A 144,179-nucleotide genomic window follows, 5' to 3' on the forward strand; every position below is an offset into this window, starting at 1 on the left:
AGGAATGGATAAACAGAGCTGCTGATTAGAGTGTGGTGGTGGCAGGTAAGGTACAGTCTGCATGCATCATATTATTCAGGATTAATTCATATTTCTCACACTTCAGCAATGGCCACACTTAAGGTGATGGACACAGACTAAAGTCTAACAGACTCCTGGCACACAATATATTTGTAACAGAATGCATTCAGCTGTGAACCAGAGGGGAGTGGTCTGTGCTCATCTTGATCAGCTGATTAAGGCTGAATCAGATGCTGGATATTCAAAGGCTAAGTAAACAAGGTCATAAATGAAAGTGGGGGGTAGCTGGTGTAACTTGAAGAACATACCATTAGTAAATAGGAGCAGAGAGGTATAGAGAAGTCTGCATGGAAGTCAGGATGGGAAAGCTGAGTCACGTACCATTAGTAAATAGGAGCAGAGAGGTATAGAGAAGTCTGCATGGAAGTCAGGATGGGAAAACTGAGTCACGTACTATTAGTAAATAGGAGCAGAGAGGTATAGAGAAGTCTGCATGGAAGTCAGGATGGGAAAGCTGAGTCACGTACCTGTAAGTGGAATGGATAAACAGAGATGCTGATTAGAGTGTGGTGGTGGCAGGTAAGGTACAGTCTGCATGCATCATATTATTCAGGATTAATTCATATTTCTCACACTTCAGCAATGGCCACACTTAAGGTGATGGACACAGACTAAAGTCTAACAGACTCCTGGCACACAATATATTTGTAACAGAATGCATTCAGCTGTGAACCAGAGGGGAGTGGTCTGTTGTCATCTTGATCAGCTGATTAAGGCTGAATCAGATGCTGGATAGTCAAAAGCTAAGTAAACAAGGTCATAAATGAAAGTGGGGGGTAGCTGGTGTAACTTGAAGAACATACCATTAGTAAATATGAGCAGAGAGGTATAGAGAAGTCTGCATAGAAGTCAGGATGGGAAAGCTGAGTCACGTACCATTAGTAAATAGGAGCAGAGAGGTATAGGGAAGTCTGCATGGAAGTCAGGATGGGAAAGCTGAGTCACGTACCATTAGTAAATAGGAGCAGAGGGGTATAGAGAAGTCTGCATGGAAGTCAGGATGGGAAAGCTGAGTCACGTACCATTAGTAAATAGGAGCAGAGAGGTATAGAGAAGTCTGCATGGAAGTCCGGATGGGAAAGCTGAGTCACGTACCTGTAAGGGAAATGGATAAACAGAGATGCTGATTAGAGTGTGGTGGTGGCAGGTAAGGTAAATTCTGCATGCGTCATATTATTCAGGATTAATTCATATTTCTCACACTTCAGCAATGGCCACACTTAAGGTGATGGACACAGACTAAAGTCTAACAGACTCCTGGCACACAATATATTTGTAACAGAATGCATTCAGCTGTGAACCAGAGGGGAGTGGTCTGTGCTCATCTTGATCAGCTGAATAAGGCTGAATCAGATGCTGGATAGTCAAAGGCTAAGTAAACAAGGTCATAAATGAAAGTGGGGGGTAGCTGGTGTAACTTGAAGAACATACCATTAGTAAATAGGAGCAGAGATGTATAGAGAAGTCTGCATGTAAGTCAGGATGGGAAAGCTGAGTCACATACCATTAGTAAATAGGAGCAGAGAGGTATAGAGAAGTCTGCATGGAAGTCAGGATGGGAAAGCTGAGTCACGTACCTGTAAGAGGAATGGATAAACAGAGATGCTGATTAGAGTACGGTGGTGGCAGGTAAAGTACAGTCTGTATGCATCATATTATTCAGGATTAATTCATATTTCTCACACTTCAGCAATGGCCACACTTAAGGTGATGGACACAGACTAAAGTCTAACAGACTCCTGGCACACAATATATTTGTAACAGAATGCATTCAGCTGTGAACCAGAGGGGAGTGGTCTGTGCTCATTTTGATCAGCTGATTAAGGCTGAATCAGATGCTGGATAGTCAAAAGCTAAGTAAACAAGGTCATAAATGAAAGTGGGGGGTAGCTGGTGTAACTTGAAGAACATACCATTAGTAAATAGGAGCAGAGAGGTATAGAGAAGTCTGCATGGAAGTCAGGATGGGAAAGCTGAGTCACGTACCATTAGTAAATAGGAGCAGAGAGGTATAGAGAAGTCTGCATGGAATTCAAGATGGGAAAGCTGAGTCACATACAATTAGTAAATAGGAGCAGAGAGGTATAGAGAAGTCTGCATGGAAGTCAGAATGGGAAAGCTGAGTCACGTACCTGTAAGAGGAATGGATAAACAGAGATGCTGATTAGAGTGCGGTGGTGGCAAGTAAAGTACAGTCTGTATGCATTATATTATTCAGGATTAATTTATATTTCTCACACTTCAGCAATGGTCACACTTAAGGTGATGGACACAGACTAAAGTCTAACAGACTCCTGGCACACAATATATTTGTAACAGAATGCATTCAGCTGTGAACCAGAGGGGAGTGGTCTGTGCTCATCTTGATCAGCTGATTAAGGCTGAATCAGATGCTGGATAGTCAAAAGCTAAGTAAACAAGGTCATAAATGAAAGTGGGGGGTAGCTGGTGTAACTTGAAGAACATACCATTAGTAAATAGGAGCAGAGAGGTATAGAGAAGTCTGCATAGAAGTCAGGATGGGAAAGCTGAGTCATGTACCATTAGTAAATAGGAGCAGAGAGGTATAGAGAAGTCTGCATGGAAGTCAGGATGGGAAAGCTGAGTCACGTACCATTAGTAAATAGGAGCAGAGAGGTATAGAGAAGTCTGCATGGAAGTCAGGATGGGAAAGCTGAGTCACGTACCTGTAAGAGGAATGGATAAACAGAGCTGCTGATTAGAGTGTGGTGGTGGCAGGTAAGGTACAGTCTGCATGCATCATATTATTCAGGATTAATTCATATTTCTCACACTTCAGCAATGGCCACACTTAAGGTGATGGACACAGACTAAAGTCTAACAGACTCCTGGCACACAATATATTTGTAACAGAATGCATTCAGCTGTGAACCAGAGGGGAGTGGTCTGTGCTCATCTTGGTCAGCTGATTAAGGCTGAATCAGATGCTGGATAGTCAAAGGCTAAGTAAACAAGGTCATAAATGAAAGTGGGGGGTAGCTGGTGTAACTTGAAGAACATACCATTAGTAAATAGGAGCAGAGAGGTATAGAGAAGTCTGCATGGAAGTCAGGATGGGAAAGCTGAGTCACGTACCATTAGTAAATAGGAGCAGAGAGGTATAGAGAAGTCTGCATGGAAGTCAGGATGGGAAAACTGAGTCACGTACCATTAGTAAATAGGAGCAGAGAGGTATAGAGAAGTCTGCATGGAAGTCAGGATGGGAAAGCTGAGTCACGTACCTGTAAGTGGAATGGATAAACAGAGATGCTGATTAGAGTGTGGTGGTGGCAGGTAAGGTACAGTCTGCATGCATCATATTATTCAGGATTAATTCATATTTCTCACACTTCAGCAATGGCCACACTTAAGGTGATGGACACAGACTAAAGTCTAACAGACTCCTGGCACACAATATATTTGTAACAGAATGCATTCAGCTGTGAACCAGAGGGGAGTGGTCTGTTGTCATCTTGATCAGCTGATTAAGGCTGAATCAGATGCTGGATAGTCAAAAGCTAAGTAAACAAGGTCATAAATGAAAGTGGGGGGTAGCTGGTGTAACTTGAAGAACATACCATTAGTAAATATGAGCAGAGAGGTATAGAGAAGTCTGCATAGAAGTCAGGATGGGAAAGCTGAGTCACGTACCATTAGTAAATAGGAGCAGAGAGGTATAGAGAAGTCTGCATGGAAGTCAGGATGGGAAAGCTGAGTCACGTACCATTAGTAAATAGGAGCAGAGGGGTATAGAGAAGTCTGCATGGAAGTCAGGATGGGAAAGCTGAGTCACGTACCATTAGTAAATAGGAGCAGAGAGGTATAGAGAAGTCTGCATGGAAGTCCGGATGGGAAAGCTGAGTCACGTACCTGTAAGGGAAATGGATAAACAGAGATGCTGATTAGAGTGTGGTGGTGGCAGGTAAGGTAAATTCTGCATGCGTCATATTATTCAGGATTAATTCATATTTCTCACACTTCAGCAATGGCCACACTTAAGGTGATGGACACAGACTAAAGTCTAACAGACTCCTGGCACACAATATATTTGTAACAGAATGCATTCAGCTGTGAACCAGAGGGGAGTGGTCTGTGCTCATCTTGATCAGCTGAATAAGGCTGAATCAGATGCTGGATAGTCAAAGGCTAAGTAAACAAGGTCATAAATGAAAGTGGGGGGTAGCTGGTGTAACTTGAAGAACATACCATTAGTAAATAGGAGCAGAGATGTATAGAGAAGTCTGCATGTAAGTCAGGATGGGAAAGCTGAGTCACATACCATTAGTAAATAGGAGCAGAGAGGTATAGAGAAGTCTGCATGGAAGTCAGGATGGGAAAGCTGAGTCACGTACCTGTAAGAGGAATGGATAAACAGAGATGCTGATTAGAGTGCGTTGGTGGCAGGTAAGGTACAGTCTGCATGCATCATATTATTCAGGATTAATTCATATTTCTCACACTTCAGCAATGGCCACATTTAAGGTGATGGACACAGACTAAAGTCTAACAGACTCCTGGCACACAATATATTTGTAACAGAATGCAGTCACCTGTGAACCAGAGGGGAGTGGTCTGTGCTCATCTTGATCAGCTGATTAAGGCTGAATCAGATGCTGGATAGTCAAAAGCTAAGTAAACAAGGTCATAAATGAAAGTGGGGGGTAGCTGGTGTAACTTGAAGAACATACCATTAGTAAATAGGAGCAGAGAGGTATAGAGAAGTCTGCATGGAAGTCAGGATGGGAAAGCTGAGTCACGTACCATTAGTAAATAGGAGCAGAGAGGTATAGAGAAGTATGCATGGAAGTCAGAATGGCAAAGCTGAGTCACGTACCTGTAAGAGGAATGGATAAACAGAGATGCTGATTAGAGTACGGTGGTGGCAGGTAAAGTACAGTCTGTAAGCATCATATTATTCAGGATTAATTCATATTTCTCACACTTCAGCAATGGCCACACTTAAGGTGATGGACACAGACTAAAGTCTAACAGACTCCTGGCACACAATATATTTGTAACAGAATGCATTCAGCTGTGAACCAGAGGGGAGTGGTCTGTGCTCATTTTGATCAGCTGATTAAGGCTGAATCAGATGCTGGATAGTCAAAAGCTAAGTAAACAAGGTCATAAATGAAAGTGGGGGGTAGCTGGTGTAACTTGAAGAACATACCATTAGTAAATAGGAGCAGAGAGGTATAGAGAAGTCTGCATGGAAGTCAGGATGGGAAAGCTGAGTCACGTACCATTAGTAAATAGGAGCAGAGAGGTATAGAGAAGTCTGTATGGAATTCAAGATGGGAAAGCTGAGTCACATACCATTAGTAAATAGGAGCAGAGAGGTATAGAGAAGTCTGCATGGAAGTCAGAATGGGAAAGCTGAGTCACGTACCTGTAAGAGGAATGGATAAACAGAGATGCTGATTAGAGTGCGGTGGTGGCAAGTAAAGTACAGTCTGTATGCATCATATTATTCAGGATTAATTTATATTTCTCACACTTCAGCAATGGTCACACTTAAGGTGATGGACACAGACTAAAGTCTAACAGACTCGTGGCACACAATATATTTGTAACAGAATGCATTCTGCTGTGAACCAGAGGGGAGTGGTCTGTGCTCATCTTGATCAGCTGATTAAGGCTGAATCAGATGCTGGATAGTCAAAAGCTAAGTAAACAAGGTCATAAATGAAAGTGGGGGGTAGCTGGTGTAACTTGAAGAACATACCATTAGTAAATAGGAGCAGAGAGGTATAGAGAAGTCTGCATAGAAGTCAGGATGGGAAAGCTGAGTCACGTACCATTAGTAAATAGGAGCAGAGAGGTATAGAGAAGTCTGCATGGAAGTCAGGATGGGAAAGCTGAGTCACGTACCATTAGTAAATAGGAGCAGAGAGGTATAGAGAAGTCTGCATGGAAGTCAGGATGGGAAAGCTGAGTCACGTACCTGTAAGAGGAATGGATAAACAGAGCTGCTGATTAGAGTGTGGTGGTGGCAGGTAAGGTACAGTCTGCATGCATCATATTATTCAGGATTAATTCATATTTCTCACACTTCAGCAATGGCCACACTTAAGGTGATGGACACAGACTAAAGTCTAACAGACTCCTGGCACACAATATATTTGTAACAGAATGCATTCAGCTGTGAACCAGAGGGGAGTGGTCTGTTGTCTTCTTGATCAGCTGATTAAGGCTGAATCAGATGCTGGATAGTCAAAAGCTAAGTAAACAAGGTCATAAATGAAAGTGGGGGGTAGCTGGTGTAACTTCAAGAACATACCATTAGTAAATATGAGCAGAGAGGTATAGAGAAGTCTACATAGAAGTCAGGATGGGAAAGCTGAGTCATGTACCATTAGTAAATAGGAGCAGAGAGGTATAGAGAAGTCTGCATGGAAGTCAGGATGGGAAAGCTGAGTCACGTACCATTAGTAAATAGGAGCAGAGAGGTATAGAGAAGTCTGCATGGAAGTCAGGATGGGAAAGCTGAGTCACGTACCATTAGTAAATAGGAGCAGAGAGGTATAGAGAAGTCTGCATGGAAGTCCGGATGGGAAAGCTGAGTCACGTACCTGTAAGGGAAATGGATAAACAGAGATGCTGATTAGAGTGTGGTGGTGGCAGGTAAGGTAAATTCTGCATGCGTCATATTATTCAGGATTAATTCATATTTCTCACACTTCAGCAATGGCCACACTTAAGGTGATGGACACAGACTAAAGTCTAACAGACTCCTGGCACACAATATATTTGTAACAGAATGCATTCAGCTGTGAACCAGAGGGGAGTGGTCTGTGCTCATCTTGATCAGCTGAATAAGGCTGAATCAGATGCTGGATAGTCAAAGGCTAAGTAAACAAGGTCATAAATGAAAGTGGGGGGTAGCTGGTGTAACTTGAAGAACATACCATTAGTAAATAGGAGCAGAGATGTATAGAGAAGTCTGCATGGAAGTCAGGATGGGAAAGCTGAGTCACATACCATTAGTAAATAGGAGCAGAGAGGTATAGAGAAGTCTGCATGGAAGTCAGGATGGGAAAGCTGAGTCACGTACCTGTAAGATGAATGGATAAACAGAGATGCTGATTAGAGTGCGTTGGTGGCAGGTAAGGTACAGTCTGCATGCATCATATTATTCAGGATTAATTCATATTTCTCACACTTCAGCAATGGCCACATTTAAGGTTATGGACACAGACTAAAGTCTAACAGACTCCTGGCACACAATATATTTGTAACAGAATGCAGTCACCTGTGAACCAGAGGGGAGTGGTCTGTGCTCATCTTGATCAGCTGATTAAGGCTGAATCAGATGCTGGATAGTCAAAAGCTAAGTAAACAAGGTCATAAATGAAAGTGGGGGGTAGCTGGAGTAACTTCAAGAACATACCATTAGTAAATAGGAGCAGAGAGGTATAGAGAAGTCTGCGTGGAAGTCAGGATGGGATAACTGAGTCACGTACCATTAGTAAATAGGAGCAGAGAGGTATAGAGAAGTCTGCATGGAAGTCAGGATGGGAAAGCTGAGTCACGTACCTGTAAGAGGAATGGATAAACAGAGATGCTGATTAGAGTGCGGTGGTGGCAGGTAAGGTACAGTCTGCATGCATCATATTATTCAGGGTTAATTTATATTTCTCACACTTCAGCAATGGCCACACTTAAGGTGATGGACACAGACTAAAGTCTAACAGACTCCTGGCACACAATATATTTGTAACAGAATGCATTCAGCTGTGAACCAGAGGGGAGTGGTATGTTGTCATCTTGATCAGCTGATTAAGGCTGAATCAGATGCTGGATAGTCAAAGGCTAAGTAAACAAGGTCATAAATGAAAGTGGGGGTAGCTGGTGTAACTTGAAGAACATACCATTACTAAATAGGAGCAGAGAGTTATAGAGAAGTCTGCATGGAAGTCAGGATGGGAAAGCTGAGTCACGTACCATTAGTAAATAGGAGCAGAGAGGTATAGAGAAGTCTGCATGGAAGTCAGGATGGGAAAGCTGAGTCACGTACCATTAGTAAATAGGAGCAGAGAGGTATAGAGAAGTATGCATGGAAGTCAGGATGGGAAAGCTGAGTCACGTACCTGTAAGAGGAATGGATAAACAGAGATGCTGATTAGAGTGCGGTGGTGGCAGGTAAGGTACAGTCTGCATGCATCATATTATTCAGGGTTAATTCATATTTCTCACACTTCAGCAATGGCCACACTTAAGGTGATGGACACAGACTAAAGTCTAACAGATTCCTGGCACACAATATATTTGTAACAGAATGCATTCAGCTGTGAACCAGAGGGGAGTGGTCTGATTTCATCTTGATCAGCTGATTAAGGCTGAATCAGATGCTGGATAGTCAAAAGCTAAGTAAACAAGGTCATAAATGAAAGTGGGGGGTAGCTGGTGTAACTTGAAGAACATACCATCAGTAAATATGAGCAGAGAGGTATAGAGAAGTCTGCATAGAAGTCAGGATGGGAAAGCTGAGTCACGTACCATAAGTAAATAGGAGCAGAGAGGTATAGAGAAGTCTGCATGGAAGTCAGGATGGGAAAGCTGAGTCACGTACCATTAGTAAATAGGAGCAGAGAGGTATAGAGAAGTCTGCATGGAAGTAAGGATGGGAAAGCTGAGTTACGTACCATTAGTAAACAGGAGCAGAGAGGTATAGAGAAGTCTGCATAGAAGTCAGGATGGGAAAGCTGAGTAACGTACCTGTAAGAGGAATGGATAAACAGAGATGCTGATTAGAGTGCGGTGGTGGCAGGTAAGGTACAGTCTGAATGCATCATATTATTCAGGATTAATTCATATTTCTCACACTTCAGCAATGGCCACACTTTAGGTGATGGACACAGACTAAAGTCTAACAGACTCCTGGCACACAATATATTTGTAACAGAATGCATTCAGCTGTGAACCAGAGGGGAGTGGTCTGTGCTCATCTTGATCAGTTGATTAAGGCTGAATCAGATGCTGGATAGTCAAAGGCTAAGTAAACAAGGTCATAAATGAAAGTGGGGGTAGCTGGTCTAACTTGAAGAACATACCATTAGTAAATAGGAGCAGAGAGTTATAGAGAAGTCTGCATGGAAGTCAGGATGGGAAAGCTGAGTCACGTACCATTAGTAAATAGGAGCAGAGAGGTATAGAGAAGTCTGCCTGGAAGTCAGGATGGGAAAGCTGAGTCACGTACCTGTAAGAGGAATGGATAAACAGAGATGCTGATTAGAGTGCGGTGGTGGCAGGTAAGGTACAGTCTGCATGCATCATATTATTCAGGATTAATTTATACTTCTCACACTTCAGCAATGTCCACACTTAAGGTGATGGACACAGACTAAAGTCTAACAGACTCCTGGCACACAATATATTTGTAACAGAATGCATTCAGTTGTGAACCAGAGGGGAGTGGTCTGTTGTCATCTTGATCAGCTGATTAAGGCTGAATCAGATGCTGGATAGTCAAAGGCTAAGTAAACAAGGTCATAAATGAAAGTGGGGGGTAGCTGGTGTAACTTGAAGAACATACCATTAGTAAATAGGAGCAGAGATGTATAGAGAAGTCTGCATGGAAGTCAGGATGGGAAAGCTGAGTCACATACCATTAGTAAATAGGAGCAGAGAGGTATAGAGAAGTCTGCATGGAAGTCAGGATGGGAAAGCTGAGTCACGTACCTGTAAGAGGAATGGATAAACAGAGATGGTGATTAGAGTGCGTTGGTGGCAGGTAAGGTACAGTCTGCATGCATCATATTATTCAGGATTAATTCATATTTCTCACACTTCAGCAATGGCCACATTTAAGGTGATGGACACAGACTAAAGTCTAACAGACTCCTGGCACACAATATATTTGTAACAGAATGCAGTCACCTGTGAACCAGAGGGGAGTGGTCTGTGCTCATCTTGATCAGCTGATTAAGGCTGAATCAGATGCTGGATAGTCAAAAGCTAAGTAAACAAGGTCATAAATGAAAGTGGGGGGTAGCTGGAGTAACTTCAAGAACATACCATTAGTAAATAGGAGCAGAGAGGTATAGAGAAGTCTGCATGGAAGTCAGGATGGGATAACTGAGTCACGTACCATTAGTAAATAGGAGCAGAGAGGTATAGAGAAGTCTGCATGGAAGTCAGGATGGGAAAGCTGAGTCACGTACCTGTAAGAGGAATGGATAAACAGAGATGCTGATTAGAGTGCGGTGGTGGCAGGTAACGTACAGTCTGCATGCATCATATTATTCAGGGTTAATTTATATTTCTCACACTTCAGCAATGGCCACACTTAAGGTGATGGACACAGACTAAAGTCTAACAGACTCCAGGCACACAATATATTTGTAACAGAATGCATTCAGCTGTGAACCAGAGGGGAGTGGTATGTTGTCATCTTGATCAGCTGATTAAGGCTGAATCAGATGCTGGATAGTCAAAGGCTAAGTAAACAAGGTCATAAATGAAAGTGGGGGTAGCTGGTGTAACTTGAAGAACATACCATTACTAAATAGGAGCAGAGAGTTATAGAGAAGTCTGCATGGAAGTCAGGATGGGAAAGCTGAGTCACGTACCATTAGTAAATAGGAGCAGAGAGGTATAGAGAAGTATGCATGGAAGTCAGGATGGGAAAGCTGAGTCACGTACCATTAGTAAATAGGAGCAGAGAGGTATAGAGAAGTATGCATGGAAGTCAGGATGGGAAAGCTGAGTCACGTACCTGTAAGAGGAATGGATAAACAGAGATGCTGATTAGAGTGCGGTGGTGGCAGGTAAGGTACAGTCTGCATGCATCATATTATTCAGGGTTAATTCATATTTCTCACACTTCAGCAATGGCCACACTTAAGGTGATGGACACAGACTAAAGTCTAACAGATTCCTGGCACACAATATATTTGTAACAGAATGCATTCAGCTGTGAACCAGAGGGGAGTGGTCTGATTTCATCTTGATCAGCTGATTAAGGCTGAATCAGATGCTGGATAGTCAAAAGCTAAGTAAACAAGGTCATAAATGAAAGTGGGGGGTAGCTGGTGTAACTTGAAGAACATACCATTAGTAAATAGGAGCAGAGAGGTATAGAGAAGTCTGCATAGAAGTCAGGATGGGAAAGCTGAGTCACGTACCATTAGTAAATAGGAGCAGAGAGGTATAGAGAAGTCTGCATGGAAGTCAGGATGGGAAAGCTGAGTCACGTACCATTAGTAAATAGGAGCAGAGAGGTATAGAGAAGTCTGCATGGAAGTAAGGATGGGAAAGCTGAGTTACGTACCATTAGTAAACAGGAGCAGAGAGGTATAGAGAAGTCTGCATAGAAGTCAGGATGGGAAAGCTGAGTAACGTACCTGTAAGAGGAATGGATAAACAGAGATGCTGATTAGAGTGCGGTGGTGGCAGGTAAGGTACAGTCTGAATGCATCATATTATTCAGGATTAATTCATATTTCTCACACTTCAGCAATGGCCACACTTTAGGTGATGGACACAGACTAAAGTCTAACAGACTCCTGGCACACAATATATTTGTAACAGAATGCATTCAGCTGTGAACCAGAGGAGAGTGGTCTGTGCTCATCTTGATCAGTTGATTAAGGCTGAATCAGATGCTGGATAGTCAAAGGCTAAGTAAACAAGGTCATAAATGAAACTGGGGGTAGCTGGTCTAACTTGAAGAACATACCATTAGTAAATAGGAGCAGAGAGTTATAGAGAAGTCTGCATGGAAGTCAGGATGGGAAAGCTGAGTCACGTACCATTAGTAAATAGGAGCAGAGCGGTATAGAGAAGTCTGCCTGGAAGTCAGGATGGGAAAGCTGAGTCACGTACCTGTAAGAGGAATGGATAAACAGAGATGCTGATTAGAGTGCGGTGGTGGCAGGTAAGGTACAGTCTGCATGCATCATATTATTCAGGATTAATTTATACTTCTCACACTTCAGCAATGTCCACACTTAAGGTGATGGACACAGACTAAAGTCTAACAGACTCCTGGCACACAATATATTTGTAACAGAATGCATTCAGTTGTGAACCAGAGGGGAGTGGTCTGTTGTCATCTTGATCAGCTGATTAAGGCTGAATCAGATGCTGGATAGTCAAAGGCTAAGTAAACAAGGTCATAAATGAAAGTGGGGGGTAGCTGGTGTAACTTGAAGAACATACCATTAGTAAATAGGAGCAGAGATGTATAGAGAAGTCTGCATGGAAGTCAGGATGGGAAAGCTGAGTCACATACCATTAGTAAATAGGAGCAGAGAGGTATAGAGAAGTCTGCATGGAAGTCAGGATGGGAAAGCTGAGTCACGTACCTGTAAGAGGAATGGATAAACAGAGATGCTGATTAGAGTGCGTTGGTGGCAGGTAAGGTACAGTCTGCATGCATCATATTATTCAGGATTAATTCATATTTCTCACACTTCAGCAATGGCCACATTTAAGGTGATGGACACAGACTAAAGTCTAACAGACTCCTGGCACACAATATATTTGTAACAGAATGCAGTCACCTGTGAACCAGAGGGGAGTGGTCTGTGCTCATCTTGATCAGCTGATTAAGGCTGAATCAGATGCTGGATAGTCAAAAGCTAAGTAAACAAGGTCATAAATGAAAGTGGGGGGTAGCTGGAGTAACTTCAAGAACATACCATTAGTAAATAGGAGCAGAGAGGTATAGAGAAGTCTGCATGGAAGTCAGGATGGGAAAACTGAGTCACGTACCATTAGTAAATAGGAGCAGAGAGGTATAGAGAAGTCTGCATGGAAGTCAGGATGGGAAAGCTGAGTCACGTACCTGTAAGAGGAATGGATAAACAGAGATGCTGATTAGAGTGCGGTGGTGGCAGGTAAGGTACAGTCTGCATGCATCATATTATTCAGGGTTAATTTATATTTCTCACACTTCAGCAATGGCCACACTTAAGGTGATGGACACAGACTAAAGTCTAACAGACTCCTGGCACACAATATATTTGTAACAGAATGCATTCAGCTGTGAACCAGAGGGGAGTGGTCTGTTGTCATCTTGATCAGCTGATTAAGGCTGAATCAGATGCTGGATAGTCAAAGGCTAAGTAAACAAGGTCATAAATGAAAGTGGGGGTAGCTGGTGTAACTTGAAGAACATACCATTACTAAATAGGAGCAGAGAGTTATAGAGAAGTCTGCATGGAAGTCAGGATGGGAAAGCTGAGTCACGTACCATTAGTAAATAGGAGCAGAGAGGTATAGAGAAGTCTGCATGGAAGTCAGGATGGGAAAGCTGAGTCACGTACCATTAGTAAATAGGAGCAGAGAGGTATAGAGAAGTATGCATGGAAGTCAGGATGGGAAAGCTGAGTCACGTACCTGTAAGAGGAATGGATAAACAGAGATGCTGATTAGAGTGCGGTGGTGGCAGGTAAGGTACAGTCTGCATGCATCATATTATTCAGGGTTAATTCATATTTCTCACACTTCAGCAATGGCCACACTTAAGGTGATGGACACAGACTAAAGTCTAACAGACTCCTGGCACACAATATATTTGTAACAGAATGCATTCAGCTGTGAACCAGAGGGGAGTGGTCTGATTTCATCTTGATCAGCTGATTAAGGCTGAATCAGATGCTGGATAGTCAAAAGCTAAGTAAACAAGGTCATAAATGAAAGTGGGGGGTAGCTGGTGTAACTTGAAGAACATACCATTAGTAAATATGAGCAGAGAGGTATAGAGAAGTCTGCATAGAAGTCAGGATGGGAAAGCTGAGTCACGTACCATTAGTAAATAGGAGCAGAGAGGTATAGAGAAGTCTGCATGGAAGTCAGGATGGGAAAGCTGAGTCACGTACCATTAGTAAATAGGAGCAGAGAGGTATAGAGAAGTCTGCATGGAAGTCAGGATGGGAAAGCTGAGTTACGTACCATTAGTAAACAGGAGCAGAGAGGTATAGAGAAGTCTGCATAGAAGTCAGGATGGGAAAGCTGAGTAACGTACCTGTAAGAGGAATGGATAAACAGAGATGCTGATTAGAGTGCGGTGGTGGCAGGTAAGGTACAGTCTGAATGCATCATATTATTCAGGATTAATTCATATTTCTCACACTTCAGCAATGGCCACACTTAAGGTGATGGACACAGACTAAAGTCTAACAGACTCCTGGCACACAATATATTTGTAACAGAATGCATTCAGCTGTGAACCAGAGGGGAGTGGTCTGTGCTCATCTTGATCAGTTGATTAAGGCTGAATCAGATGCTGGATAGTCAAAGGCTAAGTAAACAAGGTCATAAATGAAAGTGGGGGTAGCTGGTCTAACTTGAAGAACATACCATTAGTAAATAGGAGCAGAGAGTTATAGAGAAGTCTGCATGGAAGTCAGGATGGGAAAGCTGAGTCACGTACCATTAGTAAATAGGAGCAGAGAGGTATAGAGAAGTCTGCCTGGAAGTCAGGATGGGAAAGCTGAGTCACGTACCTGTAAGAGGAATGGATAAACAGAGATGCTGATTAGAGTGCGGTGGTGGCAGGTAAAGTACAGTCTGCATGCATCATATTATTCAGGATTAATTTATACTTCTCACACTTCAGCAATGTCCACACTTAAGGTGATGGACACAGACTAAAGTCTAACAGACTCCTGGCACACAATATATTTGTAACAGAATGCATTCAGTTGTGAACCAGAGGGGAGTGGTCTGTTGTCATCTTGATCAGCTGATTAAGGCTGAATCAGATGCTGGATAGTCAAAGGCTAAGTAAACAAGGTCATAAATGAAAGTGGGGGTAGCTGGTGTAACTTGAAGAACATACCATTACTAAATAGGAACAGAGAGTTATAGAGAAGTCTGCATGGAAGTCAGGATGGGAAAGCTGAGTCACGTACCATTAGTAAATAGGAGCAGAGAGGTATAGAGAAGTCTGCATGGAAGTCAGGATGGGAAAGCTGAGTCACGTACCATTAGTAAATAGGAGCAGAGAGGTATAGAGAAGTCTGCATGGAAGTCCGGATGGGAAAGCTGAGTCACGTACCTGTAAGAGGAATGGATAAACAGAGATGCTGATTAGAGTGTGGTGGTGGCAGGTAAGGTACATTCTGCATGCGTCATCTTATTCAGGATTAATTCATATTTCTCACACTTCAGCAATGGCCACACTTAAGGTGATGGACACAGACTAAAGTCTAACAGACTCCTGGCACACAATATATTTGTAACAGAATGCATTCAGCTGTGAACCAGAGGGGAGTGGTCTGTGCTCATCTTGATCAGCTGAATAAGGCTGAATCAGATGCTGGATAGTCAAAGGCTAAGTAAACATGGTCATAAATGAAAGTGGGTGGTAGCTGGTGTAACTTGAAGAACATACCATTAGTGAATAGGAGCAGAGAGGTATAGAGAAGTCTGCATGTAAGTCAGGATGGGAAAACTGAGTCACGTACCATTAGTAAATAGGAGCAGAGAGGTATAGAGAAGTCTGCATGGAAGTCAGGATGGGAAAGCTGAGTCACGTACCATTAGTAAATAGGAGCAGAGAGGTATAGAGAAGTCTGCATGGAAGTCAGGATGGGAAAGCTGAGTCACGTACCTGTAAGAGGAATGGATAAACAGAGATCCTGATTAGAGTGCGGTGGTGGCAGGTAAGGTACAGTCTGCATGCATCATATTATTCAGGGTTAATTCATATTTCTCACACTTTAGCAATGGCCACACTTAAGGTGATGGGCACAGACTAAAGTCTAACAGACTCCTGGCACACAATATATTTGTAACAGAATGCATTCAGCTGTGAACCAAGGGAGTGGTCTGTGCTCATCTTGATCAGCTGATTAAGGCTGAATCAGATGCTGGATAGTCAAAGGCTAAGTAAACAAGGTCATAAATGAAAGTGGGGGGTAGCTGGTTTAACTTGAAGAACATACCATTAGTAAATAGGAGCAGAGAGGTATAGAGAAGTCTGCATGGATGTCAGGATGGGAAAACTGAGTCACGTACCATTAGTAAATAGGAGCAGAGAGGTATAGAGAAGTCTGCATGGAAGTCAGGATGGGAAAGCTGAGTCACGTACCATTAGTAAATAGGGGCAGAGAGGTATAGAGAAGTCTGCATGGAAGTCAGGATGGGAAAGCTGAGTCATGTACCATTAGTAAATAGGAGCATAGAGGTATAGAGAAGTTTGCATGGAAGTCAGGATGGGAAAGCTGAGTCACGTACCATTAGTAAATAGGAGCAGAGAGGTATAGAGAAGTCTGCATGGAAGTCAGGATGGGAAAGCTGAGTCATGTACCGGTATGAGGAATGGATAAACAGAGATGCTGATTAGAGTGCGGTGGTGGCAGGTAAGGTACAGTCTGCATGCATCATATTATTCAGGATTAATTCATATTTCTCACAATTCAGCAATGGCCACACTTAAGGTGATGGACACTGACTAAAGTCTAACAGACTCCTGGCACACAATATATTTGTAACAGAATGCATTCAGCTGTGAACCAGAGGGGAGTGGTCTGTGCTCATCTTGATGAACTGATTAAGGCTGAATCAGATGCTGGATAGTCAAAGACTAAGTAAACATGGTCATAAATGAAAGTGGGGGGTAGCTGGTGTAACTTGAAGAACATACCATTAGTGAATAGGAGCAGAGAGGTATAGAGAAGTCTGCATGGAAGTCAGGATGGGAAAACTGAGTCACGTACCATTAGTAAATAGGAGCAGAGAGGTATAGAGAAGTCTGCATGGAAGTCAGGATGGGAAAGCTGAGTCACGTACCATTAGTAAATAGGAGCAGAGAGATATAGAGAAGTCTGCATGGAAGTCAGGATGGGAAAGCTGAGTCATGTACCTGCAACAGGAATGGATAAACAGAGATGCTGATTAGAGTGCGGTGGTGGCAGTTAAGGTACAGTCTGCATGCATCATATTATTCAGGATTAATTCATATTTCTCACACTTCAGCAATGGCCACACTTACGGTGATGGACACAGACTAAAGTCTAACATACTCCTGGCACACAATATATATGTAACAGAATGCATTCAGCTGTGAACCAGGGGGGAGTGGTCTGTGCTCATCTTGATCAGCTGATTAAGGCTGAATCAGATCCTGGATAGTCAAAGGCTAAGTAAACAAGGTCATAAAGGAAAGTGGGGGGTAGCTGGTGTAACTTGAAGAACATACCATTAGTAAATAGGAGCAGAGAGGTATAGAGAAGTCTGCATGGATGTCAGGACGGGAAAACTGAGACACGTACCTTTAGTAGATAGGAGCAGAGAGGTATAGAGAAGTCTGCATGGAAGTCAGGATGGGAAAGCTGAGTCACGTACCATTAGTAAATAGGAGCAGAGAGGTATAGAGAAGTCTGCATGGAAGTCAGGATGGGAAAGCTGAGTTACGTACCATTAGTAAACAGGAGCAGAGAGGTATAGAGAAGTCTGCATAGAAGTCAGGATGGGAAAGCTGAGTCACGTACCTGTAAGAGGAATGGATAAACAGAGATGCTGATTAGAGTGCGGTGGTGGCAGGTAAGGTACAGTCTGCATGCATCATATTATTCAGGATTAATTCATATTTCTCACACTTCAGCAATGGCCACAGTTAAGGTGATGGACACAGACTAAAGTCTAACAGACTCCCGGCACACAATATATTTGTAACAGAATGCATTCAGCTGTGAACCAGAGGGGAGTGGTGTGTTCTCATCTTGATCAGTTGATTAAGGCTGAATCAGATGCTAGATAGTCAAAATCTAAGTAAATAAGGTCATAAATGAAAGTGGGTGGTAGCTGGTGTAACTTGAAGAACATACCATTAGTAAATAGGAGCAGAGAGGTATAGAGAAGTCTGCATGGAAGTCAGGATAGTAAAGCTGAGTCACTTACCATTAGTAAATAGGAGCAGAGAGGTATAGAGAAGTCTGCATGGAAGTCAGGATGGGAAAGCTGAGTCACGTACCATTAGTAAATAGGAGCAGAGAGGTATAGAGAAGTCTGCATGGAAGTCAGGATGGGAAAGCTGAGTCACGTACCTGTAAGAGGAATGGATAAACAGAGATCCTGATTAGAGTGCGGTGGTGGCAGGTAAGGTACAGTCTGCATGCATCATATTATTCAGGGTTAATTCATATTTCTCACACTTCAGCAATGGCCACACTTAAGGTGATAGAGACAGACTAAAGTCTAACAGACTACTGGCGCACAATATATTTGTAACAGAATGCATTCAGCTGTGAACCAGAGGGGAGTGGTCTCTTGTCATCTTGATCAGCTGATTCAGGCTGAATCAGATGCTGGATAGTCAAAAGCTAAGTAAACAAAGTCATAAATGAAAGTGGGGGGTAGCTGGTGTAACTTGAAGAACATACCATTAGTAAATAGGAGCAGAGAGGTATAGAGAAGTCTGCATAGAAGTCAGGATGGGAAAGCTGAGTCACGTACCATTAGTAAATAGGAGTAGAGAGGTATAGAGAAGTCTGCATGGAAGTCAGGATGGGAAAGCTGAGTCACGTACCTTTAGTAAATAGGAGCAGAGAGGCATAGAGAAGTCTGCATGGAAGTCAGGATGGGAAAGCTGAGTCACGTACCATTAGTAAATAGGAGCAGAGAGGTATAGAGAAGTCTGCCTGGAAGTCAGGATGGGAAAGCTGAGTCACGTACCTGTAAGAGGAATGGATAAACAGAGATGCTGATTAGAGTGCGATGGTGGCAGGTAAGGTACAGTCTGCATGCATCATATTATTCAGGATTAATTAATATTTCTCACACTTCAGCAATGGCCACACTTAAGGTGATGGACACAGACTAAAGTCTAACAGACTCCTGGCACACAATATATTTGTAACACAATGCATTCAGCTGTGAACCAGAGGGGAGTGGTCTGTGCTCATCTTGATCAGCTGATTAAGGCTGAATCAGATGCTGGATAGTCAAAGGCTAAGTAAACATGGTCATAAATGAAAGTGGGGGGTAGCTGGTGTAACTTGAAGAACATACCATTAGTGAATAGGAGCAGAGAGGTATAGAGAAGTCTGCATGGAAGTCAGGATGGGAAAACTGAGTCAAGTACCATTAGTAAATAGGAGCAGAGAGGTATAGAGAAGTCTGCATGGAAGTCAGGATGGGAAAGCTGAGTCACGTACCATTAGTAAATAGGAGCAGAGAGGTATAGAGAAGTCTGCATGGAAGTCAGAATGGGAAAGCTGAGTCACGTACCTGTAAGAGGAATGGATAAACAGAGATGCTGATTAGAGTGCGGTGGTGGAAGGTAAGGTACAGTCTGCATGCATCATATTATTCAGGATTAATTGATATTTCTCACACTTTAGCAATGGCCACACTTAAGGTGATGGACACAGACTAAAGTCTAACAGACTCCTGGCACACAATATATTTGTAACAGAATGCATTCAGCTGTGAACCAGAGGGGAATGATCTGTGCTCATCTTGATCAGCTGATTAATGCTGAATCAGATGCTGGATAGTCAAAAGCTAAGTAAACAAGGTCATAAATGAAAGGAAGGGTAGCTGGTGTAAGTTGAAGAACACACCATTAGTAAATAGGAGCAGAGAGGTATAGAGAAGTCTGCATGGAAGTCAGGATGGGAAAGCTGAGTCACGTACCATTAGTAAATAGGAGCAGAGAGGTATAGAGAAGTCTGCATGGAAGTCAGGATGGGAAAGCTGAGTCACGTACCTGTAAGAGGAATGGATAAACAGAGATGCTGATTAGAGTGCGGTGGTGGAAGGTAAGGTACAGTCTGCATGCATCATATTATTCAGGATTAATTCATATTTCTCACACTTTAGCAATCGCCACACTTAAGGTGATGGACACAGACTAAAGTCTAACAGACTCCTGGCACACAATATATTTGTAACAGAATGCATTCAGCTGTGAACCAGAGGGGAGTGGTCTGTGCTCATCTTCATCAACTGATTAAGGCTGAATCATATGCTGGATAGTCAAAGGCTAAGTAAACATGGTCATAAATGAAAGTGGGGGGTAGCTGGTGTAACTTGAAGAACATACCATTAGTGAATAGGAGCAGAGAGGTATAGAGAAGTCTGCATGGAAGTCAGGATGGGAAAACTGAGTCACGTACCATTAGTAAATAGGAGCAGAGAGGTATAGAGAAGTCTGCATGGAAGTCAGGATGGGAAAGCTGAGTCACGTACCATTAGTAAATAGGAGCAGAAAGATATAGAGAAGATTAATTCATATTTCTCACACTTTAGCAATGGCCACACTTAAGGTGATAGACACAGACTAAAGTCTAACAGACTCCTGGCACACAATATATTTGTAACAGAATGCATTCAGCTGTGAACCAGAGGGGAATGATCTGTGCTCATCTTGATCAGCTGATTAATGCTGAATCAGATGCTGGATAGTCAAAAGCTAAGTAAACAAGGTCATAAATGAAAGGGGGGTAGCTGGTGTAACTTGAAGAACACACCATTAGTAAATAGGAGCAGAGAGGTATAGAGAAGTCTGCATGGAAGTCAGGATGGGAAAGCTGAGTCACGTACCATTAGTAAATAGCAGCAGAGAGGTATAGAGAAGTCTGCATGGAAGTCAGGATGGGAAAGCTGAGTCACGTACCTGTAAGAGGAATGGATAAACAGAGATGCTGATTACAGTGCGGTGGTGGAAGGTAAGGTACAGTCTGCGTGCATCATATTATTCAGGATTAATTCATATTTCTCACACTTTAGCAATGGCCACACTTAAGGTGATGGACACAGACTAAAGTCTAACAGACTCCTGGCACACAATATATTTGTAACAGAATGCATTCAGCTGTGAAACAGAGGGGAGTGGTCTGTGCTCATCTTCATCAACTGATTAAGGCTGAATCAGATGCTGGATAGTCAAAGGCTAAGCAAACATGGTCATAAATGAAAGTGGGGGGTAGCTGGTGTAACTTGAAGAACATACCATTAGTGAATAGGAGCAGAGAGGTATAGAGAAGTCTGCATGGAAGTCAGGATGGGAAAACTGAGTCACGTACCATTAGTAAATAGGAGCAGAGAGGTATAGAGAAGTCTGCATGGAAGTAAGGATGGGAAAGCTGAGTCACGTACCATTAGTAAATAGGAGCAGAAAGATATAGAGAAGATTAATTCATATTTCTCACACTTTAGCAATGGCCACACTTAAGGTGATGGACACAGACTAAAGTCTCACAGACTCCTGGCACACAATATATTTGTAACAGAATGCATTCAGCTGTAAACCAGAGGGGAATGGTCTGTGCTCATCTTGATCAGCTGATTAATGCTGAATCAGATGCTGGATAGTCAAAAGTTAAGTAAACAAGGTCATAAATGAAAGGGGGGGTAGCTGGTGTAACTTGAAGAACACACCATTAGTAAATAGGAGCAGAGAGGTATAGAGAAGTCTGCATGGAAGTCAGGATGGGAAAGCTGAGTCACGTACCATTAGTAAATAGGAGCAGAGAGGTATAGAGAAGTCTGCATGGAAGTCAGGATGGGAAAGCTGAGTCACGTACCATTAGTAAATAGGAGCAGAGAGGTATAGAGAAGTCTGCCTGGAAGTCAGGATGGGAAAGCTGAGTCACGTACCTGTAAGAGGAATGGATAAACAGAGATGCTGATTAGAGTGCGGTGGTGGCAGGTAAGGTACAGTCTGCATGCATCATATTATTCAGGATTAATTCATATTTCTCACACTTCAGCAATGGCCACACTTAAGGTGATGGACACAGACTAAAGTCTAACAGACTCCTGGCACACAATATATTTGTAACAGAATGCATTCAGTTGTGAACCAGAGGGGAGTGGTCTGTGCTCATCTTGATCAGCTGATTAAGGCTAAATCAGATGCTGGATAGTCAAAGGCTAAGTAAACAAGGTCATAAATGAAAGTGGGGGGTAGCTGGTGTAACTTGAAGAACATACCATTAGTAAATAGGAGCAGAGAGGTATAGAGAAGTCTGCATGGAAGTCAGGATGGGAAAGCTGAGTCACATACCATTAGTAAATAGGAGCAGAGAGGTATAGAGAAGTCTGCATGGAAGTCAGGATGGGAAAGCTGAGTCACTTACCTGTAAGAGGAATGGATAAACAGAGATGCTGATTAGAGTGTGGTAGTGGCAGGTAAGGTACAGTCTGCATGCATTATATTATTCAGGATTAATTCATATTACTCACACTTCAGCAATGGCCACACTTAAGGTGATGGACACTGACTAAAGTCTAACAGACTCCTGGCACACAAGATATTTGTAACAGAATGCATTCAGCTGTGAACCAGAGGGGAGTGGTCTGTGCTCATCTTGATCAGCTGATTAAGGCTGAATCATATGCTGGATAGTGAAAGGCTAAGTAAACATGGTCATAAGTGAAAGTGGGGTGTAGCTGGTGTAACTTGAAGAACATACCATTAGTGAATAGGAGCAGAGAGGTATAGAGAAGTCTTCATGGAAGTCAGGATGGGAAAACTGAGTCACGTACCATTAGTAAATAGGAGCAGAGAGGTATAGAGAAGTCTGCATGGAAGTCAGGATGGGAAAGCTGAGTCACGTACCATTAGTAAATAGGAGCAGAGAGGTATAGAGAAGTCTGCATGGAAGTCAGGATGGGAAAGCTGAGTCACGTACCTGTAAGAGGAATGAATAAACAGAGATGCTGATTAGAGTGCGGTGGTGGCAGGTAAGGTACAGTCTGCATGCATCATATTATTCAGGATTAATTCATATTTCTCACACTTTAGCAATGGCCACACTTAAGGAGATGGACACAGACTAAAGTCTAACAGACTCCTGGCACACACTATATTTGTAACAGAATGCATTCAGCTGTGAACCAGAGGGGAGTGGTCTGTGCTCATCTTCATCAACTGATTAAGGCTGAATCAGATGCTGGATAGTCAAAGGCTAAGTAAACATGGTCATAATTGAAAGTGGGGGGTAGCTGGTATAACTTGAAGAACATACCATTAGTGAATAGGAGCAGAGAGGTATAGAGAAGTCTGCATGGAAGTCAGGATGGGAAAACTGAGTCACGTACCATTAGTAAATAGGAGCAGAGAGGTATAGAGAAGTCTGCATGGAAGTCAGGATGGGAAAGCTGAGTCACGTACCATTAGTAAATAGGAGCAGAAAGATATAGAGAAGATTAATTCATATTTCTCACACTTTAGCAATGGCCTCACTTAAGGTGATGGACACAGACTAAAGTCTAACAGACTCTTGGCACACAATATATTTGTAACAGAATGCATTCAGCTGTGAACCAGAGGGGAGTGGTCTGTGCTCATCTTGATCAGCTGATTAAGGCTGAATCAGATGCTGGATAGTCAAAAGCTAAGTAAACAAGGTCATAAATGAAAGGATGGTTAGCTGGTGTAACTTGAAGAACATACCATTAGTAAATAGGAGCAGAGAGGTATAGAGAAGTCTGCATGGAAGTCAGGATGGGAAAGCTGAGTCACGTACCATTAGTAAATAGGAGCAGAGAGGTATAGAAAAGTCTGCATGGAAGTCAGGATGGGAAAGCTGAGTCATGTACCATTAGTAAATAGGAGCAGAGAGGTATAGAGAAGTCTGCATGGAAGTCAGGATGGGAAAGAGGAGTCACGTACTATTAGTAAATAGGAGCAGAAAGATATAGAGAAGTCTGCATGGAAGTCATCATGGGAAAGCCGAGTCACGTACCTGTAAGAGGAATGGATAAACAGAGATGCTGATTAGAGTGCGGTGGTGGCAGGTAAGGTACAGTTTGCATGCATCATATTATTCAGGATTAATTCATATTTCTCACACTTCAGCAATGGCCACACTTAAGGTGATGGACACAGACTAAAGTCTAACAGACTCCTGGCACACAATATATTTGTAACACAATGCATTCAGCTGTGAACCAGAGGGGAGTGGTCTGTGCTCATCTTGATCAGCTGATTAAGGCTGAATCAGATGCTGGATAGTCAAAGGCTAAATAAACAAGGTCATAAATGAAAGTGGGGGGTAGCTGGTGTAACTTGAAGAACATACCATTAGTAAATAGGAGCAGAGAGGTATAGAGAAGTCTGAATGGAAGTCAGTATGGGAAAGCTGAGTCACGTACCATTAGTAAATAGGAGCAGAGAGGTATAGAGAAGTCTGCATAGAAGTCAGTATGGGAACGCTGAGTCACGTACCATTAGTAAATAGGAGCAGAGAGGTATATAGAAGTCTGCATGGAAGTCAGGATGGGAAAGCTGAGTCACGTAACATTAGTAAATAGGAGCAGAGAGGTATAGAGAAGTCTGCATGGAAGTCAGGATGGGAAAGCTGAGTCACGTACCTGTAAGAGGAATGGATAAACAGAGATGCTTATTAGAGTGCGGTGGTGGCAGGTAAGGTACAGTCTGCATGTATCATATTATTCAGGATTAATTCATATTTCTCACACTTCAGCAATGGCCACACTTAAGGTGATGGACACAGACTAAAGTCTTCAGTCCAGTGCACCTGCTGCCATTTTTCTGCACCCCAGTTCCTATATTTATGTGCATAGGTTGGTCAATAAACTTTGTTTACATGTTGAAAATATGTTTTTTGGCCACAATTCTTTCATGAAGACCACTTTTGGCCAGACTTCTCTGAACCATACTGTAGATGGGTGTAGGTGGGTTCCACTGGTTGCTACCAGTTCTGAGCTGATGGCACTGCTGGACATCTTCCATTTTGGAGGAAAGTACGCATGATGTGTCTTTCATCTGATATTACATTATTATATATTACTACTGATATTACAGTACAGTCTAAAATCCAAAGATGCTCCACTATTTAGCTCTACATGAGAGGTGGGCCAGGAGGAAACCTTAAATGTTCAAAAAGAGTATAAGGACAAGTCTAAAGCTTACTCATGAGTTGAAAGACATTATTTCATTCTAACAATCAGATACCAAATGTAAAATATGAAGGTGGAAAATTTATGATTTGGGGCTGCTTTGCTGTACCACAGTCTGGACAACACTCCATCCTATAATCATACTTGGCAACTTTTACAAAAGGTCGTGCAGGAGATCTTGGATCGTGAAGCAGAGATGTCACCTTTTTAAAGTCACACTCGTTCTACCACCTTGTTTTCCAACTCCAAAATGTGCATCTGGATGCTGTGACTCTGATGACATAGCAACCAAGTGACACTTTGCAGAAACGCACTGGAGATTTGCCAATTTTTCCAAAAGTCTGAGAGGTTTGTGAGTTGAAAAGTATGCCGATAATCCACTGTGGGTTCTAAATTGCACCAGAAGGTGTTTGAGGGTAACGTGAACCCATATTCCACAAGATTAAAATAAAACATGAAGTGGGCCTTGTAACATGAAAGTAAATTTAAAACCTAGATTTATTTTGCACCGATATGCTGTAAGGGAATGTGAAATGGGTCATCAATGCAAAATCACATCAAACGAAAACATTTTGTTGGAAGTGTGGGAAAAAAACTCTACCAATGTCAGAAACTGGTTTACACTTTCAAGAAATGCTGATTGCTCAGTGGTTAGCACTGTAGCCCTGGGGTCTTGGGTTCAAATCCCACCAAGGACAACATCTGTATGGAGTTTTATGTTCTCCTTGTGCTTGCGTGATTTTCCTCCGGTTTCCTTCCTCACTCCAAAGACATACTGATAGGGAATGTACATTGTGAGCCCCAAGATGGGGAAAGAAATGGTCACTTATATGATAGTGAAATCAGTTGTTAATGTTAATATACAATGTACCCAGAAAGGTGTGGTGTCGGCTCTCAGATGAGGTAGCAAAAACCTGGTGACAGATTCCCTTTAAGGTGCTGTTGCTGCTGTATATCACAGATCAATGAATTCATGGTGGCACATTGAGTGATGAGGATAATATTGCTACAAAAGTCCCTATATATCACTTATATATTTGGATTAGTATTCACAGACTGAGACTATCACTCCCATTTTCAAACCTCTAGATCAGCATTGAAGTTGTGAGAGTGTGAACTGTGATAGCAGCAGGAGAGCATTAGGACCCTGTGGGTTTTGCCTCACTGAGCTCAGAGCAGGGGCAGATCGGGAGACCCTGTGTGTTCTGAGGGTGTCTGCTGTGTGAGACACTGGATAGGGAGTCTGAGGAGAACTGTGAGGACTGAACTGCAACAAGACTCTCTCTCTACAAGCTTTCCTGTGGGGGTGTAACATACCTGGCGGCGTCCTTGCATAGTGGTCCATTTCCCACTGTGCAGGAGCGCGCACTTGATCTCCTGTCCGGAATGTCTCTCTGGCTTCCCTCCATGCTGTCTGTTTGTGTCTGTCTCTGCTGCTTAAGGGCGGCGCCCGATCACTTCCTGCTTTTTGTACCTGCTGTGGGTCACACCCCTTGTGCGTCCTCAGCCTATTGCTGTCTGACACTTGGTATATAGCTCAGCAGCTCCCTTCTATCCCTGCCTGAGCATAAGTGTTTTCCTTCAGTGTGTGCTTGCACTCTGAAGGTGCCAGGTCCCGTCTTTGTTTCCTTGTCTGCCTTTCTTGGAGGCTGTATTTCCAGGCCTGTCTGAACTTAGTCCTGTATGTCTCCTGCTTTGCGGTATTAGTTCCCGTGTCTGAACTAAGTCCTGTATTTCTCCTGCTTTGCGGTATTAGTTCCCGTGTCTGAACTAAGTCCTGTATGTCTCCTGCTTTTTGTATCAGTTCCCGTGTCTGAACTGAGTCCTGTATGTCTCCTGCTTTTTGTATCAGTTCCCGTGTCTGAACTGAGTCCTGTATGTCTCCTGCTTTGCGGTATCAGCTCCCGTGTCTGAACTGTGTCCTGTATGTCTCCTGCTTTGCGGTATTAGTTCCCGTGTCTGAACTAAGTCCTGTATGTCTCCTGCTTTGCGGTATTAGTTCCCGTGTCTGAACGGAGTCCTTTCTGTGTTCTCTTGTCTGTCCTGTCTGAACACGCTCCTTGCCTGTTCGTTCCGCCTTCTAGTGGCCGATTTCCTAGACCCGCTCCTGTTTCTGGTCTGTCCTGTCTGAACACGCTCCTTGCCTGTTCGTTCCGCCTCTCTGGGGGCCGTATTCCCAGACCCGCTCCTGTATCCCGCTGCAGTGTCGGTCTCCTCCGTACACTCAGTTCCAGTCTGAACTCTCTCCTGTCCTTTACCTGTTTTGCCTCTATGTCCGTTCCCTTCCTTTTTCTGCAGAGTCTGAACTCGTACCTAACTCCTGCTTGTTGCTTCTGCAAGTACTGTGTGAGTATCTGGCTCTGTCTTTCCCTTCCTGTCTGTTCCGTGTGAACAGAGCCCTGTCCTCCCTGCTCAGCCTTGTCTGCACTCTAGCTGTGCTTGCCTGTAACCCTCTGCCTGTATTGTTCCTGAGTCCCGGTGTGTACTGGGTCCTATCCCGCCTGTGTTCCTACCTGCTAGTGCCTCCCTGTCTGCACTCTAGCTGTGCTTGCCTTTACCCCCCTGCCTGCATACCCGCCTGCCTGCATACCAGTCGTGCCTGCCTATACCCTCCAGTCTGTGTGCCAGCCTACCAGCCTGTTCCTGTATTTCCCTGTGTGGGTCAACAGCCGTGTCCGGGGTCTGTCCTAGAGTAGCACCTGGTCCCTCTGCTCGGTTCCTCCTTGGTGCACTGGCGTCGTATGCCGTCGTGCGACCCTGGTCGGATCGGGTGAATACTTAGTCACGCCCCTCCAGGCATTCACTCTCCGGCACGGTCCAGTGGAATCACTACCAATCACACGCACACGCCGCTTAGCCCGGGCGTGTGCATAACAGCATGCTCAGGCCATGGTTCCCGTTGAGCCCCACGGCCTTCGCCCTCTGAGAAGTTTTCCAGCGAATATATGCATTAAAATGAATAAATAAATTTTTTTTCTCTTAGCTGAGTTCCAGGCGAAATTACGCACCGTCCAGATGGATCTATCAGCTCTCGTTCCTGCGGATCCGCCACGTTACTATGGGGATCCAAGACAGTGTCGTGCATTTGTGGAGCAATGCATGCTACACTTTAAGGCCTACCCTCTCTACTTTCCTTCCGATTGGGCTAAAGTGGCCTTTATGATGTCTTACCTGGCGGGTGATGCCTTGGAATGGATCAACCCCCTATATGAAACACAGGATCCGATCCTCCGGGACCTAATGGCCTTCCTGGTGGCCTTTCTAATGGTCTTCGATGATCCTAACCCGGAGGCTCCTGCTGAAGCTTCACCTCCCAATATCCCGGAGCAGCCCCGATGGGTAATGTGTGTGGGTAGCGCAATAGTCCTCCAGCCCAATGAGACTACTGCCCACCCAGAATCCTCACAGGGTGACTACGCTTTCCGGAATACTTCTCTCAACCTCAAGAGGCAGTCCAGACGTGCTAGACGTAGAGGCAAGCCGTCACGCCAGGGTCTGTCCTCCCTGAGACCTCCTGACCCCAACCTTGAAGTCCCTACTGAAGCTTCATCTCCCTGTATCCCGGAGAAACCCCAATGGGTAATGTGCGTGGGTAGTGCACCAGTTCTCCTGCCCGAAGAGACTTCTGCCCATCCAGACTCCACACAGGAGAACTTCCTGCACCCGGCATCAGATGCTTCTCTCTCTTTAACCGGTGTGCATGTCCAAGGATGCTCCAAAGCTGTGGTTACCTCTGAGTCTGTGCACCTCTACTACCTGGCGGAGGATCCCCTGTTGCCTCCTGAATCCTCCGGGATACCACTCGATGACAAATGGAGAGAGACTTCTCTACACCCGGTACTCAATACTTTGTCCGCTTCGTCCTGTGAGCCTGACAATGGGTACCCCAAAGTGGTAGTTACCCCCGAGTCTCTACACCCCTCCGACCAGGCGGAGGATCTCCAGTTGTCTCCTGAACCCTTCGGGGTGCTACCTGGTAGCGAAAGGACAGAGACTCTCCTATACTCTGTACCTGATACCTCGCTCGCTTCGTCCAGTGAGTCCAACCTAGTGTACTCCGAAGCAGAGGTTACTCCCGAGTCTCTACACCCCTCCGACCAGGCGGAGGACCTCCAGTTGTGTTCAGAACCCTTTGGGGTGCCACCTGGTGGTGAAAGGACAGAGACTCTCTTATACTCTGTACCTGATACCTCGCTCGCTTCGTCCAGTGAGTCCAACCTAGTGTACTCCGAAGCAGAGGTTACTCCCGAGTCTCTACACCCCTCCGACCAGGCGGAGGACCTCCAGTTGTGTTCAGAACCCTTCGGGGTGCCACCTGGTGGTGAATGGACAGAGACTTTCCTATACTCTGTACCCGATACCTCGCCTGCTTCCTCCAGTGAGTCCAACCTAGTGTACTCCGAAGCAGAGGTTACTCCCGAGTCTCTACACCCCTCCGACCAGGCGGAGGACCTCCAGTTGTGTTCAGAACCCTTCGGGGTGCCACCTGGTGGTGAATGGACAGAGACTTTCCTATACTCAGTACCCGATACCTCGCCTGCTTCCTCCAGTGAGTCCGACCTAGTGTACTCTGAAGCAGTTGTTTTCTCTGAGCCTCTGCACTCTTCTGACCCGGCGGAGGACCTCCAGTTGTTTCCTGAATCCTCCGGGGTACCACCAGATAACAAAGAGACAGTGACTTTTCCTCATTATGTACCTGATAACCCGTCTATTTTTTCCTGTGAGCTTGACAAGATGTACCTCGAAGCAGAGATTACCCTCAAGTCTCTGTCCCCCTCCAACCCAGTGAACGACTGGTCCTCGAATTCCCTGCGGAAGATTCTGGCAGGTCTGAAGAAGAGGGGGCGTAAGGGGGGAGGTACTGTAACATACCTGGCGGCGTCCTTGCATAGTGGTCCATTTCCCACTGTGCAGGAGCGCGCACTTGATCTCCTGTCCGGAATGTCTCTCTGGCTTCCCTCCATGCTGTCTGTTTGTGTCTGTCTCTGCTGCTTAAGGGCGGCGCCCGATCACTTCCTGCTTTTTGTACCTGCTGTGGGTCACACCCCTTGTGCGTCCTCAGCCTATTGCTGTCTGACACTTGGTATATAGCTCAGCAGCTCCCTTCTATCCCTGCCTGAGCATAAGTGTTTTCCTTCAGTGTGTGCTTGCACTCTGAAGGTGCCAGGTCCCGTCTTTGTTTCCTTGTCTGCCTTTCTTGGAGGCTGTATTTCCAGGCCTGTCTGAACTTAGTCCTGTATGTCTCCTGCTTTGCGGTATTAGTTCCCGTGTCTGAACTAAGTCCTGTATTTCTCCTGCTTTGCGGTATTAGTTCCCGTGTCTGAACTAAGTCCTGTATGTCTCCTGCTTTTTGTATCAGTTCCCGTGTCTGAACTGAGTCCTGTATGTCTCCTGCTTTTTGTATCAGTTCCCGTGTCTGAACTGAGTCCTGTATGTCTCCTGCTTTGCGGTATCAGCTCCCGTGTCTGAACTGTGTCCTGTATGTCTCCTGCTTTGCGGTATTAGTTCCCGTGTCTGAACTAAGTCCTGTATGTCTCCTGCTTTGCGGTATTAGTTCCCGTGTCTGAACGGAGTCCTTTCTGTGTTCTCTTGTCTGTCCTGTCTGAACACGCTCCTTGCCTGTTCGTTCCGCCTTCTAGTGGCCGATTTCCTAGACCCGCTCCTGTTTCTGGTCTGTCCTGTCTGAACACGCTCCTTGCCTGTTCGTTCCGCCTCTCTGGGGGCCGTATTCCCAGACCCGCTCCTGTATCCCGCTGCAGTGTCGGTCTCCTCCGTACACTCAGTTCCAGTCTGAACTCTCTCCTGTCCTTTACCTGTTTTGCCTCTATGTCCGTTCCCTTCCTTTTTCTGCAGAGTCTGAACTCGTACCTAACTCCTGCTTGTTGCTTCTGCAAGTACTGTGTGAGTATCTGGCTCTGTCTTTCCCTTCCTGTCTGTTCCGTGTGAACAGAGCCCTGTCCTCCCTGCTCAGCCTTGTCTGCACTCTAGCTGTGCTTGCCTGTAACCCTCTGCCTGTATTGTTCCTGAGTCCCGGTGTGTACTGGGTCCTATCCCGCCTGTGTTCCTACCTGCTAGTGCCTCCCTGTCTGCACTCTAGCTGTGCTTGCCTTTACCCCCCTGCCTGCATACCCGCCTGCCTGCATACCAGTCGTGCCTGCCTATACCCTCCAGTCTGTGTGCCAGCCTACCAGCCTGTTCCTGTATTTCCCTGTGTGGGTCAACAGCCGTGTCCGGGGTCTGTCCTGGAGTAGCACCTGGTCCCTCTGCTCGGTTCCTCCTTGGTGCACTGGCGTCGTATGCCGTCGTGCGACCCTGGTCGGATCGGGTGAATACTTAGTCACGCCCCTCCAGGCATTCACTCTCCGGCACGGTCCAGTGGAATCACTACCAATCACACGCACACGCCGCTTAGCCCGGGCGTGTGCATAACAGGGGGTTGTTAACCCCTGGCCCTGTTAAAGCTGTCTCCCTGCTTAAGAACGACTGCTGAGCTGGGGAAAGCTGTGTGGTTCTGGAGTTTTGTGAAAGTCCATGATGAGTGGACTAGAGACTCTGTGCTGAACGAGCCAAGTGTCGAGTGAGAGGGAAAGAGACTGAGGATATCATCTCTGTGACAGAGAGCATGGTCGGTGGTCTGGAAAACAGTGAGTGACTGCGAGAGGAGAGACGGGGTCCGTTGCCATTCACATTGAGAGGATACTGACAAGCCTTGTGAAGAGTTTTTCCCAGACCTTAACCAGAGGCTACAGGACTAAAGTCTCCGGCGTGTGGGCTCGGCATTGGCTGATAAGACAAGGAACCTTTGCTGTTTTTGTAAACATTGCTTTTTATTTGGCGCCAAAGTTTTCCGGGACTAGCTGCAGCCACCGCGATTCACAGGCCACATCTGAGGTTAACAGTACCGTAACTGTAAGATACCAGGGTATCCCTATACTAGGGGAATAAGAGCAATTAGTATAGTTTCATGCATTGTTATTGTTAATAGTGGTAGGATTGTACTCAGTGTGCCATCTCAGGGGTCCCTATAGATCACCCACACTAGATTGACACAGTGTTTAGGTAAAATTGTTCCAGATCTTTAGTATAATTCACATAAACTGGAAACCTTGAGATTGGCACATTGATTTCAGCTTTTGCTGATTGTGTGTAGTTAGTAGAGACAGTGTCCCAGGTGGAACCTGAGACTGATTCATGCAATACTGAATTTTAGTCTAATCCCTGTTTTAGTAAAGAAAGTGTTGTTTATTTCTGTCTCTGTCTCAGTTTGTGACTCACTGGATCTCTCTCGGACCTCCGGTCTTTACAGAAGTAGTACACGACAATCACATTAGGTCTTTTTCTATCCTTATGCTGTGTGCTCTGAGCTCTTATCCCTACACAGTACAGGCATAAAATGGCATCTATCTTTTATACTGGCTGTGATAATCCCCACTGATTGGCTGGGCTAGACCATGTGAACTGACTGCTCAAGGGCATTATGGGGAAGCCTACATAGACTCACTGACGCCATTACCACGCACCCTAAGTCTTCAGCAGTGTGTGAAATTGTGCCAGGCATGCTTTTTTTTTTCAACTCTTATGAATCGAATCACTATTCGATCAAATATTATTCAAATTCATATGGAATCACGGATTTCAGGAAATTCGACTGGTACTCAATTCTCTACAGAGATCAATTCGCTCATCGTTGCTCAAGAGTTTTTAAGTATGTGAACCCTGTTATAAATCACCATAAAGGGTGATAAATAACATGCCTATAGATGATGATACTATTAATTGAAAGTGTGAATTAGAAATCCTTTATTCTTTCAGTCATCCTCTGTACAACTTGTTATTATGAGATCTGTGGACAAGTGTAATATTACTTTACATAGAGACTCTTTGAAGATTACAATGAAATGAGAAATCACAGCATTATAAATTACCCCTGAAATTGTGAGAAAATGTATTACATCACAGGATGTGACATGTATACTTTTCTACTAGAAAATCTGTCATCTGAATTGGAAACTGCCTATTGTAAGATAACCAGAGTGGAAAATTCTCTCTTGGCTTTATAAAACTTCACATTTATTAAGTTTAATTAAAAACTCAATTCTTACAGTACTGGACACAATAAGGTAGAGGACCTATGCGTTTCGGCGTATAGCCATAGTCACAGTAGGCATATAGGACAGAATTTTCTATGCTGGACCTTCCCATTCGCTGTTTTATTTAATAATTATTAGTATTATTTATTTATAAAGCGCTATTGATTCCATGATGCTGTACATAAGAAGGGGTTACATACCAAATACAGATATCACTTACAGTAAACAAACTAACAATGATAGACTAGTACAGAGGGAAGAGGACCCTGCCCTTGCGGGCTTACATTAATCCCATGTACTATACAGACATTGCAAACTCAGATTAGACAAAGTGGCTCATAGTGGATTCAAAATTTAGAAAAAACTTTCTAAAGATGCGCTAACTTTTTTTTTGCTTCAAAATTTTGCGGCACCTTAACCTACTCCTCTTTCCAGCTAAACCACACCAATTTTCACCAAGAAAAGTCCCCTTGTTGTACATAGCACTAAAAATATTACAAAACATTAAACCCTTGGCGCATATGAACGTAACAATATGTCCGCACCTGGGTCCACATGAGTGGAGTGGTCTCAGCAGCTGAGCCTGCTTCACACATGGAAGGTGCCTCCTTTGTTATACCGCCATCATCTACCTATAACAGCAGCAACTAGAGCAGGTTTGTTACTATTGGAAAAAAATGTTTGCACTAGTTTTTCTAAATTTCTCTTGTGTTAAAAGTTTCAACTTGAGAAAGGCTAGAGCATCCCTTCCAACTGTCCCGGAACCAGCAGGACTGTCCTGAATTTGGTGAGCTGTCCCGCTGTCCTGGGAGGTCTGGGGAGATGTTACGTCTTTAGCTGTCTCCTAGCAGCATGGAGATAAAAGAATGAAGAGAAGAGGGTGTGGGTCACAGGCTGCTTCATCAGCATCAATTCTTTCCTCTGCTTTGCAGGAGAGATATTGTGTCCAGTAGGTGGCAGCATTGCCATGACGCCTCCTACTGGTGTCATAACACAGGCTGGGGTCAGTAGTGAGATTAGTCCATGCTGCAGAGAGAGGAGAGAGAAGGATGGGAAGTGTGAAGGAGTCCTTCTTCCAGCCCAGCCGCCATTTTAAATGGACTCCTCTGCAGTACAGAGCTGACTACTCAGGTCAGTTGCTTTATTTGTTTACTAACTTTACAGGAAGGTCATGGAGCTGATGAAGATCCTGCCTCTGTGTGTTCTGTACAGGTAGTTGCTTCAGTGAAATTAGTTGTTCAGTGTCCCTTCCCGCACTCAGAAGCCCCTACCAGCCAGTGTCCCCCTCTAATCCCCACCATAAGCCCCTGACACCCAGTGTCCCCCTCTAATCCTCACAACAGCTCCTGCCACCCAGTGTTCCCCTCTAAGGCTATGTGCCCACGATGCAGAAATGAAGCAGAAAATTTCTGCAGTATTTCTGCATCTCCCTGGCAGAAAAAAACACATGCAGATTGTACATGCGTTTTTCCTGCAGAATACATGCGGATTCACATGCTTATCCACATGCGTTAACGCATGTGTTTCCGCATGCGGACTGACAAGCACTTTCCAGGCAATAGTGTAGCACCCCGAGGGCTCGGCTGCTACAGGGGTATTGCACCTCAAACCAGAGGTGTGATATTCCACTCCCGGGTAAGGATGGAGTGTGACCAGGACTCGGTAGGCTGCATGCACCACACACACCCCATTTCCAAGGGACAGCTCAACGGTGCTCCCACTAGACAGAAGTGCAGGCACGACAGCATCTGTCCCTGGCTGGAGTGGGGAGGGGGAGGAAAACCCAGTGGTGTAGGAGCAGATAGGGGTGGGTCTCTGGGCAAAGGTAGGAGCCCATTGGTTGCTAGTCACCTGGGCTCACACATAGAGAGAGGTATATAAGGTGGGCACCATCTTAGAACAGTGTTCAGTCCGGGGAGTCTGTTCAGAGAGGAGTTCAGCCAGAGAGGGCTGACAGGGAGCTGTGGCTCAGTCTGGGCCCAGCTCCACGAGGCAGGCCTGGAGTGGAGGCCAGAAACAGCAGAGAGAACAGGAACAGAAGGGAAAGGAAACAAGGAACAGCACATTAAGAGAGGCCCAGAGACACGAGAGAAGAAGGAACCCCATAGGCCCAGGAGATTGCGGGTGACGGGTTGGCAGAACAGGGTACCGGATCCCAAATTGGTGGAGGCGACTAATCCTCAGCCAAAGACCGGCGGTCGTGACTATATCTCGGTGCGACCCCTCATAGCGGCACACCACATAGGGTCAGGGACGCAGAGATCAGCGTACCAAGAGAAGGCCCGAGGCAGCCGGACAAACGTAGAGTCACTGGTGGGGCACGGCCAGAGAAGGGAAGAGAAGGGAGCCCTGTGCCACGCTCTGGAATTGCCTGGGAGTTGGTCGAGCCCCTTGCCTGGTGGACGCAGCACGACTTGGGCAGTCACCGCCGGTACCGAGGTGACTAGGACCAGTAAAGAACTGTGAGTAAAGCATTGGAAACTGCAACCACACGTCTCTGTGCTTCTTCGCCGCACCAGCACTACCAGTGCTGGGACGCTCGTGCACCATCACTCCCATCATCCACACTAACTGCCCTGAGGCTATACTTCTCCCGTGGGGAGTCATCCCATTCTTAGCTGCACACATAACACCGGCCTCAGCGGTCTGCCTTGCAGCGGCGGCCCCCACTGACCGCGATCCACGGGTGGCGTAGTCGGACTATTATCTCACTAATAAGACTGCCACTGAATTGACCACCCTGGGCACGGACCGGGTTAACGCCACGGAGACTACAACCCCCAGCGATCCGGCTCCGGGTATTCCCCGCACAACACAGGCCCAGGGGGGCGCGTCAACTTCATCACCTGGAAAGTGCTTGACAACTAGGTCACACTGTATAAATCCATGCAAACAGCATGGATTTATACAGTGTGACTGTAAAAATAAAAAAAATAAAGCTATACTCACCCCCGATGCCCCGGCGTGTGCTGCAGCGCTCGTCCTGGCTTCTTCCGGGTAGCCGGCACATCGCGAGACAGCCTGCGGTCACATGACCGCGACGTCATCTCAGGTCCTGGAAGGAGAAGCGCTGCCGGCAAGCAGAGAGAAGCCGCCGGACAGGTGAATATAAACTTTATTTTTTATTTATTCTTTTTTTTACAGGTACAATGGTACCCAGGTCTGGATGAGAGTCTTCTCTCCTCTTGACCTGGGTACCATCCGCACATTGAGACGCATGTTATCCGCTTGTACAAATGTACAGACGCGGATATTATGCGTCTCAATGCAAGTCAATGGCGGCGCTTCCGCTGCGCTTCCGCAAAATTAATGAACATGCTGCAGATTTATGAGCGCTGCAGAAACGTGCATGTGCATTGACATTGCGGAATGCCATTGGGGACCATGGGGTGCGGATTACCATGCGTTTTTGAAGCATTTCCGCTACGGAAATGCAGCAGCGGAAACGCATGAAAAACGCATCGTGTGCACGCAGCCTAATTCCTATCAAGAGCCCCTGACACTCACTGTTTCCCCCTAATCCCACCAAGAGACCCTGCCACCAAGTGTTCCCCTCTAATTCCTGCCAAGAGCCCTTGCCACCCACTATTTCCCTCTAATCCCTCCCAAGAACCCCTGCCACCCAGTACCCGTCTAATACCCACCAAGATCCACTGCTACCCAGTATAACCCTATAATCCCCACCAATAGCCCCTTTCTCCCAGTGTCTGCTATAATCCCTACTAAGAGCCCCTGCCACCAACTATCTTCCTTTAATCCCCAAAAAGAGACCCTGCTACCTATTGTCTTCCTCTAACCCCCACCAAGAGCCCCTGTCTCCCAGTGTTCTCTGTAATCCCTATCAAGAGCCCCTGCCACCCACTGTCTACCTTTAATCCCCACCAAGAGCCCCTGCCACCTATTGTCTCCCCCTAATCCCTAGCAAGAGTGCCTGCCACCCATTATTTCCCTCTAACCGAAAAAGAGAGCCCCTACCTCCCAGTCTCTGACTATAATCCCTACCAAGAGCCCCTGCCACCCACTGTTTCCATATAATCCACACCAATAGCCTTGCCACCCCACCTGTCTCGCTTTAATCCCCACCAAGAGACCTGCCACCCAGTATATGGGGCCCATAATACTGATATGTCTTCATACAACTTCTGAGTTGTACAAAATCCTAATCTAACATCGGGGCCCCATTGTTACCTTTCCATTCGTCTGATTTCATTGGCGTGTAAAGAATTTATCAAAAAATATATTTAAAAAAATTACAAATCCTTACTGGGAAAAAACAGAATTAATCAATAGATTGGAAATATTTAATCATTGCCTTCTGATCAATTCTTAAAATAAGGCATTTTTGTGCCATGCTGGAAAATCAATACATATTCAACTGCCCGGGACCCATATCGTTTCCATCTATTTAACTACAATTATGATTACAAATTACAAGGAGACTAAAGATAACATGAAGGGTGAAAATGATGAGAAAAAGCAGGGGAATGCAAACTGTATCAAGCCTGAAACAACAAACATGACGGGAGGTTCTCTCTGCATCTTTCCTCGACATCCAAACATTAAGTCCTGCAAGATACACAAATGTTTCACGGAGGATTTTCTTTCTGCTGTGTTTACATTTTTCTTGCAATAGCTTCCATGAGTCGCAGTGAAGTAAATGTGTCCCCTCATCTCATGTTCGTGTGCAGCTCTGTAACTGAATGTTCAGCGTCATAGGGTGTAGTTTGGCATAAAAGTATAAAGCAAACTATATTTAAAAAAATTCAAGCTCCATTTAAAGGGATATGTTAGGATCGTGTTTAAATAGCAATAGTTTTGTACTAACTTGTTCTTATATTATCTGAATTTCTCCTGCACTGGGGCCGAGGTCAACTTCTCATGGGGAATGTAGGCTACAGATTCAGTGGCGTTCATAGAATTCAAGGGGCCCCATAGCAAAATTGTCTCCCCCTCTACAACCCCCCAAAAAATATTCAAAAGAGTAGGCGGGGTCATACCTCCCAACTCTTAAAATCAGGGATAGGGACATGTATTATGGCAGATACACAGTAATTATGCCAATACTAAAGCCCCTTAGTGTTCTTACCCACTGATATATCCCTTTCATGGCCCTTTTAGAGTATAATGTCCTAAAAAATGCCCCCCATTCTGCATGATACCCCTACAATGAATTCCCCCAGTCATATGGCACCCTGCTGTTCACAGGTACCACAGGATCCAAAAGGGTGCATGGATGGACTTCTCCACAAGAGGCCCTCATTACATGCAGACACCTCCACCTTTCCACCTCATACCACCAGAGGGAGCCCTGATAGGGATATATATATGGGGGGGGTGGAGCCAGGCAGTGAGTTAGTAGTTCAGAGAGTGTGCTGCCACTGAGAGCAGTGAAGACGCAGCACGTCTGCTGCTGAATTGAGGGCCCCGAGTGTGGCCGGAGGCAAAGAGGAGAGGAGAGAGGAGTTGAGGGGGCAGAGGAGCATCATAGGCTCACCCCAAGACATAATCCGGACACCGGGTCCACGCCTACAGGGTCCTCTATACCCAGTAGGGACAACCGGCATACCAGCAGGCTTCCAGACCCCTGGTCATCCTGAAGCTACCAGCAGTAACCGGACTAGGAACCACGAAGGCCCCGGCGTCCAGGGATAGTGGTTGCCAAAGAAAGGTCCTACTACCAAGCGGTCAGGTGAGAGAGCAACACAACACAGAAGCTAGGCCAAGTTCCAGGCTGGCTAGAAGCTTAGAGAGAGGAAGACATGGATCAGGAGGCCTTATACCCACTGGGGAGAAGTCCTGAAGTGCACCCTTCCTAGCAAGTACCCTGGACCATACCTGCCGTTACACCACTAAAGGTACTGAAGTGAATCCCCTGTGTGAGTGTCCGTCATTCCCCCTGACCTGGCCATCTCTCACCTGCATCCCTTCCATCAACTTTGCCCCGGGGCTCTGCTCCGCCTGTGGGGAGCAGAAACATCCCAGCTGCCATTTCATCAACCTCAGAGGTCTGCAGCAGTGCCGGTAACCATTACCGGAAGCCAGAGGTGGCGTCACGAAACAAACCATACAATAAAAATCCCTTTTTCAAGAGAGACCCCAGAGTACGGGCCCGGGAGCCGACTGCCGTGACATCCTAAGCAAGGTAAAAGGCCCGGGTACTGAGTCCCCTACATCCCCCTGGGTGACACAGTCGCCTCTCACGCACATTATGACAACACCACCAGCAAAATGTGATGCTGCCACAGTGACCCCAACACAGTATAATTCCTCCCACATCATAATACCCCTAAATTGCCTCCTACATAGTATGATGGTCCCACAGCACCCCTATATATAGCATAATGGCCCCATAGCCCCCTATACAATGTATGATAGCCCCAACAGCCTACACACACAGTATTAGGGCCCTCACACAATAGAATGTCTACAACATATCCCATACTCAGTATGTTACCCACAGCCCCCCATAAAGTATGAGGACCCCCGCACACAATATGATGTCCCCCACAGCCCCAACAATATGAGGGCCCCAACAATCCTCCACACGGTATTATAGCCCCTCCACAAAGTATGAGGCCCCCTACAGCCCCAACATGTAGTTTGAAGGTTCCCACAGCCCTCCACTCAGTATAATGGCCCCCACATCCCCCAACTAAATGTGGGGACCCACACACACAGTTTAATAGCCCTGTAGCCCCCTCACTCACACACAGCTCTGCTACACAGCTGTGCTGGTTTTGCCACTGGATATTATTGCAAACTCAGCTACACTACATCTGAGCCTTGTTGCTGGGTTACTCTGCTACATTGCTGGGCTAGCTCTGCCTTTGTACTCTGTTATATCATAGTGCCAGTTCTGCTACTGTAGTTGCTATTTCAGATCTATCACTTCTGCCTCCATTGTACCTACTTGTCCTCTACGCTACACCAGAACCACCTGTCCTTGGAGCACTAGAACTGCTCCGTCTGACTCGCGGCTTCATGGGTTGACCTCACATAACATTGGCTGAATGGAGTTAGTTATGTGGCAGCACAGAAATAAAGAATAAATACTAAGCAGCCAAATTCAGAAGCAAACTCCTGGGAATGGATGTGTTGATGATTTATTATACTCATGTTCCAACTACCCCTTATGAAGAATTGTAAATGGATGAAATGAGGATGGAGAGCTGTTGTGGGTACTTGTTGGGTACAGTGCATATTTAAACAGAACCTATCACCAGGTCAAAAGGGGCCAGTTTTTGCTCTTATTTTATTTTGCTGCTCCTCTGATTATATATATTTCATATATCGTGGGTACAGAAAGCATTCAGACCCCTTTAAATTTTTTTCACGCTTTGTTTCATTGCAGCCATTTGGTAAATTCTAAAAAGTTCATTTTTTTTCTCATTAAAGTACACTATGCACCCCATCTTGATTGAGAAAAAACAGAAAGACATTTTTGCAAATTTATTAAAAAAGAAAAACTGAAGTATCACATGGTCATAAGTATTCAGACCCTTTGCTCAGACACTCATATTTAAGTCACATGCTGTCCATTTCCTTGTGATCCTCCTTGAGATGGTTCTACTCCTTCATTGGAGTCCAGCTGTGTTTAATTAAACTGATAGGATTTGATTTGGAAAGGCACACACCTGTCTATATAAGACCTCACAGCTCACAGTGCATGTCAGACCAAATGAGAATCATGAGCTCAAAGGAACTGCCCAAGGAGCTGAGAGACAGAATTGTGGCAAGGCACAGATCTGGCCAAGGTTAAAAAAGAATTTCTGCATTACTCAAGGTTCCTAAGAGCACAGTGGCCTCCATAATCCTTAAATGGAAGAAGTTTGGGACCACCAGAAGTCTTCCTAGACCTGGTCGTCCAGCCAAACTAAGCAATCGTGGGAAAGGAGCCTTGGTGAGAGAGGTAAAGAAGAACCCCAAGATCACTGTGGCTGATCTCCAGAGATGCAGTACGGAGATGGGAGAAAGTTCCACAAAGTCAGCTATCACTGCAGCCCTCCACCAGTCCGGCCTTTATGGCAGAGTGGCCCGACGGAAGCCTCTCCTCAGTGCAAGACATATGAAAGCCTGCACAGAGTTTGCTCAAAAACACATGAAGGAGACTATGAGAAATAAAATTTTCTGGTCTGATGAGACAAAGATAGAACTTTTTAGTGATAATTCTAAGCGGTATGTGTGGAGAAAACCAGGCACTGCTCATCACCTGCCCAATACAATCCCAACAGTGAAACATGGTGGTGGCAGCATTATGCTATGGGGGTGTTTTTCAGCTGCAGGGACAGGATGACTGGTTGCAATTGAAGGAAACATGCATGCGGCCAAGTACAGAGATATCCGATATCCTGGATGAAAACCTCTTCCAGAGTGCTCTGGACCTCAGACTTGGCCGAAGGTTCACCTTCCAACAAGACAATGACCCTAAGCACACAGCTAAAATAACAAAGGAGTGGCCTCAGAACAACTCTGTGACCATTCTTGACTGGCCCAGCCAGAGCCCTGACCTAAACCCAATTGAGCATCTCTGGAGAGACCTGAAAATGGCTGTCCACCAACTTTCACCATCCAACCTGACGGAACTGGAGAGGATCTGCAAGGAAGAATGGCAGAAGATCCCCAAATCCAGGTGTGAAAAACTTGTTGCATCATTCCCAAGAAGACTCATGGCTGTACTAGCTCAAAAGGGTGCTTCTACTCAATACTGAGCAAAGGGTCTGAATACTTATGACCATGTGATATTTCAGTTTTACTTTTTTAATAAATTTACAAAAATTTCTTCATTTTTGTTTTTTTTCAGTCAAGATGGGTGCAGAGTGTACTTTAATGAGAAAAAAATGAACTTTTTAGAATTTACCAAATGGTTGCAATGAAACAAAGAGTGAAAAATTTAAAGGGGTCTGAATACTTTCCGTGCCAACTGTAGATTTCTCTAAAATCTGTTATACAGTTCCAGAGATATGGGCCTTTTTATATAGTGCTAATTTTTATTGCCTTTACCAAGGAGACGGTGCTCATTGGGTAATAATGCAGAGCAGCCTAAATACACCCCCCAGAGAATCATGTGACCAACAAATACCATGAAAAAGACCATAACAATTAGCACTAAATAAAAAGGACTATATTCTCTGAAACCATATGACAGATTTAAAAACAAAACAAATACCAAAAACAGCTGACAGCAGCATGAGGTAGGGACAGAGACCCTGATTCCAGCAATGTGTCACTTAGTTTACTGGGTGTAACAGTTATGACAGAATAACAGTTTTCTTTCCTGAAGATCTAGCAGAGGTCAGTTGTTGAACTGTGTATAGCCTCGACCATACCACAGCTTTCTGTGTACATTGTATAGTGACAGAGAGCTGATAATCAGTGCTGGGGGAGTGGTTGGACTATCAGGCACGAGACCAGTTGTCCTATAGTGATAATTTCCTGCTGATAAAACACTGATTGTAATGAAACAGCACAACACAGCCTAATAAGTGACCCATCTCTGGAATCAGGCTCTCTTCAGCTACATCATTGTGCAATCAGATTGCACAGAAAAAACCTGCTGACAGATTCCGTTTAAGAAGACCTGTATGTAAATATAGATCGTTTCATCTGAAATAATAACAGTATAATAACAACGGGATTCTGTTCTGCTGCTATTATTTTGAGTTATGTGCGAAACCTATTTTAGGACAAATCTGCCAGGAACAGTAGCAAAGTCTGGAGCCGCAGAGACTCTGTATAGTGATCTAATCATTCTATAAATTGTAGGCTGAATGGTTCCAATCTGCAGAAGTGACTGGGAACAGCCACTGCGCTCTACAATATTATTGTGTATGCTGTATTCCTACTGATTGAATCAATGTCAGCTCTGGATTGAAGTTATTGATTACTGTGGCTGTGATACACAAGAAGCTTTGGATATGATGATGAAATAGTAACAATGTTTATATCTGCTCATTCTTGGGAAAGTGAAAATAGCCAAAGTAATTTCATCAATAAACATTAACTAAGATAATTAAGTATTTTTTTTAGCATTTTTTTATTCTTGATATCATCATTACAATCTCATTGTATAAATTAGATAAATTTATTTGCATTTTGCAGTGAGAAATAAGTATTTGATCCCCTACAAACCATTATGAGTTCTGGCTCCTACAGACCAGTTACACGCTCCTAATCAACTCGTTACCTGCATTAAAGACAGCTGTCTTACATAGTCACCTGTATAGAAGACTCCTGTCCACAGACTCAATTAATCAGTCAGACTCTAACCTCTACAACATGGGCAAGACCAAAGAGCTTTCTAAGGACATCAGGGACAAGATCATAGACCTGAAAAAGCTGGAATGGCCTACAAAACCATAAGGAGACAACTGCTGGTGCAATAGTAAGAAAATGGAAGAAATACAAAATGACTGTCAATCGACATCGATCTGGGGCACCATGCAAAATCTCACATCGTGGGGTATCCTTGATCATGAGGAAGGTGAGAGATCAACCTAAAACTACACGGGAGGAACTTGTTAATGATCTCAAGGCAGCTGGGACCACAGTCACCAAGAAAACCATTGGTAACACATTACGCCTTAAAGGTTTAAAATCCTGCTGTGCCCACAAGGTCCCCCTGCTCAAAAAGGCACATGTGCAGGCCCGTCTGAAGTTTGCCAATGAACACCTGGATGATTCTGTGAGTTATTGGGAGAAGGTGCTGTGGTCAGATGAGACAAAAATTGAACTCTTTGGCATTAACTCAACTCGCCGTGTTTGGAGGAAGAGAAATGCTGCCTATGACCCAAAGAACACCATCCCCACTGTCAAGCATGAAGGTGGAAACATTATGTTTTGGGGGTGTTTCTCTGCTAAGGGCACAGGACTACTTCACCGCATCAATGGGAGAATTAATGGAGCCATGTACCGTAAAACCCTGAGTGACAACCTCCTTCCCTCCGCCAGGACATTAAAAATGGGTCGTGGCTGGGTCTTCCAGCAAGACAATGACCCAAAACATACAGCCAAGGCAACAAAGGAGTGGCTCAAAAAGAAGCACATTAAGGTCATGGAGTGGCCTAGCCAGTCTCCAGACCTTAATCCCATAGAAAACTTATGGAGGGAGTTGAAGCTCCGAGTTGCCAAGCGACAGCCTCAAAATCTTAGTGATTTAGAGATGATCTGCAAAGAGGAGTGGACCAAAATTCCTCCTGACATGTGCGCAACCCTCATCATTAACTACAAAAAATGTCTGACTGCTGTGCTTGCCAACAAGGGTTTTGCCACCAAGTATTAAGTGTTTGCCAGAGGAATCAAATACTTATTTCTCACTGCAAAATGCAAATAAATTTATCTAATTGATACAATGTGATTTTCTTGATTTTTTGGGGATATTCTATCTCTCAATGTTAGAATTAACCTACCCTTAAAATTATAGACTGTTCATGTCTTTGTCAGTGGGCAAACTTACAAAAACAGCAAGGGATCAAATAATTATTTCCTTCATTGTATATACACAAACATTTTATATAGCCCTGTGCTCCTTATAATCAATCTATTACTGTATAAAGCTTCAGTTCTATTGCTTTACAGGCAATCAGATCAATGTACATACCTGTACTTCATACATTCAGAAATTATTTTTAGATAAGGAAATATATATATTTATTCTTTATGAATTTCCTTTATGGAAACCTTTTATTTTCTCCAGTTTATACTGTGAATGTGTACATAGGATCTTGATGGGCTCCAGTACGAATACATCTTATGCAATTTGCATGAAGACCATATCCTTGTCTCATCACCCTTTGGTGCTACTATTTTTAACCCCTTAGTGATTGAGCCAATTTTGACCTTAACCCCTTAAGCCCCGCGGGTGGTTTGCACGTTAATGACCGGGCCAATTTTTACAATTCTGACCACTGTCACTTTATGAGGTAATTACTCTGGAACGCTTCAACGGATCCCCCTGATTCTGAGATTGTTTTTTCGTGACATATTGTACTTCATGATTGTGGAAAAATTTCTTTGATATCACTTGCGTTTATTTGTGAAAAAAACGGAAATTTGGCAAAAATTTTGAAAATTTTGCAATTTTCAAAATTTGAATTTTTAAGCCCTGAAATCAGAGCGATATGTCACACAAAAGAGTTAATAAATAACATTTCCCACATGTCTACTTTACATCACCACAATTTTGGAACCAAAATTTTTTTTTGTTAGGGAGCTATAAGGGTTAAAAGTTGACGAGCGATTTCTCATTTTTCCAACAAAATTTACAAAACCATTTTTTTAGGGTCCACATCACATTTGAAGTCACTTTGAGAGGTCTTTATGACAGAAAATACCCAAAAGTGACACCATTCTAAAAACTGCACCCCTCAAGGTGCTCAAAACCACATTCAAGAACTTTATTAACCCTTCAGGTGCTTCACAGGAATTTTTTGAATGTGGAAGAAAAAAATGAACATTTAACTTTTTTCACAAAAATGTTACTTTAGACCCAATGTTTTTTATTTTCACAGGGGTAACAAGAAAAAATGGACCCCAAAATTTGTTGTGCAATTTCCCCTGGGCACGCAGATACCCAATATTTGGGGAAAAAATACTGTTTGGGCGCACGGCAGGGCTCGGAAGGGAAGGAGCGCCATTTGACTTTTTGATTGTAAAATTTGCTTGAATAATTAGCGGACGCCATGTTGTGTTTGGAGAGCCCATGTGTGCCCAAACTTTGGAGCTCCCCCACAAGTGACCCCATTTTGGAAACTAGACCCCCCAAGGCACCTTTCTAGATGCATAGTGAGCACTTGGAACCCCCAGGTGCTTCACAAATTGATTCGTAACAATGAAAAAGTGAAAAAAAAAAACACTTTTTCATTTTTGTGAATCAATTTGTGAAGCACCTGAGGGTTCCAAGTGCTCACAATGCATCTAGATAGGTGCCTTGGGGGGTCTAGTTTCCAAAATGGGGTCACTTGTGGGGGAGCTCCAATGTTTGGGCACACAGCGGCTCTCCAAACGCAACATGGTGTCGCTAACAATTTGAGCCGATTTTCCGTTAAATTTGTTAGAGGACACCATGTTGCATTTAGAGAGTCCCTGTGTGCCCAAACATTGGAGCTCCCCCACAAGTGACCCCATTTTGGAAACTAGACCCCCCAAGGCACCTATCTAGATGCATAGTGAGCACTTGGAACCCCCAGGTGCTTCACAAATTGATTCGTAACAATGAAAAAGTGAAAAAAAAAACACTTTTTCATTTGTATGAATCAATTTGTGAAGCACCTGAGGGTTCCAAGTGCTCACTATGCATCTAGATAGGTGCCTTGGGTGGTCTAGTTTCCAAAATGGGGTCACTTGTGGGGGAGCTCCAATATTTGGGCACATAGCGGCTCTCTAAATGCAACATGGTGTCCGCTAACAAATTTAACGCAAAATTGGCTCAAATTGTTAGCGACACCATGTTGTGTTTGGAGAGCTGCTGTGTGCCCAAACATTGGAGCTCCCCCACAAGTGACCCCATTTTGGAAACTAGACCCCCCAAGGCACCTATCTAGATGCATAGTGAGCACTTGGAACCCCCAGGTGCTTCACAAATTGATTCGTAACAATGAAAAAGTGAAAAAAAAAACACTTTTTCATTTGTATGAATCAATTTGTGAAGCACCTGGGGGTTCCAACTGCTCACTATGCATCTAGATAGGTGCCTTGGGGGGTCTAGTTTCCAAAATGGGGTCACTTGTGGGAGAGCTCCAATGTTTGGGCACACAGGGTCTCTCTAAATGCAACATGGTATCCGCTAACAAATTGAATGGAAAATCGGCTCAAATTGTTAGCGGACACCACATTGCGTTTGGAGAGCCCCTCTGTGCCCAAACTTTGGAGCTCCCCCACAAGTGACCCCATTTTGGAAACTAGACCCCCCAAGGCACCTTTCTAGATGCATAGTGAGCACTTGGAACCCCCAGGTGCTTCACAAATTGATTCGTAATAATGAAAAAGTGAAAAAAAAAACACTTTTTCATTTTTACGAATCAATTTGTGAAGCACCTAGGGGTTCCAAGTGCTCACTATGCATCTAGATAGGTGCCTTGGGGGGTCTAGTTTCCAAAATGGGGTCACTTGTGGGGGAGCTCCAACGTTTGGGCACACAGGGACTCTCTAAATGCAACATGGTATCCGCTAACAAATTGAATGGAAAATCGGCTCAAATTGTTAGCGGACGCCACATTGCGTTTGGAGAGCCCCTCTGTGCCCAAACTTTGGAGCTCCCCCACAAGTGACCCCATTTTGGAAACTAGACCCCCCAAGGCACCTTTCTAGATGCATAGTGAGCACTTGGAACCCCCAGGTGCTTCACAAATTGATTCGTAATAATGAAAAAGTGAAAAAAAAAACACTTTTTCATTTTTACGAATTAATTTGTGAAGCACCTAGGGGTTCCAAGTGCTCACTATGCATCTAGATAGGTGCCTTGGGGGGTCTAGTTTCCAAAATGGGGTCACTTGTGGAGGAGCTCCAATGTTTGGGCACACAGGGACTCTCCAAATGCAACATGATATCCGCTAACAATTTGAGCCGACAATTTGTTAGCGGATATCATGTTGCATTTGGAGAGTCCCTGTGTGCCCAAACATTGGAGCTCCCCCACAAGTGACCCCATTTTGGAAACTAGACCCCCCAAGGCACCTATCTAGATTCATAGTGAGCACTTGGAACCCCAGGTGCTTCACAAATTGATTCATAAAAATGAAAAAGTGTTTTTTTTTTCACTTTTTCATTTTTACGAATCAATTTGTGAAGCACCTGGGGGTTCCAAGTGCTCACTATGCATCTAGAAAGGTGCCTTGGGGGGTCTAGTTTCCAAAATGGGGTTACTTGTGGGGGAGCTCCAAAGTTTGGGCACAGAGGGGCTCTCCAAACGCAATGTGGTGTCCGCTAACAATTTGAGCCGATTTTCCATTCAATTTGTTAGCGGATACCATGTTGCATTTAGAGAGTCCCTGTGTGCCCAAACATTGGAGCTCCCCCACAAGTGACCCCATTTTGGAAACTAGACCCCCAAGGCACCTATCTAGATTCATAGTGAGCACTTGGAACCCCAGGTGCTTCACAAATTGATTCATAAAAATGAAAAAGTGTTTTATTTTCACTTTTTCATTTTTACGAATCAATTTGTGAAGCACCTGGGGGTTCTAAGTGCTCACTATGCATCTAGATAGGTGCCTTGGGGGGTCTAGTTTCCAAAATGGGGTCACTTGTGGGGGAGCTCCAATGTTTGGGCACACAGGGGCTCTCCAAACGCAACATGGCGTCCGCTAACAATTTGAGCCGATTTTCCATTCAATTTGTTAGCGGACACCATGTCGCGTTTGGAGAGCCCGTGATGTGCCTAAACAGTGGAGCTCCCCCACAAGTGTCCCCATTTTGGAAACTATACCCCTCAAAGATTTTATTAAGGTGTATAGTGAACATTTTGAACCCAGAGGTACGGCACATTATTTGTTTACATTAGGTCATCATATTGAATAAGTTGTCATTATTCTTGAGCGCAAGTGCTCGCTACTTGAGTTTGCATCGGGTACTCAGGTATGCACCATGTACAGCGTGTGCTCGAGTGACATGCTCGAGTCCCTGCTCCGCATGTTTTCACGGTTATTATACACCCAAAAAAAACCATGCGGGGATCGCTCGTGCATGGCAGGCAATCCCCGTAAAGTTTTTTGGCCGCGAAGCATATGGGGCAGAGACTCGAGCATGTCACTCAAATACCCACGATACTAAATGCATACCAGAGCACCCGATGCAAACTCAAGTAGCGAGCACTTGCTCTCAACACTAGTCGCCATATCGTCATCTTTTTTTCTTACTTTTGAAAAAAATCCCAACCCCAGCCCTAACCCTAGTACAACCCTAGCCCCAGCACAACCCTAGCCCCAGCACAACCCTAGCCCCAAACCCAGCCCTAACCCTAGCCCAATCCTAACTCAAGAGTTTATTTTTGACGCCGTTCCTTGTGCGGTATAAGTGATTAGACGACTTTATTCTTCGGGTCGGTGTGATTACAGCAATGCCAGAATCATATGGGGTTTTTATGACTGACAGCTGTCACACACTAAAAGACGCATTTTTTGTAAAATCTAGTTTTTGCATCGCCATATTTTGAGAGCTATAATTTTTCCAGATTTTGGCAGACAGTCATGTGACGGCTCGTTTTTTGCGGGATGACTTGACGTTGTTATTGGTGCCATTTTCAGGCACGTGACATTTTTTGATCGCTTTCTATTCCGATTTTTGGGAGGCAGAATAAACAAAAACCAACAATTCAGGAATTGTTTTTTTTTTTTTTTTTTTATTCTGTTCCGCGTGTGGTAAAATTGATGAGGCAGCTTTACTCTTCGGGTCAGTACGTTTACAGCGGTACCACATTTGTATCATTTTTCTATGTTTTGGCGCTTATACACAATAAAAGCTATTTTATAGAAAAAAATATTTTTTAGTATCGCTTTATTCTGAGAGCTATAACTTTTTTATTTTTCGGCTGATGGAGCTATATGGCGGCTTGTTTTTTGCGGGACGAGATGACGTTTTCAGCGGTATCATTTTTATTTATATGCGTCTTTTTGATCGCGTGTTATTCCACTTTATGTTTGGCGGTATGGTGATAAAGCATTGTTTTTTGCTTGTTTTTTTTTTTTTTTTTTTTACCGTGTTCACTGAAGGGGTTAACTAGTGGGACAGTTTTATAGGTCAGGTTGTTCCGGACGCGGCGATACCAAATATGTGTACTTTTATTGTTTTTTTTTATTTTTTTTATAATAATATTTATTGATGGGTACATTATATTTTTATTTTTGGTGTATTATTTTTTTTATTTTTTTATAATATTTTTGCACATTTTTTTTTTTTTTTTTTCCACTTTCACACAGTTTATACACTTTATTACTTTGTCCCACTCTGGGACTTTCACTTTTTTTTTTCTGATCGCCTGCATGGCACAGGAATGGAGCACCATCCCTATGCCATGAAGGCTGTCAGAAGTGCACAGTGTGAAGATTGCTTGGAGATGCACTGCGCATGTCCAAGCAATCTTCCTGCTCTCTGGTGACACGGATGTTGTCATGATGACATCGGGTCGTCATGGCAACACCCGGGAAGCCTTTGCAGACTGCGCTGGAAGCCGGAAGAGGAGGTGAGTATCGCCGATCACCTCCCCTTGCCCCCGCAATGCCGCGATCGATTTCGATCGACTTCGATCGCAGCATCGCGGGGGTTAATGTGCTGGGAGCGTTGCGTGACCGCTCCCTGCACATAGTACCGGGTGTCAGCTGTGACAATCAGCTGACACCCGGCGGCGATCGCGCCCGCACAGCCTGTGTGCGCGCGCGATCGCGATGACGTACTAATACGGGTCTGGCTCTTAAGTCCCAGGGCACAGACGCGTATTAGTACGTCAGATGTTATTAAGGGGTTAATGACCAGGCCAAATTTTTTAAATCTGACCAGTGTCACTTCATGTGGTAATAACTATGGAACGTTTCAATGTATCTCAGCGAATCAGAGACAGTTTTTTTCGTGACACATTGTACGTCCTGTTAGTGGTAAATTTAGGTTGATGTTTTGCGTTTATTTGTGAAAATATCAGAATTTTGGCAAACATCTTGAAAAATTCGCAGTTTTCAAATTTTCAATCTTTATATCCTTAAACCAGTTAGTCATGCTATACAAAATGATTGATAAACAACATTTCTCATATGTCTAATTTACATATGCATAAACTTTCAAATGTTATTTTATTTTGTTAGAATGTTAGAAGGGTTAAAAATTTAGAAGCAATTTCTCATTTTTTCAAGAAATTTACAAAACCTCTTTCTTTAGGGACCTATTCAGATTTAAATGGACTTTGCCTATACTGTATATTGTGAACTCCCCAAAAGTGATACCATTTTAAAAAACGCACCCATCAACTACTTCAAAACTGCTGTCAGGAATTAGTTTTAACCCTTCAAGTGCTATCCAGGAATTAATGCAAAGTCAAATGAAAAAAAAATAATTACAATTTTTACTCTAAAATGTTGCATTAGCCCCAATTTTTTCACTTTTACAAGAAATAGCACAGGAAAATGGACCTCACAATTTGTTACCTAGATTCTTCTGAGTGCTCTGATACCCCATGACGCGCCCCCTGGGCCGTGTGTGGGGGAATACCCGGAGCCGGATCTCTGTGTAATGCTGGGGGTTGTAGTCTCCGTGGCAGCGACCCGGTCCCGTGGCTCAGGGTGGTCAAACCAGTGGCGGATCTGTTTATTTGGTTTTCAATGTTTAAATGTCCGACTACGCCACCCGTGGATTGCGGTCACTAAGAACCGCCGCTGCGGGGCAGACCGCTGAGGCTGATGTTGTGTGCGCAGCAGAGAGTAGTATAACTCCCCACGGGAGGAGCATAGCCTCAGGGCAGCGTGTATAGATGGTGAGGGTCGTGGTGCATGGGCGCAGCAGAAATGACTCAGAGTCCGTGCAGTGCAGTTCAGGGTCTTTACTGTTGGTAATGAATAAGGCCCTGCCGGGAGTACTGGCTAACATTAGAGGCCTGGTCAGTCTGTGAGCGAACAAGAGTCCCCCTGGCCAGGTGGAGGTGTAGGCCTTCCCGTCTGACTGCACTCTTCCTGGCTACCTTGCTGTAGTCGTGTAGTAGCCCACGTCCCTGAGTGTACCGTGTGGTGCTCACCCGTATGGCTGGTGACTTGGGGCCTTTGGTACCTTCCGCTCCTCGATGGCGGTGCCGGTCCCTTGCGTGTGACTGAGCCTCCGGGCTTTCTATGGCCAGAGGACCTGAAATCCCCTGCTAGGTGGTTTCTGCTGCTGGATGTGGATATCCTCACAGCCTCGGACTCCGGTGTCCGGTTCTCTGCGTCTTCTGCCAGGATGAGCTCTATCAGCTCCAATCCCTGGCCTTCAGCTCCTGTCTCCTACAGAGCTCCTTGCTGCTCTGCTCTGTCCCTTCCTCTGGAACTCACTAACTAACCCCGCCCCAGATCCAGTTTATAAAGGGCAGGTTCCTCCCCTCCCTGGACTGGGGCAGGAGGCGTTGCATGCAATAATGCTCCTGACCAGGAAAACCCATGCTCGCTCTCAGACATGGTATTTCTACCACTGTGGCAACCAGTCCCCTGGGGTGCCACACCCCACCTATGGCCAGAAATCTCTGTTTGGACAAACGGCAGGGCTTGGATGGGAAGGAGCACCATTTGAATTTTGGAATACAAATTTAGCTGAAATAGATTGCAGGTGCCATGTTGCATTTGCACAGCTTCTAAGGCTCCCAAACAGCAGAGAACCTCCACAAGTAACCCTATTTTAGAAACAACACCCCTCAAGGATTTTATTCAGGGATGAAGTGAGCATTTTGAACTCACATGTACTACACAGAATTTGATAATATTAGGTCGTCATATTGAAAATTTTTATTTTTTTCACGAAAATGTTGCTTTAGTCCCAAATTTTTCAATTTTGCAAGAGGCAACATGAAAATGTAGACCACAAAGTTACTTACATTGTTCACAGCATGGCGATACTCCACATGTAGTCAAAAAGTTCTGTTTGGAAACATGGCAAGGCTCGAAAGGGAAGAAGCTACATTTGGTATTTGTAATGTAAATGCTATGGTCATGCTCACACACTCACATGGGTAACAGAGGAAGGAAATAACTACCAAAGAGAGAAGCCGCACTAGAAAAGGCCCTAGCCAAACAACTAAATACACCTCCACGGACCTGGCTCTCTAAAAGGCTGTTTTGGGGTTTCTCATACCCCCTGTGGAACTAGAGGATGGTGCCGTAACACAAATTCAACAAAGGTAGAGGAAAGAATGCAGGAAGACACGAGAACCCAGGGTGAGAAACTAAAACACAAAGGATAGACATGGATAAATAAGGATGACTAAAAAACAAACAGAATAAGTGAAACTTCCCAGACCCTCAAACGTAGAGAAGGAAAAGGTGCGGTGGAGGAAAACTCACAGATTTACAACAGGTAAAACAACTGAGGCTTACCACACACCTAGCTTGAACTCCAAATACCAATATACATGGAAATATAGCCAGCAAGTGAAGTAAGTGAAAGGTGAACATATAAAGCCCATCTCAAAATGTGATAGGACAGAGCCAAAAAGAAAAATGGAAAACACCTGGAGAGAAGCCAACCAAGAAAGGAAAACCAAGACAAAAGAAACCGCATTTGGACAGAGGCAAAATGAACTGTAGCCCAGCAGAATGGGAAACAGACGATGCAGCAAAAGGTCACCGGATCCCGAATCCCGAAACCGAGACATGACAGTAAATATGGCTGGAATAGTTTACAGACACCATGTCTCATTTGCAGAACCCCTGATGTACCAAAACAGCAGAACCTGCCACAAGTGACCCCATTTTGGAAAATAGACCCATCGAGAAATTAATTTAGGGGGATGTTGAGCTTCATAGAACTTTTTAAAATGTGGATGTGAAAACGAAAATTAAGTTTTTTCTGTTAAAATGTTGTTTTAGCCCCAAATTTGTATTTTTCACAATGATAAAGGGAAAAAAGGACCCCATAATTCGTTATGCAATTTCTTCCGAACACAAAGATACCTCATATGTGATTAAAAATATTGTTTGGGCTCATGGCAGGGCTCGGAAAGGAAAGAGAGCTATTTGATTTTTGGAATGTCATTTCTCTAGAATAGATTGTGAATGCCATGTTGCATTTTCAGAGGTCCTGACATGCCAAAACCGCAGAAAACCCCCACAAGTGATCCCATTTTGGAATCTAGACCCCTAAAGGAATTCTTCTAGGGGTGTACTGAGCATTTTTACCTACAGGTGATTCACGAAACATTATAACATTTAGATGTAAAAACAAAAAATGAAACTTTTTCTACTAAAATACTTAAAAAAAAATACTATTTAGCACCAAATTTATAATTTTCACAAGGGATAATAATAGAAAATGGACCCCACAATTTGTTACGCAATTTGTTACCAAATGTGGTAGTACACCAAATATTGTTGTACACAGTTGTCTAAGCACATGGCAGGGATCGGATGGGAAGAAGCGCAAGTTGGCTTTTAGAAGGCAGATTCCGTTTGAATAGATTGTGGGGTCCATTAGCTGAGCCCCTGCTTATAGCTGCATCTCAAAGGCCACCATACCCTGGGGTCATCAGATGACCTCAAGGTACCATGGATGGCAACGATCGGTACCCATGATTACGATCGCAGGGTCGATCCTGCCATAGGGGGTCTTTTAACTCCCTTTTAACCACTTAGAGAGCGCTCTAATGATTGACAGCTATATTTAAGGTGTTAAATTGCCCCAATTGGCTTCAAAATCGCCCGATACCACAGGGTGTCAGCTGTCATGTACAGTACAACTGTCACCCACGCGTATTTCAAAGCTATTCTCTTATTCCCGATTGAGGTTTTAAAATTACGAGGAGGGACTAAGGCCACTTAACGGCTGTCGGTTTAATGCGTATCAGCAGTTGTTAAAGGGTTAAGCAACAGGGTGGCCTATATAATTTCCTATTCACTCATCTTAATATGTGGAGTTGGATCATTGGAGTCCAATACTGTAAAGATGGTATGTCCAAGTAAGAACTTTAAATCTGTTTTAGAAAGCCCCTGTCCCCTGGCTGCAGTTTGTTTTTAAAAAAAGATCTTTACTTACCCTCCCCGGGACCAGCGCTGACTCTCCACTGCTGCTACCCATGTCTGTTATTGTCTGCAGCACAGACGTCACATTGACAGCACTGCAGACAATTACTAAGCTCAGCGGTTCTGAACGGCTTGTGCCGTCAACTTGGGCAGAGCCGCTGGGCTCAGTAATTGGGTGCAGCACTATCCATGTCACGTTAGTGCTGCAGACTATAAGGCTATGTCCCATGATGAGTATTTGGTGAATTTTAGATGTTGGAGATATTCTGCAGCCTTTCTGCACCTATTAGCTGAATTATAAAAATATGGATACATGGCACTTCGATAATGAAGGGGTGCTTGAGAGGGGTTTCACGCCTTAAAGATAAAATTCTATGTGTAAGCGACATTCCACTATTAGCTAAATTAGGTTACTTGGGGTTGTTTTTTTTTCATTGCATTTTTTAATGTATTTTTATTGCACTTTTGATGATGCACTTTTTGTTTTTTTTTTGGTATGTCATGTTTTAAATTAAAGGGGTTGTCCGGTCCAAACCGATAAGTCTGCAGTCACGCTGTGTGACTGCAGACTTATGAATTTCCCCAGCACTCACTGTGCGCTGTGGGAATTCTCCGGTTTCAGGCCCAGGACTTGAGGGTATGTATGAGTTATACATACTCCCGACCAGTGGGCGCGTATGTGGATGGAGCGAGAATATGTATAACTCATACATTCCCTCCGGTCCCGAGTATGAAAATGACGAATCCCCACAGTGCGTGCTCTGGGGGATTCAGAAGTCTGCAGTCACACAGAGTATGGACCGGACAACCCCTTTAAGCTACTTTGTTCTTCATATTTCATGTTATTTGCTGTTGACAAACTTTATTGATACAGTCAAGTGTTTTTTACCTGTGGATTTTTTGCATCTAATGCAATTTTATGGGGAAAATCCACACATAAAACTCAGTGTACCCGCAAGAGAAACTGACATGAAGCAGATTTCAAACATGCACTGCAAGTCAGTTTACACAGCATAAAAAATAGTACAGTGGGAATTAAATTTCTATAAATCCCATCCACTGTGTTAGAATTGTAAGACTGTGTGTTTTTTGCACAGGGAAAATAGTAGCTCTCATTGTTGGAACTTTATCTAACAGACATCGGGAGTAGCATTGGAGAACTCAGTTCTGGACCCCGGGGAAGGTAAGTAAAGCCCAGTTTGTTTTTTTTAAAACATGGGAGAGGTTTTTTTTTGAGTTTTAAATACCCCTAAATACACAACAATACAAAAATTTAAAGAAGCACTCCCATCAAAGTTTGTATCCTCTTAATAAACTGCAATCATCATATTATATAGCACTGTGTACTTACAACTGCTCATTTTGCCTTTCTACCCAGTTCCCAGTTAATTCTTCTTTTTTCTCTGCTCTATGTAGAAACACAAAGTCTCTTGTTGCTGCATTTATTATTCTATTCTTCAACTCCTGACCCAGCGGCTCCCTCCTCCCCTTGCCAGGGACTTTTGCAGTGACTTATGACTCATACAGGGAAAAGATACTTACTGTTTCTACATAAAGCTTAGAATGATTCAGCTAGTCAGTTTTTAATCATTTGATGTCATAGACCTAATGGAAAAAAAATATCTGGGTAGAAAGGAAAAATGAGCAATTGTAAGTACATAGTGCTATATAATATGATGATTGTAATAAATAAAAATGGTAAAAACTTTGATTGGAGAGCGTCTTTAACTTATCAACATACCTATTTCTGCTTTATTTCGTCATTCCTCTCTCTGTCCTTTGTAATTTCTCTTTTACTCTTTTATTTAATCAAAATTGACTTCCTAGCATGGCCCAGTATTTTAGTGAAGTTGTTTAGACAGGATTTGACATGGCATACCAGGATTTTCTGCTCTTTAGTGATGAGATTAAAAAGACCAAAACAGATCTGTACATAAAAGCAAAGTTTTACCAAGTTTTAAAACACTTTAAATAGAATAAAACAAGGAAGCCCGGAGTAAAGATGCGGAGCTGATACGTCTCCGCATGCCAGGCTCCTTTTTAAACTATGTTCTCTCTGAAATGCAGAAGCATTTCACAGTAGAACATTGTTCATTGTAACTTGAAAGCTTGTCAGTGTTTTTAACCATTGCCATCATGACTTTAATGATAGGTCCTCATTATACTCAAGGGGAGCTCTATAAGTAAGGTATAGTGAGCCCCCCCCCCCCCCCTCCCTCCTGGTGGTGACTGCAGGAGGTTATTATGTTTTTCCTCCACAGTTCTCAAAATGATCCATTGCCTTACCTGTATGGTATGTACACCTTTGGGTTGATCTACCATTATCAAGAGAGTATCAACTCACTTAAATTTATGTGTCCTGGCAGCTTAAAGGGTCATTCTCAAGTTTTTAAATTGCTTTAGTTATCTAGACAGCATGAAAGTAAACAAGTTTGCAATTTACTTACTTTTTCTATCTGCTGCCATTATCCTGCAGTGAAGGCTTTTATCTTTCATAGTGTACAGCTGGTTTCCATGGAGCTCAGCAACTAGTTGCTGCACAGTCTCTGTCTGAGTGTGCGCAGTACTTACATTCTAGACGAGAGGGTACCTCCTAATACCCCAGCCACCTCTATTCAGTCCATTAATTGACATACAGCAGTTATCTGTTTACCTCCCACCGTCTGCCTTTCAGCCACTGACAAGCTCCCACTCTTGCAAAATCAACAGCCCACAGCATCAACTTCTCTCAGAGTTGGTATCCTAATCATGGCTCTCATCTCTTGCTGTTCCAATCTGTGTGCTTGTTCAAATGCCCTGTTATCTTTATATGTAAGTATATTGATAACAGTGTAGACTCAGTGTAGACAAGTTACAAAGGAGCTTGTGCTGAGCGTTATGTTTCTACTAATACTACAGCTCTGCTACTAACCAGAACTGTCACTCAAGTAGGAGAGCCTGCCCTACCAGAAACCAGGAAGTGAGGAGACTGCATAGCTATGAGCTGCTCAAGACACAACTTGAGAATAATCCATTAAAGGTTATCGGCACCTCTGCCACAAAAAAAAATATTTTAAAACATGTTAGTGGTTATATTTGGTTTAAAGGGTGTACTTAATGTCAGTTTGCAACCTGCTCTTATTTTCAGATCTATTTTATTTGGATATGTCCCTCCCAGTAAAACATACTGGACGTGGCATCTGGGCAACCAGGAATGCTGTTGTCCTTATCAGCTCTTATGTGTCAGCACAGCTTTATTCCTGGAGTGATTTCCCTTTTTACAGTTAATGAAGGATCATGTGCTTTCTGACCCATCTACAACCTAAGTGAATTCCCTTCTCTAATAACTTTAATGCTTTCCGCCCTCTATCCTATAGGGTCGGCTATGTACAACTCTGCTGCTACATCTAACACTGAGAGAATAAATTATAAAAGCAGAGAGAAATGTCAGATCCAGAAGCTTAACTCTAATAGATTTGTGTCAGATTTTGTAAATTAGCTGGCTAAGTGAAGGACTTTCACATACTCTATAGAAACAAAATCATAAGATATTTTTTAATGAAAACTATTTCAAAAATATTACATTTAGGAATCAATTGAACAATGAAAAAACAGTATAAAGATGTACACAGCTTTTCATTACATTTTATTTCATTTGTAATTAACTTTCATTGCCACTGCACTTAAGACTATGCAAAAACTAAAACAACAAAATAAAAGCTCAGTTAGAATAAAATTCACTATACATGAACTGTACACTAAAGGGGTTGTTTCTTTTCATAAAACTATCTGTTATATATTTTGTCATTTATTAAAAAATAAACAGAGCATTGTTTACACTCATTGGGTTCAGCACTGATTCTCCACCATTGCCCCAGTTTTTGTTATTTACTATTTATTCATTTATTTACTGCCGAGTATTTGCTTATTTTGTTTTTCTCCTAAATTCTGTCTGTTAAATGGCCACAGTGTGAATGCACACCTACACAGGACTGCCACTAGGAATTTCAGTGCCCCATACTGTCAAAATTTTCGTGCCCCCTTGACACTCCACCCAGGCTTCCCCCTATTTCCGCCTCCACCCCAGCTCCGCTTCCACCCCTCAATTTTTCCACAGTCCCATCCCCCCGCTTGGAAAAACTCCACTTGTGCACCACATCCTCACCAATCACACATTTAGGCTATGTGCCCATGATGCAGAAATGCTCCGGATTTTTTCCTGAGCGTTTCTGCATCTCTCTGGCAGAAAAAACACATGCGGATTGTACATGCGGATTGTACATGCGTTTTTCCTGCCAGGGACATGCGGATGTGAAGCGTTCTTCGCATGCATTTCCGCATGCGGGTTGTCAAGCGCTTTCCAAGCGATTTTAGCATCACTTGGAAAGCGCTTGACAACTTGGTCACACTATATAAATCCATGCAACCGGCATGGATTTTATAAAGTGTGACCAAATTAGTTAAAAAAAAAGATAAAAATGGTAAAAAAAAAACAAAAAAACATTATACTCACCTTCCGATTGCCCCCGGTCTCCTTAACCAGTGCGTCCGGTCTCCACAGTGTCTTGCGGTTGTGTACCCGTCACATGACTAAACGACGTCATGGCAGGTCCCTTTAGACCATCGCGAGCTGCCGGAGTGCCAGGACGCATCACTATGGAGACCGGGAGCCATCAGAAGGTGAGTATAATGTATTTTTTTATTTTAAATTCTTTTTTTTTTATAGATACTATGGTACCCCGGTCTGGAGGAGAGTCTCCTCTTCTCCCAACCCAGGTACCATCCGCACATTGAACCGCATGATATCCGCATGTGCACATGTAGTTATGCGGATATTAAGCGATTCAATGCAAGTCTATGGCGGCAAAAATGCAGCGATTCCGCAAAATAATTGGTAGTGCTGCGGATTTTTCCGCAATGATGATCCGCAGCGGAAACTTCCGCACCATGTGCACAGCACATGCGGATTATCATTGGGGAACATAGCAGACCTACTAACAAGCGTTTTTTAAGCGTTTTTGCGGCGGAATTGCCGCTGTGGAAACGCTTAAAAAACGCATAGTGAGCACACAGCCTAACAGTTCTCATCGAACCATATCACATACAGTTGAAACCAGAAGTTTACATACACTATATAAAAAAAACACATATGCATGTTTTTTCTCAATATCTGACATGAAATCAGAATAAACCTTTTCCCGTTTTAGGTCAATTAGGATTACCATAATTTTTAATATTCACCGAATGCCAGAATAATGAGAGAGAGAGAGAATGTTTTAAAGCGCACCTGTCAGCAGGATTGTGCTCAGTAAACTACATACACTGTCAGGTGGGCGACATTACACTGATTAATATGATACCTTGGTTGATGAAATCTGTCCTGTGGTTCTTGTGTAATCTTTACTTTCAGTTTGGAGATAATGATTAGAGATGAGCGTTGTTCTACTCGAACTGTTCGCCAATCTCAAATTCGAGCTGTTTTGGGCGGTGTTCGAGCCGGTCGGCGAACACGAACAATTTGAGAAAAATTCGGCTGTTCGAGGTTATGTTCGATAACTGTTCGTGCACCAAAATCATAACTGGATTTTTTCTCAGTAATGATGAAAATTAATGTTAATACGCAGTTTGAGTGTACAGCGGGGCGGGGGGAGGGGCAGGGGATGGATCTCTGCAGGAACAATGAAGATCTCCATTTTTTTTTCTCTTTCCCGCATTTGCAGTGGGGAGGTGCAATCTGTCAGCCTATCAGCAGCGCACACACGGAGCGAAGTGCTTTTTTTCACACAAGCAAGGGCATGTGTGATTGGCAGTGTATGTCACATGTCCTTGCCCTATAAGACCAAGCCATTTTCCCCGTCGCCACCATTTTCTCACTGCTGCAGCTGCGTGTTAGACGGCACCGCTGTTGCTGTGTGCGCTATACCTTGTTAATTTCAAGCCAATTTTCGCACAAATATACAGATAGCTTGGGAGTAGGGAATAGTTGTGATTGCAGTCCTTTTAAGGACTAGGTTACAGCATTTCCTACGACTTTTATCAGGCAGGTCTGTGCTCTTAAATAGATTGTGGGAGTAAAGACTAATTGTAATTGGAGTCCTTTTCAGGACTAGGTTACATCAGTTCCTATCAGTTTTTGCCAGGCAGGTCTGTGCCAGTGCTGTGCAAGTTTTTTTCACAGCATTTGGCTGAATCTAGCAAAGCTAATCCTTTTTGGCCTATTGCAGAGTGTGTTAGTCAGTGGAGTAGCCTATCTGTGTTGCAAGATATACCACCTGTGTATAGAATACCAATTTTTTTACTGCACCTAGTGAAGTAAAATCTTTTGGGCATAGCATCATTCTATTAGTCCATCTATACTGACCTCCATCAGGTTGCAAACTGAATATAATTTTTTTCTGCATCTAGCTCTGAAAAAATATTTGGGCTTCTAGCAGTGTGTGGGACTTGGTCTATTAGTCCATCTATACTGACCTCCATCAGGTTGCAAATTAAAAATAATTTTTTTCTTCATTTAGCTCTGAAAAAATATTTGGGCTTCTAGCAGTGTGTGGGACTTGTTCTATTAGTCCTTCTATACTGACATCCAGCAGGTTGCAAATTGAATATAATTTTTTTCTGCATCTAGCTCTGAAAAAATATTTGGGCTTCTAGCGGTGTGTGGGACTTGGTCTATTAGTCCATCTATACTGACCTCCATCAGGTTGCAAATTAAAAATAATTTTTTTCTGCATCTAGCTCTGAAAAAATATTTGGGCTTCTAGCAGTGTGTGGGACTTGGTCTATTAGTCCATCTATACTGACCTCCATCAGGTTGCAAATTAAAAATAATTTTTTTCTTCATTTATCTCTGAAAAAATATTTGGGCTTCTAGCAGCGTGTGGGACTTGTTCTATTAGTCCATCTATACTGACCTCCATCAGGTTGCAAATTAAAAATAATTTTTTTCTGCATCTAGCTCTGAAAAAATATTTGGGCTTCTAGCAGTGTGTGGGACTTGGTCTATTAGTCCATCTATACTGACCTCCATCAGGTTGCAAATTAAAAATAATTTTTTTCTGCATCTAGCTCTGAAAAAATATTTGGGCTTCTAGCAGTGTGTGGGACTTGGTCTATTAGTCCATCTATACTGACCTCCATCAGGTTGCAAATTGAATAAAAAAATTTTCTGCATCTAGCTCTGAAAAAATATTTGGGCTTCTAGCGGTGTGTGGGACTTGGTCTATTAGTCCATCTATACTGACCTCCATCAGGTTGCAAATTAAAAATAATTTTTTTCTGCATCTAGCTCTGAAAAAATATTTGGGCTTCTAGCAGTGTGTGGGACTTGGTCTATTAGTCCATCTATACTGACCTCCATCAGGTTGCAAATTGAATAAAAAAATTTTCTGCATCTAGCTCTGAAAAAATATTTGGGCTTCTAGCGGTGTGTGGGACTTGGTCTATTAGTCCATCTATACTGACCTCCATCAGGTTGCAAATTAAAAATAATTTTTTTCTGCATCTAGCTCTGAAAAAATATTTGGGCTTCTAGCAGTGTGTGGGACTTGGTCTATTAGTCCATCTATACTGACCTCCATCAGGTTGCAAATTAAAAATAATTTTTTTCTTCATTTAGCTCTGAAAAAATATTTGGGCTTCTAGCAGTGTGTGGGACTTGTTCTATTAGTCCTTCTATACTGACGTCCAGCAGGTTGCAAATTGAATATAATTTTTTTCTGCATCTAGCTCTGAAAAAATATTTGGGCTTCTAGCGGTGTGTGGGACTTGGTCTATTAGTCCATCTATACTGACCTCCATCAGGTTGCAAATTAAAAATAATTTTTTTCTGCATCTAGCTCTGAAAAAATATTTGGGCTTCTAGCAGTGTGTGGGACTTGGTCTATTAGTCCATCTATACTGACCTCCATCAGGTTGCAAATTAAAAATAATTTTTTTCTGCATCTAGCTCTGAAAAAATATTTGGGCTTCTAGCAGTGTGTGGGACTTGGTCTATTAGTCCATCTATACTGACCTCCATCAGGTTGCACATTAAAAATAATTTTTTTCTTCATTTAGCTCTGAAAAAATATTTGGGCTTCTAGCAGTGTGTGGGACTTGTTCTATTAGTCCTTCTATACTGACCTCCAGCAGGTTGCAAATTGAATATAATTTTTTTCTGCATCTAGCTCTGAAAAAATATTTGGGCTTCTAGCGGTGTGTGGGACTTGGTCTATTAGTCCATCTATACTGACCTCCATCAGGTTGCAAATTAAAAATATTTTTTTTCTGCATCTAACCCAGCCAATAGTTTTGGCCTAATACCACAGTTTGGCCACTCAGCTCTGCTCGGTTACCATCCATTGTTTTTTTGTGCAAACAACTCCAGAGTTGTGAATTAGTTAACCACCAAAATGAGTGGAAAAAGGCCTGCTGCTGGTGGAAAGGGGAATAGGCGTGTTGGGAAGGGGAAAAAAGGTTGTGTCCGTGGGGTAGGTGCAGAAGAAAGACCATCTTCCAGCCAAACTAAAATGTCTACTTCTTTTAGCGGACAATGTGATAAGATCCCTTTCTTACGGCCACGCCAATCGCTACAAATTCCAGATGAGGCACAAAAACGGCAGGTGCTTCAACGGATATCAAGTGCTCCTTTAAGTGGGCTCTCCTCCACATCAACTTCAACATCACAAATACTCCAGTCCTCAAAGGTGTCACCCAAATCGCACTTGCTTCCTCACAGCTCCCAAATCTCCAGCTGCCCGTCTGAGTATGAGGTAGAACAGATGGTTGAGTCTGCAGAGCTGTTTACTCATACTATAGCCTGGGAATCAGAGGTCGACTCCAGCGCTTCTGTGAATCCAGACGAGGAAATGATCTGCACTGATGCCCAGAATCTTTATGAGTCGGATCCAGGACCAGACGCAGAAGGTTCTGACCATAATGTAGACCCTCATTCCCAAACTGTAACTCCTGTTGGTAGAGACAATGAGGAAGACGATGATAAGACTCAAATACCTGATTGGAGCGACAACTTTAGTTTTTTGTCAGGGCAGGCACAGGTTGGCTCTGAGGACGATGGGTGTGATAACGCACAGGGTGATGATGATGAGGTCGGAGATCCCACTTACTGTCAACCCACAGTCAGCCAAGAGATGAGGTCAGCAGAGGAGGTGGAGGAAGTAGAGGAGGAGTTGTATGCGGAAGGGCTAACATCTGCAAGGTCCAGACGGTCGGCAGCACCAGGGCGGCAGGCATGTGAGGGTGGGGGAGATGATTTTACCAGGGCGCATGGTAGCAGCCAAACTAGTGAGGAAGGTGCAGGAGCCCAGGAAGAAGTGGAGGACGAACTGATGGAAGACTCATCAGATGAGGGAGACCTTGATCACATTTCTGTTGTGCGAGGTTGGGGGGAGAGGACAGAGGAAGGAAGCATGATTGTTACCTCGCCACCAACACAACAGGGACTTGGTGCTCCTGGATGCGCAACACACATGAGTGCCTTCTTGCTGCACTACCTGCAACATGACCCTCGAATTGTGAGAATTAGAAATAATCCTGACTACTGGGTTGCCACACTGTTAGATCCCCGATACAAAAGTAAATTTGCAGAAATTATTCCTGCCATAGAAAGGGATGCACGCATGCAGGAGTATCAGCAGAGACTGTTGCAGAATCTTACATGTGCTTTTCCACAAAATACCAGTGGTGCACGTAGTGAATCTCACAGTTCCAACTTGCCAACCGTGGGACCGTCAAGTGTTCAGCACTCAAACCGTAACAGAACCACAGTATCTGCTGGTAACATCAATTTTGCGGAATCATTTCACCACTTTTTTAGCCCATCCTTTGCAAGGCCACAGGAGACAAGAAGTCTGACACATAGTCAACGCCTAGAGACGATGGTACAGGAGTATCTCCAAGTAAACATTGAAGCCACGACTGTGTCACTGGACCCTTGCTCTTTTTGGGCTTCCAATCTGGATAAATGGCCGGAGCTAGCCACTTACGCCTTGGAGATCTTGTCATGCCCCGCAGCCAGCGTTCTGTCTGAACGTGTGTTCAGCGCTGCTGGTGGTGTGCTGACAGATAAGCGCACGCGGCTCTCCACTGATAATGTAGACAGACTCACGTTTATAAAGATGAACAAATCATGGATCCGAAACGACTTTTCTACCCCTGTGTCATCCTGGGGAGAGTAAAAGCTTGATGATTGGTTAAAATCACCCTACCAACCGTTTTAAGCTTTCAAATTACTAATCATGTTTATCTGTATCTTGACTGGAAAATAATTTGGGCTTTGTAGCAGTGTGCAGCACTGATCCTATTAGGCCATCTATAATAAGCTTCACCAGATTTAAAATTAAAAATAATTTTTAGCTGCATCTAGCCCGGAAAATAATTTTGGGGCTCCGAGATGCGCAAGACACATAAGTGCCTTCTTGCTGCACTACCTGCAGCATGACCCTCATATTGTCAGAATTCGAAGTAATCATGACTACTGGGTTGCCACACTCTTAGATCCCCCAAACTTTTCGATCAACCTTTTCATTTTAATAAAGACCAAAAAAATGGTCATTTTTGAAATTATAAGCATTAGCAGGTTGTTAGAAACTGAAATCAAACAGTTTTCAACTCAAAACTTTATTCTAGGTGATGTTACATTTTCACATAGGACCCCTTGTTCGAAAGGAGCTTCTGAACTCTCTCGTCCATTGAATTTGTCAGGTTTTGGATGGTTTCTGCTTCAATTGTTTTGCATGAGGACAGAATACCCTCCCAGAGCTGTTGCTTAGATGTGAACTGCCTCCCGCCATCATAGACACTCCTTTTAATGATGCTCCAAAGGTTCTGAATGGGGTAGAGGTCAGGGGAGCATGGGGGTCACACCATAAGTTTGTCCCCTTTTATGCCCATATCAGCCAGAGATGCAGATGTTTTATGTGCAGCATGAGATGGTGCATTATCATGCAGAAAAATGATCTTGCTGTGAAATACACGGTTCTTCTTCTTGAACCATGGCAGGAAGTGCTGTTTGAGAAAATCCACATACATTATGGAGTTCATCTTTAGCGCCTTCAGGGATCCTAAAGGGGCCGACAATCTCTCTCCCCATGATTCCAGCCCAAAACATTACTCCACCTCCTCCTTGTTGGCGCTGTAGCCGTGTTTGCGTGGGGTGTCCATCAACCAGCCATCCTCCACTCCATTCATCTGGACCATCGAGCGCTGCACGGCACTCATCCGTGAACAAAACAGTTTTGAAATCAGTCTTCATGTAATGTTTGGCCCACTGGAGCCGTTTCTGCTTGTGTGAAGTGGATAGAGGAGGTCGACAGGATGGCGTATGCACAGCTGCAAACCTCTGAAGGACCCTGCATCTTGTTGTTCGGGGGACGTTGGAGGCACAAGCAGCTTCAAAAACTTGTCTGCTGCTATGACAAGGCTTTTTTGCCGCTGCTCTTTCAACCTGACGTAATTGCCTGTAGGAAAGAGTCCTCAATTTGCCCTTATCAGCACGCACACGTGTGTACTGTGAATCAGCTACATACTTCTTGATTGCCAAGACACTTCATCCTGATCATCGCACAATGTTGATTGTAGTCATGCCTTGACCTAAACACTCCACAATTTGTTGCTTCTCAGCAGCCGACACATCCTTTTTCTTTCCCATTTTGGCAGAAAATGTAGGCTGCTTAATAATGTGAGAGAGCCTTCTTAAGTAGTCTTGCCTTTCATTGGACACACCTGCCAAACTAATTAGCACAGGTGTCTGCAATTGCTTACAGTGATATAAAGAGCCCTGACACACATCACCATCAATGAGTTTAACTGACAAACAAACAAATTCTTCCCTTATCACTCCTAAACACTTTTTGCATAATAATTTGGAACGCGGTGTACATGTGCTTTTCCACAAAACACCAGTGGTTCACGTAGTGAATCTTACAGTTCTAACTTGCCAACCGTGGTCTGTATGTAATTGTTCAATAAAGGGCCCAAAATTAAGATAACATAGATGGGAGAGGTCTCTATGAATAGGAATTCCTAAGTATTTGATACCCTGTGAGGGCCAGGCAAAGGGAATGTTGGACTGGATGGAATCCTATATGGATTTAGGGAGGGAGACATCGAGGGCCTCAGACTTCGCTGCATTGATTTTAAAATTTTACCATGTAACAAAGTGATCTATTTCAGCCATAACAGCAGGGATGGATATATGTGATTGAGTGATATATACTAGGACATCATCAGCAAATAGAGAGCACTTGTACTCGGTGCCTCCCACCTCAATCCACCTAATATTGGGGTTATGGCGAATTGATGAGAGCAGGTGCTCCGTCACTAGGATGTATAAGAGAGGGGACAGAGGACATCCCTGCCTTGTCCCATTGGTGATTGTGAAAGGTGATGAAAATGTTCTGACGCACCCCCTGGGCCTTGGGACACCCGGAGCCGGACCCTTTTTGGTGGATGCTGGTGGTTGTAGTCTTCGTGGCGGCGATCCGGTTCCGTGGCTCAGGGCGGTCAAAGCAGTGGCGGAACTATTTATGTGGTTTTGTTGTTTAAATGTCCGACTACGCCACCCGTGGATTGCGGTCAGAGTGAACCGCCGCTACAGGGCAGACCGCTAAGGCTGGTGTTGTGGGTGCAGCAGAGCGTAGCATAACTCCCCACGGGAGGAGTATAGCCTCAGGGCAGTGTATGCGGAGGATGGGGGTGATGGTGCAGGGCAGCAGCAGTAACGACACGGAGTCAGTGATGCAGTTCAGGGCCTTTACTCACAGTTCTTATTATCCAGACCACGTCTGCAGGTAACGGCTGCCCACGTCGTACTGTGCTCACCAGGTGAGGGGCTCAGACAACTCCCAGATAACTTTGGAGCGCTTCACAGGACCCCCTTTGTGTGTCCTTTGTCTGGCCTTTCTTACCAACACTTCTGTCCGGCTGCCTCGGGCCTCCTCTTGGTAAACTTGGCGCCAGTTTCCCTGACCCTATGTGGTGCCTTCCTAGCGGGTGGAGCAAGGGGCTGCGCCACATAAAATGTCAGAGCCTCCGGTTTCTAGCTGAGGGTCGTTTCCTGCCTCCACTAGTTCGGGGACCGGTCTCCCCCTTTGGCCTGACCCCTCCACGCAGGTGGATTCGGGCGTGCGGTGGCGACTCGCCCGTCCGCACCCCTGGGATCCCTTCATTCCTCGTTCCTGGAGCCTTCTCCGCTCCTCTTCCTTCCTTCTCCCTCTTGCAGGCCTGGGCCTCTGTTACTAGGCCCGCCTTCGGAGCAGAGCTCATGCAGAGCCCCTGCTCCCTGCCACTTCTGCTCAGACTTCTCTGCACTGAACTAAGATGGTGCCCACCTTTTATACTCCCTTCTCAATGCACCCAGGAACTGCTTCCTCCCTGCTCCTGCACTGCAGGGTTCCCCTTCCTCAGTGTTCCCTCCCCCCACTCCAGCCAGGGACAGGGACTGTCGTGCCCATCTCAGGGGCATATTGGTCGCCCTGCCCCACGGCAATGTGGTGTAATGCATGCAGGTGTCGGGTCCTGATCCACACTCCATCCTTATCTGAGAGTGAGATATCACACCTCTGGGTGAGGTGCAATACGTCTGTAGCAACCGAGCCCTCGGTGCTACAGTTCCATTTATCTTCAGCCTAGGTGACGTATTGTGATACAGGGCCGTGATTTTGGCTATAAAAGGGTCCCCTAGACCCCTACCCCAAGCTTTTTAAGAGAATCATATATGGCGTGCCAGGAGACTCTATGGAATGCTTTCTCAGCATCCAACGAGAGTATCTACTTACAAATTTTTAACTGCATCTAGCCCAGGAAATACTTTGTGCCTAGTAGCAGTGTCTGCTAGTCAGCGGATTATCCCGGCTGTTAAGCAAGCTACACCACCTGTAGTTTGGACACTTAATTTTTTCAAAGGAAATGCTTCGGGACCACGGGATACTTAGTGAAGAGCATCAGGAGGCACCCCAAGGCATAGGGGCTGGGACTGGCACTAGGATGCCTTGCGGTGGACAGCCGAGCTCGATCCTTATAAAAGCTTTTTAACTGCAGCAGCTTTAGTGGACGCTACTGGAGCTGGAATTACGCGGCTGCTGGCATGAGACTTGCCCTCCAATAGATCCTTGTAAATGGATTTAAAGTGTATTCATTCAAATTAGAGGGACAATTTAAATTAAAAAGCTTAGAGCTGCCTCCACCACAGGGGGGCTCTCTCGACCCACCAGCGGACAGGCACCAGTATTGGGAGAGGGGGGCTGGCCGTCAGGGTTCACCGCGGCTCTGGCACAAACCCGGCGACACGGAGGTGGCACGGGCAGGAGCGGACTGGCCGTCTCGGCTTCTCACTTTTTGGATTTTAGAAGGGCATGACATGCCTATATCTGTGTCTCCCCCTCCTTTTACTCCTCCACCTCTTTTCTTTTCGCATGACTATATGTACTTGTCACTTTTCCATGTGTTAGTTGTGTCTTCTGAGCAGTTTGTCAGCTTTTGGACACCTTTGAAGGTGTTTTCTATGTGTTTCTATGTGTTTTTGTTTGCCTGCCATTGGTTTTAACGGTGTTCGAAGGTGTTCGACGAACAGTTCGACGAACAGTTCGGCGAACACACGGGTGTTCGACGAACCGAACCGAACTCGAACACTACGGGGGTGGCTCAACACTAATAATGATATGCTCGTGCTTCAGGGTGGGACTGTGTGGGGCGCTCTATCTGGTGCTCTGCTTGCATATTTATCTGTATGCTCTTATGACAGCTCACTGCCTCCTATTTTACCTAGCCCCGCACTACTAGATGCATTATGTAAAATAGGAGGCAGGTCAGTGAAGGCACAGTGAGCTGTCATAAGAGCATACAGATAAATATGCAAGCAGAGCACCAGATAGAGCGCCCCCCCACAGTCCAAGACAAAGACCTCAATTTTTAGAGACATGTCCTATGGTCTGATGAAACTAAAATTTAACTTTTTGGGCATAATGACCATCGTTACGTTTGAACGAAAAAGGGAGAATATTGGAAGCCTAAGAACACCATCCCAACTGTGAAACACAGGGATGGCAGCATCATGTTGTGGGGTTGTTTTGCTGCAGGAGGAACTGGTGCACTTTACAAAATAGATGTCCTCATGTGAAAAGAAGATTATGTGGCAATACTAAAGCAACATCTCAAGACATCAGTCAGGAAGTTGAAGCTTGGGTGGAAATGGCCCCCAATGCGTTTCGTGTGTGGTATACTTTGCTTTCTGGAACCACCCCCTTGAGAAAGCAAAGTCTATGAAACGTGTGTTGGGGGCCTTGTGGGGACCTATTCTCACCCAGTTCTTCTGGGCAACCCCTGTACATATCCTGGTAGGAGCTGCCGAGCTGTTGTTACCCCTCTTTTGGCCACTTGGCAGTAACATTATGTAGGTATCTATAATAAAAGTCTGATCTCCTTCTACCTGCTGTTATTTGTAACAACATATCCCCCAAGGTGCCACTTTCCCATATACCCCCATTGGGAATTAATGGGGTATTTGTTACTTTGCGGTGCTTGTAAAATGTACAGAGTTTTCATTCCCTCTAGTATGTCCTGTTTTAAAGAGAGTCTTTTCTAGACATGTTATTCTTGCTAATAGATTTAATAAAAATTATTTAGGTTTTTTCTACATCATATACTCCGTGTTCTCCTGTTTTGATGGTTCCTATATAACCCTATTCTTAAACTGAGCACCAACCAAATATCAAAAACATCTTAAACATTGAAATACCCCAGTAATGCTATAATACCAAATATATACATATGTGTGTACAGACTATAAAACCATGAACAACATCCAAAGATACTCCATATACAATAATCCTAATGCATGCCCAATTTTTGAGTAAAAAACCTAAGGATTAGACTCAATCCCTTTAATAAACAATGGTCATAACAGCTCGTCATAAGATACAATATCCCCAAAATATCACTTGATGTGCAATGAAATTCATAGAAAATATCCACTTATCTGAATATTGCATAAGAATCAAGTCCCAACGCTTTTCCCCCTTTCTCCATTTTAGGGGGGTTCATCAGGGGATAGTGGTAAGATGCAATGGTGCCTGCAATGTGCACCATGACCTGCAGTAAAGGACCCAATAGAACACTGGGGATATTGTATCCTATGAAGAGCTATTATGAGTTGACCATTATTTATTAGAGGTATTGAGTCATTCCATGACCTTACAAGTGTTGGCTGTTACTGCCAGCTTCCATTGAAGGGCATTGCCCAATATATTAGATATCAAACAATGTGAAACCTACCAATGTGGAGGAATATTTGAATAGTTTCACTATATGTGGAGCTAATATGTACATACTATATATACATTGGTGTTGTCCAAGGATTTCCCAATATTGGTTGGATTTATATTTTTGATCTGGACTGTATATTACTATACAGTTGTGCTCAAAAGTTTACACACCCCGGCAGAATTTTTGCTTTCTTGGCCTTGTTTCAGAGAATATGAATGAGAACAAGAAAACTTTTTCTCCACTCATGGCTATTGGTTAGTTGAAGCCATTTATTGTCAAACTACTGTGTTTTCTCTTTTTAAATCTTAATGACAAACAAAAACATCCAAATGACCCTGATCAAAAGTTCACATACCCTGGTGATTTTGGCCTGATAATATGCACAGAATTTGACACAAATGGGTTTGAATGGCTACTAAAGGTAACATCCTCACCTGTGACCTGTTTGCTTGTAATCAGTTTGTGTGCATAAAAGCTGAGTGAGTTTCTGGGATCCAGACAGACTCTTGCATCTTTCATCCAACCACTGACGTTTCAGGATTGTGAGTCATGGGGAAAGCAAAAGAATTGTCAACGGAGCTATGGGAAAAGGTAGTTGAACTGTATAACACAGGAAAGGGATACAAAAAGATATCCAAGGAATTGATAATGCCAGTCAGCAGCGTTCAAACTGTGATTAGCAAATGGAAAATCAGGGGCTCTGCCAAAACCTAACCACGGTCAGGTAGACCAATAAAAATTTCGGCCACAACTGCCAGGAAAATTGTTCAGGATGCAAAGAAAAACTCACAAATAACATCAGCTGAAATTCAGGACTCTCTGAAAACTAGTGGTGTGGCTGTATTAAGATGCACAAAAAGGAGGCACTTGAAGAAAAATGGGCTGCATGGTGGAGGCGCCAGAAGAAAGCCATTACTGCGCAAATGCCACAAAGTATCTCCCCTGCAATACGCCAAACAGCACAGAGACAAACCTCAAAACTTCTGGAACAAGGTAATTTGGATTGATGAGACCAAAATTTTACTTTTTGGCCACAATCAAAGACGTTACATTTGGAGAGAGCTCAACAAGGCCTATGATGAAAGGAACACCATTCCTACAGTAAAGCATGGAGGTGGATCGCTGATGTTTTCGGGATGTGTGCGCTACAACAGGTACAGGAAACTTGGTAAAAGTTGAAGGAAAGATGAATGCAGCACAATATCAGCAAATACTGGAGGCAAATTTGGACTTATCAGCCTGGAAGCTGCGCATGGTTCCAACATGACAACGATCCAAAACAGAAGGCTAAGTCAACCTGTCATTGGCTACAGCAGAACAAAGTGAAGGTTCTGGAGTGGCCAGCTCAGTCTCCTGACCTCAATATCATTGAGCCATTCTGAGGAGATCTCAAGCGCGCAGTTCATGCTAGACAGCCCAGGAATTTAAAGGAACTGGAGACTTTTTGCCAAGAAGAATGGGCAGCTTTACCATCTGAGAAAATAAAGAACCTCATCCACAACTACCACAAAAGACTTCAAGCTGTCATTGATGTTAGAGGAAGCAATACACGGTATTAAGAACTGGGGTAAGGGAACTTTTGATCAGGGTCATTTGGATGTTTTTGGTTGTCATTAACATTTAAAAAGAGAAAACACAGTAGTTTGACAATAAATGGCTTCACCCAACCAATATCCATGAGTTGGCGAAAAAGTTTTTTTGTTATCATTCATATTCTCTGAAACAAGGCCAAGAAAGGAAAAATTCTGCCGGGGTATTTAAACTTTTGAGCACAACTGTATGTCTCAATAACACCCGACATTACATAATTATCTTCAGGTTACATGTGTTCCCTTACAGGATATAACTTTAATCTCCCAGATTTGGATGATTCTAAAACAATACATGACCCAAAACTTGAGAAGTCGTCATGTTCCAGTTATGACTGAGGGGATTCTCTCAATTATAACTATTCTATGGATCGGATGAGCAAAAAAGTCAGAAACCAGCAAAATGTGATAGATAATCGATAAATCATTGTCATTTCTGTACTTCGAAATATATCCTGTGACATCCTATATATCCCTTTACTATTGGAAGAAATGCTGTAACACTTGGACATCACCTAATCTGAGGGGTTCACCATTTGTTTTGGACCTGCTTGTATTATATAGAATAAAGACTCCTTAATGAATAAAAAATAAATGAGAAATAGATGATAGAAGAGAATGAAGGACACAACAAGGGGTGACATAGAGCCGACTTACCTCTTTCTACGAGATTCAGCCCTCAAATGGAATGTTAAGATAGACGTTCCAGCGGAAGAAAAGTGATTGAAATCCAATTTATTCACAAAACAGTTAAAAAATACACGGCAGCAGCACGACCAGCAGGTACAAAAACCAACGCGTTTCGACCTATACGGTCTTACTCATGGTTACTGCTGCAAATACAATGATACCATTTAAAATATAAAGCACACAAATCACAGGTTCGTCACCACCAATGAAAATAACTGGTTAATTATGCTGATTAATTATGCTGGTTAATTATTACTGGTTAATTATGCTGATCACATTGCACCTGTATGCTGCAGGCTGGCAAGCTATTATGTGATCTCTTATAATGATATTATAGATCCAGTATGCCATATACGATAAACAATGGCACACATAATAATTAGATCACTTCACATATTGATATAATTTAAACATACTGCAAAATCAAGTCCTACCTAACATTCAGACCTAGCGGCACTCTAGTGCCAAGTTGAAAAATCCAATAAGATTCACGATTTAATACAGTTCTTCTATAATTTCCACCCCTCTTGGGTTTCTTAACCTTCTCAATAGCCCTAAATTTCAATCCTGACAGATCACCTTTATGTATATTTGCAAAATGATGGGACACTGCAGAAACATTCAGTGATGTTTTGCTAGTTGCATCCGACATATGTCTGATACTCTTTTTGAGCGGTGTAAGGGTATGTGCAGATGATCAGTAAACGTTGCGGATTGGTCGCAGCACACTTGCGCTGCGTGCAATCCACTGCGGCCAGATGTTACAGCATAGTGGATGGGATTTATACAAATCCCATGTCAACTATGCGTTCCCGTGCTCCTGTGGCTCACCCACGGAGATGGACATGCGGCGCGTCTTTACAGACCGCAGCATGTCAATTTCTCTTGCGGAGACGCTGGTCTCCGCAAGAGAAATTCTACCAGTGCAATATATAGGATGCGGTGAAGCCGCATGTGTTCAATGAACACATGTGGCTTCACCTGCGTCCAGCGCTTTGAGCGCAGTATCAAGTATGCTGCGTTCAAAGCGCTACCATTCCTGACGGTGTGCACATACCCTAATAGTGCATCTGACATACTGAATGCGGCACTGAACACAGTCTATTAAGTAAACTACCGCTGCGGTACTGCAATTCATAAAGTGGTAAATATGGTAAGTTTTATTTGTAGAAAAGGAGGTAAACTCATTAGATTTTAAAACATGCTCACAACAGATGCTTCTTGCGCTACCGCATTTAAAAATTGGAAAAAGGAGGAGAACACTGAGTTAAAGCTAAAACATAATTTTATTAATTCATTTCATTAAAAATATTGCATAAATATTTAAGATCATTCGAAGAATCAAGATGTAGAGGTGAGTGGCCCAGTGCAAGGCTGGAATCACCCAGTCGCAGTACGCAAACATAGGTTGCTTACATCAGCTGCATGATAGTAAAAGGAGTTTCAAATAACAATATTACACGTAATACACTTAGAAATTAGTGATTACACAGGTGCTTCATGCAGCACGTACTCTGCTAGTGTCAAGAGGTAACAAACAACTACAGATGGAGAGCCCACATAATAATCACAAAGGTGATATGTATCACCAGGGTATAAGTATAAATGGGGACTCCATCCACAGTTAATATAAATCAAATTGATAACACAAGAGTCAAGAAGTCAAACATACCCATGTCTGCAATAGTCAGTGCCGGGTCCCCAGCCCCAAACATACGCTTTCGCCGTCTGGCTTCCTCAGGGGGTGTGGTTATACACATGTCTAACTTGTGTTATATAGCTGCAAGGACCTACCGTCCATGTGTTGCAATGCAGCCAATGGCAGTGGGATAAGCGGCGCTTGCACCCTCAATCGCCGTGTCCGCGGAAGCCCCGCCCCCCCGACGATATATTGAGATCGACGAGCTTTACTACGGCTAGTGGGAAGAAGACCTATATGATCAAGCAGCATATTACATGCTCCACCTCACAGGTAATCTATTATGCTGTGTGCAGCTGCCCTAAAATCTATGTCGGGCTAACCTCAAGACAACTGAGGATACGCACGCGTGAACATGTGCGGGATATTTGTGCAGCTGCAACAGCCATAGACCCCTCTCAATTAAAAACAATACCCCACCACTATAGAAAACCCACAATTGTAACCCCAAATGCTTTATGGTGCGCGGTATTGAACATATACAGTGTGGCATTAGAGGGGGTAACATAAAACCCCTCTTGGCACAAAAGGAATGCCGCTGGATCACACTTCTGGGAACCATGGTACCGCATGGCCTTAATGAGGCACTGGGCTTTGCATCATATTTATAATTTGTGTGTCTCTGCCTTGTCCCTACTTGTAGCCATGGGTTTTTAATATATTTATCTTGTGTTGTTTTTATTCGGTTTTAACATTATTTATTGTATTTTGCCAACTCTGATATTTATTTCATTTTTTCTCAAGATAATGTTTACAGTCTGCAAGGACTAGGGTCTTTCATGTCCCTCCTCCCCTCTCCCTCCTTTTTGCCCTGCTGCACTTTATGGCTACGTGTTTTGAGGATCCCTTTTTCTGGGACAGACTATATCTGAACTTCATCATATTAGGACTCTCAACTCATCATCAATGAAATTTGAAACGTAGCACAAAGTGGATATGAAGTTACATTTAATGTCTATTATAGTATATACACTGTTCAATGTAGCATCAATGAAACTTGAAACACAGCATAAAGTGATTATGAATAATGTATATTATATTTATTGCTTTTAAACTGCACATCAGGTGTGAAGTATCCATACCAATTATGTACCTGAATTTTATATTCCTATCACTGAAGTGTACTGTACACTCACACCTTAGACTTGGATTGGATACACACACCTTGAGTGGCAGTCATTTCTAGGCACAACTGCACTTTCCTTATGGGCAATTTTAAGTTGGGTAACCTCCCCCTTTAAACTCACTGTAACATGGGTACACATATGGGGTTGTTGCCTTTCTGCGTTGGGGACTGCTGGATGGCGTGCCGTGGTGCGCATGCACCCTCTCTGCCCTGTTTTGCTGCGCCCTGCTCCCTGTCTCAGGTCTCTCCTGCGCTCCGTGGTTCGTGCCTGGTGCCGGCCGAACCACGTGATCGCTCGGGTGATTGACGGGGGCGGGGCTTCCGCGGACACGGCGATTGAGGGCGCATGCACCGCTTATCCCACTGCCATTGGCTGCATTACAACACGTGGACGGTAGGTCCTTGCAGCTATATAACACAAGTTAGACATGTGTATAACCACGCCCCCTGAGGAAGCCAGACGGCGAAAGCGTATGTTTGGGGCTGGGGACCCGCCACTGACTATTGCAGACATGGGTATGTTTGACTTCTTGACTCTTGTGTTATCAATTTGATTTATATTAACTGTGGATGGAGTCCCCATTTATACTTATACCCTGGTGATACATATCACCTTTGTGATTATTATGTGGGCTCTCCATCTGTAGTTGTTTGTTACCTCTTGACACTAGCAGAGTACGTGCTGCATGAAGCACCTGTGTAATCACTAATTTCTAAGTGTATTACGTGTAATATTGTTATTTGAAACTCCTTTTACTATCATGCAGCTGATGTCAGCAACCTATGTTTGCGTACTGCGACTGGGTGATTCCAGCCTTGCACTGGGCCACTCACCTCTACATCTTGATTCTTTGAATGATCTTAAATATTTATGCAATCTTTTTAATGAAATGAATTAATAAAATTATATGTTTTAGCTTTAACTCAGTGTTCTCCTCCTTTTTCGCATATTCATATGAGTTGCATAGCTTCAATGCAGGGCACTAGCCCGGTTTACTAGAAACTAGGAATGTATTTTTGGAACATTTATATATATAAACGCATTTAAAAATTCTTTTAGTGACAACCATGTCTCTGAGGTTGTATAGTTGGAGCTCTCCTGGCAGAATACCCAATTTCGTTCTCCTTTAATACATTCACCATTTCTAATCCCTATTTTTATCCCATACAGTCCAGACCTACAGTATTGCACCAATTCCAAAAAATATTAGAGAAAAAACTTATACAGCTGGATAATAAGCAACATCTAAAAATGGTGCATAATCTTTCTTTACAAGAAGCCATGGATCTGGATATATTAATTAATTAATTAATTAATTAATTAATACTGAGCAGTATATTGTACTACCATCTATTATATAGGTACTTTGCACTCTAATCTGGTATTGTCATCTATTATATAGATATTGTGCCTTCTATTCTGGCACTGTGATCTATTATATAGGTACTGTGCCTTCTATACTGGCGCTGTCATCTATTATCTAGGTATTGTGCCTTCTAAACTGGCACTGTCATCTATTATATAGGTACTGTGCCCTCTATACTGTTACTGTCATCTACTATCTGGGTATTGTGTCCTCTTACTGCCAACTAATATATAGGTAATTTGCTGTCTATTCTGGTACTGCTATCTATTACATAGGTACTTTGCACTCTATACTGGTACTGTTATCTATGATATAGATATTGTGCCTTCTATACTGGCACTGTAATCTATTATCTAGCTCTCCCCCAACTCCCAATTCATAATTTGCTCCCCCCCCACTTCCAATTCGTCATTTGTTCTCCTCCCCCACTTGCAATTCATAATGTGCCCCCCCCCCACTCCCAATACATAATTTGTGGCACCCCCTCACTCTCTATTCATCATTTGCTCTCCCTCCCACTCCCAGTTCATAATTCCACCCCCCCTCTTAATTTGTCGTTTGCGCCCCCCCCGCCCCCACTCGAAAGTCATCATTTGCTGTCTACCAAGACCATTTAATTAATTCTATTAAAAAAAAAAGTTTTCATACTTACCTCTTATACGATCCCCTGCAGCTCCACTTCTAAGTAGGCGCTTATATCGGAGGAGAGGTATGACATCGTAGGTATAACAGAGACTTGGCTAGACGATAGCTACGACTGGGCGGTAAATTTATTAGATTATAGTTTATTTAGAAGGGACCGGAAACAGGGGAAAGGCGGAGGAGTCTGCTTATATGTAAAGTCATGTCTAAAACCCAGACTAAGGGAAGATATAGGAGAGGGAGAAGAGGGGGTCGAGTCCATGTGGGTAGAGATAGAGGGGGCAAAAAATAATAATAAAATATTACTGGGGGTCTGCTATAAGCCACCAAATATAACAGAGGAGAATGAGAATCTGCTATTAGGACAAATAGACAAAGTAGCAAAACATAATGAAGTGATTGTAATGGGGGATTGCAACTACCCGGATATTGACTGGGAAACAGAAACCTGTAGATCTCAGAAAGGAAAAAGGTTCTTGACAAATATTAAGGATAATTATCTCTCCCAACTAGTGCAGGAACCAACGAGAGGGAAGGCCGTGTTGGACTTAATATTGACTAATAGGCCTGATAGAATAACTGAGGTACAGATAGGGGGGCACCTAGGTAATAGCGATCATAATATTATCGATTTCAAAATGCCCTTCAGTAGAGTTATCAATAAGGGAACAACAAAAACATTAAACTTTAGGAGGGCGAAGTTTGATCAGCTGATAGAAAACCTCCAACTTATTGACTGGGACAAAGTTCTTAATCAAAGGAATACGAATAGTAAATGGGAAACCTTCAAAAGAATTCTGAATACTCAGTGCGAGAGATATATACCGTATGGGAATAAAAGGGCCAGAAATAAGAGGAAACCAATATGGTTGAATTAGAACGTAAAAGGGGCGTTAAATAGCAAAAAAGAGGCATTCAAGAGGTTAAAACAAGAAAACAGTAAGGAGGCACTAAAGTGTTACAAGGAAAAAACGAGAATCTGCAAAAAACAAATAAAAATAGCGAAGGAGGAAACAGAGAGACGTATTGCTAGGGAAAGTAGATCAAATCCCAAACTGTTCTTTACGTATATAAATAGTAAAAGGATTAAATCGGATAATATTGGACCGATAAAAAGTGATGAAGGCAAAATCATAGAGAAAGATGAGGATAAAGCTAATCTATTAAATAATTTTTTTTCGACAACTTTCACAAAGGAAATAGAACTAACAGGCGAAATGAGAAGTGACAAGCTTAATCCTCCACTAAGTATGACAAATCTAACCCAAGCTGGGGTACAGAAACGCCTCAGTAACATTAAAATAAACAAATCACCAGGACCTGATGGCATACACCCAAGGGTACTAAGGGAACTAAGTAATGTGATAGACAGACCGTTATATCTTATATTTAAGGACTCTGTTGAGACTGGGTCTGTGCCACTTGATTGGCGACAGGCGAATGTCGTGCCAATATTCAAAAAGGGAGCAAAAAGTGACGCCGGAAACTATCGGCCGGTGAGTCTGACGTCCGTTGTGGGCAAAATTTTTGAAAGCTTCAATAAAGAGGCGATTACGCAGCATCTTGATGCTAATAATCTTTTAACCCCGAACCAACATGGATTCATGAGGAATCGCTCCTGCCAAACAAACCTGATTGACTTCTACGAGGAGGTTAGCTCTCGAGTAGATCAGGGGGAACCAGTGGATGTCGTGTATCTCGACTTCTCAAAAGCGTTCGATAACGTGCCACATAATAGGTTGGTATACAAAATGAGAATGATGGGGCTGGGGGAAAATGTTTGCAAGTGGGTAGCTAACTGGCTAAGGGATAGAAGGCAGAGGGTGGTTATAAATGGAATATACTCAGATTGGGTAAGCGTCACTAGTGGGGTACCACAGGGGTCTGTACTAGGCCCAATGTTATTTAATATCTTTTTTAACAACATAGTCAACGGGATAAATAGTAAAATATCAATATTTGCAGATGACACAAAGTTATGTAAAACAATTAATACAAAAGAGGACAGTGCAGACCTACAGAGGGATTTGGATAAGCTGGGTATGTGGAGCATTAAATGGCAAATGAGGTTTAATGAGGAGAAATGTAAGGTCATACATATGGGAAGGAAAAATGGAAGTCACCAGTACTCACTGAATGGGAAATCATTGGGGAATTCAGAGATGGAGAAGGACTTGGGCATCTTGATTGATAGCAAACTAAATTGGAGTGCCCAAAGTCAGGCCGCTGCTGTAAGGGCAAACAGGGTAATGGGATGTATCAGAAGAGGTATAGCTGCAAAGGATGAGAACATTGTTCTTCCACTGTACAAAGCATTGGTCAGACCACACTTGGAATACTGTGCTCAGTTATGGGCCCCAATATATAGAAAGGATATAAATGAGTTTGAAAAGGTACAAAGGAGAGCAACAAAATTAATAAAGGGAATGGAGGGACTGCAATACCCAGAGAGGTTGGCAAAACTAGGACTATTCAGCCTGGAAAAGAGAAGGTTGAGGGGGGACATAATAAATGTGTACAAATATGTTAGGGGACAGTATAGAGATCTTGCCAGGGATTTGTTCAAAAGGAGGGATATTACGGTAACAAGAGGGCATTCACTAAGACTGGAAGAGAAAAGGTTTCAGCACCAGCATAGGAAGGGGTTCTTTACGGTAAGAGCAGTGAGAATATGGAATTCACTGAGTGAGGAGACGGTAATGTCGGATTCACTATACCAGTTCAAGCGGGGACTGGATGCATTTCTAGATACCAGGCAGATTTCAGCGTATACTTAAAAATAAAATAAAATAGTAGGTTGATACAGGGATTTATTCTGACTGCTGGTTTCAGAGTCGGGAGGGAATTTTTCCTCAGGTGAAGATTGGCTAAATCATTTGGGGATTTTGCCCTCCTCTGGATCAACTTTAGCAATTACAGAACTTCACCAGTGCGTCACAGAAGAGGCAGAGGGACTTCCTTGGAGCTGCACGGCCGTTCAGTTTTGATGGCTGTGAGAGCTCTAAGGTTCCCTGCATGGAGGAGATGTACGCTGGCGGCTGCGGTGCTCAAGATACCCCGGGGCCCTGATACAAAATACTCCGGGACCTGGTGAGCACTAGCACAAGAGGTGGGGGCCCACACTGGGTCCGGACCCCTCCTCTTTACTTTTGTTCACCGGGCCCCATATTGCAGTGAGGCAGTAATGCCCTGATGGCGGCCCTGCACCCACACATTGCACTTATACCAACATGTGTGCCGACTAATTTTTTTGGTTTTGCTTTAGTTTTTTTGCACTTTGTATATAGAGGGGTGTGCTTCCCCCTTTTTGGGTTGTGCATCGGGTCTATAAAGCTTTCCACAGGCAGGTGCAAAACAGTCAGGCCTGGGTCCTTCTCTGCCCCTGTCTACTTTAAGGTTTGCTGACACATAATGTGGTGAACTACAAGAAATAGAGACCATCCTGATTGGTTAAACCTTGTCGCAATGGGGTGACTTTTACGCTCTTTTGATCAAAATAGTGTCAACTAAGTATCCTATGTTATAAATATGTACTATTACTATTTCTTTATTTACTTCACGGTATTTGCTCATTTTGTTTTTATCCTAGGTTCTATTTGTTGTTTGTCTGCAGTGCTGACATCACGTTAACAGTACTGCAGCCGATCAATGTGCTCATCAGCAATACTCATTTTGTTTTTTAAAACTGCTGCAGCTTATATCAGAAAGTTGTCTGAAAGGGGACAACCCCTTCAATAGTCTGGCATGATATATCAGATGCTTCTCACAAAATTAGAATATCAAAAATGTAATTTATTTCAGTTCTTCAATACAAAAAGTGAAACTCATATATTATATAGAGTCATTACAAACAGAGTGATCTATTCCAAGTGTTTATTTCTGTTAATGTTGATGATTATGGCTTACAGCCAATGAAAACACCAAAGTCATTATCTCAGTAAATTAGAATAATTAACAAAAAACACCATGCTTTTAAAAAGGTCCCTTAGTCTGTTTTAGTAGGCTCCACAATCATCGGGAAGACTGCTGACTTGACAGATGTCCAGAAGGCAGTCATTGACACACTCCACAAGGAGGGTAAGCCACAAAAGGTCATTGCTAAAGAAGCTGGCTGTTCACAGAGTGCTGTATCCAAGCATATTAATGGAAAGTTGAGTGGAAGGAAAAAGTGTGGTAGAAAAAGGTGCACAAGCAACCGGGATAACCACAGCCTTGAAAGGATTGTTAAGAAAAGGCCATTCAAACATTTGGAGGAGATTCACATGGAGTGGACTGCTGCTGGAGTCATTGCTTCTAGAGTCACCACACACAGATGTATCCAGGACATGGGCTACAAGTGTCACATTCCTTGTGTCAAGCCACTCATGACCAATAGACAACGCCAGAAGCGTCTTACCTGGGCCAAGGAGAAAAAGACCAGGACTGTTGCTCAGTGGTCCAAGGTGTTGTTTTCAGATGAAAGTAAATTTTGCATTTCATTTGGAAATCGAGGTCCCAGAGTCTGGAGGAAGAGTGGAGAGGCCACAATCCAAGCTGCTTGAGGTCTAGTGTGAAGTTTCCACAATCAGTGATGGTTTGGGGAGCCATGTCATCGGCTGGTGTAGGTCCACTGTGTTTTATCAAGACCAAAGTCAGCGCAGCCGTCTACCAGGGAATTTTAGAGCGTTTCATGCTTCCCTTTGCCGACAAGCTTTTTGGAGAAGAAAATTTCATTCTCCAGCAGGACTTGGCACCTGTCCACACTGCCAAAAGTACCAATACTTGGTTTACAGACAACAGTATCACTGTGCTTGATAGGCCAGCAAACTCGCCTGACCTTAACCCCATAGAGAATATATGGGGTATTGTCAAGAGGAAGATGAGACACCAGACCCAACAATGCAGACGAGCTGAAGGCTGCTATCAAAGCAACCTGGGCTTCCATAACACCTCAGCAGTGCCACAGGCTGATCGCCTCCATGCCACGCCGCATTGATGCAGTAATTGATGCAAAAGGAGCCCCGACCAAGTATTGAGTGCATTTTCTGAACATACATTTCAGTAGGCCAACATTTCAGATTTTAAAAACATTTTGCAAGCTGTTGTTATAAAGTATTCTAATTTACTGAGATAATGACTTTTGTGTTTTCATTCATCAACATTAACAGAAATAAACACTTGATATAGATCCCTCTGTTTGTAATGACTATATAATATACGAATTTCACTTTTTGTATTGAAGAACTGAAATAAATAAAAAATTTTGAGGAAATTCTAATTTTATGAGAAGCACCTGTATGTATATGCTAAAGGAAAAAAGATTAATAAGATTTAATGAAGTATTTCTTTATCTACTGTATTATGTTTATATACAGCCTTGTCCTTTTTGTATCAATGTAGAGACTAGTAAAAATTTGTGCTAAAATTATTGTGTCAGCAAAGGGAATGTCTCTGTTTCCTAGACGTGAATTTATGTAGGACGGAACACTAACCCTCATGAACATCAATGGTTGGAGGCTGTTTAGAGTTATTATTGCTGGCCAGCGATTTGCTTACACAGTGCTGAGTACACAGTCTTGATTAGACAAAACATATTTGTTTCTGCTGAAGAATGGAAGCAGATCATTACTAAAAAGCAAATGGAAAAGTTAACCAAAATGATGACATTAAGATAGATAATGAGATCAATAGTATGGGAGGAACAGTAGTAACATAACGTCAATATCTTTCTTATATGGCGCAAGATGGCAGTTTCATCATTGCAAGACACATCATGATGAAAGGACAAATGTATCGATAGGATTATAGAAAATCCAATGGCTGAAAATGCTTTTTTCCTTTAGGAAAATTATACAATTGCTTATCACTGTGAAATATTATTTCTGTTAGTAAACTTTGATAGTGAGGATAAATGATCATTAATATTTTAGATGTAAGTGAATGCAAGAGTTGAAGTATTACAATTTTTATTACTACTTGGATCAAGTGCTATGCTGAGCCTATTCTCCGTGTCAGATTTCAATTGCTTTTTAATTTGTGAGCCCATGAATTGTCTGAGGTTAAAAATCAATTGTTTAATATCTTACATGAAGTGATGCAAAATAAATATAAGGACTCGCTATGTCACTAGGAATCTGCAATTAAAGGGAAAATCTCATTCATTTCATTTAAGAAGTCTTAAAGTTTAACTAAACTTTTGATAAAATTTTTGTATCTTTTTGTAGCCTTATAAAATCCCTGTAAATTGGTTCTGGTCCTGAGACTGCCACTGATCGGTAAAACTACATAGTAGAAGAGCTCAGCTTAAACATGAGTGGGTGCACAATGGTGTACAAACTCAATGGTTTATGAGTCTGTACACTACATTGTGCATACTTATGTAAAAGTTTTGTTCATAATCATGAATGGGTTGAGCACTTCTGCTTGGTAGTTTGAGCAATTAGTGGGGATCTCAGGACATCCATATGATTCACAGGGCTGTGAAGGGGCTACAATCTATGGAATGGTTGCCGAAAGCTTACTCTATACTTTAACCCCTTCACCCCAAAGCCTGTTTTCACCTTCCTGACCAGGCCAGTGTTTTTGAATTCTGACCACTGTCACTTTATGAGGTAATAACTGTGAAATGCTTCAACAGATTCTGAGATTGTTTTTTCATATTGTACTTCACGATAGTGGTAAAATTTCTTTGATATGACTTATGTTTATTTGTGAAAAAAATTGGAAATTGTGAAAATTTAGCAATTTTCAAACTTTTAATCTTTATGCCCTTAAATTAGAGAGATATGTCACGCAAAATAGTTCATAAATAACATTTCCCACATGTCTACGTTACATCAGCACAATTTTGGAAACAATTTTTTTTTGTTAGGAAGTTATATGGGTTAAAAGTTGACCAGCGATTTCTAATTTTTCCAACAAAATTTACAAAACCATTTTTTTAGGGACCACGTCACGTTTGAAGCGACTTTAAGGGGTATATATGACAGAAAATACTCTAAAGTGATATCACTCTAAAAACTGCAGCCCTCAAGGTACTCAAAACCACATTCAAGAAGTTTATTAACCTTTAAGGTGCTTCACAGGAATTAATGGAATGTGTAAGGAAAAAATATTTAATTTTTTTTTAGCAAAAATGTATTTTACTTTAGACCCAATTTTTTTACTTTCACAAGTGTAACAGGAGAAAATGGACCCCAAAATTTGTTGTGCAACTTCCCCTGAGGACACCGATACTCACTATGTCGGGGAAAACCACTGTTTGGGCGCACGGCAGGGTCGGAAGGGAATGAGCGCCATTTGACTTTTTGAATGCAAAATTTGCAAGCATAATTAACTGATGCCATGTCACGTTTGGAGTGTCGCTGATGTGCTAAACAGTGGAAACCCCCCACAAGTGACACCATTTTGGAAACTAGACCCCTCAGGGAACTTATATAGATGTGTAGTGAGCACCTTGAACCACCAGGTGCTTCACAGAAGTTTATAACTTTGAGCCGTGAAAATAAAGAAATCACATTTTTCCACAAAAAAAATTTTTAGCCCAAAATTTTGCTTTTTTATTAGAGTATCAGGGTAACAGGAAAAATTGCACCATAAAATTTATTTGGCAATTTCTCCTGAGTATGCAGGTACCCAATATGTGGAGGAAAACTACTGTTTGGGTGCACAGCAGGGCTTGGAAGTGAAGGAGCATCATTTGACTTTTTGAATGTAAAATTTTCTGGAATAATTAGCAGAGGCCATGTCGTGTTTGGAGACCCCCTGACGTGCCTAAAAAGTGGGAACCCTCCACAAGGGTCACCATGTTGGAAACTAGACCCCTCAGGGAACTTATCTAGATGTGTGCTGAGGACTTTGAACCCCCAGGTGCTTAGCAGAAGTTTATAACATTGAGCCGTGAAAATAAAAAAACACATTTTTCCCGCTAGAATTTTTTTAGCACAAAATTTTGCATTTTCACAAAGGTAACAGGAGAAAATGGACCCCCAAATTTGTTTTGCAATTTCTCCTGAGTACGCAGATACCCCATATATGGTCGAAAACTATTTTTGAGGCATAGTGCAAAGCTCAGAAGGGAAGAAGCGCCATATTGGAGTTCAGATTTTGCTGGACTGGTTTGAGGGTGCCATGTCACATTGGCAGAGCCCCTGAAATGCTAGATCAGCCGAACCCCCCCATAGGTGACCCTATTTTACAAACTACATCTCTCAATTAATTCATCTAGGGGTGCAGTGATCATATTGACACCACAGGTGTGTCACAGCATTTTATACCACTGGGCAGTGAAGAAAAAATAATTACATTTTTACCACAAAATTTTGTTTAACCCCAGATTTTACATTTTCACACTGGGAAATGGGTGAAAATGGCATCAAAACTTGTCCCACAATTTCGGCTGAATGTAAACACCCCATATGTGGCTGTACAGTACTGCTTAGCCACGCGGAGAGACTCGGGAGGGACGGAGCGCTTTTTGCCTCCTGGAGATTTTCCTAGAATAGTTTGTGGAATCCATATATGACGCGCCCCCTGGGCAGTAGGGTACTCGGACCCAGGGCGGTCAATTAAAGGGGAAGAAAATAAAAGGAATAAAGTTTTTATATTGATAATGTTCGTGACGCCACCTGTGGTATGCGGCTATATGGGGCCGCCGCTGCGGTGCAGATCCTCTGGAGCTGATGGTGACGCAGCAGAGTTGGTTCAGCTTTCCACAGGTAGAGCTAAGCTCCAGGGCAGTATAGATGGTGATTTTAAAGATGTTGCTGTGCAGTGTGGTGCAGGTGATGAAGCAGATAACAATTCTAGGACACAGTGGGGGTGCAGTCTTCAGATTTACCCACAGTTGTCAGATTCCAGGTTACCAGCGCCAGAGTAACCTCCCACGTCGTTCTGTGTTCGCCCAGGGAGGGGTTCAGCAATCTCCCAGGTATCTCAGGAATACTTAACGGGACCCCATTCTGTGTGCCTTCCTCGGTCGTCTTCCTGCGCTGGCTCTCACCCTCCTGCCCCGCGCCTCGCAATCAGTGTCCCAAGCCGGTAGCCTCGGATCTTGCCGGGCAACCTGCAGTCCCCTGAATCCTATGCGGCCACCTTTTTGACGATATAGTTGCGGTAGTGAGCAGCTGCACCCTAAAAGTACAGTAGCCTCCGGTTTCTAGCTGAGCCTTGTAGTTCTCAAATAGTTAGGGGCCGGTCCCCTCTGCGGCCTGAGCCCTCCACGTCCTGGTAGATTCAGGCGCACGGGTGGCTTCCGCACTCGCCGTGCCCCTGGGATCCCCTTATTCCTGGAGCCTTCCTTCTGCTTCCGTCCTCTTCCAGCCTGTTCTCCTGGGCCTCTCCGTCTAAGCCCGCTCCTCCCTCCTGAGCAGAGCTCCTACAGAGCTCATGCTCCCACTCCTTCTCCTCTCAGACTCAACTCCTCTGACTGCACTTCACTCAACTGAACTCCCAAGATGGGTCCCCTTTTTATACTCCTACTCAACGTGCTCCCCTGTTTTGCTTCCTCCACCCACACCCACTACATGGTTCCCTCTCACTCGGTTCCCCCCACTTCCAACCAGGGACAGGGCTCAGCATAAGCCAGTGCATCTTGCCCCACCTGCTGGTCTGGAATGGTGTAGTGTTGGATGCAGGTGGGTGGGTCCCGGGCAGTACTCCCTCCTTACCTGAGAGTGGCGCACCACACCTCTGGGTGAGATGCAGTACCTCTGTGGTGACTGAACCCGCAGGGGCGCCACATACCCCCCTGGTAAAACACAGCTTCTCCGCGGGCTGGAACAGAGTAAAAACAAGGTAGTTTAGACATACAACATTTTTAGATGCATCACATAGAAGAACATCACACAACTTTTTCTTCCCTTTATGGGAGGCTCTTTTCTTAAACGTTACAGGTTACTATATAAAACTTCTTTTTAAATAACATTTTTCTTCACACATAAAACATTTTTATTACTTTCAAGTAAGTTCAGCAAACTGTAGCGAGATCTGTAACCAGGTGTCCATCTCACTGAAGAAGGCGCAATTTGAGGGATCCGTCTAAAAACCCTCACCGTAAGCCCTGGGCGTGGCTGCAGGGCATAGGTGATCCAGTTGTTGTACCACATCTTCGGCCACGCCAAATGGGTTTTTGTTCTGCGGTCTATATAAAACCAATAAGAAGCACTTTAAGAAGTGCAAACTATTTACAGTTAAAAGTTTTTGGCTGCTCACTGTCCACAACCTATCAGTCCTTGTACCTTAACTAGGTACACTAAACAAACAGTAACTTTGCAAACACATTAAATGATTACTCTCTATATCCTTCCGGGTAACTAATTACAGTTCAGTTTGCAAAAACGGGAGTTCAATAATGGTGCTCCCTCCTGGGAGACACCTGTCCTGCATAGGCTGGCCCAGCCGGGTAATCAGCCTCAGACTGCAGGGGCATGTCCTCTTCCTCCTCCACTACCCTTTTCACATGGAGGGCATACCACCCGTGCTCTCCCTTATGCCGGGTATAGGTGACACGGTCACCAGGGTACAGATCTCTGCCGGGATGTCCTTGCTGGAGGTAGGACTCCACGTCCCTCCTGTTGACAAAGAGATCCTTTGCTACTTGCGGTTCTTTGATGAAGCCCCACCCGGCTTCCAGGTCGAACCTCAGGACAGTCCCTTCTGAACGGGGACTGGGTGTGGCCGTCTTAGTCTTGCGGGCCTGGGTTTTGGCTGCCATGTTGCGGGCCTCCATCCTCTTCTTTGTTGCCGCTCCCGGCGCTCTGCGGTCAGCTTCCGGAGTTCCCATTCACACTGCTCTTCCCTCCTGAGGGCCTCTGTCTCCCTTGGAAACCCCATAAGGTTACCCTCTGGATTGTCCCACCGTTACGCTTCTCCTCCTTGGCAGGCAACCGGGGGCGCGGGCGTGGGTACTAGAGGGGCTCTCTGCTGGTCCTCATACTTGGCTGACCAGTCCCATGCAGGGCACCCGTACACCCATGTGGGTGCAGGGAAAGGAGGTTCCTGTAGAGGGCCCAGGAGCAGGCTGTCGCTGCAGGCGCCCGGGGCAGGGGGTTCCTGTGCAGACTCGACTCCTTTGTCTGACTTCACTCCACTCAACTGAACTCCCAAGATGGTTCCCCTTTTTATACTCCTGCTTAACGTGCTCCCCTGTTTTGCTTCCTCCACCCACACCCACTACATGGTTCCCCCTCACTCGGTTCCCCCCACTTCCAACCAGGGACAGGGCTCAGCTGAAGCCAGTGCATTTTGCCCCGCCTGCTGGTCTGGAATGGTATAGTGTTGGATGCAGGTGGGTGGGTCCCGGGCAGCACTTCCTCCTTACCTGAGAGTGGGGCACCACATCTCTGGGTGAGATGCAGTACCTCTTTGGCGACTGAACCCGCAGGGGCACCACATATACAGAGCCCCTAAGTGCTAGGAGTACCATTTTTATTTACATTTGTCTTTTTGATCACGTTTTATTGCATTTTTTGTTCAGCGGTATGATGACAAAGCACCGTTTTTTGCTTTTTTTTTTTTTTTTTTTTTTACTGTGTTCACTAAAGGGGTTAACTAGTGGAACAGTTTTATAGGTCAGGTCATTCTGGATGCGGGATACCAAATATGTGTACTTTTATTGTTTTTGTTTTGTTTTTTTCCATATTTTTTTGGATTACTTTTTCTTTTTCTTTTTTTAAAATTTGTAAAAAAAAATTTCACTTTCTTTCACTTTTTCACTTTCTATTTTTTGCAGGCTGATCGCTTGTATAGCATAGGGATGCAGCAGCATTCCTATGCCATGCAGGCTGTCAGCGCTGCACTTGACTCGCCCGGAAAACTATTTTTTCAGGTAAGTGCAAAGTCTCTTTCAGGCACGCAATACCCGTTTGTGGCGGGTTGGTTTAAATCCTGCCGGCTACGCCAAAGTTGACTCCCTCCCTGGGCCCCGCGTACACATGTGGTGGGTTACCCGGAACCTGGTCTCTGGGGGATGCTGGGGTTTGTAGTCTCCGTGGCGGCGACCCGGTCCCGTGGCTCAGGGTGGTCAAACCAGTGGCAGTCTATTTGTAAGGTTTTAAGTTAATTGTCTGACTACGCCACCCGTGGATTGCGGTCAGTGCGGACCGCCGCTGCAAGGCAGACCGCTGGGGCTGATGGGGTATGCAGCTGAGGTAGTGTGACTCCCCACGGGAGGAGTGCAGCCCCAGGACAGTGTGTTAGAACTCTCCTGTTAGTTTTTTTCTAGTTTCTGGTCACATGACCTTTTTTGCCTATTTAATCCTGCTCCGCCCTCCTGGCCTTGCTGGACTTCATTGTAATTTCTACTCTTGAGCTAGCTTGGTGCTCTGTTACCTTTCTCAGTCAGTTTTGCTAGGTCTTCGGACCTCTATGTTCTATGTTGTTTGTTTGTCTTATTTCTGCTACAATTTCTGCTAGGAGGTGTCCATCTTTCACCCAGTCCCTAGTTCTGGTAGGGATCCCTTCCTCACATCTATAGGTCTTCGTTCAGACTAGCCGAGGACTTTAGAGGGTCTGATCGCAGGATCAGGTTCCCCGTTACATCGTAGGGATCCAGCTTAGTTCTATTGTAGGGACAGATCTCCTGTCTTTCCTTAGTGCTTGTAGCAGATCATAACAGTAAGTCCAGCCAAAAAAAAAAAAATTCTCTAAGGAAAGACCTCCAGTTTCCATCATGGTCTCGGTTCAGGATTTGGCTCAACACTTGCAGGGACTCTCTCTGGAGGTGGCCGAGCTCCAACAACACGTGAGTAGCTGTTTTGGAGCGCATTTTGTGGAGCCAAAGTTACGTCTGCCTGATCTATTTTTTGGTGAACAGCGAGATTTTTTTTCCTTTAAAAATGCTTGTTTGCTGTATTTTCGTTTGAGGCCCAGATCCTCTGGTGATGAATCACAGTGCATAGGGTTCATAATGTCACTTTTGCGCAAAGAACCTCAGGGATGGGCCTTTTCTCTCCAACCTAGTGATCCATGCTTTAGATCAGTGGATAGTTTTTTTTCTGCTTTGGGGTTGTTGTATGATGATTCTGATCGTGTCTCATCTGCTGAGTCTGAATTAAGACGTTTGAGGCAGGGATCAGGTAATGTGGAAAATTATTGTACTCACTTCCGTCGGTGGTCTGCTCAGGTGGGGTGGAACGATTCAGCTTTGAAAAGTTTGTTTCTTGCGGGGCTAGGTGAAAGGGTTAAGGATCTGCTGATTGCTTATCCTTCACCTGGAAACTTGCAGGAGGCAATGCAAATAGCTATACGGGTGGACAGGAGACTGCATGCAAGGGTTAATGAGAGTAAATCCTCTGCCATGTCAGCTCTGAGTCTTGAGAGGGTCTGTACTGACATTGGAGAGCCGATGGAGATTGGGGCGATGTCACCCCGCTCTCAGGAAAAAGACCGCAGATTTTCTGAAGGTTTGTGCTTTTATTGCAATGGATCTGACCATTTCATTAAGAACTGTGTGCTTCGTATGAACAAAGAAAAAAAAAGGTCAGTTACGCCCATATAGCCTGTTTAAATACTAAGGGTGTACTTCTTTCTGCTACTACCGCAGCTCAGGAAGAATTAATTGAATTTCGGGTATTTGTGGATTGTGGTTCTACTCTGAATGTGATTGATGGGGGATTCTTGGAAAAACTTAAATTAAAACCCAAACCTTTGTCATCCCCTATTGCCGTGGTTTCTGTCGATGGCTCTCCCTTAAAAAGTGTTACTCACAAGGTCTGTGAATTTCCCCTCACTATTAATGGTATTCACCAAGAGAATTTGGATTTGGTAGTATTAAATAATTTGCCTTCTCCAGTAGTGTTGGGGTTACCCTGGTTAAAATTGCACAATCCTGTATTGGATTGGTCTACCAATGATTGTAACGGGCGCATTGCTGCTGTGGATAAAGGGAAATTACCTGTACCTATTCAGGATTTTTGGAAAGTTTTTTCTGAGAAGGAAGAGCAAATTTTGCCTCCCCATAGAGACTATGATTGTACCATTGAATTTGTCCCTGGAGCGACTCTTCCTAAAAGTCGTTTATTTAATCTTACTATTCCTGAGAGAAAGGCTTTGGAGGAATACATACAGACAAGCTTGGCCGCCGGTCACATTAGGCCTTCCAAGTCTCCTGTGGCTGTTGGATTTTTTTTTGTTAAAAAAAAGGACGGCGGTTTACGTCCTTGTCTGGACTTTCGTGAGATTAATAAAATTACTGTACACAATCCTTACCCACTGCCATTGATTCCTGATTTGTTTAACCAGTTAGTGGGGGCCAAGTGGTTCTCTAAAATTGATCTCCGGGGGGCATACAATTTGTTGCGTATGAAGGAGGGTGATGAATGGAAGACTGCTTTTAACACTCCTGTGGGTCATTTTGAGAATCTGGTTATGCCTTTTGGTCTTACCAATGCTCCAGCATTTTTTCAGAATCTTATTAATGACATCCTTAGACCTTTGATCGGCAAAAATGTGGTTGTGTATTTGGATGACATTTTGATTTATTCGCCGGATCTGGAGTCTCATTGGCGGAGTGTACGTGAGGTATTGCAGTTATTGATTGACAACTCTCTTTTTGCTAAGCTGGAGAAATGTGAGTTCGCTGTTCAGAGAATTAGTTTTTTGGGCTACATTATCTCCAGCGAGGGCTTTGAGATGGACCCGGTGAAAGTTCAAGCTGTGCAGGAATGGCCTAGGCCTATTGGTTTGAAATCGATACAGAGGTTTTTGGGTTTCGCCAATTATTACAGAAAATTCATAAAAAAAATTTCTATTATTGTCAAACCACTGACCGATCTCACCAGGAAAGGTGCTAATGCGGTTCAGTGGACTTCTGAGGCCATTGAAGCTTTTGTGTTTCTAAAGGAGAGGTTCACCTCTGCTCCCATCCTTATGCAGCCTGATGTGACTAAGCCGTTTTTGGTTGAGGTTGATGCTTCTTCTGTGGGGGTCGGTGCGTTGTTGTCTCAGGAAAACAAGGATGGAGTACATCCCTGTGCCTTTTTTTCAAAAAAAATTTCTGAGACTGAACTTAATTACGATATTGGTAATCGGGAATTGCTGGCTATTAAACTCGCATTTGAACACTGGCGTCATCTCTTGGAAGGTGCTGAATTTCCCATTCAGGTTTTCACTGATCATAAAAATCTGATCTATCTTGATGCTGCCAAGCGCTTGAATGCCCCTCAGGCTAGGTGGGCACTTTTTTTCTCGCGGTTTAATTTTTCCGTTACTTACATCCCGGGTACCAAGAATATTAAAGCTGATGCTTTGTCTCGCAGCTTTTCTCCCATGGTCGGTGCTGAGGAGGAGGAGAGCATTTTACAAGAAGGTGTTGTGATTGCTGCTTTGGACTCCGTTTTGGAGGATGAGATTCTTAAAGCGCAGGAGAATGCCCCATCTAACACTCCCATTGGGAGGTTGTTTGTGCCTAGGACCTTTAGGAGAGATTTGTTTGTTGAGTGTCATGAGTCTTGGTTGGCAGGTCATCCAGGAATTTCTGAGACCAAGAGACTTGTGGGTCGCAGTTTTTGGTGGCCTGGATGGCAGAAGGAAGTCATTAAGTGGGTGCGTCAATGTACTGTGTGTGCTAGATCTAAGTCTTCGCATGCTCCTGCTGCGGGGTTGCTTTGCCCTCTGGAGGTTCCTAGTGCACCTTGGACACATCTGGCTATGGACTTTATTACTGACCTTCCCCCCTCTGAGGGTTTCACGGTCATCTGGGTGGTCGTGGACCGTTTTAGCAAGATGTGTCACTTGGTTCCCTTCATCAAACTGCCCTGCGCTAAGACACTCGCTAAGGTCTTTGTCAAGGAAATTGTCAGACTACATGGCATTCCTACTGACATTGTATCTGATAGGGGACCTCAGTTCGTGGCTCATTTTTGGCGTGCCTTTTGTGACAGGTTGGGAGTTCATTTGTCGTTTTCATCCGGATATCATCCTGAGTCTAATGGCCAGACAGAAAGAAAGAACCAGGATGTTGAGCAGTTCTTGCGTTGTTTTGTGGCAGACAATCAAGAGGGGTGGTCTGAGTTTCTGCCACTTGCTGAATTTGCTCTTATCAACAATACATCCTCTTCTGCTGGGTGTTCGCCTTTTTTTTGTTGTTCTGGGAGACATCCGTCTTTTGGGTCATTCTCCAAATTGGTATCGGCTGTGCCTGAGGAGGAGAGTTTTTCCGGTGATTTGGAGAGAGTTTTGTCACGCTGTCTCTGCGTACTGGAGGTCAGGGGCCTAAGCTGACCCTAAGCTGGGGCCCTGACTAATCCCTCTACCTGGAGGTACTGTTAAAGGTACAGAGGTCCAGGCCGCCAGCGTAACCCCTACCTCCTGAGGATCCCTGCACCTCAGTAATCTAGTCCTGAGAAGGACCCCGATCACAACAATAGGGGACAGGAAATAATATGCCAACACTCAGTACTTAGATGAACGAGACAGTACAAGGGTCAAACCAAAAACCACCTTGCATACAAAAACTATTCACAACAACAGAGGGAACACCAACGGGAAAGGAGATAAATGATAAAGCGAGGAAGGGAAAAATCACACCAAATACACTTAGCTCAGAACTCCAAAACACCACGATCCGCTCTGTATGTCTGTATGAAATGCTTTCACCGACACTTCCCTAACAGACCGGCAGGCATTTGAAGGAGTCCCACTACAGCAGCATTGATTGCAGCTGGGCGAGGCTGGACCTCGTCTAGCACAGAGAGAGAGAGAGTTAACTCCCTCACTGCCGAAAAACACAAAGCACCAAAAACTCAGCTGCGAGAAATCAGGCTGTGTAATCGTGACGATCTTCGTGGCGACACACCCGTGACAAGTTTGGACGGATGTGCGTGGTAATCTTCAGGAGGCTAACAAAAAATCTAAGAGGTACTTTGATAGGAAACGGCAAGAGGTTTTGTTTGCTATTGGTGACATGGTTTGGTTGTCCTCTAAGAATCTGCGATTGAGGATTCCTTCTAAAAAATTGGGTCCCAAGTTTGTAGGGCCCTTTAAGGTGCTTCAGATAGTTAGCCAATCTGCTGTTAGGTTGGAGGTTCCTACCTCCTGGAAGATTAATCCGGTGTTTCATGTTTCTCTGTTGAAAAGAGCTGATGTGTCGGATGGTGACGCCTCTGCCACTGTTCCTCCGGTGGTGGAGGACGGGGAATATGAAATTTCCCGCATCCTAAATTCTAGACGGTATAGAGGGAGTTTGCAGTATCTCGTCGCTTGGAAGGGTTTCGGACCCGAGGATAACTCATGGGTGAGGGCGGATGATGTTTCTGCTTCCAGACTTGTCAGAGCGTTTCACAGGAGGTTTCCTGATAAGCCCGGGCCTAGGGGATCCGGAGGATCCTCTTAGAAGAGGGGGTACTGTTAGAACTCTCCTGTTAGGTTTTTTCTAGTTTCTGGTCACATGACCTTTTTTGCCTATTTAATCCTGCTCCGCCCTCCTGGCCTTGCCAGACTTCATTGTAATTTCTACTCTTGAGCTAGCTTGGTGCTCTGTTACCTTTCTCAGTCAGTTTTGCTAGGTCTTCGGACCTCTATGTTCTATGTTGTTTGTTTGTCTTATTTCTGCTACAATTTCTGCTAGGAGGTGTCCATCTTTCTCCCAGTTCCTAGTTCTGGTAAGGATCCCTTCCTCACATCTATAGGTCTTCGTTCAGACTAGCCGAGGACTTTAGCGGGTCTGATCGCAGGATCAGGTTCCCCGTTACATCGTAGGGATCCAGCTTAGTTCTATTGTAGGGACAGATCTCCTGTCTTTCCTTAGTGCTTGTAGCAGATCATAACACAGTGAATGTGGATGATGGGAGTGATGGTGCGCGGGCGTCCCAGTGCTAGTAGTGCTGGTGCGGCGATGAGCAGGAATGACTCACAGTCTTTGCAGTGCAGTTCAGGGTCTTTACTGGTGATATGAAGGCAGAGCCTCCCGGGAGTACTGGCTAGCATAAAGGGCCTGGTCAGTCTGCGAGCAAACAGGAGTTCCCCTGGCCAGGTGGAGTTGTAGGCCTCCCCGTCTATCTGCACTCTTTCTGGCTACCTTGCTGTAAGTGGGTAGAAGTAGCCCACGTCCCTGAGTATACCGTGTGGTGCTCACCCGTATGGCTGGTGACTTGGGGCCTTCTGTTAGCCTCCGCTCCTGGATGGCGGTGCTGGTCCCTTCCTTGTGACTGAGCCTCTGGGCTTCTATGGCCAGAGGACCTGGAATCCCCTGCCGGCTGGTTTCTGCTGCTGGGTGGATATCAGTCCCCACAGCCTCGGACTCCTGTGTCCGGTTCCTAGATTCTTCTGCCAGGGCGAGATATATCTCTGCTTAGATTCAGCCCCTGGTCTTCAGCTACTGCTCCTAATGAGCTCCTGCTGTAACTTTCCCTCTCCAGGCTCTGACTCCCTAATCCCGCCCCAGACCCAGTTTATAAGGGCAGATTCCTCCCGTCCCAGGTCTGGGCGGGCAGTGTTGCATGCTTAGGGGCTCCTGACCACAGAAACCTCCCACTTGCTCTCAGACGTAATATTCCTATTACTGTGGCAACCAGACCCCTGGGGTGCCGCACACTGACAAGTTAGATAGATCATGCACTGTGCATGATCTAACTGACTTGCTGATGCCTGGTGACCCGGATGTCGTCATGATGACATCGGGTCACCCTGGCAACGATCGAGACCCCGCAATGACATCGCAGGGACTACGATTCAAGGTAAGAGGGGCTGTTTTACCTCTGCCTGCTCCCGATATGCTGCGATCGAATTCGATCGCAGCATTTCGGGGGTTAACGTGCCGGGAGTGGTGCAGGACTGCTCCTGGCACTGAGTGCCGGGTGTCAGCTGTCAGAATCAGCAGACACCTGGCGGCGATCTTGCCCGCACAGCCTCCGTGCGGGCTTGATCGCCAAGGCATAATAATACATGCTTAGTCATTATGGCCCAGGGCACAGGGACGTATTATTACGCCTCACATCAGAAAAGGATTAAACAGCACTTTAATTAAATTAATTAAAAAACCCTTTAATTAAAAATAGGTCAATAAAAAAAGAAGTAATATGTTATTTAATGAGTAAAGTATCTATTCGTTTTTTCAAACGTTAAAGCTATATAATTTTGTATTTTTAGAAACTTTCCTGGGGCTACCATATTAAACAGTATATGCTGGATATGTATGCAGTGTATGCTGGGTGTGTGCAGCAGGGTGTATGTACGGTACTTAATGGCATCTGAAACAAATGAGTTATTTGAGAAATGTCATAGACTATTACAGTCTCCTTGAGTACAGCCCCTACCCAAGAGACCAGAGTAACACACTGAAAATAGTTTGTATAGTTTACTTATCCTACATTATCTAGGCTTCAAGCAGAACAATAAATCTATTATTAATCAACTTTATAATGATAATGAGATGACTCTGCTCAACATGTCCCAATCTACAAAGCAAAGCTGAGATGTGAGCAGTGAAAAGTGTTAGATTATTAAATCTACTCTAGTAGCCAGTATGATACCTGGAATATCTCAAGATACTTAAAACAATTAAAATGAAACCACAAAATAATATAAAATATATTTTTCTAATGAATGCATTGATTAAATAATAAATATTTTTTAATGACACATTCTCTTTAATTTCTACAGGCACTAATTGTGCTTCTGCATGGTACAGAACTTATTAAACTAAACCCTACTCAAGGCTATCATTATAAATTATAGCTACCTGACTAAGTCTATCTGTAATTACCTCTCACATCTATTAATCATGTAGATATTTTTCAATATTCACACAGTATAATTAATAATCATATTGAGTTCTTACATGCATTTACTACGTCTATACAAAAAGCTGGAGATAGACATAAAAAAGTCTTCATTCTGAAAAAGGCTTTAATATCTTTTGCTTTCTGGAAATTGGGAAATATAAATGATCAAATGGTTTTCTCTATGGGAAAATAGTAACTTTGCATGTGTTTTCCTCAATCGTAAAGTAAATATGGTCAATTGTGTTATGTATACAGGAATTGTAATAGATCTTGACTGATCAATTAAAGAAATATTAGACATAGACATAAAAATCATGTGAAAAATTTGATGGCCATCTTGATATATGAAAGGGGTTGCGCAGTACTTTTATATTGATGGCCTAGCTCATCAATATCAGATTGGTGGGGGAGCCACACCTGGCACCCCCACTGATCCGCTGTTTCTGGTGCTGGCGGTGGACAGATGTGATCAGTTGTAGAGAGGAACAGCACAGCTCCGTGAATTGTATAGTGGTCGCAGGGGGTACTGCACATCCATCTCTTTATCCATGGCCATGGCCACTATAGAGTAGACAGAGCTGTGCTGGGCAGCTCCGCAACTGATCACCAGAAGCAGGAAAAGCTGATCGGAAGCAGAAAAAGCTGATCAACAGCAGTGCCGGGTGTCACACCTCCAGCAAACTGATGTTGATGACCTATTCTATGGTATTCAACAACCTCTTTACAATGCTTATTTCTGGGTAGGAACCCCCATTATACATTATTCTTTCCAAGTAGCTCAGTCTCTTTTCATCCTTTTAAGGAAGGAAAATGGCCAAAAAAATGCATTGTGAACAATAAAGACTATAAAACTGAATTTTTGCTCACATGTGTCAAAACTCCTAGCAAATTTTTCAAAGTTGTTACCCATTAAAACATAAAAAAATCCAAGATATTGTACAATACATTTACATTTACTTATTGTAAGTCACTTATAAAGCACCGACATATTCCACAGTTCTGTCACAGTGTATTTTCCGTGTGTATGTCTGACACAGGATCAAGAGCCAATTTCATAGCAAGCCATTTAAAGGTTGTCATCAGAAAATGACCTACTGTTTAAATCAGGTTTTTGTGTTACATGTATTTTATTTTTTTTTTACATTTTTGTCAATGCTCTTTTTGTATCCATCTCATGATCTGTGTTAAAAAAAAAACACACACACAAAAACAAAATGAGGAATCTTGCTATTTTCACATTGGCCACTGGGGGCTATTCTTGACTTAAACTTTTATGTTTTATAAGGAAAAGTTTTCAGCAGGCTCCTTACCAGCAGAAACAGGATTACAATGACAAGTGACATCTCTATACACAATAATAACACAGGATCCACCAATCACATTAGGCAATGTCACAGATGATCCTGCTCACCCTCCACTCACAATGACTTTTGCACAAGCTCATTAGATGCTTAATTTCAAAACATAGGGTTTGGGTCTGACCATTGTGGCTATGTACACGTGTTGTTTCCTGAAACAACAGGAAGTTAGAATTTAAAAAAGTCTCAGTGGCCGGTGTGAAAATTGGAAGATTTATATTTTTATTTTTAATATAGATTGTGAGTGATATGAAAAGAAAACCATAAAAACATTGCAAAACTTTAAAAAAATATATATTTAACACAAAAACCTGATTTAAATAACAAGTTAAAAGGAGAATTTCCTATCAATATGTTCAAAACGCCATGCAGATTTACCCTTTATATTTTAATTTAGGACCCCAGGACTGCAAGTTCACAGTTCTGCCCACAGTACATGTATATACAGATGTATGCTATACAGAAATGAGAGATATTACACTAAACAAATCATCCATCAAGTTGCATAGACTGCTATAATAATATTCCTCTTATTAGCTGAACAACAGATTCGGTAGTTTGATGTACCGTCACATTCACTGAGCATTTCTACTCTGGCCTTTATATGATGAATTGCCGCGGGATTTGCCAGATAATGTTAAGTAATTCATTACAGGAAGATTATAATTGTTTATTTCAACTTTGTTGGCTCTTGAAACGCAGGAGCTTGCTGTGAGACATTGTAGCTGCGAGCACTACAAAGTGTTTATCTTCAAGACGCACAAAGGAACACATTGGTGAAAATGTTTAGAATTCTGCTAGAACAGGGAAGCTTAGAGCGAAATGGAAAGAGTCGGGGTTGTGTTACTTTGACTCTACTAAACCTGCTGTCTCTCAGATCTAGAATGACCTCATACACTTGGGAATTGTCCAGTAAAATCAACTAATAAAATCTACTGGTAAATAGTGACTTTATATCTAGACTACATTTAATTGCAAAATTCTACTTGGGTTTTCAATATTTATTAGAGATGACATTAGTAGGGGAAAATTTTACAGGGAACAAAGGCTTGTTTCAAGACAGACTAAGATGAGGGTGGGCTTAATTTAGGACAGGATTCACCAATCACATATTGAGTGTATTGCTTTTTTTTAATTACATTGCTACTTGTTGAGACCATAAAGAGTCATGCAGACGTCCGTGCAAATCAGTCTAATCACAGACCGCAATGTATGGACTGGTCGCGGTTCTCCCGACCCGAGTGTGACAGTTTTGTGTATTTCTATAAGGCTGTGATGCTCGGGCCAGTCCATGCATTAGCGGTCCATGCTCAGACTGATTAGCATGGACATCTGCATGAGTCCTAACTCTGTGCAGGTACTCACCATACAAAGAACCTGGAATGTTAATGGGCACCTCTGTAGCATTTGTGCTTGTGGTTATACTTGTAAAAATTATATTTTGTATTTATTGGGTTGGTTTTGAATACAGTTGACAGTTAATTTCCAGAATTATTAATAATTACTGCTTATATTAGGCTTTAATCACATCTGCACTATTATCTCCGCATTTCTATTCTAGTATAGAAAATGAAAAATTAAAATATCAGTAGTGTTGGAATTCACAACATTGATACACTACAGATCTTATTGACTGTAATGGAATCTGTCGGGTTCGTGACATAGTGCCTGTCATGTTACTACCGTATTTTGACTTAGTTTTTTTGGCGGAAGCTTTATCTGAGCTTTCAACGCAGCCTTGTAAATACAGTACATGCTTATGGTCATAAGAAACAGTTAATAAACTTAGTGATTGATATCTTCCTAAAAACTTAGATGGGTTTTCCCATGAACAAAAGTTGATTTTAATCAATAGATCTTGGAATAATATTAAGTTCCACAACTGGATGTGTTTAAATAAAATGTTCCTGTGCTGAGATAATCTTATAAATGTTTCCCTGCTGTGTACTGTGTAATGGCTGTATCTGACCGTACAGGGACATGGTCTGATCATAGCACATCTCCTGGGCAGGGGAGGAAGAAAAGGACTATACACATTTATAAGATTATCTCAGCACAGGAACATTTTATTTAAACACATCTGATTGTGGAACTTATTATGATTCCAAGATCTACTGATTAAAATGAACTTTTGTTCATGGGAAAACCCCTTTAAGGAGCAGTACTGTACATTATGCAATACTGTCTTCATTCATTAGCTGCTCAGCCTTAGTCATCTCAGTTGCTGCCTGTGCAGAGCGCAGCAGTCAAACTGAGTTTCAGGCAACCAAGATGACAAAACTTACAGTGGCATGTAAATGTTTGGGCACCCCTGGTAAAAATTACTGTTATTGTGAACATTTAAGCATGTTGAAGATGAAATGACCTCTAAAAGGCCTAAAGTTAAAGATGACACATTTCCTTTATATTTTTGGCAAAAATATATATATTTTGTTATTTTTTACATTTTAAAAATTACAAAAAGGAAAGTGGACTGATGCAAAAGTTTGAGCACCCTTGGAGATTTGTGTTCTCAGATAACTTTGACAAAGGTTTCAGACTTTAATTAGTCTGTTAGGATTATGGCTTATTCACTATCATCGTTAGGAAAGGCCAGGTGATGCAAATTTCCCAGCTTTATAAAAACTCAGCCTCCTCTAACCTTGTGCCAAAAAAATGCAGCTTTGAGTGCTGCTAAGCAGTTGCCTAGCACTCTGAAAATGAAAATGGTGGAGGCCCACAAAGAAGGAGAAGGCTATAAGAAGATAGCAAAGCATTTTAAGTTGCCCTTTACTCACTTCAAAATGTAATTAAGAAATGGTAGTTAACAGGAGCAGTGGAGGTCAAGATAAGGTCTGGAAGACCAAGCAAAATTTCAGTGAGAGCTGCTTGTAGGATTGCTAAAGAGGCAATTAAGATCCCCCGCTTGACTGCAAAAGACCTTCAGAAAGATTTAGCACACTCTGGAATTGTGGTATATTGTTCTACTGTTCAGAGACACCTACACAAATATGGCCTTCATGGAAGAGACATCAGAAGAAATCGTCTCCTGCGTCCTCATCACGAATTCAGCATTAGAACTATGCAAAAGAACATCTAAACAAGCCGGATGCATTTTAGAAACAAGTCCTGTGGACCGATGAGGTTAAAATAGAACTCTTTGGCCACAATGATCAAAGGTATATGTGGAGAAAAAAACACAGAATTTCAGAAAAAGAACATCTCACTAACCATTAAGCACCGGGGTGGATCAATCATGCTTTGGGGTTGTGTTGCAGCCAATGGCACGGGGAACATTTCACGGGTAGAGCAAAGAATGGATTCAATGTCATTTTAACAAATTCTGGATGCAATCATAACACCATCTGTAATAAAGCTGCAGATGAAAAGAGGATGGCTTCAGCAAATGGATAATGATCTTAAACACACATCAAAATCCACAATAGCCTACCTCAAAAGGCGCAAGCTGAAGGTTTTACAATTGCCCTCACAGTCCCCTGATCTGAACATCATTGAAAATCTGTGGCTAGACCTCAAAATAGCAGTGCATACAAGATGACCCAGAAATCTCACAGAACTGGAAGAATTTTCCAAGGCAGAATGGATGAAAATCCCTCAAAGAAGAATTGAAAGACTCTTGGCTGGCTACAAAAAGCATTTACAAGCTGTGATATTTTCAAAGGGGATGCTACTAGGTACTAACCATGCAGGATGCCCAAACTTTTGCATGTGCCCATTTTCCTTTTCATAATTTTTAAAATGTAAAGGCCATTTAGAGATAATTTCTTTGTTAAGTTGCTTAACTGTTTAAAATAACAGTAATTTTGACCAGGGGTGCCCAAACTTTTACATGCCACTGTACTAGTAATACTGAGAGGTTTAGCAATCTCTGAGAGCTTTGACCTTAGGGAGGGGGGGGGCAAGAAGCTAAATTTTGACACCTGGAGCAACCACCTTGTGCTTCGCCTCTGTACATAAGTCCCTACTAGATTAGTAAGCGTTCATAATCAAGTCAGCTGTAACAGCATAGTGCCTGTGCAGTATATTTTTCCCACAGATACCATCTTCAGAATAATTCATAGACCCTGCAAATATTCTTCACAGTGCAATACATGTATTTGCATTCACCATAGTAATATGAATAGCGTCTAGGGAATATACTGACCGACACTGGATACACTGCTAATCACCAACACATGTTTTGCCATCACTTTTTCAAGGAGTATTCCTTATTAACATTTTTTTCACTTGTTTCAAAGAGCTTGTAGAAACCTCAGGTGTTATAAGTATATAATACCGTCATTAATGTCTTCGTTCATGGTTAGTCCTGCACATTGTTTAAGCTCTTATGACATTCAGCACTTGATATGATTTTGGACAGATGACAATATTATTAAAGCAAGATAAATAGAGATAAGGGATTCCTCATCTGAAAATAATGAGATCATGCTTCATCTGATTGTTGAATGATCTCCAAGTGAACCCATGACCTGGTTATTACGAACATGACTTCCAGGAAACAAGATAGCCACGCAGATCATCTTCTGTTTGGACATGAATTGCCAACCGTATGGCTGTTTACTATCACTAATCAAACCCCAAGGAGAAGCGTAACATCTATGGCTCTTGTTTTACATAATGAAGATCTAATTTGATAATCAAAGTAAATAAAGTTTGGCTGTTTTGATAGAAGAGATTGCCAATCAATCAACATGTTTGGAAGGACTATTTTTCAACAAACTAACCACAGTGGACATCTGCAACATGACTCATGATCATCATCACCCGGACTAAACATCTTCAGGTCCAAAGAAAACCAAATCAGATTATACTTTGTGTTTTGGAATGTCATGACATTGGAACACGTAATCCCATAAATCACAATGCCTGCTTCTGCCTTGTCTTTGTAACAGAACTGGTCAGATGTTCGACTGGTGATGAGCATTCACATGTTGCTCGTGGAATAACTACATGTACAGTAGTGTTCAAAATAATAGCAGTCCAATATGACTAACCAGATTAATCACTGTTTTTGGTATAAATTATATTACCGCATGTCAAACAATTTACCAGTTGGGGCAGTAGATTCTAAGAAAACCAACAGACTCAGCATTCATGATTTGCATGTTTCTGAGTCTGTGTATTTGAATAAGTAATTGAAAGGGGGTATGTTCAAAATAATAGCTGTGTGGAATTCAATTAGTGAGGTCAATCATTCTGTGAAGAAACAGGTGTGAATCAGGTGGCCCTTATCTAAGGGTGAAGCCGTCACATGTTGTACATGCATTTCTCCTTGAAAGCTTGAGAAATATGAGTCGTCCGAGACATTGTTCAGAAGAACAGCGTACTTTGATTAAAAAGTTGATTGGAGACGGTAAAACTTATAATGAAGTGCAGGTAATTATAGGCTGTTCAGCTAAAAAGATCTCTAATGCTTTAAAATGGAAAGCAAAACCAGAGAGACATGGAAGAAAACAGAAGGATACCATTCAAATGGATTGAAGAATAGCCAGAATGGCAAAGGCTCAGCCAATGATCAGCACCAGGATGAGCAAAGACAGTCTCAAGTTACCTGTGAGTACTGTGACAGTTAGAAGATGCCTGTGTGAAGCTAATGTCTTAGCAAGAAGTCCCCGCAAAGTCCCACTGTTAAAAAAAAAACATGTACTGAAGCGAATACAATTTGCCAAAGAACACATCAACTGGCCTAAAGAGAAATGGAGAAACATTTTGTGGACTGATGAAAGTAAAATTGTTCTTTTTGGATCCAAGGGCCGTAGACAGTTTGTCAGATGACCCCCAAACTCTGCATTCAAGCTACAGTACACTCTGCAGACAGTGAAGCATGGTAGTGCAAGCATCATATGGGCATGTTTGTCTTACTATGGTGCTGGACCTATTTATCTCATACCAGGGATCATGGACCAGTTTGCATATATTAAAATACTAGATGAGGTTATGTTGCCTTACACTGAAGAGGATATGCCCTTGAAATGAGTGTTTCAACAAGAAAACGACCCTAAACACACCAGTAAACGAGCAAAACCTTGGTTCCAGTCCAACGAAATTGAAGTTATGGAGTGGCCAGCCCAATTCCCGGACCTTAATCCGATAGAACACTTGTTTGGGTGACATCAAAAATGCCGTTTCTGAGTCAAAGCCAACAAATGCCAAAAAAATTGTGGGATGTAATCAAAGCATCCCGGACTGGAATAACAGTTGACAGGTGCCAGCCAGAGGTTGGTTGACTCTATGCAACATAGATGTGAAGCAGTTCTAAAAAACTGTAGGTATACAATTAAATATTAGGTTAATGAGTCACAGGAATACTAAATCCTCAAAAAAAAAAAGTACATATTGTGAGTTTGTAAAGACAAATGCAGACAATGCTATTTTTTAGAACAGCCCAATGTTCATTTTTTGTTATTTTCTGTAAAGTAGGTAAAAATTATATACATTTCTCTTCATGTTTTGAATTACAAAACAGTGTGCGATGTTCCCAATGCATGGAAATAAAAACTAGTATAAAGATTTTGTGCTTAACTCATATTTTTGAGCACACTGCTATTATTTTGAATGACACTGTATATGATTTCCTATTTCTGTTGCACGTGCATGTTTGATGTATTGGATCAGAACAAATAAAATAATTCACAGCCCAGTAACAAAAATAACAGGTAACATACAGAAGTTACACTAGCATTAGATATTCCTAAATTAAAGTGGTAAAGTCCATGTCAACAGTGATATCACTGCTACTACCTATTATTAAACTGCCAAGAATCCGTACACTTGAGAACTGTGAGGGGCATCACCGGGAATTTAGATACTGGGCATGCACCCTGGATTGAAGGGAATCTATCAGCAGGTTTTTGCTGTTTAATCTGTGAGCAGCATAATATAGGGGCAGAGAGTCGGATCCAGGGAAGAGTCACTTGCTCAGCAGTTTACTGTAGTTTCAATACAACCAGTGTTTTATTAGCAGGAGATTATCATTGCAGGACTAGGTGTCATGTGCCAGGCAGTCCAGCTAATATGTGTAATCCTGCCCCCACCACTGATTGGCTGCTTGCTGACAATGCGCAACGTACACAGAAAGCCACAGAAAGTTACTTATCTATCAAATTATGGGATTTAGAATTGAAATTGTCACCAGCAGAATTCATTAATGAATAGAGGATGTCTTATGCTCATTGTATATAGTTTTTGCACATAGTCACTTTCTATCTGCACGTTTGCACCTTTTTTTCTGATACATGTTTTTTATATTTAAAACCCCTTCAGGACCCAGCCTATTTTGACCCTAAAGACCTTGGCATTTTTGTCAATTCTGACCAGTGTCCCTTTACAAAGTAAAAACTCTGGAACACTTCAACGGATCCTAGCAATTCTGAGATTGTTTTTTCGTGACATATTGGGCTTCATGTTAGTATTAAATTTAGGTCGATAATATTTGCGTTTATTTGTGAAAAAATCAAAAATATGGGAAAAATTGTGAAAATTTCACAATTTTAAAATTTTTAATTTTTATTCTGCTAAACCAGAGAGTGATGTGACACAAAATAGTTAATAAATAACATTTCCCACATGTCTACTTTACATCAGCACAATTTTGGAAAAAAAAAAAAATTTTGGTTGGAAGTTTGAAGGGTTCAAAGTTCATCAGCAATTTATCTTTTTTCCAGCAAAATTTACAAAACCATTTTTTTTAGTGACCACATCACATTTGAAGTCCCTTTGAGGGGTGTACATGACAGAAAACACCCAAAAGTGACACCATTCCAAAAACTGCACCCCTCAAGCTACTCAAAACTACATTCAAGAAGATTATTAACCCTTCAGGTGCACCACAGGAACTAAAGCAACATGGAAGAAAAAAATGAACATTTAAATTTTTCTAACAAAAATTTTCTTTTAGCCTAAATTTTTTAATTTTCACATGGGTAACAGGATAAAATGCATCCTAAAATTTGTTGGGCAATTTCTCCTGAGTACACTGATACCTCATATGTGGTCATAAACCACTGTTTGGGCACACGGCAGGGCTCAGAAGGGAAGGAGCGCCATTTCACTTTTTGAATGTAAAATTAGCTCCAAAAGTCAAATTGCGCTCCTTCCCTTCTGAGCCCTGCCATGCGCCCAAACAGTGGTTTATGACCACATATGAGGTATCAGTGTACTCAGGAGAAATTGCCCAACAAATTTTAGGATGCATTTTATCCTGTTACCCATGTGAAAATTCAAAAATTTAGGCTAAAAGAAAATTTTTGTGAAAAAAAAGTACTTTTTTGTTTTCACAGATCAATTTGTGAAGCACCTGGGGGTTCCAAGTGCTCACTATGCATCTAGATAGGTGCCTTTGGGGGTCTAGTTTCCAAAATGGGGTCACTTGTGGGGGAGCTCCACTGTTTAGGCATATTAGGGGCTCTCCAAACGCAACATGGTGTCCGCTAACAATTTGAGCCGATTTTCCATTGAATTTGTTAGCGGACACCATATCGCGTTTGGAGAGCCCCAGATGTGCCTAAATAGTGGAGCTCCCCCACAAGTTACCCCATTTTGGAAACTAGACCCCCCAAGGCACCTATCTAGATGCATAGTGAGCACTTGGAACCCCCAGGTGCTTCACAAATGAATCCGTAAAAATAAAAAAGTGTTTTTTTTCTTCCACTTTTTCATTTTTACGAATCAATTTGTGAAGCACCTGGGGGTTCCAAGTGCTCACTATGCACCTAGATAGGTGCCTTGGGGGGGTCTAGTTTCCAAAATGTGGTCACTTGTGGGGGAGCTCCACTGTTTAGGCATATCAGGGGCTCTGCAAACGCAACATGGTTCCAATTTGTTAGCGGACACCATGTCACGTTTGGAGAGCCCCTGATGTGACTAAACAGTGGAGCTCCCCCACAAGTGACCCCATTTTGGAAACTAGATCCCCCAAGGCACCTATCTAGATGCATAGTGAGCACTTGAAACCCCCATGTGCTTCACAAATTAATCCGTAAAAATAAAAATGAGTTTTTTTTTCCACTTTTTCATTTTTACGAATCAATTTGTGAAGCACCTGGGGGTTCCAAGTGTTCACTATGCATCTAGATTGGTGCCTTGGGGCGTCTAGTTTCCAAAATGGGGTCACTTGTGGGGGAGCTCCACTGTTTAGGCATATCAGGGGCTCTGCAAACGCAACATGGTTCCAATTTGTTAGCGGACACCATGTCGTGTTTGGAGAGCCCGTGTGCCTAAACATCGGAGCTCCCCCACAAGTGACCCCACTTTGGAAACTAGACCCCCCAGGGAACTTATCTAGATGCATAGTGAGCACCCCCATGTGCTTCACAAATTGTGTAGTGTATGTCAGGTTGGTGTGCGGTGTGGTATAGTGTAGTGTATACACCACACACACACTACAACACACACACCAACCTGACATAGCCTCCTCAGCTGAGTACGCCCTAGACTGGGATGAGCGGGACGGGCGGGACATTTTGTGTGCTGTGTGCGTGTGTTAAAAAAAAAAAGACACTTTATTATAGTGTGAGTGTACGTGTGTATGTGTGAGTGCTTGGTGTAAATCACGTGTGGGGGCGGTCAGGCGTACGGGGTGCAGGAGGGGGCGCGCTCAGGCGTACGGGGCGCAGGAGGGGGCTGAGGAGACGGAAGTGCCAGCAGCAGCAGGGGGGGTGATCACTGGGGCAGAAGGGGGGCAGAAAGGGGGGCAGGAGCCGGCAGCAGCAAGGGGGGTAGGAGCCGGCAGCAGCAAGGGGTGTAGGAGCCGGCAGCAGCAAGGGGGGTAGGAGCCGGCAGGCAGTAGCTGGCAGCAGCAGGGGGGGTGATCACTCGGACGAGGGGGGGGGCTGGTGATCACTGGGGGGGGTGATCACTGGGGGGGTGATCACTGGGGGGGTGGGTGAGATCACTAGGACTGGGGGATGGTGGGTGAGATCACTGGGACTGGGGGATGGTGGTGTGATCCCTGGGACGGGGGGATGGTGGTGTGATCACAGGCGCAGGAGATTTACACTGAGCCTGCTGCTGCCTGTGATCACAGTCCACCGGCTGTCAGAAGGAGAGCAGCCGGTGGATGAAGACGTGGAAGATGGAGGGAGCGGAGGTTGGGGTACAGGTGAGAAATTGGGACTGGGGTGGAGGGGGGGTCGGGGGGAGTGGAGAGAGGTGGAGGGGCGGTCGGGGGGATTTTGGCAATACTACCTGCTGCGGATCAGCGGCGGCAGCAGACGATCGGCGGCGGCAGAAGCGATCCACGTGCGCAGCAGCAGAGGGTCCACTGGGCAGCAGCAGAGGGTCCACTGGGCAGCAGCAGAGGGTCCACAACGACAGCACACGATCCATGAACGGGTAGGAGCTGGGCAGTTGCGGCCATCATTAACAACTCCCTCCACATCTGATTGGGGCTAGTATCCATGTGACGCTAGCCCCCCAATCAGATCTGGGGGGAGGGGGGACAGAGGCGACACTCCCCCCAGCCAATGGCTGATGTTGTAAGCATCAGGCCATGCCCAGATTGAAATATTTCACCAATTTTCATTGGTGAAATATTTAATTCATTCCGATTGGCAGTTTCACTAGAAGTGAAAATGAAACTGCCAATCGGAGGGGTCCCAGGCACGGGGGGGTTAATCCACCCCCCGTGGGGTCGACTTCAGGATGTCCAGTTGCAGTAGCAACTGTGACACCTGAGCGACCCCACTCTCAGGCGCTGCAGGGGTGCAATCCCTCCATGTCACAGACGCTGTGACATGGGTCGGGAACGAACTGTTTTCCATGTCACAAACTGTGTGACACGGGTCGGGAAGGGGTTAAGAAAAGTAGTCTAAGCACACTGACACCCCACCGTAGTCCTAGGGTTATTGAGGGTTACAGAGGGAGAGCCACCATTCTCGTTGGTCAAATAGGGTACCAACCTCCCCTGGTAGGTAGGTGCGAGATTGAGGCTATTCTGGAGGGATTTAGTAGCACTGACTCTTTTCCTTTTCAATGTTTAAGGTATTTCATCTGTGAGTATATTGGATACCTTTGTGTATAAGTTTAATACAGAGTGTCAGCTATTGGTCCGAGATGGTGTAATTCACATTCTTGGGCCCTTGTTTTGATTTTTAATGCATATCGAATAAAGGAAAAAATTTTAAGGGGTTGTTCTTATGTTAGACTAACCCCCTAGGCTCTAGGGCCCGGCTGTGATTGCAACCCCTGCACCTATTGTTCACATGTATCTTAGCTCTGTCAGAGTGCAGTTCTATTAATTAATATGTGTGCTATATTCAGCTACGGTTATAGACAGCTCCTGGACATAAAAAAGTATTATATATTTAACCCCTTACCAACATCCATCATACATGTATGGCTCATGTCGGGTCCCAGCAGATGGGGTCTGATTGCTGCTGTTAACCCTTGAAATGCCACTGTCAATCTCTGACAGCGCATTCAAGACACGTGGTCCAGAGGAGGTGTGCTGCACTTCGCACACATTGCCCCCCCCCCCCCCGCAATGTTATCTTGAGTTACCGTTGGGTTGGAATAACAGAAAGGGGCCTGTTGAACGCCACAGAGCCATGATGATATTCCAGCGAAAACCAGTCTGTGACTGGGCTTGATAAGAGACCATATATACACCAATATAACTGCAGTACAGTTAAATTTCAGTATACAGAACAAGCAATCAGATATTCACAAGTTCCATAAGAAGACCACGAAAAAAGTAAAAAAAAAAGTTTTTCTAAATAAAAGAAACTAAAATTTTGAATGAACCCTCATTTCCTTCAATAAAATTCAGCTATAGGGGTGTGCCGGCACGGCTTCAGTCACCGCTCAGTGCATAGTGAGCAGCAGATGTACCTGGGCAGTTATACCCATTGCTCACTATGCACTGAGCGGTGACTGAGCTGCGCCGGCCCACCCCTATAGCTGAAAGCCAGAGGCTGCTGGGAGGAATAAAGTTAATTTCCTCCCAGCAGCGGGGCTCTCAGTGCAGGCACCGGGCAGCTTCAAAACGCTATTAACTTGCAGATTAACCCCATATCTGCAGGTTAATAGCATTTTTTTACATGTCAGGTTCCCTTTAAGCTCTAAAGTATGAACTTTTAAAGTTAAATTGTCCAGAGGTTCATGCTGCCCAAACCACAAGCCGCGTGAATCAGACACTGGCAGCGATATTGCAGTCATGCATGTTTTACTCCGAAGTACTGCGTTTCTGAAAAAATATACATTGAAAAGCCGACTGGACTGGGAACTATGTATATGGGGAGTAAAGCAGGTCCCCGGCGACATCTCCCTTCCCTACTCTCCTACACTGACAGATTTCACCCTATACTGTATGTGTGGCCTGCCCTGCACTGGTCAGATGCATAGTATCCGCCCGGGATTTCAAAGTATATTTCCCCGAAAGACTATATTCATTTGCTCGGAATTAAACGAGTCTTATGGCATAAAACAAATTGCATTTAATAGAACTACAGAAAATGTATATAGATAATGATGTTTGCACTTTCAAAAGTTAATGTGTGGAAGACTTGTTATTATGGACAATTTGATATTCTTTTCTCAGCCATTCATTTCTCTTATTTAGGAGCTCAGCAGAGAGGGTAATTTGTGACTTGCTGAGATTGCAAAATGCAAATTGCTTTGATTTTGCATCTGTTGGTTACACTTTCTGGACCACTTATCTCATTTCAAAGCGCATGACTAGTTTCAGGTCCATAGAGACATCTTCAAAGGTTGTAGATTTAGATATGCAGATAAAACCCATTTTTAATCTACATTTCTTTACCCTCATTTCATCAAATATAGAAAACATATATTTGTTAAAATGGAAATTACTCAGTCCTAAGCCCCCTCCTCTTCTCCTTATATACTGCCCCTATAGGATAAACCATCTGTAGATTTGGTTTTCAGCAACATCTATATGCTGATGACACCCAGTTATAAACATTGTCTCCTGATATCACCCCTTCATTACCAAAATACCAGTGATTGTCTTTCTCCTGTCTATAACATCATCTCCTCCCGCTGAAACTGAATTTGTCAAAAACTGACATCTTTGTGTTTCCTCCCTCCACTCATCTACCTATGCCCAATATTGCCGTTTCTGTGTGTGGCTCCACCATTACTCCCCAACAACATGCCCGCTGTCTTGGGTCATATTTGACTCAGATCTTTCCTTCATTCCCTATACTGATGCACTGCCGAATTTGCAAGTTTTACCACCTACAAAGAATGGAGAGGTTTGTAATTTTTATCGTAGGTACACTTCAACTGTGAGAGACAGAATCTAAAAAAAAATCATACAATGTGATTTTCTGTTTTTTCTTTTCAGATTTTGTCTCTCACCGGTGAAGTGTGCCTACGATAAAAAATACAGACCTCTCCATGCTTTGTAGGTGGGAAAACTTGTAAAATCAGCAGTGCATCAAATACTTATTTTCCTCACTTATTTTCAACAGAAAAAGGCAGACAACTTGCTTTTACAGTTTTCTTCCCTGTGTAACATACCACGGGGCAGTAGCCGTGGACGAGGCACTCGTCTTCAGCGCCCCGGCACGTTATATGAAAGTGGAGGTCTTGGCTGGGTGTGTGGACTTCTGCTGTGAGGTCTTGGCTGGGTGTGTGGACTTCTGCTGTGAGGGCATTAAACCCGTGCAGGCCGCATGTAACCATTATTGTGGGTTTGCCAGGACCAGATGTTTCACAGTTCAATGAGGGAGGCCATTGTTCAGCAATAAACTCTTCACTGAATGGTAACTTCATAAAGGTTATATACAAGGGATAGAGGGAGCTAAGTCTAGTGAATGTTTCCTTTACAGTATGAAGCATTTCCACACAGTCTCATTCCTCAGTAGTATACTCCAGGGCATTCTATATCCACTGTTTCTCACTACTTCGCCACAACCCAGCTTTAACACTACAGTTCTAAACAGCAAGTGGCCTCTACTTGTTCAGCAGTTCCATGTCCTATTTCTTTCACTACTGGTGCCCTGGAACTCCCATTCGGGATCCTTCACTAGTCCCAGTCTCTCAGTCCTGCTAAGGTCATTACCTTTTGCGTTACAAAATCAGGGTCTCGTGGCATCCTCGCCTAGGACCCATCTCCTAAAGTCCACTCTTTCTTTCTGTCACTTATCCTCAAGATCTTGCTATACCTCTTCTTCGGTCTCCTCTTATTCAAGGTCATCCTCCAATACGGCACTGTACGCTCTGGACTCTCCATCCTCTCACTCTGCACTTGAGAACATATCTCTCTTCTTAACAAGAAGCAGTCACTTTTCCCTATACTAGTCAACTACACACATACTAACCATATACTATATACAGTGCCTACAAGTAGTATTCAACCCCCTGCAGATTTAGCTGGTTTGATAAGATGCAAATAAGTTAGAGCCTTCAAACTGCAAACGAGAGTAGGTTTTATGAACAGAAGCATAAATCTTACAAACCAAAAAGTTATGTTGCTCAGTTGAATTTTATTAAATTTTAAACATAAAAGTGTGGGTCAATTATTATACAACCCCTATGTTTAATATTTTGTGGAATAACCCTTGTTTGCAATTACAGCTAATAATCGTCTTTTATAAGACCTGATCAGGCCGGCACAGGTCTGTGGAGTTATCTTGGCCCACTCCTCCATGCAGATCTTCTCCAAGCTATCTAGGTTCTTTGGGTGTCTCATGTGGACTTTATTCTTGAGCTCCTTCCACAAGTTTTCAATTGGGTTAAGGTCAGGAGACTGACTAGGCCACTCCAACACCTTGACTTTTTCCCTCTTGAACCAGGCCTTGGTTTTCTTGGCTGTGTGCTTTGGGTCGTTGTCTTGTTGGAAGATGAAATTACGACCCATCTTAAGATCCTTGATGGAGGAGCGGAGGTTCTTGGCCAAAATCTCCAGGTAGGCCGTGCTATCCATCTTCCCATGGATGCGGACCAGATGGCCAGGCCCCTTGGCTGAGAAACAGCCCCACAGCATGATGCTGCCACCACCATGCTTGACTGTAGGGATGGTATTCTTGGGGTCGTATGCAGTGCCATCCAGTCTCCAAACGTCTTATGTGTGGTTGGCACCAAAGATCTCGATCTTGGTCTCATCAGACCATAGAACCTTGAACCAGTCTGTCTCAGAGTCCTCCAAGTGATCATGAGCAAACTGTAGACGAGCCTTGACATGACGCTTTGAAAGTAAAGGTACCATACAGGCTCGTCTGGAACGGAGACCATTGCGGTGGAGTACGTTACTTATGGTATTGACTGAAACCAATGTCCCCACTGCCATGAGATCTTCCCGGAGCTCCTTCCTTCTTGTCCTTGGGTTAGCCTTGACTCTTCGGACAAGCCTGGCCTCGGCACGGGAGGACACTTTCAAAGGCTGTCCAGGCCGTGGAAGGCTAACAGTAGTTCCATAAGCCTTCCACTTACGGATGATGCTCCCAACAGTGGAGACAGGTAGGCCCAACTCCTTGGAAAGGGTTTTGTACCCCTTGCCAGCCTTGTGACCCTCCACGATCTTGTCTCTGATGGCTTTGGAATGCTCCTTTGTCTTTCCCATGTTGACCATGTCTGAGTGCTGTTCACAAGTTTGGGCAGGGTCTTAAATAGTCAGAAAAGGCTGGCAAAAGAGATCTTTAATCCACACATGTGAAGCTCATTATTCTTGGTGCCTGAACTACTTCTTAATACTTTAGGGGGACCAAACAGAATTCTTGTGGTTTGAGGGGTTGAATAATAAATGACACTCTGAATTAACTTTTAACGTTTTTAAAAAAAAATAAAAAATTTGCTGCAGTGCATTTCCCACTTCCAGGCTGATCTACAGTACAAATGTCACAATGCCAAGTTAATTCCGCATGTGTCAACCAGCTAAATCTGCAGGGGGTTGAATACTACTTGTAGGCACTGTATATATATATATATATATATATATATATATATATATATATATACTATACTATACTACTAACTATATACTACACATAGCACTGTTTACACTACATTACAGTATCGCAGTACACACAACATAACATATTACAACATGATTCACATTAACATACATGCAAATACATAACGCGATTGGTGTCTTCAGGGGTAGAAACGAGATAGCCATTGTCCACCACCCTTACACATGGGCAAACTGGTATGGTATGTTTTCTCATTGGTCAGTTGGTATTGTATGGTCAGTTTTTTCATTTCACAATAGACAGTTCTAGAGATGTCAATAACTTTTTTTTCTTGTAGTTTTTCTTCAAGAACAAATAACAATTTTTACATTAAAAAGAAGCATCGCTAAAAATATAAATAGTACATTGAAATACAGTAAAATTTCAGTGGCTGAAATGATAACCACCATTGGATGTGCAGCAAGTCACTATGCTGAAAATATTCCTAAGGGCTTTACCGCGCAGTGCAGAAAACATTTGGTGTGCTCAGCGAATCATAGCAAAGATGGCTTTTTCCTTAAATAGACTCATATGCCATTTCTCGTTGGGATCACAATTATCAAGCCAATATTCACAGTTCCCCGAGAGCTCAGGTTAACCCAGTTAACCATCTGAGAACCTCGGTATTAGCTGCTGTGATTGATTTAGAGATGGGTTATGTGGAACTGTAGCTTGTAAACACAATTTTCTTATTTTATTTCCCGCTTCCCGCGATGTAGAGGCGCGGTGCACACACACAGATGTGGCTGTCACATCTCATCTGTGTTTTCATCGAATCACTGTACGTAGAAGCCGCTCTCTGATGAGAAGGTACAATGTTTTCTATTGAAAGTGATGGAGAACACAAACCTGCTGTTGCATTTAATCAGCTCTGGGAATGCACCATCTGCACTGGCCCACGGATATAGGAATAAAGCTCAGCTGCGGGGCAAGGGTACAGGCTGAGCCAGACTGCTCAAAACAATGAACAACAGAGGTGAATTAAGTCTGGACCCTGGCAAACTCTTTAAGAAATATAAAATGTTAAGTTTTTGTAACTATTTAAAAAAAAAATGATAATTTTCCTTCCTAATGGCACATGGTTGGGTTTGCTAGCCCTGATTTATAGGATTGTCCTGCCTAAATTGGGATCTTTGGCAACTTTGATACACACAGTGGATATGCTGCGGATTTTCCATCCAGACTAAAGATTTGCGGGTGTTAGCTGTGTTTTTTTACTACAGTTGCAAATTAGTTTTATTAGCGATGTGCTCGATGGGACACAAGTCCGTAGACGCTGCAGGCCATGGTAGCGCACTAAACCCACGCAGGCTGCTCACAGTAAGATGAGCAACGCGACAAAGAAAGTTCCCCCATGTATTTTGAGGGGGTTGTACATGAAACAGCTTTTGACCATATTTTTTGAATGGGCCATTCATGTACTTAGACATCTCTTCTCAAATCTAAATAGGTTTAATTCTTTTAATCTTTACATATAACCAAGATACTCCATGCTCAGTTTTGTGGCTCTTCTTTGTACCTTTCCTATCTTCAGGGCATCCTTTCTATGATTTGTCACCCAGAACTGAACCTCATATTCTATATGAGGTCACAGTACCATTTTCGAAAGTGGTAGTGTTGTGTCCCTGTCCCGCGAGTCCATGACAATATTCTGCTGGCTTCCGAAGCTGCAGATTCTGCTAGCCTTTGAAGCTGCTGCTATTTCGTCTGTGATCTACAAGTGCACCCAGATCCTTTTTTTTTCTTTACTATATCTTTATTTAAAACAAAGACTTCTCAACAAAGATGAAAAATATAAAAAGAATACTAAGCAAGCGAAATAAGTAACTACACAATAGAACCAAGGCTTAGTAAAGATATTATACAATAAGTTATCTTTCCCAACCTACCTTATGTAATATTCTAACACATAAAAAGTATATAAAGGATGCAGATTTCCATCTCCCAGTACCATAGTGCATGATATACATGGTATGTTAATAAGGGACAAAAACTGTTTCTAAACAATAAGAATCCCAGACAACTCTGATTGAATCTGTCCATTGTATTGTGGATCAAAGCTATTGAGTACTCCATTATTTGGATGTCCTTGATTCCTTCTTAGAGACCAGCTTTGGTCAGGGGAGCCTGTTGCTTCCTCTATAGGGTGATTAAGTATTTTGATGCTGTCAGCATTTGTTGGAGCAGTTTGGTGGTGGATCTATTTAAGGATTTTGGTGGAACAGTGCGGAAGTGGGTTACTGGTATTAATGATATCTGACATCCAAGTAATTTAGAAATCAAATGTTACTTTTGTCAGAGGCCCCAGGCTCAAATAGGCTACTATGGCACAAGCCACTCTGTCTGGCAGATTCCAGAAGAACCCCAACCTTCAGCCTTTAACCCCTGTACAGGGATCTGGTTTTACAATGGGGTCCACTGGATTGCTTCCAGAGAAGGGCTGCTATCCGTAGGAGCGAACCCGAGGCAAGAGGGCAAGAGGGGTCATAACACAGAGTCAAAACCAAGAAAGTGTGTCAGGGATAAAACCACAAGGCAGGTGGTCAAAATAAAAACTGAGGTCAGACCTCAGGATGTACAAAATAGCACACAGGAGCAAAGGATCAGAGTGGCCAAGTCCAGCTAAACTAACGAAATAACTGGCAACTAGAGACTGTCTGCTGGGGTTTATATAGAAAGGAGCCCTGCCCATGGGCCGAACGCCTTCCACGGTCCCAATCCATTCAGGGTGGGGAGATAAGCAGAACTGCTAGTAGAAGCCAGGCAGAAAAGCCATGTTTGATCTCCAAGCGTAACGGGGACCCGGCTGGATCCAATGGCGGCAGAACCGCTGCCCTATGACTTTCCGCTGGGAAGTTATGATCTTCATAGGTTTTGGGAGTTTTAGCTACAAACCCCCAGGGAAGGTGGATAAGGACCATCCCGGGGGCGAAACAGGGAGTAATCGACCAGGGGGTTAAAAGACTTGTGTAAAGCCATGTGCTCACTCTCTTTGTCATGCTTGCTGTTCACTTCTAAAGGGGGGGGATCACGTCGAGTAACGTGCTGGAAGGAACTGGAACCAGTTCCAGGAACTGCTGGGAACTGCCCCCATGTGGCCCACCACACATGACCGAACATGAACTGACATGATTCATCTGCTTATATCTTATGTACTTCACCTGCATTTGCATACTATTGTATATGTATAACCATTGTGTATATAGTGTTTTGTCTAGTGTGCCCTTAAGGTGATTAAATATATAATTTAACCTTGAGCTGCTCTTTTATCTCCATACACGAATCCACACGTCCGTGTTCTCGGTTTTAACTTAATTTATTTACGTCATATGTCATGTCCCTGACTTTGATGCGGGCTTCGACGCTGAGCCCTCATCTTTCACCGCACACGACTGCTGATTTAATCAGCTGTCATGTGCCTTTAATAGCTGCGGGTGGGTTGATTCTCCCCCGCTGTTGTTAACCAGTTAAATTTAAACACGAGCTGGCCAGAAGCGAGTCATTCCGGCCACCCAAGTGGGACCAAGTGGAACCAAGTTGTCAAGCACTTTTACAAGTGATGCTAAAATCGCTTGGAAAAGCACTTGATAACCCGCATGCAGAAATGCATGCAAAGACGCTTGACAAACGCTTCTACCTGGCAGGAAAAACGCATGTAAAATCCGCATGCTTTTTTCCTGCCAGGGAGATGCGGAAAAAATATGCAGCATTTCTGCATCGTGGGCACTTACCCTTATTCTTATTAATATATCGGCAGTTAAATAGTGATTTTGGAAGTCACAGATTCCCTTTAAGTAACAAACAGGAGCTTGCTTGAAAGTTTTGGTCGAGTAGTGAGCACTCGTGAGTTCTCAGAGAAAGATGCAATGGAGTGGAGTGGTTAGGCCTAATTGTGTGTGGGGGCCAAGAAGGAGAAACAGATGTGGCATGAAAGTAACTGGATTGTAGAAGTGGCAGTCTGGACCACTGACACAGTGGAGCAGAGAGAAAGGAGAGCGCCACTGCAGCAGTACAGAGCTGAGAGCCAAGTATTGTTTAGTTGTGTGTTTGTGGGGACCCTGAAACAGCAAAAGTATAAGTCAGGGGGCTGAGGCAAGATGTATGCAAAACCTGGATTTGTTAGTGAAGTAAGATTGGTCTTGCCAGGCTGGGAGCGCTGAAGAGCGCTGTGGGCAGAAGAAGGAAGTGTGTCTGTAAGTATGGGCGGCTCAGAAATGCTTCTTACAATAAATGTACAAGTATGTGGCCACAGAGGAAGACATCTACAGAGGTCACCAGCACACAAAGACATACTGAGGAACCCATTTCACTGGTGTTTAAGGTTGCAATAGAACAACACATACTGTATAGGCAGTACTTCTGTCCAGCAGTAGTAAAAGCCAGAATATGTAATCAGCCTGAATCCTCTGGTCTAGAAAATACAAATGGTAGGCACTAAAGTATATACTGTTCCCATGTCATATGCCTTGTACACATATGAGCAGACATTTTACACACATCAGGCTTACATTCTGAGAAGGTAAATTGTTTGAAAGCAAACCTAGGTGCAGACTACATTGATATATTAGGCTATATAGTGAATGATGACTGTACTGCTGCCAGGGTTCTGTTTTGTTTTGTATCAGATTTCAGAATAATTAATACCATTTGGTTATTGGCATACTGCTTTAGTAGACAGTAATGTTTGCCAGGGTGTGCTAAAAAAGATATATAACCCATTTATAATGATTCACGGGTGGGAGGTCGTAACTGGGTTTTTAATAAAAGAGTGGTATGTGGAACTTAACTGAACCTTTTTGGATTAGTAATTGACTTTTATAATATTTTATCTTTTGCATTCTGACCAACTTTGTTTTTTTTCAAAATCACATGGAAATTTCACTGACATTTTTCCCTTGTCTTCTTATGTTTAAAGGGGTTGTCCACTTTTCCGATCTTTTTTTTTTTCACTTAAATGTGTTTATTTAGGACTAAACGTCATATTTGTGACAGGGTTTCATTAAATATGTTGCATGTTTGGCTTTTACAGGCTCTTTGTTTCTCTGCACATTCAACTTTGATGTGGACTATGGTCAGAAATCAGCTGAGAAAGACACATAAAAGAGTTACAATCTCCCCCATCAGACTATCAAAATGAGCTCAATGAAAAATTCTCAGTGAACCCGTTCCTCAGCCAGAAATAGACAGAGCAACACAGGAGCTAGGAAACAGTGTAAAGATCTTTATGAAAACCTATTGCAAAAAATCCACCATAAATAAAAATAAAAGATAAAAATCCACCATTGCCAGAAAAGTAGTCACCACTTCTAAATTTTACTAAGTCCTACTTATCAAGAGGTCCTTTGGGGTCTAGCAACATGATTATCTACAGGGCTAATGTGATATAACAGTTAAAATGAGCCCCTGGAAACTCAGCGACGAACATTGCCGGAATGGCACCGGCACCAGAGGTGAATACAGGTGTAACGGGGCTCGGGGCAGTAGCCATGGACGAGGGACTTGTTTTCAGTGCCCTGGCCCATTAGAGGAAAACGGTGTCCAGTTTCAGTGTTGGCAGCAATGTTTCAGTTAAGAACAGTGTGGCGCCCCTGAGGGTTCGACCGCCACAGGGATGCTGCACTTCTTTAATGGAGTGTAGTTTTCCTCCTCTGAGGTAAGAGCAGTGCAATGGTCAGGACCCTTCCTTTGCATCCAACACCACACTTCTCCACCAGAGGGGGCTAGAATGCACTAGGTGCTGCCCTCCTGGTTACAGGGAGACTAGGGAACCAAGAGTTAGGGGGAACCAGTTAGTGGGCGAGGGTGGAAGACTCACAATATAGTGACACTTTACAATTGATATTTAATAAAAAAGCCATCTTGGTTCGTGGTCTTTCGCTGGTCCTGGTAGTTGAGTTCTTGACGGTCCTGGGTAGTCATCTTGCCTGGCTGCCATGTACTGTGATCTCCTACCCTGAAAGTGGATCCTGTGCGGACCTTTAGTCGATGGGGACACATCCCTCGTACCATGGACTTGGGACGAGGGGTAGGTTGGAGACAAGGAATGTCTCAACCCGGTCAAGGACCACGACCAAGAAGGCCCGGAGCTTAAGAGTGTAGCTCCACAGCAAATGGATCCCAGGGAGGATGCAGACGGAGCGGTGTACGCCACCTGTCCTCGCCAACCTGATATATTCAGAGGGAGTTCGGCTGCAAGAGGGGTACCGGCCCCCGACACCCGACCTTGCTACTCCATGTCCTGGTCGGGAAAGCCCAATAGGCCCTGAGGATCCCACCGGGTATCGGACGGAGCGGAGCTGCCACCCGTGCCCTTTTTCTGAGAGGAGTTCAGAGGGAGACCCGGCCTATTTTCACACACAGACAGGAAAGGACTCGGTCTGTAGTTTAGGAACACTCTGGTGCGGGGTCCTGATTGAATGCTGGACTTGCTCGGAGGTAGTCGGACCCCCGTCCCTGGTGACCGCAGGACTCCGCGGGGAACAGGGAGTCGCCTTCCTTCTGCCATCTCTAATGTGAGTAAAGCCTTGGAAGTTCACCCCTACGGCCTCCGGACTGTTTATTTTGCGCTACACCGTACGACTCGGCGCCCATACTCCTCTACTACTACCCCTGTCATCCTGTCTCTCTGCCCTGAGGCCTTGCTCCGCCTGTGGGGAGTAGTAACAACGATGGCCGCTATACCACCATGCCTCAGCGGACTGCAGCGGCGCTGGTGGCCTTCACCAGGTGCCACAGGTGGCGTAGTCGGAATCAGCCACTCAACCCGGATAAGTCCACACCATCCTTTTAATTGTGACGGCCCTGAGCACTCCGAGTCCCCCATCTCCCAGGGTAAAGAAAAGGGCTTTCGAGTAGAGGCGTCACAACAGCATTGGCAGTGCGGCATCGGCTTCCTGAGACTCCACGACAAGGAGACCAGACCAGTCCAATACAACAAAGTCCTCCTTACTAGAAATCAGGCTTGCAGCCCAGAGAGTAACAGGAGTTAACAATGTCATGTTCCTTTGCACAAAACAGTGGTGCATTTCCCAATGGATATAACCAGCATCACTGTTGCTGAAATAGGCGGTTAAGTCGGGAACCTCCATTCTTTTCCTGGTTAGCGCCACTTTAAACTGTGCTTGTTCCAATTGCTACTATACTCCAGCCCATTTCTTGGGAATTGAGTAACGATGCGACACTTGCTGTCACCTTGCTCAGCTATCCTCTCCACGCTCATACAGACTGTTTTAATTTTACATGGAGTAATATGGTAATTGAGAAGGGGCTGTTCGAGTAGTGAATGACTCGCCCTCCCTGAGCAGTGGGGTACTTGGAGCTGGGCCTTTGCAGATGTCGTGGGGATGCAGTCGTGGCCTCGGCCCGTTCCGTGCCCAGGGCTGTCACCTGAAAAAAATGGGCTTTTTGGGATGAGTGGTTGTTCGACTACGCCACATGTGGTTTCTGGTGAAGGCCACCAGCGCTGCAACAGTCCTCTGAGGCTGGTGTTCTGGCAGCTTGGTTGGTACTACTCCCCACAGGCGGAGTAGGCCTCAGGGTAGTGTTCGGTACACTGTATGGAGGTATGGTGGGTGCAGTTCCGTGCAGGAATAAACAAGCGGAGGCGGTAAATGAAGTCATCCTGGTCTTTACTCACTTTAGATGCACTTTCAGCCGCAAAGCTTCTCTCTGCTACACACGGCGTACTGCGACCACCAGGAAGGGGGTTCAGCACTTCCCAGGTAGATCAGGAGCACCTGTCAAGACCCCGTTGGTGTGTTCCTCTCCTTTTTATCTCCTCCCGCTTGTGTTCCTCCCTGGTATCCACTAAGCCGCCGGGCTTTTCCAACAGTGACGTGAAGTACACAGTCAGATATAGGGGGCCGGTTACCCCTCTTGCGGCAGGAGTCCCTCTGGCAAGGCCAGAGTCAAGAATATAGGTGGCGACTCCGCTCCGTCCATACCCTCCTGGGATCCTTTCGCCTGTGGAGCCTATCTCCTCTGCTCCCCTCCAAGGCCTTCTTAGAACGGGACCCTGACCGGGCAGAGACACTTGTTAACTCTGACCCGCTCCTCGTCTCAAGGCCAGAGAGCGAGGACCGTGAATCTTCAGCCAGCTACAGACTCTTGCTGGACCCTGACAGAAGACCACAATCAAAGGACCCTGAACTTAAGATGGCCACCTATTATATATGATTCTATAAGTGCTTCCTGTAAGTGTTTCCTCCACCCTCACCCACTACTTGGTTCCCCCTCTCTTTGGTTCCCCCCCATATCCTCTATCCCGGCCCGGGGCAGCACCCTGGTGCTATCTGGCCCCCTACAGGACGGGAGTGGTATAGTGTTGAGTGTGAAGTGGGGTCCTGAGTAATGCTCCATCCTTACCTGGAAGAGGAGATACCACACCTCTATCTGAGGTGCAGTACCCCTGTGGCGACTGAACCCTCAGGGGCGCCACATGAACAACCCCTTTAATCTTTTGACAGGGTCACACTGACATGGTTTGTTGTAAGTAAGAAGCAGGACTGAATATTACCCTTCTATGTGGGTGGCATCTCTAGGGAAAATACTATTTTCATAGGGCAAGGTATACAGGTAAGCAACATGGAATTTATAAGTATGAATATCCATTAACACAAAATCTGTAGAAAAGTATTCTCCCAACCCTCATCCCCTACAAGTTTAAACTTGTTTTGACGCACATACCAGTCTGCTATGTCCAGTAAGTGTTCTGATTCCAAGGCTGTATAACTTGCCATCTACTCTTTTTGAGCAGGCATTTTCTCTTTATCAGCTTGTTGCCAGCACCTTAGGTCCTGGAACTTCCTTTTCCACTACTGCCCAACAAGCACTGCACCTGCCATTGGCCTGTCGGTGCCTGTTTTTTACATTTGTACGTAGTTTGACAGACAGCAGAGCAGGAACAGAGAGAAAAAGTCCTTCACCACTTGTAATACGTCTTAGAGTCTCTGCTGATAGATATGGATTACTCAGACAACAGGCAACGGATACTCTGTGTGACTGCAGACTTATGAATCCCCCCAGCGCTCGCACTGTGCGCTGCGGGGATTCAACGGTTTCTGAGCCGAGAACGGTGGTGATGTATACATACTCCTGGCAAGAACCTGACTACACGCGTCATGGCCTGTCTCAATACAAGTGTATCATCGCTGCTCTCTGCTCAGGAACAGGTGAATCCTCACAGTGCACAGTGCTTGTGCTGGGGGGATTCATAAGTCTGCAGACTTATCATTTTAGACCAAACAGCCCCTTTAAAGAAAGGAATTTTCAGGAATTGATCGACAATGTGTCTTTTTTGTCATATTATGTATTAAATGAAAATTGTCTAAGACTATATTGACCATTTACCAAAGGCAACTTTTCAGATATTAAAGTAAATAAAAGCTGTATACCAACTGTACAGTCTCTGACCATATGTTTTGTTAGGACTATGAATTTATGAGATGCTACTACCCTATTCAAATAGAATTAAAGAGAAAACCCGTTGAGCTTGTGAGCGCCACCAGGCAAGCTGAAGTATAAAAAGTTTTATTAAAAAAAACTATGTGTTTCGGAGTCGATTAGACTCCTTCATCAGGGCTATCTTTCTCTTTTATTCTACCTCTCCAAATAAAATCTCCCTTTATTGGTCAGAGGAGAGACCTGTTGGGGACAATCCCATTAGGCTCTAAGCAGATCAATTCCTCCTTTATTTGCAAATTATGGTACATATAATTAGCACTTTAAGTATCCCCCCCCCCCCAAAAAAAAAATAATAAAAAATAAAAAAATAAATAAACTGGTGGGTCCAACGGGGGTGTTTTTCTTTATCCATTGTAAAATCGTTGGCCCACAGTAGCAATCGTTGTGATTCCTACATATGTATGACTCTCATGTTTTAACAGCTGCTCCATGTTTAAAACCCTATATTAGAGCAAGTATTAACTCATTACCATTTCCACATGGGTTTTCTGCTGCCATTGCACAGATTCGCTGTAGCTTTTCATTAACTAGAAAGATTGTTCCATGATTTTCAAACAAAGGACTTATTTACTGCTCTGCCAAACATGCTGTTTACTTAAACCACACACATTTTCCTCGTGCAGAAAACTAGCGAGAACCACATGGTAATTTATCTACCTCGGTATATTTATTAAATTCTGTGTCCTTGCCAAATATTTCAGAGCAAATGAATAAATCCAAAATCTTACAAATCACTGATGTTAACAAGATAGCATTATGTTGGTATAATGGTAATGTAAAGGATCCAGGAAGCACAGCATTTGTTTAAGGCAAAGCGTAACTTACTAGAAAAAAGACCACCAAAGCGCCGGGTTATTAAATATGCCAGACTGGATATTAGCCAACGGCATCAGCTGCGTACAGGTGTGAAGACTATAGTGTATAAAGGCCTGAAGAGCCAGTCACAACAGAAGAAGGACCAATGGAAATATTAACCCTTGGGGACCCAGCCATTTTCTGCTTTTTTTTTTCCTTCTTCTAAGAGCCATGACATTTTGGATTGTTTTTTTGTTTTTTTTCATCGACATAGACATATAAAAGCTTGTGTGGGTTTTTTTTGCCGGACAAGTTGTAGTTTTTAATTAAACCATTAGTTTTACCATATAGTCTAAAGCAAAACATTTAATGCGGGGTGAAATAGTAAGAAAAATGCAATTGTAACACTGTTTTGGGGAGTTTTGTTTTGTCTTATTGTAAGGGTTCTGTTTTTACTTAACCCCTTAATGACGGCCGTAACGCATTTTCATGGCGGTCATTAAGGATTCTTATTCCTCAGCGTCGTGAAAATACGTCATGAGAATCGAGGGTCCTGATGGTTACCATGGTACCCTGAGATCATGTGATAATGGTACCCTGAGATCATGCAATAAACTGGCTCTCACAGGCAGAGTCAGTGAGTCAGACATGACTCACTGACAGGTCTCATGCACTGGAGCACAGAGGTACTGCAGTGTATGAGATCAGCAATAAAAGTGAAAATCACACATAGCCCTTAGTGGGACTTAGTGAATAAGTAAAAAAGTTAAATAAAATATGTAAAAAAGTTAAAGCAAACACACAAAAAGTGCACACAAATCACTAAAAATCGGTTCGCTGCTCAAAACGTAGCGTTTGTGATAAAACAAAAATAAACAAAAAACACACACATAATGGGTATCGTCGTGTCCGTAACGACCCGCTCTATAAAACTGTCATGTTATTTAGTCCTTTTGATGAATGCCGTAAAAATAAAAAATAAAAAACACGCCAAAAATGACTCTTTTCATTATATTGACTCACAAAAAAGTGAATAAATAGTGATCAAAAAGTCGCACATAACAAAAATTTATATAAATAAAAACGCCAAACCGTCCCGCAAAAAACAAGCCCTAATATGGCTTACTCGGCAAAAAAATAAAAAAGTTACAGCTCTTAGAATATGATGATGCAAAATCAAGTTCTTTTTTGTAAAATACTGTTTTTAGTCTGTAAAAATAGCAAAGCATAAAAAAATATATATAAATCTGGTATCGCTGTAATCGTACCGAACCAGCAGACAAATCGGTCTTCTCAATTTTACCGCACGGAGAACGGCATAAAAATAAAAACAATAACTGAATTGCTGTTTTTTGTTCATTCTGTGTCTGAAAAATCTGAATAAACAGCGATCAAAAATTGCTATGTGCCCTAAAATGGTACCAAAAAATCTACAACTCGTCCCGCAAAAAATAAGCCATCATACAGCGCTGTTCACCAAAAAATAAAAAAGTTACAGCTCTCAGAATATGGCAATGAAAATAACTACTTTTTATTAAAAAAATGCATTTTTACTGTGCGATAGCAGCAAATCCTAAAAAAAAACATATAAATCTGGTACCACCGTAATCGCACCGACCCAAAGAATAAATCCGCCTTATCACTTATACCGCATGGTGAACCGCGAAAAAATCAAAGTAGGAACTATTCTGGTACTGCTGTCTATTTCTACATTCTGACTCCAAAATATCGGAATAAGGCTCATGTTTATCCTGTGCGCTCCGATGAGCGCTTACGTTGGGGTTTCCGTGTAAATTCACCAAAACCACAATTCAGACAAAAAACCCAGGCCGATGGAGTCACTTCCGACCTGTCTCTGTTCCGGCTGCGTACCATCATTTTATTGAGGACAACCACAGATCTGCGTGAGCCTAATAAGATGGAGACCACCGTAGTAGACGTCAAACAGGCTCCAAAGTGTCTGCATCTGCCTGGTGGTGGTTCCGTTGGGGCTTTCATCTGAATAGCATTTTTATGGGATTTACACAGAAACCCCGACGTAAGTGCTCAGCGTAGAACACAAGTATGTGATCCAGCCTTATTCTGGAAGCAATCGAAAATTATGTACCCTAAAATGTTACCAATAAAACCCCTAATTTATCCCACACAAAACCAACCCTCTCTCAGGTCCGTCATCTGTCACTGGGACTATAGGAGGTCCCACATTACTGGTAGAACAAAGACTCTGGAAAAGCGACATGGCTCCCGCCCTCTCAAATAAAATCCAGTGAATTATGCGCTCCCAAATCCAAATGCCACCCTCCTTCTGAGCCTCACTGTGCCTAAACTGCAGTAAGGAGCCACATGTTTGACATTATTGAAGCGGGGAGAGCACTTAATTTATGGGATGTGTGTCACCAGGAGAAATGTATGGTGGCGCTACAATATATGGGGGCAGAATGTATGGGCACTAAACTGGCATAAGAATAAAACCTGGGGTGGATGTTACATAATAATCACTGCAGCAGTAGATGAATTCATTGAGATGCGCAATTTCTACAATGGGGTCACTCTTGTTTTTTTTCTGCTGTTCTGGCACCTTAGGGGCTCCGCAAATGTCGCCCACAAACTATTCTACCAAAATCTATGCTCCAAATGCCAAATAGTCCTCCTTCCTTCTCAGCCCTGACATATGAGGCATCATTGTGTTCAGGAGAAATAGCATAACAAATTATGGGGTCCGTTTTCTTCTATTATCCATTGAAAAAATTACAAATTTGGGGCTAAAATTAAATTTTCGTGAAAAAAAATGAAAATTTTCAGTATGATGATGTAATGTTATCAAATTCTGTGTAGTACCTGTGGGTTCAAGATGCTCGCTATACCCCTGGATAAAATCCTTGAGGGGTGTAGTTTCCAAAATGGGGCAACTTGTCGGGATTTTCCACTGTTTAGACACATTAGGGGCTCTCCAAACATGACATGACACCCGCAGACCATTCCATCAAAGTCTGCGTTCCAAACGTCACTCCTTCCTTTCTAGTCATGTTATGCACCCAAACAATAGTTTTACCCTACATATAGGGTGTCCAGAGCAATTGCACAACAAATTTTGTGGTCCATTTTCTCCTCTTACCCTTGTGAAAATAAAAAAAATTGGGGCTAAAAGTACATTTTTGTGGAAAACAATTTGATTTCTTAATTTCATGGCTCTATGTTATAAACTTCTGTGAAGCACCTGGCAGTTAAAGGCACTCACCACACATCTAGATAGGTTCCTTGAGGGGTCTAGTTTCCAAAATGGTGTCACTTGTGGGAGGGTTTCTACTGTTTAGGCACATCAGGGGCTCTCCAAATGCAACATGGCATCCGCTAATTATTCAAGCAAATTTTACATTCCAAAAGTCAAATGGCGCTCCTTCCCTTCCAAACCCTGCCGTGCGCCCAAACTCATCCCCCCATATGGTAGATCGGCGTGCTCAGGAGAAATTACACAACAAATTTTGTGGTCCATTTTCTCTTGTTACTCCTGTGAAAATAAAAAAATTAGGTCTGAAGTAAACATTTTGTGAAAAAAAGTTAAATGTTCATTTTTTCCTTTCACGTTGCTTCAGTTCCTGTGAAGCACGTGAAGGGTTAATAAACTTCTTGAATGTGGTTTTGAGCACCTTAAGGGGTGCAATTTTTAGAAAGGTGTCACTTTTGGGTATTTTCTGTCATAAAGACCCCTCAAAGTCACTTCAAATGTGATGTGGTCCCTAAAAAAATGGTTTTGTTAATTTTGTTGGAAAAATGAGAAATCTCTGGTCAACTTTTAACCCTTATAACTTCCGAACCCAAAAAAATTTTGATTCCAAAATTGTTCTGATGTAAAGTAGACATGTGGGAAATGTTGTTTATTAACTATTTTGTATGACATATCTCTCTGATCTAAGGGCATGAAAATTTAAAGTTTGAAAATTGCGAAATTTTCAACATTTTTGCCAAATTTCCATTTTTTTCACAAGTAAACGCAAGTCCTATTGAAGAAATTTTACTACTATCATGAAGTACAATATGTCACAAAAAACAGTCTCAGAATCAGTGTGATCGGTTGAAGCATTCCAAAGTTATTACCTCATAAAGTGACAGTGGTCAGAATTGTAAAAATTGGCTTGGTCATTAAGTACATAATTGGCTCCGTCCTTAAGGGGTTAATTTACTTCATTGTGTTTTTGTTCATCACGTGGTAAAAAATGTTTTGGTAAAATGATTCTACAGGTCAGTACGATGATATCAATACCAAACTTATTTTGTTTTTTTATTATTTTAGATGCTTAAAACGAATTTGTAAGTTTGTAAATAAACTTTGGCTCGTGAAGCCATTTTCTGAGAACCGTAACCTTTTTATTTTTCTTCCGATGGACCTGTATGATTTTTCATTTACTATAGATTTCACAGTTTGGGTAAAATTGTTTCAGATTTTAATAAATTAGATTTTTACAAGTACAGTAATACAGATAATGTTTTTTTTTATGGGGTAAAAGGGGAAAGTGATTTTTAAATTTTTTAAATATTAAATATTAAATATTTTAAAACCCTTTTCTATTACTTAAACTTGTGGTATGCTTATACAGGGCCACCATCAGGGCATTACTGCCCTTACTGCTGTATAGGGCCCAGACCCTGTGAGGGCGCCCCACCTTTTGTGATACTTCTCACCGTGCCCCGGGGTATCTTGTGCCGGAACGCCGGCGGCGACATGCATCTCCTCCGCACAGGGAGCCTTGGAGTTCTCACGGATGTCAAAAACTGAACTGCCGTGCAGCTCTGAGGGAGTCCCTTCTCAACTTCTGTGATGCGCTAGTGAAGGCGCCTACGCAATGACGGCATCGCGTATGCACCGGCATCGATTGCCAGGATGTCAGTCCAGAAGTGGAGGTAAGTATACAGTGCTGGCCAAAAGTATTGGCACCCCTGCAATTCTGTCAGATAATATTCAGTTTCTTCCTGAAAATGATTGCAATCACAAATTCTTTGGTATTATTCTCTTCATTTAATTTGCTTGCAAGGAAAAAACACAAAAGAGAATGAATGATTGATCATTGCACACAAAACTCCAAAAAAGGGCCGGACAAAAGTATTGGCACCCTCAGCCTAATACTTGGTTGCACAACCTTTAGCCAAAATAACTGCGAACAACCGCTTCCGGTAACCATCAATGAGTTTCTTACAATGCTCTGCTGGAATTGTAGACCATTCTTCTTTGGCAAACTGCTCCAGGTCCCTGATATTTGAAGGGTGCCTTCTCCAAACTGCCATTTTGAGATCTCTCCACAGGTGTTCTATGGGATTTAGGTCTGGACTCATTGCTGGCCACCTTAGAAGTTTCCAGTGCTTTCTCCACCATTTTATAGTGCTTTTGGAAGTGTGTTTTGGGTCATTGTCCTGCTGGAAGACCCATGACCTCTGAGGGAGACCCAGATTTCTCACACTGGGCCCTACATTATGCTGCAAAATTTGTTGGTAGTCTTCAGACTTCATAATGCCATGCACACGGTCAAGCAGTCCAGTGCCAGAGGCAGAAAAGCAACCCCAAAACATCAGGGAACCTCCGCCATGTTTGACTGTAGGGACTGTGTTCTTTTCTTTGAATGCCTCTTTTTTTTCCTGTACACTCTATGTTGATGCTTTTTGCCAAAAAGCTCTACTTTTGTCTCATCTGACAAGAGAACATTCTTCCAAAACGTTTTAGGCTTTCTCAGGTAAATTTTGGCAAACTCCAGCCTGGCTTTTTTATGTCTCGGGGTAAGAAGTGGGGTCTTCCTGGGTATCCTACCATACAGTCCCTTTTCATTCAGACGTCGACGGATAGTACGGGTTGACACTGTTGTACCCTCAGACTGCAGGGCAGCTTGAACTTGTTTGGATGTTAGTCGAGGTTCTTTATCCACCATCCGAACAATCTTGCGTTGAAATCTCTCATCAATTTTTCTTTTCCGTCCACATCTAGGGAGGTTAGCCACAGTGCCATAGGCTTTAAACTTCTTGATGACACTGCGCACGGAAGACACAGGAACATTCAGGTCTTTGGAGATGGACTTGTAGCCTTGAGATTGCTCATGCTTCCTCACAATTTGGTTTCTCAAGTCCTCAGACAGTTCTTTGGTCTTCTTTCTTTTCTCCATGCTCAATGTGGTACACACAAGGACACAGGACAGAGGTTGAGTCAACTTTAATCCATGTTAACTGGCTGCAAGTGTGATTTAGTTATTGCCAACACAGGTAAGTTACAGGTGCTGTTAATTACACGAATTAGAAAAGCATCACATGATTTTTCAAAGGGTGCCAATACTTTTGTACACCCCCATTTTTAGGTTTGGTGTGGAATTATATCCAATTTGGCTTTAGGACAATTCTTTTTGGATTTTTTTCATTGAAGACAAATTAAATGAAGAGAATAATACCAAAGAATTTGTGATTGCAATCATTTTCAGGAAGAAACCTGAGTATTATCTGCCAGAATTGCAGGGGTGCCAATACTTTTGGCCAGCACTGTATAAAACTTTTTTTTTAATAGAATTAATTAAAAGGTCTTGGAGGACAGCAAATGATGAATTGTGAGTGGGGGGGGGAGCAAATGATGAATTGGGAGTGGGGGGGGAACAAATGATGAATTGGGAGTGGGGGAGAGCAAATGATGAATTGGGAGTGGGGGGGAGCAAATGATGAATTGGGAGTGGGAGGGGAGCAAATTATGAATCTGGAGTGGGAGGGTGCCGCAAATGATCAATTGGGAGTGGGGGGAGAGCAAATGATGAATTGGGAGTGGGGGGGAGAGCAAATTATGAATTGGGAGTGGAGGGGGCAAATGACCAATTGGAAGTGGGGGGGACAGCAAATGATGAATTGCGAGTGGGGGGGAGAGCAAATGACGAATTTGGAGTCGGGGGAGAGCAAATGACGAATAGGGAGTGAGGGGAGAGCAAATGACAGATTGGGAATGGGGTTGGGAGAGCACATGACAATTGGGAGTGGGGTTGGGAGAGCAAATGACGAATTGGGAGTGGGGGGAGAGCAAATGATGTATTGAGGGTGGGGGACAACAAATGAGGATGAATTGGGGGTGGGAGAGAGAGAGGACATGACAATGAATTGGAGCAGAGGGGAGTATGCAAATATAATGAATCAGGGGAGCGGGAGGTACAGAGTGGGGGGCATTGAGGATGCAGCACTGTGAGGGATAGAGTACATGTGCTAATTAATGATTAATTTATTGAGTGGGAAAAGTGGCTATTTAAAGTTAGTGGGTGCGCAGTGGTGATTTACAATTTACAGTATATTTGGAATGGTGGGTTGCATAATAACTAATTATATATTAGTGGTGGGTGCACATCTGTATTCAGCTGCGTAGTGTAGAAGTTCAGGAATGTGCTCTAGGTAACTGTGTGTTATTTTATGCAGAGAGGAGTCCTGTCTGGAAGAAGTAATGGCGGTCTGTGCCAGATGAAAAAGAAAAGTGAAGATGAAGGACTTCAACTAGAGATGTCATTGGTGAGTCAGTGTGTTATCTATACACTGACACTATACACTGCATACTATGTACAGAGCTCCTGTGTATCATGTCACTGGTGGTCACTGTATTACCTGTACACTATATACAGAGCTCCTGTGTATAATGTCACTGTTGATCACTGTATTACCTGTACAATATGTACAGAGCTCCTGTGTATAATGTCACTAGTAATCACTGTATTACATGTACACTATACACTATATACAGAGCTCCTGTGTATAATGTCACCAGTGATCCTTGTACTACCTGTACACTATACACTATATACAGAGCTGCTGTGTATAGTGTCACTGGTGATCACTGTATTACATGTACACTGACACTATACACAGAGCTCCTGTGTATAATGTTACTGGTGATCACTGTATTACCTGTACACTGACAGTATTCACTGTATACTATGTACAGAGCTCCTGTGTATAATGATACTTACAGTAATATTAGTATTGTATTTTTTTATTAATGATTATTATTGTAGTATTCGGTTACTATGTGGTGGTAATATATGGTCCGGTCATGGTGTGGCGCTATTTGTTCCTTGTATGCGGTATTATTCGGTCACTATGTGGTGGTAATATGTCATCTGTTCATGGTGTGGTGGTATTTGATCCTTGTATGTGGCATTATTCGGTCACTATGTGGTAGTAATATGTGGTCTGGTCATGGTGTGACGGTATTTGTCCCCTGTATGTGATATAACTGGTCATTTAAAAAAATGTATGTGACACATTCCCTTAAAGAAAAATAAATAAATAAATATTTATTTTAAGAAATGTTTAATAGGTTAGAGGAGAGTAGGTCAGAAGAGTCTACCTTGTGGTGGCGACTTAAAAAATCCTTTGGCGAAAGCAAAATCTGATGGCTATGTATGTGATATGGTGTTTGATGGAAACTGTTAATGTATGATTGGTGAGGACATGATGCAGAAGTGGAGTTTTTCCAAGCGTGGGTGGTGGAACTGTTCAAGGGGTGGAAAGTGGAGCTGAGGTGGAGGTGGAGCCTGGGCGGAGTCGCAAGGGGGCCCAAAAATTTTGCTAGTATGGGGCCCTAATATTCCTGGGGGCAGCCCTGTGCTTATACTATATTGTTACAATACTGGCATAGTACTGCTGAAAACCAGTGGCCGAAGGAGCACAAGCAGGAACAGCAAGCGGTAGTAAAAGTTCTTAGAGATAGCAAGGAGTTTGTAGGAAACAATCCATAGATGAATAGAACAGTCTGGGTAAGAATGTTCAAGAGCTGGAGACTGAAACTAGGCTAACATCTAGATACAATACTCAAGCAATGAGTGAGAGATCCATACGGCTTTAAGTAGGCCCAAACAGGAAACAAGATGGATTCCATAGATTCAGAATCGGCCATCTTGGTATAGGGCAAGCAGCACACTATTAAAGTAAACAATAGTGACCACTAGTGGTCAAACTGTAGAAGGGTAACAGAATTCCTGACATATATATTCCCTGCTATCTTGTATAACCTGAAACAGTTGGCAAATTTCCCAGGTGCCGCAGAAACTTCCCAGGAACTAGAACTCTCTGATCCAGCATCGACATTCAGGAGGCAGGAACGGGGGTGAAGAAAAAGGCATGGCCTGCAAAAAAGTAGGTTCAGGGTCGGGAATTGAACATAGAAACGGGGGTGGCCTACAAAAGTATAATGTCTAAGGGCAGGTGTAGACTTCCGTAGATTCTCTCTCCGAGAAAATCCAGCCGATTATGCAATTGACACTCTGATTCGATTATGCAATTGACACTATGATGAAACTCTGATCAGAGTGTCAGCATAGTGTGATCCCATGCTCTTTGATGAGGAGAAGAAGGAGAAAAAAATTCTCCATGTTCTCCATTGTCTCATTGAGCCCTTAAAATGGCAAAAATTCCGACATGTGTGTGACTAAAGCTTGACATGTAACACCATGCACCTACATTTCTGGTGCAAAATAAGCTAAACTAAAACGTTGTGTACACTTAGACTATATAGTCTAAATATACACCAAATTTAACAAACCAGCATGAGCCACTTCCATAAATGTGGAATTTTTAAGTCCAAGTTTACATTTTCTAAAAATTGGAAAGTTTTAGTAAATTTGCCCCACTGTAGATACAAGATAATGCACTGGCTGTCTGGAGTTACTATTAGAAGGAAACCCCCAAAAAATGAACTGGAATATAAGTTGGTATGGATGCAAAATAGGAGCACTGGCCATTAAACAGACAAAACTTAAGACAGAAACAAAATAAACATATACCCTGCTGTATGTAAACAAGCAAAAGCAATAGTGCATATAAATAACATGGGGTACTTAGTAAACACCTTTTTTTGAAAAAAACAAACAAAAAAAATGTAAAAGCCATCCCACCAGCGTTAAGGTGTACCCAAATTTTGGAGGGTCCTAACCTCTAGTATTAAAACGTTACCATGTATCATAGTGACGTCAGGGTGAATAAGGGCTGAGCAGGACCGGGTCCCGAACATGAAGACACAGCAAATGGGAAGCTATATAAACGTAATGTCCAGCTCAAAGGAAGGGAGGCCACACCCTTACCTGCAATAAATGCAAAGACCTAAAACTAAACCAAAAAAAATTGCATGCATACCAACTTATACTACTAAAATGAGTTTACTGCATGCGGTCATATAATACAGTTCAATTTCTAACAATATCTGGCTTCAGGTTGCCAACAGTTTTTTAATTTACAACATGTCTATGAAGTAGATTTATAGCACTGCCCCAGGGACATAAGGCTTTGACAGCTATAAAGATATATTAAGAAATAAATTAATAGCAGCATTCTTAACCTAATTCATTAAAGAAAAAATAAATGTTCAAGGGAGGGCATTCACTTTAGGTTTGACATACTTGATGTCACTCGAGTCTGAAGACCCCCATACACATTAAAGAAACATTTTCCGAAACCCGCCAAACTCGGAATCAGCTGACAATCTAGAGTGTATGGAGGCCTAATGACTCTTTGCTAACAGATGTGGAAATAAGGATTGAGACCAAACCATTAATTCTCCTGGAAAATAAGCCACTACCAGATGTGTTTTTCAGAAGCTAATATCCTTCTCTCCAATAAAGACACACACTCAACTGAACCGAGCATGCATATGTATGGGAGAAATGAGGAGAGCATTTGTCCAACAATAGGTGTGTGGGCACATCAACAAACAATCTAATACCAGAAGTGAATCCAGAGTTGGGTCCTGTAGGCCCTACTGCCCATCTACTATCGCCTACCTCCATTCCACACCAAACATTGCAATGTTGGTTAAGGCAATCACCAAAACATACCAGATGAAAAAAATTGCATAAATTCAGGCTTTCCTGCCAATTAGTGATGAGCGAGCAGTAAAATGCTCAGGTACTCTTTGCTCGGGTCGAGCACATTGGAATACTCAGGTGCTCGACCCGAGCAACGAGCGCAATGTAAGTCTATGGGAAAATCGAGCATTTTTCAGGTGGCCCCCCCCAGCGGTTTGCAGAGGGCCCAAAAATTGCCCAAATCGATGGGAACAGTGTTCAAATGACATGGGAACAGCATGGGGAAGACGCCTGGAAGCATTTCTGACTCCCAGGTCACTGCTGTTAACAACATTGTCAGAGTATTACACCACTTTTACGGACTCACAATAAAACATACAAAAACAAAACCAAAGTGAATTTTCCTGGGAAATATGTTAAGGAACATCCTTTCCAGGGTAATGACTTGTATATAAGGCAAAATAAATAACCAAAAACAAAAGTGCTCCTCCACATCTTGGGCTATGTTCACATGTAGCATTTTTGATGCGTTTTTGCACTTTTGCATTGCTTTCAACCAAGACAAATGCATTCACCAGGAAATGTAATTTTAACATTTTACAACCTTATCTGGCCATGTGGTGTGTGACACATCATCAGACACATGCATACAGTGCTGAAAAGACATGGGAACAGCATGGGGAAGACCTCTGGAAGCATCTCTGACTCCCAGGTCACTGCCTAAAAGTGTGCCCATCATAAGTGATCCTTGGCGCATGCGAAGATGCCTCCAGCCATGCACCTGTTGTTGCAGACTTGTCCTTGTCCTTGTCCTAGTGCAGCGTTCAGTTGTCCCTACTCCTACCCCATTCCTTGGAATGCAATCGCAAGTATGCAGCGAGTCAACCACCAACCCACAGGCTGCAATACTATACTGCCAAATTTTTGACAGCTGCTTGCACTTGAAATGTGGCCTTTTAGGCTCATGGAGGCGGAAGCTGTCCACAATCCTATGGCAGCGGCGACCGGGTATCCATACTCGGTCCCCAGCCGCCACTATTTGTCTCGGTGTCGTCTCCGCCTTCCACATTCACGGGTCCCACAACATTACCCGTGCCCTCCCCAGTATACTTACTGGGAAGGACCGCCTAACCACAAACACGTGGACAGGTGAATGTGGCCAGGGACGGTACGGTGCCAGTCCACAGCTTTTTTTGCTGAGTTGTATTTGATGATGGAGGGACTCTGAAAGACACATAGATCAGGGCCACAGTAACGAGTACGACATGTTCCCATTAGAAAGGAGAGAGTCTGCTATACAGTTATAGGGTATGCAGTGAGTCCAACGGCTGACCAAATTTAGGAAAAACCCCACTAAGAATTTAAAGACACATAGAGCAGGGCCACAATAACGACAAATTCCCATTATAAAGGAGAGGGTCTGCTATACAGTTATAGGGTATGCAGTGAGTCCAGCGACTAACCAAATTTAGGAAAAACCCCACTAACAATTTAAAGAGACATAGAGCAGGGCCACAGTAAAGACAAATTCCCATTAGAAAGGAGAGAGTGTCCCATAGTGTTGGCCTATGCAGTGAATGCAAGGGCTGCCAAAAATTTGGAGGCACTTCAATGCCCCTTGGAAGAAACATGGAGATCAGAGGGCCTCCTCAAAACAATGTTCCCATTATTAGGAAGTGGGTCTCCCATAGTGTTGGCCTATGCAGTGAATGCAAGGGTTGCCCAAAATTTGGAGGCACTCCAATGCCCCTTGTAAGAGACGTGGAGGAGGGCCACATAAAAAAATGTTCCCATTAGAAAGGAGCGGGCCTCCTATACTTGTAATGCCCATGCACTAAGTGTATGGGCTGACAAACATTTACCCCTGGGGGGTATACATGAATATACTGTATAAAAAAATTTTTTTACGGGCATCATAAACACCCGTTAAAAAAATTATGTGGGTGTTGCATCACGAACCACGGTCACCCTGGTGATATGGTGGTGGAGGATGAGGAGAAGGAGGAGGACAAGAGCAAATAGCCAAAATCAGGAAGCATATACCCATGTCTGGGTGTGAAAAGGTGCATGGGAATACACCTCCAAAGAAAAGACACTGGATTTGTGTTTATGTTATGCTGCTATCATTCGGTGGTGTTGAGAAGTCTGGCCCAATCCAGCCCTTGTTAATTTTTATAAGAGTCAGCCTGTCAGCATTTTCAATTGACAGGCGGATGCACTTATCAGTTATAATTCCACCAGCGGCACTAAAAACCCGCTCTGATAAAACGCTGGCGGCAGGGCAGGCCAGGACCTCCAAGGCATAGAGAGCCAGTTCATTCCACGTATCCAGCTTGGATACCCAATAATTATAAGGCACAGGGGAATCACGGAGGACGTTGGTACGATCGGCAAGGTATACCCTAAGCATCTTCCAAAACTTTGCACTCCTTGTGAGAGTACCCCGCGCCTCAGGGCCTGTGCGATGGGAGGGTCTTAGAAAACTCTCCCAGAACTTTGACAGTGTTCCCCTGCCTCTGCTGGATTGGAGTTGTGTCTCTCTCGCCTGTACTCCTTGGTTGTCCAACGAAGTGTGCCCTCTGCCGCCAACGTTTTCAGATGGGAATTTTTTTTAATAGTTCCGCAACAAGGGCCTTCTGGTACAGCCCCATTTTTGTAGACCTGTCCGCCTCAGGAATAAGAGATATAAAGTTCTCCTTGTAGCGTGGGTCTAGAAGTGTCACCAACCAGTAATGACTGTCACCTAAAATTTTGAGAACGCGAGGGTCACGGGAAATGCAGCGTAACATAAACTCAGCCATGCGTGCCAGACTACTAACAGGCAAGAATTCCGTGTCCTCACCAAGAGGATGACTGACCTTGCTCTCCTCCTCCTCCTCTTCTCTGTCCTCTGGCCATCCACACTGAACAGACACACTGAGGTTAAGCCCATGGGCCAGGCATGGTACGTGTGAGAGGTCGCCTCAGAGCCGCCACCAGGTTCCGGCCATTGTCACACACGACCATGCCTGGCTGTAGGTTCAGCGGTGTGAGCCACAGATCTGCCTGCTCTTTCAGAGCTGTCCACAACTTTTCAGCATTGTGCGGTTTGTCACCTAAGCATATTAGCTTCAGCACAGCCTTTTGCCACTTGGCCGAGGCAGTGCTGCAGTGCTTCCAGCTTGTGACTGATGTGGTCATTTCGGAGATGGAGGCTGAAGAGGAGGAGGAGGCTGAGGAGGATGAGGTGCAGGAGCTGTAGACCGTGGGAGCAACCCTGATTGACCTAGGGCCCGCAATCCTTGGCGTCGGCGAGGACGTGTTCCGTCCCAAGGTTGGACTGGGTCCCGGCTTCCACTATGTTAACCCAGTATGCCATCAGCGAGATGTACCATCCCTGCCCACAAGCACTTGTCCACGTGTCCGTGGTTAGGTGGACTTTCCCAGTAACTGCGTTGTTGAGAGCATGGCTAATGTTTTGGGACACGTGCTTGTGTAATGCGGGAACGGCACACGGGGAGAAATAGTGGCGGCTGGGGACCGAGTACCGAGGGACGGACTCCGCCATCTGGTTGCGGAATGCTTCCGTCTCCACGAGCCAAAAGGCAACATTTTGAGCGCAAGCAGTCGTGAAATGTGAGAATCTAGTAGTGTAGCCTCTGGGGCGATGGCTGCATATTTGCGCTTCCAAGGACTGGGGTATGGACAACTGAATGCTGCGCTTCCTGATGCTGCTACTTGAGAGTGCGCAACGACAGGTGCAGGGCAGGAGGCATCTTCGCATGCACTATGGACAGGGGATTGGCTTGCATGCACAACCGCGGAAGACGCAATGGTGCCACCTGCAGACACTGTTCCTGGACCCTGGGGTTCGGCCCATAAAGTCGGGTGCTTTGCTGCCATGTGCCTGATCATGCTGGTGGTGGTCAGGCTGGTCGATTTGCCACCCCTGCTGATGCTGGCCTGGCAGGTGGTGCAAATGGCCTTTTTGGGGTTATAGGCCGAGTCTTTAAAAAACAACCAGACTCGGGAAGACCTAACAGTTGTACTGGCAACTTCCTTCGTGTTGGTGTTAAGGGGAACTGTTGCCTGCCTTCTGTCTGCGGCCACCACACTGCTTCTTCCTGCCTGTTGGGGTGCTCTGCCTCCCTCCCCCTGTGTGCTGCTTTCCTCGCTCTAAATGTCCTCCTGCCAGGTTGGGTCAGTTACTATATCATCCACCATCTCGTCTTCCACTTCCGCACCCTGGTCCTCCTCCTGACTTTCTGGCAATTGTGTCTCATCATCGTCCACCTCTTGTGACACTTTCCCACCGTCGCCTTCGTGTGACCGTGGCTACTCAAATTTTTGGGCATCGCTACACGCGATCTCCTCTTGTCCCGCTTCAAGTGAACCGGGCGAGAGGCCCAAATCTATAAATGGAAAAGTGAACAGCTCTTCAGAGTCTCCAAGTGTGGGATCAGTTGTCTCCGGGAACTGGGCATGGTGGGAGGAAGGAGGATCAAGGTGAGGAATATGCGGTCCAGACTCACGGCTACTGAGACTTTACCATGTGGAAGACAGGGTGGTGGTGGTGGTGGTGGTGTGGCTAAGTGACTGGAAGCATTATCCGCTATTCAACCAACAACCTTTTGACACTGCTCTGGGTTCAATAGTGGTGTGCTGCGGTCCCCTAGGAATTGGGACAGGAAGGTCGGGCGAGAAGATGTGGGTGTTTGTTGTGGCACAATTTCAGCTTGCCCACGGCCTTGTCCTCGGCCTCTGCATGCACCATCACCATCACGTCCAGTTCCCTGTCCCTTGCCACGTGCCTTGCCCATTTTAAGTGGAAGACAGTATCTTCCATGCTCACTACAAATGACTGAGTTTGGAGCAAACTTATATGTGATCCATGTGACGGAGAAAACAGAGTTTTAAATACCTGGCCTGTAGGTAAGTAGTTTGAACAGCAAATTGGTGTGAATTGCTTCACTGACACACTGAAAGAAATTTTTAATGGAGGCCAAAAATGGCAGTATTTTCTGACAACGTATATGTGATCCGTGTGACGGAGAAAATAGGGTTTTAAATACCTGGCCTGTAGTTAAGTAGTTTGAACAGCAAACCGGTGTCAAAAACTTCGCTGACACAGTGAAAAAAAATTGGAATAGAGGCCAAAAATGGCAGTATTTTCTGAAAACGTATATGTGATTCGTGTGATGGAGAATACACAGCTTTAAATAGCTGGATTTCTAGCGCTGTAATATGGAAAGGACCTGGCTGTATTCTGCAGTGCCAACAAGCAAATGGCGCAGAAAAACGATGTTCTTTGGATTGCTTTTTAAGCAAATAATGAGGATTAAGATCCAAAAAAAAGTATTCCTGGCCGCTGAGACCTGGGCCTTTGTATAGAAATATCTAACAGCAGCAGAAGGCAAACTGGAATGGAGCCTCTTGTGCTATATGCACTGCAGTCTGCTATATACCCTGCCTGCCTTCCTATATACCCTGCCTGCCTGATATCTCTGCAGATGGATTAGTTAGTCCTCAAAAGGACTGTTTGTTAAGATGGATATGTGTAATGTACGTTTTTTCTCCCTATACTACCTAATACACAAGCAAATCTCTCCCTGACGCAGCAGCAGCTCTCCCTACTCTGCCTGATTCCGGAGTGACTGTGACGAGCATGGCGGCGCCAGGTCTGATATAGACCTGATGACGCTGTGCGGCCATCCAATCACTGTAATGCCACAACCACCATGGCTGCGTCATTACAATGAGTGGCAGGCAATCCCTGCACGTTGATTGGCTCTCTAAAGAGCGCCAAACATGCAGGGAGGGGACCCGAGCTCCCGCCGAGCAACCCCGGAAATACTCGGCGAGCGCCGAGCATCTCGAGCAGTGAGATGCTCAGGCGAGCACCGAGCAGTAGCGAGCATGCTCGCTCATCACTACTGCCAATCTCCGAGGCAAAACTAATTCTATTAAAATATTAATTCCATCCTCAGTGCACATAGGCCCCAATTCAGCAAAGCTTTTTCACCAAAATTCAGGTGTAAAAAGCTTTGAAAACTCACAAAATTTTTAAAAAAATTGTGACCTTTGGCTCTTTACCCCGCTCTGAAGTGGGCAGAGCTGGGATAGGATGGAGCGTGGCGACCCCCACTCTTCAAATTCATGACAAATGGCAGTGTTCACTAAACCATAAATCTTACCCTAGTCACTGACTGGAGTAAAATTGTGGTGAGACACACATGGAGGAGAGCGTCACTTCGTGTCTTGCCTGAATCATTAATAGATGTGCTCCTTTTTTTGGACCGTTTTGTTCCAGTTTCCACACGAATTTTGTTAATCTTTTCTAGAACAGAATGGAGAAACAGAACTCAAAATGGATCTAGAAATAGAACCTATTAGGTTAATTTAGATTGTGACCCACAATAATGAGAAGGATCAGGATGTGAGTGATGGAAAACTCTGTAAAGCTTTGTGGCTAATGCTGACACTAAATAATATATAATATCACATGTGGCATCATAAACTGAATGACTCCCTGCTAAGTGACTAGTGGACTTCCTGTGCCAGGAATATTGCCACGGCAGCTTCTGGTAAAGATTAGCCTCAGAAACCCAGAGGGGCACGCTTGGAAAGGCTGTGGACCCTGAAAGTGGTGCCACTTGTGTAACGGGTCCGGGAGGCGGAACCTCTGAGCTACTATACAAGGGGGCGGCCCTTGTAAGGGAGCGGGTGGCAGTCTCTGGGTGAACGGACAGGGAGTTACGGCAAGTGATCAGGGCAGTCTCTGGGTAAGGGGTAGGTACGACCTGTGATGGCAGAGCCTCCGGGTAGGCTAGCAGGCAGATGGTAGATGTGTGCTCCCAGGTGAGCAAGCGAGAGTCTCTGGAATAGCAGGTGGTCACGGCACGTGACGGCGGAACCTCCGGGCTGGCAGGCAGGTAGGTAACGGAGAAGCGCTCCCAGGTGAGCGGGCAAGAGTCTCTGGAATAGCTGGTGGTCACCGCACGTGACAACGGAACCTCCGGGCTGGCAAGCAGGCAGGTAACGGAGATGCGCTCCCAGGTGAGCGGGCAAGAGTCTCTGAGATAGCTGGTGGTCACAGCACGTGACAACGGAGCCTCCGGGCTGGCAAGCAGGCAGGTAGCGGAGAAGCGCTCCCAGGTGAGCGGGCAAGCTGGTCCATAGACAGACTGACCGGAGTTGTAAGGCAGACCGTCGGACCTCAGGCAAGCAGGCAGGTAGCTGATGTGCGCTCCCAGGTGAGCGGACAAGTTGGTCCTTAGACAGACTGACCGGAGTTGTAAGGCAGACCGTCGGACCTCAGGCAGGCAGGCAGGTAACAAGTATTCAGGCAGGAATCAGGCAGGTAACTAGCAGGAAACTGGCAGGAAACTGGCAGGTAACTGGCAGGTAACTGGCAACGGGACCTGAGGGCTGAAGCACAGGTGAGACACAGGTGCAAACAACATTGCTCGGGCACCTCCATTTTGGAGGAGGTGCCTTATATATGATGAAGTCCTCCGGCCATTGGCCGGGGACTCTTTAGGGCGGCGCGCGCGGCCCCTTTAAGAGGAGGGAAGCGCGCGCGCGCCCTAAGCACAGGGGCCGGGAAGGAGCGCGCGCTGAGAGCAGAGCAGGAGGAGGACGCCGGGACGGAGCGCACGCTGACAGCAGAGCAGGAGGAGGACGCCGGGACGGAGCGCGCGCTGACAGCAGAGCGGGGAGAGGACGCCGGGACGGAGCGCGCGCTGACAGCAGAGCGGGGAGAGGACGCCGGGACGGAGCGCGCGCTGACAGCAGAGCGGTGAGGGGAGCAGCGTCCCTGCCTAGCAGAGGGCAGGGACGCCAGCGCTACAGTACCCCCCCCTTTAGGCCCCCCCTTTTTTAGGCCAGACAGAAATTTAGCTAGGATGAGAGGGGCATGGATATTCTCCCGGGGCTCCCACGTTCTCTCCTCAGGACCAAACCCCCTCCAATCTACCAAGAAAAAGGTCTTTCCTCTTACCCTTTTGGTGGCAAGAATGTTCTCTACCTCAAACTCGTCCTCAGCAGAAACCGGAGCAAGAGGCGTACCTGTAGACTTAGAAAAAGAGTTAAGTACCACAGGTTTGAGGAGAGATACATGGAAGGAGTTAGGGATCCGTAAGTTGGCCGGG

This window comes from Phyllobates terribilis, unplaced genomic scaffold (assembly GCF_046119375.1).
Source record: "Phyllobates terribilis strain yellow unplaced genomic scaffold, ASM4611937v1 Scaffold_4__5_contigs__length_816908805, whole genome shotgun sequence".
Taxonomy (NCBI): Eukaryota; Metazoa; Chordata; class Amphibia; order Anura; family Dendrobatidae; genus Phyllobates; species Phyllobates terribilis.